Source organism: Ictidomys tridecemlineatus, chromosome 8 (assembly GCF_052094955.1).
Source record: "Ictidomys tridecemlineatus isolate mIctTri1 chromosome 8, mIctTri1.hap1, whole genome shotgun sequence".
NCBI classification, from domain to species: Eukaryota; Metazoa; Chordata; class Mammalia; order Rodentia; family Sciuridae; genus Ictidomys; species Ictidomys tridecemlineatus.
The window spans coordinates 63,841,195-63,985,373 of NC_135484.1; the positions used below are offsets into that span (position 1 = coordinate 63,841,195).

The 144,179-nt window shown below is 33.2% G+C and overlaps 1 long non-coding RNA gene across 1 annotated transcript; it reads right to left on the minus strand.

Annotated features, from left to right (window-relative positions):
- Window positions 1–10,080: 10,080 nt before the first annotated feature.
- On the minus strand, window positions 10,081–111,216 carry LOC144365868 (uncharacterized). The gene is made up of 3 exons (XR_013424599.1): window positions 111,151–111,216; window positions 107,831–108,086; window positions 10,081–10,167 (listed from the first exon to the last, which is right to left on the minus strand). It is a non-coding gene; the product is annotated as an uncharacterized LOC144365868 (long non-coding RNA).
- Window positions 111,217–144,179: the final 32,963 nt, after the last annotated feature.

The window sequence follows — 144,179 nt, forward strand, 5'->3', positions numbered from 1 at the left end:
TCCTGAAGATAATTAGCCCGTTAAAGACTGAGAAGTCCTGGTATAAAACACCTCTAATTTCCTTCAGATATTTGTCTAACCATCTTCTTTTTTTTCTTCTTTGTCTTCTTATTCTTATTACTTTTCTTCCCCTCAAACCATTAACATTCTCTTTATGAAACACACTTTGGAAAATGCTATATTAGAATTCACTGAATTACTGAATTGTATTTTCATAGTGTGGTAGAATTGTAATAGGAGATATAATCTCATCCCCAAGTTTATTCCTTGCAGATGGGAATTGTTCAATGAAAGATATGGGTTAATTCTAACTTAACTAAAATTTCAGTTATATGGTATTTGTAAATTAATATATACCAGACTTGAAGAAACATTCTGTTATTCCCAGAAATAAAAAAGCAAAGAATAGTAAGTCACCAGAGTAGGGTTTGAGGTGGAGATTTGACTAATTCATCATGTTTTTATAATTTGGAATGCAGAATGCTTTTGGATATTCTAAGACTGGAGATTCATGTTGTCTTGTACGGATAATTGGAGTTGGGACTTGAGTGAGGTAAATGAGGTTCTGTCTTGAGCACAAAATACAAGGTGCAACAACAACAAAAATCCCTCAGTAATCAAGGTACATAATATTTTAATCAATATTTTTTTAAAATTAAAATTTATGCAAATAAATCTTGATGAACAAAATATCACAATTTTAAGTGAAGACAGGATTAGTGTTGCTGATGTTTCCTTTTGCCTCAGGCTCCAATATGACAGACATGGGGATAAAAACTCAGTAGAAAAACTGCAGGAAAAAAGAAGTACTTGATTGGGAGTCCAAATTATATTTGTTACTTTCTCCTGGTAAACAGCTATGGAACTTTTAAATCTTTAAATTTTAGGTATTTTGTTTGGGAACAGACAGCTAGGCTAAGATTTCTCAGCTCTTCTTTTTGTGTGGCCCTAAGCAGATTTTTATGCATTTCTGAGTTAATATTTCCTATCTCAAATACACACAAGCTTAGTGTGTGTGTGTGTGTTTTCTTTTTGTACGTGTCATGCTGGGAATTGAACCCAGGGCCTTGTGGCAAGCACTCTATAGCCATATATCTTTAACAAACATAGAAATGAATTCAGCAAAGTAGCAGGATATAAAATTCACACCCATAAATCAATTGCATTCCTATGTATCAGTGATGAATCAACTGAAAGAGAAATAAGGAAAACTAGCCATTTACAATAGCCTAAAAAAAAAATGGGGAATCAATCTAACAAAAGAGGTAAAAGACCTCTACAAGGAAAACTATAGAACTCTAAAGAAAGAAATTGAAGAAAATATTAGAAGATGGAACTATGTCTGATGCTTTGGATAGGCAGAATTCATACTGACAAAATGCCCATACTGTCAAAAGCACTATACATATTTAATGCAATTCCTATCAAGTTTTCAATGACGTTCTTCATAGAAATAGAAAAGGCATTCATGCAATTCATTTGGAAAAATAAGAGGTCCAGAATAGCTAAAGAAATATTCAGTGAGAAAAGTGAAGTGGGAGGCATCACAATACCAGAATTTAAATTATATTACAGAGCTATAGTAACAAAAGTGGCATGGAATTGGCACCAAAACATACATATATACCAATGGTACTGAATAGAAGACACAGAGTCATACCCACATAAATACAGTTATCTCATAGTAGACAAAGGTGCCATAAATATACATCAGAGAAAAGATATCCTCTTCAACAAATTGTGCTAAACTGGAAAGACATATGTAACAAAATAAAATTTAACCCCTATCTCTCATCCTTCACAAAACTCAAAGTGGATCAAAGACCTAGGCATTAGCCTAGATACTCTGCGCCTACTAGAAGAAAAATTAGGCCCAAGTCTCCATCATGTTGGTTTTGGAATTGAATTTCTCAACAAGACTAGTAAAGTACAAGAAATATAACATATTCTTTTAACTCATTTATAGAGATGACAGTATTTTTCAACCTATTCTGAATAATATTTGTTCAATGAAATGTTCATAGATGTTAAAGAAAAAAGAAACAGGGGGTTAGTAAATTTGATATCAAGTATATTTAGAAAAAGTTTTATTGATTTTGGTCAGATTTCTCTACTACGGGACTTCCCAGAATTTTTAATTGCTAATAAATTTCATGACTGTCTTATAGGAAAATAAAATGTATCAAAGAAGTCTATTTATTAACATCTTATGCATAGTATGCAAAATTCTGAACAAAATGATTTTGTTTCTTTCTCCCTATAAAAATTTTAAAATTCTAAAGGGATTTTTAAAGGTATTATGTAGAGTAAATAAGAAGCTGGAACAAATTAACATGCTATAGAAAAATAATTTTAACTATGCCTACAGAAATATATATTTCAACAGATCATAGTAAAGTGATTTTATATTCAATTTCCTTAAATCAGAGGATCTACATGTTGGCTTCAACAGCCCCAAACAAACTTGGATTAAGGCTGAAGTTCTGGTACTGAAATCTTATAAAAGACATGCAAAGGATAGGAAACAAAGAATAGAAAATTAACCAAGAGAAATAAATTAGAATATATGGGGCTACTTTATCAGAGCACATTATTAAATATGTATCAACATAAAAAATAAGAAATTTGAGAATAAATATCATAAAGGCTTATCAATCATAAAACACATATTATCAACACATAGATATGAATATGAACAAATGGCCACTGAAGTTTGAAAGAGATCCATATAAGGATATTTTTAAGTTTATATAAAAGAAACTCATACTCAGAGATGATAAAATGATGTCACCCTCATGAAATTATAACAATGGCTTTCAAACTGTCTTAGAAAGAAATTATTAAAAACAAACCTATAGTAGATCAATAATACATGTAGCACATTTTTATTGATGCTTTATAAATAAGAAGAATAGTAGAATTTGTCATGCCTATTCTCCATCTCCTTGTAACCACTGATCTTTTTAATATTACCACAATTTTGCCTACTGAAATCATATGGTCGGAAACTTTTTCAGATTGGCTTCTACTATCATGAGTAATACACATTTAAGTTTCTTCCATGCATTCTTAGTGGCTTGATAGTTTTTTTTAAGTGGTGAATAATATCTTCTTGTCTGGATGTATTACAGTTTATTTATTCATTCATATACTGGAGGACTTGTTTGCTTTCAAGTTTTATAAATTCTTAATAAAGCTTCTATAAATGTGTGAATTTTTTGTGAATAAGCTTTCAACTCTTTCAGATAAATACTAGGAGCCTTAAAATTCTTTGAATTCATCCTACCAAATGACAAAACAACTGACCTGGTTAAATCCTACTATGTACATTCTGCCATGTATACTTGCACAGAATGAAGCTAGAGTAACACACACACATACATTCATACACACAATGCCTTCTGAACTTACTGGACATCTATGATCTCTAATCTCAATTGTGTTCTTAGTGCTTGATTGTCTTATATTCCATTCAGTCTATCACCTAAAATAATGTGTAACTTATAATTTCTCCTCTCACTATGTTCATTCTCAGCTATGACCTTGCTTTCCAGTTCACAGAGAAAATGGTAAAATAGACAGGCTTATCTCATTTTTTCCCTCTCATTTCAAACTGCTTTACATTTTTCCTTTTCTCTATTACTATGGAAGAATTGTCCTTACTCCTATGCAAGGGCCAACCTTCCATTTGTCTGCTGGATTGAATCACATACTGTCCTGTCAAGGGCACTGTCCAGGAAATTCTTTTCTATCTCTTGCACCACTCATTTTATTCAATCTACAGTTCTCCCCATCTCCTGTCTCCATTTTCCCTTTCAACTTCCACCCACTCTCTCTTCATTCTTTTACATCAAAAATCCACTGGAGACATCTAATCTCACTTTCTCCTCTTGTTTCCATTTGACCTTACTCCAGTGAGATTTTGCCTTTATCTATTAAAAACTGGATCACCAATGAACTCTATTTTTCCAAATATAATATACAACTCTTGTTACCCATTATATTTTTGCCATTGGTAATATTTGACAGTTTTCATATCCATTGTCACCTTAAACTAAACTGCCATTTTCTCCTGTCTAGATCATTACTAAAGCCTTAAACAGCTCTCACAATGCCTTCCCCACTGTCTATGCCTAAATCTAGCCAAAGGAATTCAGCAAAAATATGTAAAATAGACCAGGACACTTCTGTACTCAAATTTATCTATGCTACTTAGAAAAAAAAAAAACTTCATACCATATAAAGTGTTGCTGTCAGATCTGGTCCTGTCGCCTCTGCCCTCATCACTTACCCATTCCCTCCCCTAACCCAGCTCATTCTGCTATAACCACATTGGTTTCTCTGCAGCTTCTGAAGCAGACCAAATGTGTTCCTAGCTCAACTTTTGAATTTGCTTTTCTCTTTGCCTTTAATGTTGGTCTCACCTTTAATGTTCACATAACTTGTTTTTCCCCTTTTTTCAGGTCTTTAGTACCCTCAGCCAGCTCTTCCCTGGTACCCTCAGCCAGCTCTTCCCTAGGCACACTGTAAAATTGTGTATATACATACACACATACATATGTATTATAGCACCACTCTGCTTGCAGTCTGATGTGTTTAACACTGACATATATTTAGCTTACTTTCTTTGTTTAATATGTATGTTTTCATAATATATACTACTCATTCATTTTTCTTATATGGAGTATGAGTTCCACTAGGGCATTTTCTATTTGGTTCTTTTTACTGTTGTTTTCCCAGGACCTAAAATAGGGATAGAACATGAGAGGTGCCCAGAACACATTTGTTCAATAAGTGAAATGAATGGGTTCAAACATTGCAATGACTTTATTTCATTTGAAATTATTCACCTAATTATAATAAATAATTCACCCAAATGCAATATTTGTATTCTACAGTTTTATTGCCTCTCAAGTTTTTGGACAACTTGACTTTTTTTTTTTAAAGAGAGAGAGAGAGAGAGAGAGAGAGAGAGAGAGAGAATTTTTTTAATATTTATTTTTTAGTTATCGGAGGACACAACATCTTTGTTTGTATGTGGTACTGAGGATCGAACCCGGGCTGCACGCATGCCAGGCGAGCGCGCTACCGCTTGAGCCACATCCCCAGCCCAAACTTGACTTTTTGATACACAAAGTTTCCATTTCTATATTATGAAACATGCCTATCTGCTCTTTTCTGGTAACTGGATCTCAATATTGCTGAGGAGGGCCATTAATTGTATATATAATATCCAAGAGAGTTGTACTGACTCTGGAGTTAATTTTTGTACATATTGTATTATAGAAATCCAATTTATTAATTATTTTTATTCATGTTTCTTATTTAATCTTGCATGAATACTTTAAGATCATTTTTCCAGTCATTACAATAGTTCCTTTTGGATTCTAATTGGAATTTCACTATATTAATAATAGTTAAAGAATGATAGTTTGCCATATTAATTCAAGACTAATAAGTGAGATGGGTTCATAGTTATGTAATTTATACTTCAAGTTTTGAATAGATTTTTATTATTGTTTTATATTTTCTAATAATCTTAATCACAGTGGAATTACCTTTTTTGGATTTGAATGACATTCAGTTGTAGAACAATCTTTTGGGACTCCCCACACCTAATTCTTAATTTTTAAAAAAATATTTTATAACTAAAAATATAAATAACCATAAACTCATAACTAAGCTAGAGTAATCAACATTTCCACAACATTTGAAGCCCCTTGTATTAATACACATGTGCAAAACCTGTCTTCCAACTCAGAAGCAACCAGTTTTCTACATTTTGAATTTATTATTCTATGACTTTATAGTTTATCCATGTTTGTACATAAGTGTAATATATATTGTCCAATTTGGCATGGATTCAAACATTTTTATCAGGAATAATACCACATGCACTTCCCTATAACATGATATTTTCACTTAATATCATTTTTGTGAAGGTCATTCAAAATGTGCATATCTATAATTCATTACTTTCCACTGAATTATATTATTGCACCATAATATTATAGTAGATTTTTTGCCATTATTTAACCATTTTCTATCGATGGATATTTAATGCATTTCTAGTTTTCGTTGTTAACAATAATTTTAATATTGCTATTGCAATAAGTATTGATGAACTTGTTTTTCACTGCCCTTGTAAATATGTACAAGTTTTGTGATGATATATTGGTAGGATGATATATCGTTAGCATATTGTATGTGAATATGTACAAATTTCAAACTAGAAATAATTTTTTTCTAAAATAACTTACAATTTTTATCATATTATAATTTATAAGCTACCATAATGCACAAATGTCACTATAATTTTGTATCCTTCTTAAAATTTATCATTATCTGGCCTATGTGTGAATGATTCAAAAACTGGGTGTGTTTGAAAAAAAATCCAGGCTCTTGCTAGTCTTCTAGTCTCTCTCCTAATATCTATAATAATTAGTTATAAAATCTATATAAAGTAGAATTTAAGTAACAAAATATAATACACAAAAAAAACAATTTTAATCAAAACTTGAGATCTCCTAATAAATAACTTAGTGAAGTATTACTCTATTCCTTCTGTTCTTTGTATAAACAGAGTTTTCTTGTATGTAAAAGTAAAATTTTAAATGTTATCAGCGCCTTATTAAGTTAAGAATTTTTCCTAAATTTAAATAGTTAATACATTTCTAATCCAAATCTTAAAGATAAATTTCTTGGACTTGACACATTTCTTTAAAGCTATATGACAAAATAATTATAAAGTTCACCTGCTAAAGTCACTCATAAGGATAGCTGTTAGTCAGAACTTCTACCTCATATCACAATCCAAATTATTCCACAAATACTGAAGTGTTAGAAGATGAAATAAAAATTGGAAAATTATTCTATCAGATGACCTTTCAATTTTCTAGATTGGGAAATACTTCAAGCATAAGTGCAAATCAGGAAACCATGATGGGAAAATATGTAGATTTCAGTAGAATTAAAATTTAGTAAATCAAAGAAAGATAAAAAGAAAATATAAATAATACTAGGGGAATTTTGTTACAAGCACAAAAGGAAATTTATGGTGTTAATATAAGGGTTTACCAATCAATACACAATGTTTAGTACCTGTGCCCCAATAGAGACATTATGAGAAGGAAGACAAACAAATAAACATGAAAAATACTAAACCACACTTACAATCAAATAAATATAAATTAAGGCAAACTGTATTTTCTTCAATTTTATTTTGCCTTATTTTCATCCATTATATTACCATCACCACACTTTCTTAAGTAATTGACTTTTTAAAAAATATTATACCTAGTACAGTGGGAAGGACCAAGAATTAAGTATAATCCATGAACTACTGGTGGACATTTAAATAATAATAATTTTGCTCAATATTAATTTTATACTCATAATTACACTTTTAAATATTTATTTTGTAGAATTGTATGGTAAAGAAAACCAAATTTTATGAATAAAAAATTGGCTATAACATCCCCTGAAGAAACAAAACTATACATAACCTATAGCAGAAGGATTGGATAAATTTTAGCACACACACTTGTTGTAACAGCACAGTCATTGATAATCATATTTTAAATTTTTAATACAATGGAAAATAATTACAAAATAACATAACTTTTAGAAAATCAGAATATATAACTTAACATTCAGAGGATTTTTAATTTAACAAAAACAACATATGCACAAAAAATACAATCTACTAAATAATTCATCTTATATGATAATTATTTTTGCAATTTAAACTATTTTTTTTTTTTTTTGGTAATACGTGCTGGAGATCAAACTAAGGACCTTACATATGTTAGGCAGGCGCTTTCAACTGAGCTATAGCCCCAACCCTTAACATTTTTCTATATTAGAAGTTTTCTCTTTTAAACAGCCATTGTTTCATTATCTGAAAAATATTATTAGTACAATGTTAATATCAGAAGAAATGTGATAAAGCATTTGGTAGAAATTATAGAAATAGATCATCATGTGGAACATAACACCTATTCAAACACATTTATTGAATGAATTCCAAGTTTTTTGAGGAATCTCCATCCTGCTTTCCAGAGTAGTTCTACTAGTGTGCAGTCCCATCAAATTAGTGGAACCACTAATGAGCATACCTTTTTCTCCATATCCTTGCCAACATTTATTATTATTTGTATTCTTGACAACTGCCATTCTGATTGGAATAAGATGAAATCTCAGTGTAGTCTTGATTTACATTTCCCTAATTGCACAAGACGTTGAATATTTTTTTCAAATGTTCTTTACCATTTGTATTTTATCATTTGAGATGTGTATATTTAGTTTGTTTTGCCCATTTATTCACTTTTTTTTTTTTTGGTGTTGAGCTTTTTGAGTTCTTTGGTATATTCTGAATATCAGTGCCCTATCTGAGGAGCAGCGGGGAAAGATCTTTTCCCATTCTGTAGGCTCTCTTCATTTCATGCTTTCATTGTTTTCTTTGCTGTACAGAAGCTTTTTAATTTGCTGACATCCCACTTACTGATTTTTTATTTTAGTTCTTGCCCTTGTTAAGGAAGTTAGTTCCTGTGAAGTCATGCTATAGCATTGGGTCCACATTTTCCTCTAGCAGTTACAGGGTTTCTGTTCTCATCCTAGGTCCTTGACTCAGTTTGAGTTGACTTTTGTGCAAGGTGAGAGATAGGAGTCAAATTTCATTCTTCTACACATATGGATTTCTGACTTTCCCAGCACAATTTGTTAATAATCCTATCTTTTCTTCAACTTACATTTTTGGCACCTTTGTCTAGTCTCAACTGTATTTATGTGGGTTTGTCTCTGTGTCTTCTATTTTGTTACCCTGGCCTATTTTTTTTTTGCCAGACCATGCTGTTCTTGTGACTATAGCACTGAAGTATAATTGAGGTCTGATATTGTGATGCCTCCAGCTTTACTCTTTTATGAATTTCTTTGGCTATTCTGGATCTCTTATTATTCCAAATGAATTTCAGTACTGCTTTTTTCTAGTTCTGTAAAGAATGTCATTGGCATTTTGGTGGTGATTGCTTTGAATATGTAGAGTGCTTTTTGTAGTATGACCATTTTGACAATATTAATTTGGCCTATCCAAGAATGTGACAGGTCTTTCCACCTTTTAAGGTCTTCCTCAACTTTTTTCTTTAGTATTCTATAGTTTCCATTGTAGAGGTTCTTCGCCTCTTTTGTTAGATTGATTCCTAAGTATTTTATTTTATTTTATCTTTTTTTTTTTTACTGAAGTTATTGTAGGTGAGATAGTTAGGAAAACTATCTTGTTCAAAAGATTCATTATTGAAGTATAGGAGCACAATTTATTTTTGAATGTTGATCTTGTATTCTGTTACTTTGTTGAATTCATTTATCAGCTCTAGAAGTCTTCTGGTGGACTGTTTCAGGTGTTCTAAATATGAGATCATGTCATCTGAAAACAGAGATAATTTGATCTCTTCTTTTCCTATTTGTACCCCTTTAATTTCCTTCTCTTGCCTGATTACTCTAACTAGAGTTTCAAGAACTATGTAGAATTGGAGCAGGAAAAGTGTAATTTGTTTCTATGTTCTGATTTCCTGAGTTAATTTCTCCACATAAACCCTTATTGCTTTTCATATTATCTGTCAGCATTTCTATAAGTGATTAAAGGATGGCAACAATATGCTGGTCATATTACCAAAGAAATTAATATTACAGTTCACTTTTATATGCATATTATTTAGTCTTTACAGGGGAAACATTATAAACAGAAGATACTAAAGGGAAAATGAAGACACACCAAGCACCAAGTACACAGTCCAAAAATACCTAGGTGTTTGAGAAGTTCTTACTATCTTTAGGAAGATAGAATGAACACTTGAGTTAAACAATGAAGAGGTGAGTTTTCATTTTTAATATGATCAATTAAAAATATTTTGAATGCAATAGATTGAAAATTTTCATAAAAGTAAATCTTCTAGTTGTGGATAAATACAAAGCAGTTGGGGAAAAATAATCTTAAGTGGTGCTTACAATAAAATGGTAGGTAAAACATGAGCATTAGTGTTTATGGCACATAAAAGTACTTATCAAATATTATCTATCCTACTTACCAAGCACACATAATTGATTTCATTGCAGATGTGGTTCTTAGCATTGCCCTAACTGCAAATTCTTAATTCTGTAGCAAAGTTGAACCTAGAAAAATAAAATGATGAAATATTTAAAAATTAAATATAAAAGTGAAAATCCTACTTTTTGGAAACCAATTGGTGTAATTCATTTTACCAAAAAAGGAAGCAGGTTTACAATTTGATCCATATAACATTTCCTCATAAATATCAGAATAAAATTATTGGCTTTAATTTTACTTTAGATACTCAAGTCTGAATCTTCAACATGAGTTAGATGTGTCTGTTCTATAAACAAAAAAGACGTTTAATTGCTAAAATATATCAATGCATATTCAGGGCATTAACATTCTATCACAGTACATTGTGATGTTTCTTTTAGTTACCACTTGCATCTTTATACAATCTCATATTTTTTTTCTGTATTACTGGTACCATCCTATCATTGAAATATTCTGTAGTGGTTGTAAAGTCAATATTTGTAAATTAATACTCAGTTGTCTTCATAAATACCCCAGAATTGTAGAGTATGCAGAATATCTGAGCTACAAAAATATTAGGAGTGTATAGTGAAATATCCACTTTTTGTGATATTTTTAAAAATTATCTAATGTCACTTAATGTTTCCTGATGGCATCTTTATAAAGGACTGTTACTTTAAGAGAAACACAAGAATACAGTTAAAAGCACAAATTTTAATTTTGTGTTCTAGGCACAAAATAGAATGATGACTTGCAGCTATATTTCAAGGAATATATCAAACTGTGCCCAACTGTCATGCCTTAATATATACTCTTGAAATAAAAATATACTCTTGAAATATTATATTAAGCCTTCTCTCTTATTGGAAGAAGGAAACATAATTTTTTTGTGTGTATATATTTGTGTAAGTGAGTCAGAGCTTGAAAGACTGAGGAGTGGGGAAAGAGAAAAAGTGGAGAAACAGACATTATAAGAAAATGAAAAGAGTAAGGTAAACAGAAACCAAAAAGAAAAATAAGTATTGTGCCCACTTACTGCTCATGGGGATATTAAAGTCAAAGTATACTGAACCAAAAGATTATTTTCATTATTTCTAATTAATCTATAGAGTGCATTTTATTTTTATTTCATGACAGAAGTCAGACTTTATCATCAAATCAACAAACCCTGGCCTAAAATAGTTTTCATTCTATCTTGAATTTTACAGTTCTACAGGTATGTTTTTACTTGCATCTTGCTAAGGCCCAGAAACAATATGCATTTCTATGTTGTCAAAAAATGAAAAGATTCAGGGTGAATCAAAATCAAAATGAATGTAAAAAAGAGGGCAAAGAATGTCAAATGTACTGCTTGCCACTGTTGTTGGGTCTACTTTTCTTCTGCTGGGTCAGTGACCTCAGTGCTCAAGACTGTCAAGTAAAATAGTCTGAGAGACACCTGTTTTCCCAGAACCCTTGACCCTCACTCAGCCAGTAGTCCTGATAGGCCCTCATGGAGAGCTTAGCAATAGAATCAAGGAAATGGGCAGCTGCCAGGGGAATTTTGCTATAATTTTTGTCTACCCACTTATGTATTATCTCTTACCTCATCTATATAATTGAGTAGCACTATTGATTAGCCTAAAAAGCTTTGAATTGGGTTTCAGGATATTACAAGCTCTATTCACTGCCAAATGTTAACAACATGACCTTGTAACATATTTGAGTCTTACTAACTACAAAAGCATTCAAATTTTTACCTCTATTTTAATACATAGCCCAGAAAGAAGCTGTGAATAAGTTTTATTCTAATAAGCTTCAAAAATATGCATAAAATTTCTAAAGTTCAATAAAATAGAAAGTTATTGAACTATTCAAAAGGAGTAAAAGAATAAATGTTTCATTCTAAGTTATAATATATGTGAACTGTGAAATATGAGATGCTGTCACTTAATCATTTGAATTGTTCCAATCACTTTATTTACATTTTTCAGACTCATCCTTGCAAAAGCTAGTCAAGCTATGTATACAACGCATGCATTTAATTCTTAATGATAACTAAAACATACTATAAGATAACATACTACTTTGGTTATTTTGGTTATATAGGTATGGACCTCATCCCTGAACATGAGTTAAATAAGGTACATGACATAATTTTATTCTGAAAATGTAATTAAAAGGGGACTTTTATTCCAGGAAAGAATAATTTAAAAGTAAATCACAATAGGTTTATGTCAAGCTACTGGTCCAAAACTCTGAATTAAAGAGGGAATTGGAAACAGCAAAATTGGAAAATGCTTCAAATGAAGAAATTAAGGGATCAATGTGCTAACAGTAGTAGGGTAAGAAAATTTTTTAGCTCCTCAATGCTCCAAAATAAAGAGCTCCTCCCCACACATCAAGGGCCAAAATCAGAATCAGAAGGGGCTGGGGTGCAGAGTCCAGCAGCCGGCAGTTCTCTGACCAAGGAACCAGTTCTCACTTGCTCCAGATGATTGCCCCATAAGGTAATGAGAAAGTTTGACTTAGCAAAATAGATACAAAAAAGGAACTGATACAAAAAGCAATGACAGGGTGATGTTGGCCTCATAGAATGAATTTGGAAGAGCTCCCTCTTTTTCTACTTCCTGAAATAACTTGAAAAGTATTGGTATTAATTCTTCTTTAAAGGTTTTGTAAAACTCCGCTGTATACCCATCCGGTCCTGCGCTTTTCTTGGTTGGTAGTCTTTTGATGGCTTCTTCAATTTCATCCATTGATATTGGTCTGTTCAAATTGTGTGTATCCTCCTGACTCAGTCTGGGCAAATCATATGACTTAAGAAATTTATTGATGTCTTCACTATCTTCTATTTTATTGGAATATAGGTTTTCAAAATAATTTCTAATTGTCTTCTGTATTTCTGTAGCATCTGTTGTGATATTGCCTTTTTCATCCCGTATGTTAGTCATTTGAGTTCTCTCTCTTCTTCTCTTTGTTAGCATGGCTAAAGGTCTGTCGATCTTATTTATTTTTTCAAAGAACCAACTTTTAGTTTTGTTAATTTTTTCAATAGTTTCTTTTGTTTCAATTTCATTAATTTCCGCTCTGATTTTAATTATTTCTTGCCTTCTGCTACATATGCTGTTGTTTTGCTCTTCCTTTTCTAGGGCTTTGAGATGAAGTGTGAGCTCATTTATTTGTTGGTTTTTTTCTTTTTTTGAGGAATGACCACCAGGCGATGAATTTTCCTCTTAAAACTGCTTTCATTGTGTCCCATTGATTCCGATACGTTGTGTCTGTATTTTCATTTATCTCTAAGAATTTTTTGATTTCCTCCTTTATGTCTTCTGTAACCCATTGATCATTCAGTAACATATTGTTCATTTTCCATGTGATGTAGGATTTTTCCTTCCTTCTTTTATCATTGATTTCCAGTTTCATTCCATTATGATCAGATAAAATGCATGGTATTATCTCCACCCAACATCACCCTGATTCCGAAACCAGACAAAGACACCTCAAAGAAAGAAAACTATAGACCAATATCTCTAATGAACCTAGATGCAAAAATCCTCAATAAAATTCTGGCGAATCGAATACAAAAACACATCAAAAAAATTGTGCACCATGATCAAGTAGGATTCATCCCTGGTATGCAAGGCTGGTTCAATATACGGAAATCAATAAATGTTATTCACCACATCAATAGACTTAAAGATAAGAACCATATGATCATCTCAATAGACGCAGAGAAAGCATTCGACAAAGTACAGCATCCCTTTATGTTCAAAACACTTGAAAAACTAGGGATAACAGGAACGTACCTTGACATTGTAAAAGCTATCTATGCTAAGCCTCAGGCTAGCATCATTCTGAATGGACAAAAGTTGAAAGCATTCCCTCTAAAATCTGGAACAAGACAGGGATGCCCTCTATCACCACTTCTATTCAATATAGTTCTCGAAACACTGGCCAGAGCAATTAGACAGACGAAAGAAATTAAAGGCATAAAAATAGGAAAAGAAGAACTTAAATTATCACTATTTGCAGATGACATGATTCTATACTTAGAAGACCCAAAAGGGTCTACAAAGAAACTACTAGAGCTAATAAATGAATTCAGCAAAGTGGCAGGATATAAAATCAACACGCATAAATCAAAGGTATTTCTGTATATCAGTGACAAAACTTCTGAAACAGAAATGAGGAAAAACACTCCATTCACAATATCCTCCAAAAAAATAAAATACTTGGGAACCAACCTAACAAAAGAGGTGAAAGATTTATACAATGAAAACTACAGAACCCTAAAAAGAGAAGTAGAAGAAGATCTCAGAAGATGGAAAAATACACCCTGTTCATGGATAGGCAGAACTAACATTATCAAAATGGCGATATTACCAAAAGTTCTCTATAGGTTTAATGCAATGCCAATCAAAATCCCAATGGCATTTCTTGTAGAATTAGATAAAGCAATCATGAAATTCATATGGAAAAATAAAAGACCCAGAATAGCAAAAGCAATTTTAAGCAGGAAGTGTGAATCAGGTGGTATAGCGATACCAGATTTCAAACTATATTACAGAGCAATAGTGACAAAAACAGCATGGTACTGGTACCAAAACAGGCGAGTGGACCAATGGTATAGAATAGAGGACACAGAGACTAATCCACAAAGTTACAACTATCTTATATTTGATAAAGGGGCTAAAAGCATGCAATGGAGGAAGGATAGCATCTTCAACAAATGGTGTTGGGAAAACTGGAAATCCATATGCAAAAAAATGAAACTGAATCCCTTCCTCTCTCCATGCACAAAAGTTAACTCTAAATGGATCAAGGAGCTTGATATCAAATCAGAGACTCTGCGTCTGATAGAAGAAAAAGTTGGCTCCGATCTACATATTGTGGGGTCGGGCTCCAAATTCCTTAATAGGACACCCATAGCACAAGAGTTAATAACAAGAATCAACAAATGGGACTTACTTAAACTAAAAAGTTTTTTCTCAGCAAGAGAAACAATAAGAGAGGTAAATAGGGAGCCTACATCCTGGGAACAAATTTTTACCCCTCACACTTCAGATAGAGCCCTAATATCCAGAGTATACAAAGAACTCAAAAAATTAGACAATAAGATAACAAATAACCCAATCAACAAATGGGCCAAGGATCTGAACAGACACTTCTCAGAGGAGGACATACAATCAATCAACAAGTACATGAAAAAATGCTCACCATCTCTAGCAGTCAGAGAAATGCAAATCAAAACCACCCTAAGATACCATCTCACTCCAGTAAGATTGGCAGCCACTATGAAGTCAAACAACAACAAGTGCTGGCGAGGATGTGGAGAAAAGGGTACTCTTGTACATTGCTGGTGGGACTGCAAATTGGTGCGGCCAATTTGGAAAGCAGTTTGGAGATTCCTGGGAAAGCTGGGAATGGAACCACCATTTGACCCTGCTATTGCCCTTCTCGGACTATTCCCTGAAGACCTTAAAAGAGCATGCTACAGGGATGCTGCCATATCGATGTTCATAGCAGCACAATTCACAATAGCTAGACTGTGGAACCAACCCAGATGCCCTTCAATAGATGAATGGATAAAAAAATGTGGCATCTATACACAATGGAGTACTATGCAGCAATAAAAAATGACAAAATCATAGAATTTGCAAGGAAATGGATGGCACTAGAGCAGATTATGCTTAGTGAAGCTAGTCAATCCCTAAAAAACAAATACCAAATGTCTTCTTTGATATAATGAGAGCAACTATGAACAGAGCAAGGAGGAAGAGCAGGAAGAAAAGACTAACATTAAACAGAGTCATGAGATGGGAGGGAAAGGAAGAGTAAACGGAAATTGCATGGAAATGAAGGGAGACCCTCATTGCTATACAAAATTACATATAAGAGGTTGTGAGGGGAATGGGAAAACAAACAAGGAGAGTAATGAATTACAGTAGATGGGGTAGAGAGAGAAGATGGGAGGGGAGGGGAGGGGAGGGGGGATAGTAGGGGATAGGAAAGGTAGCAGAATACAACAATTACTAATTGGGCATTATGTAAAATTGTGGATGTGTAACAGACGTGATTCTGCAATCTGCATTTGGGGTAAAATTGGGAGTTCATAACCCACTTCAATCTAATGTATGAAATATGATATGTCAAGAGCTTTGTAATGTTGTGAACAACCAATAAAAAAATTAAAAATTAAAAAAAAAAGCAATGACAGGCTCATGATGGACACTGATTTGAGAAAATAAACCAGAGAAGATTCACATAGAGCAGAGATTATCAAGTAAAATTTGTAAACTCTACCACCACAACAACAGTTAAGTTATGTGTTTTCATGGTATATAACTCAGTAAGAGTCAAAGTAGCAGCAAATTTCTAAAAAAGACCAAAGTAGATGAAAGAAAGTAGCACCAAAACAACACTCAAAGCCAAAATCAAGAAACAGTCTTGAATTTAGAAGCTAACTTAAAAAAAAAAAAAAGATAAAAAAGAAAAAAAGAAAAAATGGAGGGGCAAAGTGCAATGTAAAACAAAGACACTCTTAGACATAGGACTACCATAAGATTGGTGGTGGTTGTTGTTGTTTTGGTACTGGAGATTGAACCCAGGGGTGCTTAATCACTGTGCCACATCCCCACTGATCCCCCCCCTTTATTTTTTTTAGTTTTTGAGACAGGGTCTTCCTGAGTTTAGCTTAGAGTCTTGCTAAGTTGCTGAGACTGGCCTCAAATTTGCAATCCTCCTGCCTCTGCATGCCAAGTCACTAGAATTACAGTCATGCATCATCACACCTGGCCATGAGGTTGTTTTATAAAAAAAAGAGAAAGAGAGTGAGTTTTGCCTTTAATTAATTACACTGGTACACTATTAAGAGAAATAGTTGAAATGAATGGTAACTATCTAAAACATATTTAATTATTTTAAAATATGCCTTTGTTAACATTAGAAAACCCATATATAATATCACTTTTGTCTTTTCTCCCAATATAAAAGTTTTTTACAGTTGATTCAAGTGCCTTTAACTCTTTTTATGCATTTGCCTCAAACATTCTAGTTCTGGGAATTTATCAAGTTTCTCACAAAATTCAAATTGGAGCACAGAGATGTTCTTCACAACATTGTTTATAATTCATTCATTCATTCATCCAACAACAATTTTTGAGAACTTTCAATGGGCTAGGCAATGTGCCTCCTGTTTTTAAAAATATGTAAATGCCATTAAAGGAGTGATAGTTAATTATGGTACAGGCATGATGAGCTATTATGCAGTTATTAAAATGATGTTTATGGAATGTTTAATGACTTGAGAAAATGCTAATGATTTAATATTGAGTGAAAATGTACTTACAAAATAGCACTTACCATATTATCTGAGACATGTAAAAATTGCATTAAAAATGGAAGAATACTCCAAAATACGAGCTGTAATTGCCTTTAGGTGGTGGAATGATGGATGCTCTTTCCCTTTCCATTGATTTTTATGAACCACATGTATTAATTTAATTATCATTAATATATATCCAGATTTTGGTAAACTAAAAATACCAGAATATGAGCCAACTGACCACCTCAGCTCTAAGGATTTTAGTCTGACAGAATGCATGACATTCAGACAGTTTTTACAGACATGCTTCTTTGGAAGGAACAGTGCTTGGTTTTGTGCTTTGCCTATATCCTTGTTTTATGTTCTGAAAATGCTTCATATTCCTAAGAATTGAAAGTAGGCATATGTCCTATTATGTCACTTTTTAAAAATATTTTTTATCTTTAGGTGGACACAATATCTTTATTTTATTTTTATGTGGTGCTTAGGATCGAACCCAGTGCCTCATGCATGCCAGGCGAGTGTGCTACTACTTGAGCCATATCCCCAGCCCCCATTATGTCACTTTTATTAATGTATAATTCACTACAATTAAATGAACATATTTTCATGATATAGTCTAATTAAATCTAATAAATATTCATGCATATGTATATATATATATATACAAATGCAATTAACTATTATAATAAAAATATAGAATATTTACACAATCCACAAAAATTTCCTTGATTTTGTTGCTTTTCAGGTACCCCTTGTCTCTGTGACAGCAAACAACTATAGATCAACTTTCTGACACTACAGATAAGACTTTTATTCTAGAATTGCATATAATTGGAATCATATAGTATATGATCTTTTGTGCCTGATTTATTTCACTTGGTTTAAGCTTTTTGAGATATGTCCAAATTGTTTCACGAATCAGAATGGGATACCATTATATACATCTAAGAGTGGCTAAAAATGGAAAGATATGTGATAACAGATATCCTTGAAGGAGGAGAGGAACTCACTGTCATGCATTGCCAGTGGGAACAAAAGATGGTGTAGTCCCTTTAGAAAGCAATTTGGAATTTCTTACAAAGTTAAACATACTCTTGCCATATGACGCAGAAATTCTACTCTTAGATAATTTTTGAAGAGAAATTGAAAAACATATCCACAAAAAGACATGTATAAAAATGATAATGAAAGCTGTACTGAAAATATTAAATTATCATAGCCACAGTTGGGAACAATTTAATATGTATCAATAGATGAAATAATAAGCATCTTATGGCACATATGTAAAATGGAATAATACTCAGCAATAACATTTTTCTTTTCAAAATATAATTTGTAAGCTAGTTTGATAATGTATATTATCCTGAGAAAGACTTTATTAAAAAAAAGAAGAGATACATGGAAAAGAAGAGATAAATGGGAAAATTATGTAGATTCACTATAATTAAATATATGCCATTTTACATATATTTTACTTGGTAAAATTTTAATTACTCATTTTTAAATGAGCTACAGTCAGGGTTTAATTAATACAGTTATCAATTCAAAATTTATTTCTCTATTTTAATATTTAAGATAAACAAAACTTTTATAACATTTCTTATATATGTCAAGGGAAGGTATTACATTGGTAAAATCAATCAGAAATCTGAAATGAATAATTATTACAAAAAAAGAAAGACTCATGTGTTTTAAATTAAGTCCTAAACTCCTATTGTGTCGTTTTCTACAAACATCTGGTGAAAACTTTATTTTTCTTCAAATGAGAAACTCCAATAGTCAGAAATGAAATTGTCTCATTCTTCTTTTACTTAAAAATCAAATACTGAACACAGAATTAGACATGGTCCCTGCTCAGTGGGTTGCACAATCTACAATGTCAGCCTGATTTTCTTTCTGCTCAAATACTGAACTATCACAAACTCTTGATAGAAACTTGTTTACTATTGCGAAGATATACTCTTACCCTGATATAACTACTGAAAGAGAGTTCACAGTCCTTTGAAAAACCAGGGCCTCCAGCATACTGGCAGGCCAGGCACAATAACTCACACTTGTATAAAATAAAGGAGGTTCAGTGTCAAGAATGGAACTCTAATAATGACTTGTTTATTTCTAGTTTACAACTTCATAAAGCTTGCTAGAAATAGAGAGCCAACTTTACTTCCAAATGTGTGCAAGTTTGTAGGTCTAGTACAGTATCTGTAATACAGTAAATGTTTGTTGGGTAAGAGAACAAACTGAAAATGTGCATTTGCAATGAAATAATATAGATGAACAATAACTACATGTGATTTCTACATTCATGGCTTTCTTTTTCTTAATATAGTTTTTAGTTGTACTTGGACACAATATCCCCATTTATTTATTTATTTATTTACTTATTTTAATGTGGTGCTGAGGATCTAACCCAGCGCCTCCCAGCTCCCTTATGCTAGGGAAGCTCTCCACTACTGCTCCACAGCCCTAGCCCCACATTCATGGCTTTCACATCCCTGCTCACATGGTCTCAGAAGTATTTTGCCATCATGCCTTCTTTCATTATTTTCCTGAATTTTTTTTCTAGTAGAGAGGTCATTTTTGGCTTCTACATAGGGATTAATATAATCCCACTCAGGCATTGTTTAAATGTCTGCTATGTATCAGATATGCCAGCAATGGTGATATAGCAGTGAACAATTCAGAAATGCCCCTCAGACTCATGAACTGAACGTTCTCATGGAAAGAACATGGAGTTGGAGAAGGGGGAAAAGAAGAGATACAGTAAGCAAAAAAAAAAAAAAATAGTATATAATGTTCTGATTGGTTTCAAACCTGGTTTCATTTATTTTTGACACAAGCCTGCAAACTAGCTATTTTCAAATGAGCATACTGCAAGTCAGAGATGTCATCTGACATGTCCTAAAAGTTATATCATAGTAGAATAGTAATTTAACTCAGTTTTTTTTTTCCACTGGGAACCCCTTGCTATTTCCACTTACTTATATTGTAAAAAAAACAACCAGAGGACAATTACTAAGTTTATAAATTATTTTTTAAAGGAAAAAATTGGGAGGGGAATTAGAAAGTACTTTAAAAATGAATGCTCATCCCTATGTGAAAGCCATGAGAATGAGCATTGTGTATCCCCCTCTACACAGAATGCAACTAAGAGTACAGCTGTTACACTATGAAATCTCTTGAGACATTTGCTCTGAGTCCACCCACAGCTGCTCTCAATCAGAGAAGGATCATGGCGAGGATATTAAGAGCTACCTACGCCTGAGAGACCAGGGACTCTTCTGATGACCAATCAGAAGACTCCTTGCTACACTTGCTGACATCATCTTTAGATAGCACCTCTGTCAAGAGCACCTCCCTCGGCCCCCCATCTCCTGCATCTTTCACTTACATTGTGGTCTAAAGATTCTCCCAGCTTTATCTGGATCCCTCACCATTTTATCCTACAAAGGCGTTTTCTCCAACAAGGTATTTGCATGTTTAATCTCGTCGCATCTCAGGGTCTGACTCTTGAAGGATCTAGAAAAATGGTACCAAGATTGATTTGAGCAAATCAGCAATAAGATGGGGATTTGAGACTGACTCCCCATTCACCAGAAGGCAAACAGGACATACTAAACTTCTTCTTCCTAGATTTCCTTCAGGAGTGAAGACCCATAGAAACCTGTGTGGAAAGTAGATTTGAGTGGTACAAAGGGAGCTGTGAGAATAAGCCTCAGAGACCAACCTTTATGGGTAGTATAAGGACCAGTAGTCCCAAGCTGTATGCTCTGAGATCCACAACTTCATTTACGGTGACTTCACATGTTCTATGGGCTGCTCCCAGTTAATGACTGAGAATGGCAGAAATACTAAGGCAGGCCCATTCCTGGGAGACATGGACACCCTTTGATGGGCAACTTTAGTTTGAGCACATTCTCTGACAGCATTGTCAAACCTCCTTCAGAGTTCATGGATGACCAAGACATTGACAGCCATCCTGTCTTCTCTTCACTCAGGGTCAGATTTGCATGTTACTTTATTATATAGCCAGCTATACCTAGCTCCCTCTATGTTTCTTTCACACAGATATTTATCCTTGTAAAATCCTTAGACATTTGATCCTGCTTTATTATTTGATTTTTGAGGGCCTCTGTGATGTGTAATATATTAAGTTTGGGTTGTATTGATAAGCCCAGCCCCTCACATAACATCATAAGGAAAATGTAGTAGACTTGTAAAATGACTATTTTAAAAGTATATGACAAATAAGTGAGTGTGGTAAAATGTAACCTTATTATAAGACAGCTTTTAGAAAACAAACTAGGCAGTGTATTTATGTCGTTTTATATGTTCATACTGTGGCTGAATAGCATCACTAAGCAGAGAATCTAAGTATTTGGGGCTATCTATGAAAAAAATGCAACTAAAATTGAGGCTGGAGAAGGTTTCAATAAACTTGGTTTTGCAACCAAACACAGTGAAAATTAGTATTTAACTCTTCCTTTTATGTTTTAAAAATTGAAAGGAGAATAAATATTGAATATCATTTCACATCAACACTTGGTAAGATGTTCCACTCTACTAATCCTCTGGAACACAACCTGTTCTAGTTTCTCTTCCCACAAACCTCTTTCTAATTTCTCAACTTCTACCTTGCTACAGCTTCCTCCCATCCACTTTCTGATTTTATACTTTCTTATTATCTTCATTCATTTTCACTATAATAAATACCTGATCAAACTTGAAAATATTTTCAAGATAGTTCATTTAACCTTTTGAAAGCTATTGCTAACATGATTAGAAAGAACTATGAATGGTCACAAATGAAAAGGGCTGTCAGGAAGCTAAAAGTTAATGCCTTTGGAAGTCTTCAAGTAATGGTAACTGTCTCAGTTTTCTTTAGCTTTCAGTTTCAAAGACAGCACAAAAACCCTAGGTTCCATTTTTAAAGAGTAAAACTGATTAACCAGAGGTGCTTCTAAAATAGTATGGAGAACTGACAGTTTTTAGAAAGTACTTTAATCAGGTTAGCATTTTATTTACATTTTCTTATGTTCTTTTTCTGCAAAAAGCTCGACTTTAGTCTGTCAGAATTGTCACAAACTCTGAATCATCAGTGTCAAAAAATGTGTGTTTTTTATGCTTATAAAGTTGTTCTCTTTGAGTTGTTCTTGTGTTTCCTGAAATGAGAGTTTTCTAGAATTTAGAATTGAAAACGTTTAGCATAATTTGTTTTGAATTAAATCACCACTATAAAAGGTTTCCAATGCTAATATTTTTCTGTCAATCAAGAAAGGTAAAGTTGTTGGGAATCACTTATTTTAGGTCTTCATCAATATAAACAGAAACACGAAAAAAGCATAAGGTTCTCTTTCCTTCTTGAAGCATAACTTTTTATTCATGATTCCCAAATGTTTGCACTTATCTTTTTAAAGTTCCACATAAGAATGGAAATGTCTCTATGCAATAATGTAGAAATTCAGCAACTCAGTCATAATTCATTTCTGTTATCAGATATCTAATCACAAGGTAAACTTTAAGTCAATAATAGATTTCTAAATACTTTAATGTTTGCAGAAGCTATTGCTGTGATGATAGAAATTGCATCTAATTACTTTGGATTACTTTCATCCACTATCAAAGTGTTATGTGACATTTTCTTTCTTAACTAAACTTAACCGTTGTTGTCAACCCCACCGAATTTAGTACTGAATGCTGTATTTTTGACACAAATTTCATTGGTGATACAAAGTTATTTTAATATTTATACAAATTTACTTGAATTTATGGAGATGTACTTGCTCAGATAGCTATTATGTAATATATATATATATAACAATATGTTAATAAATATATCATATCATGAGTACATATATATTCACATCTATATTTGGAAATACATAACAACATGTGAATATAGATTCTGAATTGTTCAGTTGATACAAAGTTGTCTCTTATGGTAAAATGCTATAATTATTCTTTATGTCCAAGTAAAATATTCCATTTTGTATATATACCACATTTTCTTTATCCCTTCATTTGTTGAATGGCACCTAATTTGGGTTCATAGTTTGGCTATTATGAATTGAGCTTCTATAGACATTGATGTGGTGGTATTTGCTGATAAATGGATAGAACTGGAAATATCATGCTAAGTGAAATAAGCCAATTCTAAAAAAGCAAAGGTCAAATGTTGTTTCGGATATGTGGGTAGAGAAGTATAGAAGTTTATTGGATCAGACAAAGGTGAATGCAGGGAAAGGAGAGGGATGGAGATAGGAAAGACAATAGAATGAATCAGACATAACTTTCCTAGGCACACATGTAAACATACCACCAGTGAAACTTCACATCATGTTCAACCACTGAAATGGGATCAGGATTGTAATGGGTTGCACTTCATGTATGTATAATATGTCAAAATACACCCTACTGTTATGTATATCTAAAAACATTAACAGCAAAGAAAAACATTTTTTAAAAAAAGATAGGTCACTTGTATTTTTTCTTTCAATTATTTCCCCCAAGGACCATGTAAACAATTCAGTAGAGAACTATCTAGCCTTTGCATTGCTTTGCATTGCTTTATTGATTTTTCCATAAAATGAAGCCTTGTGTTCCTTCTAGAACACTCCCAAAATTACTTTCATATAAAGGCATGGAAATATTATGGGCCCCATAATATTTCACTAAGAATGTGAAATATAACACTTTTCAAGAAGAACTGCAATATGTATGATTATAAAACTATAATTATTTTAATGTTTTGTTTACATTTCTACTATATGGCTTACATTTTCTGAAAGCAACATACTTTATTGAAAGAATGGTTAATTGAATTAAGACATTGACAAATTTCTAGAGACATATGACTAGCCAAATTTAACGAAGATGACTTAGAAAATTTAAACAGCTCAGTCTCAAGCAATGAAATTAAAGCTGCCACCAAAAGCCTACTAACAAAGCAATTGCAAGTATATCTTTTTGTCCACTTACTACCATATATATAGACTTTTAAAATGAAAACAATCTTCAGCATCTTATGCATATTGCTTTGAAAATTTTTATATCATTTTAATTTTTATTAATATACTTATATCATTTTAATTTTTATTAATATACTTATGCGATAGCATAACTACTGCATACTTTACTATTTGAATGTGCCAACATTTATTTAAATAATAACTTATTATTAGATATCATATCTGTATCCAATTTTTTTTCTTACTATTGTAAACAATTCAATGGGCATCCTTATATCTTGCCATATCTTGAAAATCTACTTATTATAAATATGAGAAATATAGTTGTTAAATCTGTAGTACATTAAATACTTTTAGTAAGTTCCTGTGTAGACAGTTTATATAAACAATTTATTTAACTATCAAGTATGCACAAGAATTACTCCACCTGTCTTTAATGGCAAAAGTAAATTTTTGCTATGTGGTTTTAATTCTGTAAAAGAAAATAAACACTAAAAAATTAAAATTGTGATGCTGAGAAACATATCACTAGAAGGCAAAGGAAGAAAACATTTTTATGATGAATGATAGAGTATTCATTAAAAGAATATAATCTCAGAAATTAAAGAGATAGTACATGAAAATAATTTCTCATGCAAAATTTGGATGAGAAAAGAACACTTGTATAAAGAAATCTGATTCTATAATTCAAATTTTGTTACATTTTTCTTTGAATCCTGGATGTTTTTAAATAAAAGACAAACCTATATTTATAGGCATTTAAGGCTCAGCTGCATTTCTCACATACATTAACTATTTCAGTTTGACTGTTACCTGAAGGGCACCCTTATGCTTATTGATTTATCTTTACTAGGTTAAAAAGCAAGCAAGTTTTCTTAAACACTGGATTTTTAATACTGGGACTTAAAAAAATACTAAAATCAAGATTATATATATATCACCCCTAAAGTTTTTCTCAGGGCCCTGTGATGTCTTTGTTTCATCCCTTTTGACAATAAACCCCCCCCCCCACTTTCCATTCCAGATAACAACTTATCTGCTCTCACTTCAGATTATTTTGTATTTACTAGAGTTGTATATACATGGAATTAGGTAGTCTTTTTGCTCTGGCTTCTTTTACTTGGCATAATTATTTCCAGATTCAACCACATTATTTCCCGTATCAACATCTCCAATAAATTTATCCACAAACATGAACTCCACTGGCATTGAAATTATTTCTAAAAATGCTCTTAAGCTTTGGTATCAGAGGCAGTTAAATATTAGAAATCATTCTGGATTTGCATTTGAGATTTGTTTCTTCAGAACCATAGTGTTTAGGATAAATTATTCCCAGCCAACAAGAAAGATCTTTCCAACAACTCTGCCCAGTCATGATTTTTTCCTGTCTGGCTGGTGGTAATAGACACTGTTGCAGGCTCTATGAGAGTGCCAGGCATCATTTCTTCTTGTCCTTCTAGGTGTCATTTCCCAGGGCTAGGTCATGTTCTTCCCACGAGTGCACTGATCTGACTTCTTGCAGAGGACCCTTGGTGGATATTCAGTTTTCTCAGTGCACTTGTCTCCTTTCCTGTACTCTGTTCGATGAACTCTAACAACCTTGGTCACACTAGACTCTCAATTCCATCTGCTCATTCCAGGGAGTTGGGCAGGCTCTGTAGCTATTCCCTTTTGCTTGTGCCGTCATCCAGAAACTCCCTCAGGGCACTAAGCTGGGGAAATTTACCAAGCTTGCTAAGAAATCCCTAAGGAATCAGTGAAGTTCATTGACGGTTTTCTAGTGGCTTAACCACTGTTTCGAATATATTTTTACAGTTTTTGAATATTTCAATTAGGAGGATAATTCTAATCTCTGTGACTTCATCTCTACCAGGTAAAATTTACACTAATTTTTAAAAAAATTTATTTATTTGGGGTTTTAAATTTCTTCCTAGGTTTTATTGTCAGCTTTTCATCACTGTGACCAAAATACCCGACAAGAACAATTTACAGGAGAAAAATTTATTTGGGGCTCACAATTTCAGAGGTTTAGTCTATAGTTGGCTGATTATATTTCTCTAGAGAGAAAATTATGGTGAAAGGGTATGGTAAAGGGAAGCTACTCAGTTCATGGCAGCTGGGAAGGGGAGAGAGAGAAAGAGAGGAAAAAGGGGGCTGAGGGGGCAGGAACTGAAAAATCTGGGCCATACCCCATGACCTACTTCCTCCAACTAGGTCCCACCTCCCAGTTGTCCATTCAACTCTCAGTGGATTGCTCTAGCAGGTAGTCATTGCCCTAATTCTTTCTTAAAAGCCCCACCTCTGTACCTTGCCATATTGGTGACCATACTTTCAACACATGAGATTTTGTTATATTGGAGATCCAAACATAAACGACACATGCATTTTCACAGTATATGGCTATCTTTGTGTCACTCCCTGCTCCACTTCTCAAACGTGTTACTGTTTCCTGTGTCACTCCTCAAATGACCCTTATTGCCGCAGTCTGGCTGGGCACAATTCAGGAGCCACTTGTCAAAAGAAACTAACTTTATTTTTAGAACTACAAACACCAAACAAAACAGCTCCTCAGGAAAAAACCCTCAGAGCCCAACTGCCACCACCGGCTTCCCACAAGCCTCTCACTCCCACACCAGCCTCTCCACCTCCCACAATCCTCCTGCTCTTGAGGCCGATAGGCTGGGTTGCGTGGGCGGAGCCAAAGAAGTCCCCCAATGAGCAGCTCCGTGGAGGAGCCAATCAGCTAGGTGTTGCTGGGGCCGCTGTGAGTCAATCATCAGCTGGCAGCTGGAAGTTTGCTGGCAGCTGGAAGTTTGCTGGGGCCCCTTTGGCTGTGGCTCTCAATACCTTATCACTCATAAAATTAAATATAAACATCAATGCACCCAGAAAAATTGTTTGAATAAAGTAAAAAGAAAGATTTTCATTGTTTACAGCTTTTCTTTTTCTATTTTAGTTTGATTCAAGGATATAATGAATGTAGAAGAATGGGAAGAGTACATGGTCTTGATTCATCCATGACAGTATTAACATTACTCTCAAGCAATATTTTAATAATAATTTTGCAGTTGTAGGTTATATTCCCTGAAAACATATTGAAATTCAGCTAATCTGTGTGGCAGATGAAAGAATATAATCATCAAAAGTGTAAAAGAACTCTAACCATGTCACAGGCCTAATATTTGGCCATCTCACTTATATTTAGAGTAAAAAAGAGTTTTAGTCTAGTATGTTTAATAAAAAAAAATAAACTTTCACTGAGCATTTATAAAATGAATTTAGATTTTTGCACAATATTTATATATATATTTATAGATCCATACCCTATCTCCAAACATAAGTATTACTGTACCTTCACAAACCTCTGGAAATATCACTTCCCTTAAAATTTTTCAAAAGAGAATAACTTAGAGTAACAAAGGTCTTGCTGTAGGTCTGCTAACTATTACATTAGAGAATATTAGAGTATTAAGCAATGAAGAAACAATTTATATGAATTAAGCTGTTCAGGGAACATTTCAGAGAAAAGAAGTAAATTCTGATACTCTATAATATTTTAATAGATAAGTGCCGCAGTCTAGCTGGACACAAATCATGAGCCACTGAAGCAGAAACAAACTTTATTTTTGAACTCCACCAAAACACTTCACACACGCTGGGGGTGGGGGGGGGAATTCTCCCAAATGCCACGCGGCTGGTCCAGGAACCAGCAGCCGGAAATATCCTCTGGAAATCCCTCCTCCTGCACCCCCCCAACCAATGGAAACTCTCCGGGAATCCCCACAAGAACTCCAAAGTAGCGAAAGAACTGCAAAGTAGTGGCCAAGTCGGATAGTAATGCCTCGCCTGTCAATCAATACTATTGGCAAAATGCCAGGGGCCATTCTGACTCAGCTGTGGCTCTCAGCAGATAAGGAATCTAAAAATATTGCTTCCACAAAAGGAAAATTACTAAAATTATAATTATTTAGTTATTACTCTATTATTCTTGGAGTTGGGTTTCAATACACCCTATTTACATCTTTACTTTTTGCGTTTATTAGTACATTATAGTTACATATAATATCGGAGTTAATTTTTACCTAATCATACAAACATGGAAAACAATTTGCTCCATTTCAGTTCCTGGGACTTCTCTTTTTTCTTCCCTCCTTCATCCCTCTGTTCCTCTTCCTTTACTCTATTAGTCTTCCTTCTATTTACTTACAGCATTTTTTTTAAAAAAAATAGTGCTTTATAGGCATGCATAAATGTGAAATACACTGTGGTGTATTCATATACACACAGAGCATAATTTGAGCAATTTCATTCTACCATTCCTCTCCTTTCTCATTCCTCCTCCCTTACCTTCAATCCCTTTCCTATACTCCACTTATCTTCTTCCTATTTTCATGGGATCTCTTCCTCTTTTTTCCCCCTGTGTTTTGGTAGAACTTTTGCATATGAAAGAAAACTTTCAGTCCTTGATTTTCTGAGTCTGGCTCATTTCACTTAGCCTGATGTTATCCAATTCCATCCGTTTACCAGCAAATGCCATAATTTAATTCTTTTTTTGTGTCTGAGTTAAACTCCATTGTGTATGTATACCATATTTTCTTAATCCATTCATCTGCTGATAGGCATCTGGGCTGGTTCCCTAAATTGCTACTGTGAATCACACTGCTATAAATATTGATATGCCTGTTATCACTATAGTATGCTGATTTTAGTCCTTTAGAATAAATACTGAAGAGTGGGATAAGGTGAGTTATATAGTGGTTCCATTCCTAGTCTTTTGAGGAATTTCCATATTGCTTTCCAGAGTGGTTGTACTTCAAAAGTCAACTCAAAGTAGATCAAAGATTTAGAAATTAGACCAGAAATTTTGCAACTGATACAAGAAAACATAGGTGTAACACTTTGACATATTGGCAGAGGCACTGTCTTCCTCAACAAGATTCCTAAAGCACAAGAAATAAAAGAAAAAAATATCAATAATTGGGGTAGCATCAAATTAAAACACTTCTGCATAGCAAAGGAAACAAGAGTATGAAGAGAGAACATAAAGAATGGAAGATCTTTGCCAGTTGCTCCATCGATGGGAAATTAATATCTAGAATGTATAAAGAATTCAAAATCTTAGCACCAAAAAACAATTAATAAATGGGCAAAAGAACTAAACAGACACTTCTCAAATGATCAACAAATATATGAAAATATGTTTACCATTTCTAGTGATCAGGAAAATCCAAATCAAAACAACATTGAGATTTCATCTCACTCCAGTCAGAAGGGCAATCATCAGGACTACAAATAATAAAAAATATTGGCAACGATACAGGGGAACATTATACTCATGCTTGTTCCTAAGTGTATCTTAATGGATACTTCTACTTTTTTGTTTTGTTTCATTTGTTTGTTGGTCCTAGGGATTGAACCCAGGGGTACTACGCCACTGAGATGATCTCCAGCCATTTTTATTTATTTTGAGACAGAATCTCACTAAGGTGCCCAGGCTGCCAACCAATTTATGATTTCTCTGCCTCAGCTTCCCAAGTTGCTGGGAATCCAGGTGTGTACCAATACACTCAGCATTATCCCTACTTCTTCTTATGGAATTACAAAGTTGTTCAGGACTTCTTATGACTTAGCATATGATGGTAGTTAAAACCCAAAAGCCGTATCTTTTAATATGTCTACATTGATAAACTCTATTTAATCAGTACCACTAAAAATTACCATTAGCATGTATGTCAGCCAGATACTTTCACAGTAGTTCTGCATAACAAATCAGCCCTAAACCCCTTAATATCTTAAAATAACAATCATAACCCACGTTCACCAATCTGAAAATTGGCTGGTGGCCAAATTATCTGGGCTGGGTTTGATTGAGCTTCATATTAAGCTTCAGGCTAAGTTTAGGACTGTTGTACTGGTTTCCATTTCTTCTTTTTAGCATTCTCTCACTAATTGGCAAAAAGAGTGCAGTCATGATGATATCAATTCAGTGGTGAACTATGTCATTTCTTTTTTAAAAAAAAAGGGATTTTTTTTCTAGTAGTAATGTGATGTGTAGTCTTCCAAGAGTATAGGGATGTTTACATAATTTTATCTGAGAATTTTCTATGCACTTTACTTCATCTGTGACCACATCCTTGCACGTCTCCTAAGCCTTTGCCAGAAGATCATAAATAAAGCAAATGTGACTTTTTTCTTTTTTTAATTTTTTTAAAGTCAAAATCATTGATTAATTTTAATATATTGTAAAATTTTGCCTTCTGAGAACAAGCTATCATTGTATCTCTCATGCCCATAGCCAGTTGCCTCCCAAGCTGAATTAAACACAAAGATTTTAAAACTAAAAAAAGAAATTAAACTGTATGATGTATAGGCACACTGACCTTAGAATATCTTATTTTCAGATATATTCCAGGAATGAAAACTACAGAAAAAATATTTTCCAATTGGATGGAAAAAGCACTAATAAATACTGGTTTGAGGTTTTGGTGGCTTTTAAACATCTGACAAAATTCACCAAGTAATCTGTCTTTAGTTTTATTTAGTGCTATAAATTTTCTAATGCTTATAAACAAGAACACAAATGTAATTGCATTTCTACTCCCTTATTCTTCTTTAGCCGTATCATTAATAAACATCTCTTGTTATAAGTATCAAAATCAGAATTGGACTGTTATTCAGATAAGCTTCTTGTGAATCCATTGTCTACTATTAAAGTTGAAACAAATTCTTTATGAAAACTGCATTCAATATTGTGGAGAATTTTAGGGTCTTATACATACATGTTTATTTTAGTGTATTTTACCCAAAATAAAGAATGAGAAATAAAAATTTCACTAACTTGAATAAAAGAAAGTTTTCTACCCTCCAGCTCCAGAAGGTACATTAGATTATTGTTAGGGGATTTTTTTCTGGTACCCATACATGAAAGCAGACCTATTTAATTTACTTCCATAATTATGGCTGTAACTTTAAGTTAATCAAAACTTTCTTAAAATTTATAATAACCCCAGAGTCTGTAATGACATAGGAATTATGAAGAGGTCTTGGGCAGAAAACAAGGAGTCCCAGTTTTACATGGCAAGGATCTCTTCTGCTCCAGTCATCTCTTTGTCTTATTTGAATCCCCAATTCCCTACCATTGTTAGGATTTGCCTGTAAAATTGTTAAAACTCCTACAAAGGGTGACTTTTGAAAACATTTAAAATTGTTAGGGTCTATCATTGCCTTTTGATTTCTTATTTCCCTCTGTGTTTTGCCTCTTTCTGAAGGAAAACCATCTAAATTACCACATTGAAATATTTTCACTATGCCTGGAATGACTGACTTGTTCTACATAATGTCAAATGCTTTCTATTCAATGAGTTAGCAACACAAAAATGTAGGTAAAATATTAGAGACTTGGGGTTCCTTCTTTTTGAAATTGCTACGTTTCCCAAAAGACCTCAACTTAAAATTAGGATTTTATGTGGCTACTGGGCACATTCCTATTGGATATAACAGCCACAAATGCCCACATTTGTCTGATTGTAGTAATGTCTAACCACTTAAGACTTACACACACACCCAAGCCTTCATGTCATACAACACACAAATATTTATTGAATATTTACTATGTTTCAGGCAGTGGGGCTACAGATGAAAAATTTGAATTAGAAAAAGAAATAATTCTCTAGTTTTAAAAGGACAAATGAGGAAAAAAAATAAAGGAACAGAATGAAATAGTCTAATGCATTCTGACTCACACACATATAAGTTACAAAGATTCTTCTTGCTTCAAAATAGCTGTAACCCTGTTGGCACCTGTCTCATGCCCAGTGCCCAGCACACTTGACTCTCCCATGTTAAGTGCCTCCTCTCTGGCCTGTCACAGCATAAAGCACTCAGCCTGGCAACCCCTGCAGCCATGTGTTAAACTGCAGCACAGACCAAGTTGCTGAGACATGGAGTAAAGAAAGTGGACAGTTCTCAAGCACACCAGCTGAGCTGCTGTAGTCTCATGTAGACTAGTACAGTGCTCATGAGTCCTTTTCTGTGCTGCTGGCCTGACAAGGATTGAGGCAATCAGCATGACACTGCTAAAATATCACTGCCTGAAACTACAATCATTTCACATTTTTGGGACACATATCTTACAAAGGCACACTATTTAAATGGGAACCGCAACAATTAATCCTTTTTAAAAAAGTAGAAGTAGGAAAACATGTAGATAATCTTACATGTGATTTTTAAAGTTTATAGAGCTTTTTTTTTTATCCCTGCTGATTAAAAAATATATAGAGATATCTGCAATGCAACCCCATAGAATAAGTGTCAATTAAGAAAGGAATGTTAACACAAATCTTGACATTATCTTTAGGTAGGAGGGAAAAATTAAGCACTTCATTCAAATATTCAAAGGTGAAATGATTTCAACTTGCTTAGAGACCTGAGAAAGGTATTTAATATAATATTTGGACATTGAAGCACTTTCTCAAGAATAAATCACTAATAAGAATCCTTCCCCTCATCACATGGGATTACTTCTCACAAATCAGTGCAATGCTTTCAATACTTTATGCTTTGATTTTTTAAAAGTATTAATAATAAGTATCATTCACTTCTGACTGATATCTTGCTTAGTCTTAAAAATGAATCAAACTTAAGGTATTATTGATATATTAAAGACAAGTTAATCATGATGGTATGATTTAAAGCTGTGGACTGGAAGTAACAACCTTTCCTTAATGATTTCTGGAAAAAAAAAAAAAGCATCTCCTGGCTTGGGGTTGTGCTTGAGACTTTTATACAAAGTCAAGTTAAAAACTGCAATATATTTCTCCAAAGCATCTGTAGTCCAAGCGTATGTCACAGATCCTCAGGAAGAATTTAAACCATTTTCAAAATGTTACAGAAAATTTAGAGAATGGCAATTATTAAGATGAAACATTCTGAAGATTGCTTTTCTCTCCATCATCTGAATTTCTGAGTGGTCTGGTGTCACACATAATTAGCCAAAAGAAAAAACAAATCAGAGAATGCAAGTTTACATCCATGCATACTGAACACATGTACTTTATCAAGAAAGTAAATAATAAAGCTTGTGGATTTCTTGAAGTCCTGAAATCAATCAAGGGAAAAGAAATGATGATTTGTGATTTGAATGTTTTATTAGCCTTTCTACTTTTTACAAAAATGGCATTCTAGCATTGAGTGCTAACACTGTCTTACATAATGCATAATGTCATCGTAATTAAAATGTACTTATTAGTTATCAATTTGCATATAATGCTACAGTGGGCACTGGATAAGAACTACTCAGGCAGAGATTCTACCCTCTTGGAGTTTAAAACTAGAACTGATGAATTGATGACACTAGCTTGAATAAATAAATCTCAGTTATGCCACAATAACTGAAAAGTAGATGCTAGAATATTATTAAAATTAATTTAAAGATAAATTACAGATGGGAGGGTTTTGAAATGTTCCAGTGAGGAAAGGTATCAGCTCTCCTCTAATCACTACACAAAGACATCCAGGAAAAAAAAAAAAAAAAAAAAAAAGAAGCTTCCAAATTGAGTGGATTGGAGCAAAATGGTAAAATGAAGGTCTCTGTGATGACAGTTACAAGATTTCCTAGCATGATGCTGGAAAGTGGGAGTAGAAAGAAGGACATCTGATAACTGTGCCTGGGTTACAAGAAGGTTGTGTACAGAACTGACCCAAATAGCTAGAATAACTTGAGAACTCAGAGTCAAAAATAGAGATCTTTCAGTATCCCTAGGCCAAGGAGAATGCAGTTTCACTATGGGTTTTGAAACAAGAAACTGAACTAAAATAATATGAATTTTGTGTCCACTATTCAGGGCTTCCATTTGAAAGTAAAAAACACAAATTAGATTTAGCTAGGCTAGAAAAGCAGAAAACATTTGTTTACCTGGTTGATTGGTAGATTATTTATTTCTCTATTATTTGCCTCTCCTAAACATTTATTTTAGATAGTGAATGGATAAATATTGCACCCAGAATTAACAGGGTACTTTTCACAGACACAAACTGAACTATCTCACTATGATTTGCCTCCTCTTTATCAATAAGTTCAGCTTGCAGTGCACTTTTTCTGTGAACTGACATTTGTAATTTGAAAAATGAATCCTTTTCTGTTTTATACAGTTTCTTAAGAGAAAAAATTAAAAAAAGGCAAAAGAAAGAAGAAAAGATCAAATGACCTATTAGATACCAAGGAAAACAAATAATTTTTCTTGGAATATTATAGAGCTATAACTCCCTTTCTGTCTCCAGTTTTCTGATAAGTACATTCATAAACATAGAACAAATGGAAAACCCAGTTGAGTTGGCTCTTGTGAGTTTCAAGGCCACTTGTTATAAAGGACTTTAACTGTCTACTAGTGTCTCAAGATAAGAGAGATATCAAACCCTAAAGTAGTAATCGGTTTGGATTTATAAAACAAAACAACAATGTAGCAACAAGAAAATAAATAATTCTGATAACATAAATTTATTTGAATTCAATTTATGTGCATTTAAAATTGTTCATTTAGGAGGCTTACTACATATTTACTTTGTTGAGTTCATAAATAAAAATGTTAATCACAGTTGAGAAACAGTCGTTACTTAAAGATACTTTTATATTTTATTAGGAAAAGTAACGGATTGAACATAGACCCAGGTGTACTTGTTGTTTGTTTAAATAAACGATGAAATTCAAAGCGGGGAATGGCTTATGTGCCCAAGGCATATAAGCAAGGTGTGTACTGATGTGCTGGGCAGCAGTAACAACAAGACTGCTGTGAACACTGAAGTCAGGAAATATTTGTGCTGCCTCTTCCAATTTCCCTTTTCTTTTAGTCTTTGATGGATATATAATAATTATATTTTATAAGAATGCCAGTGGTAACGGAAGTGCTCCTCCTAATGCGGAGGCTGTAAAGCTATCAGAAGAGCTTTAAGCAAATGTTATCTGTTTTACAGAAGAAATCAATTACCCACAGATTGCTTAAACCAGTGACAGGCATGGTAAGGAATAAAATGTGTTAAGTAGAAAAGTTACAGCCATCAACATGTAAGGAATTACATGATATATGAAAGCAATCACTTGTTCAATTTACCTTCAAAACTAAAACAAGTTCTCTATATTGGAAATAAACATGAACTTCCCCCTGAAAATGGAACAATTTCCAACTCAATGGAAAAAATACTGTATAAATTTTAACCAGCAATAGTGCTATTAGGAGAACACAACCAGTTTTTCAGAGATAAAGTATGTGAACTATTTAACATACTTATTTCAAAGTAGGCATTAGTTTGTCTTCCTCTTCCTGCAATTCAGCATTACATAATTTTCCAGATAGGCTTGGAAGAAAAGGAGTCTGCCAGAAAATGTTCCACACATTATAGCGTACCTTATATTTACATAAAACTTCAAAAGATTTTACTCAATTAAATAAATTTGTTGTATATTTAAGTTCTAAAATTTATTATGCTCTGCTGATGACACAGGTTTTATCTATAATATCAAGAAAAGATAAAAATGAACCTTCTTTTCTCTGGCTTGAAGAACAAAAATAAATGTTTTGAAGAAGCACTGATTGTTCTTATGAAGGACATTATGTTGCAAAATGCTGATCAAAGCTAGTAATTACTCAGGTGGAGTTGGCAACTTGCTTGTGAAACAAGGTCACCTATTTTAGTTTTTTCTCCTTTCAGACCTTTAGGAATTTTTGAATTGTATAATCGAAATTTTAAAACAAATTAATTCAAATCACATGTAACATAAAAAGTGATTTCTTAATATTGCAAAACAGGAATCATTTTACCAGATGTGCTGTTAGAGACATCACAACATAACCATCATGTTTCCATGAGCTTCACTGTGTGCACTGACAGCCACAAAAAGAGATACCTGCCTAATGAAGAACTTATGTTTTTCTTTTTATTTCATTCTCTTTTTTTTTAACTGAGAAGTGTTTAGAAGAACTTGCTCACATGATCTTTTAATAGAATCAGGAGTAATATACCAGCTGGTGCATATCATTCTTTTATGATGTTCTTAGGGAGAGTTCTATACTGATTTAATTTCTTGAGAATAAAATATGTATATTCAGATTTCATGCAAGTCAATTGTCCTTAATGGACAAGTGTTAATGATAAATTTAAAGTACTACATTTTAAGAACGTTTGTAAGTTAAAAAATTTAAGAAGAGTCATACTAGTCATTTTTTATCCACCCAAACACAGAAAACAATATTGTGAAAATTCCCAAATGAAAGGCATCACTGCTAATGCTTCTTCCTCTGCAAAATTATCAGGTTGATATAATGGTGATGTCCTACTGATTATTCACCACAGACCTTCCTGCAGGATAATGCATTCTTAAAATATGAACTTGAAGCTAAAATATTAAATATGCATTTCTTCCTCCAATAGGACATTGAAATGCCACATGCTGTTGGTGAGAATGACCCATAAGTGTTGGATGTTTCTCCCCCTCGCTCTTCTTTTCCAGAAACAGTTAGTGTGGCGTGCAGTGAACCAAATCAACAATGTGATTCAAACTGTCTCTATAGCTTCTTGGCAAAAAGAAAGGATAAACTATAAAAACTCCCCTCCTACAGCTTTCAGCTCTTGCTTCCCACACTTTAGCATCTTCTGTCACCTCTGGCGCTGTTACTGACCCATGCTAAGCTAAACTGAAGGATGATAAGTTTGCTGCCTTTGCCCTTGTCCTGAGGGGCTGCACATTATCCTATCAAGTCTCAGTAGCCATTTCTGTGGGATATTTGTCACCCCACGAAGGCCTTTGGAACAAATGAAATGGGCAGCGAATTACAAAAATGTCATTCTCTAAAGGAAATGGATGAAGGCTTTTGTTCTCTAGTAATAAATAGATGCCATAGGCTTATAACACTATTTTTATATTAAATTTGACAGGGTTACTATTTCCAGTTCATTAAGGGAACAGCTTGAAAACTATTTCCTCCTGTACTTTTAAAAATAACAGTTTCCCTCTTTTCTTCCTGGTAATAAATATAAACAATACCTGGCAATAGATGCTGGAAATCCTGGATCATGATTAATTTCAAGTTACCTTTGCTAATGTTTGTTTTTGAAAATGTAAAAAAGTCATTTCAGGGAGGGATTTTTGAGATATATGAATGGATTATGTAAGAGGTACTTAGAAATGGATTTTAAAAGTCTGATTTATACTATTCCTCCTTTCTTTATAAATCACAAATATATTACTTCCTTTCTTCACTTTTCTCACACATTATAGTTTTACAGGGCGCAATGATAAATATGCCATGGACAAAGGTCAAACAAAGGATAATAACTCAATTCCTTAAATGAAAGCTTCAAAGTAAATCCTCTGTGTTTAGCAGCAGTATACAGGGGTCAAGATGACAATGTCCCAGACTAGAGAATAAAATTTGTGTTAATACCTTTGTGCCTCAGTACATTTGTTAAATGGGTATACTTGGATTGACATACTTAGATTTTCTTTGAAGTGAAACATGAACAAGATACATAATACATGATAATAAATTAAACAGTACCACATATTTTTAATTTTGGATTGGGTTGGGTTGGGCATTTTCATGGTAGTTAACAACTTCAAATATAATAGACATATTTCTTCAGCAGGTTCACCTATTCAATGACTTTGAAATTGAGCTACTTTTTACTTACTAATCTTATTTTTGTTTTATAAAATTTGTGAGATAAGGTAGTAAAATTAATTCATGGGAGTTTGTGATAGTTAATTTGATCTATTAGCATATTGATAGACTATTAATAGTGGTGATTACTCTGTGAAAATTGTTTAGTAATGAAACAAATCATCTAACCTCAGAATTTCTGATTTGTTTAAAATTGTAGCTACTGGCTTGACGCACCAAGTTGCAAATCTTAAGTTTAGTCACACATTCTTATATTTTGACAAAGTTGATTAGTAAAATAGCAAAAACTGACCAAATCAATTATATTTTTCAGTGAGGTTAAAAATCCTCATTTCTAAGAGCCAAATTACTTTTTAGAAAATCAAACTCTGAATTTTCAGTGAATATATGATATAACTTATCTTTAATACATATGTATATATTATATGTGTGCATTATTCTTTGCTTCTCAACATGAGAACATATGCTTGTCTTTGTGAACTCTTTGATCATATAAGCATTGACAAGGGGCACTAATAAGGGCCAAGATTCTACAAAGAATCTGAGCATTATATCCCAAATTTATCAATTTAACACATGCACTAAGGCTTAAATTTACTAATGTATATTTTAATCCGTAGTCAGTTCACTGTCATTTTGACTATTGTATATTTCTGTGAGCCACCTAGTACTCATCCTTTAGTGTCTTTTTTTTTTCTGGTAAGTTAGGTTCTACTGTTTGCTAATAAAAACTCTATACCCTTAAACATTTAAATTCCGTGGAGAAGTAACAAACCATATTAGAAGAAAACTACACAAATAATATAGATTTTGAAGAACAAACTTTTCTCAAATAATAAAGCTTAAAGAAGAAAAAACAGCTTTTTTCTTCACAAATGGAATATGGTCTATAATATTCTCCATGATTGTATCAAAAATATAAGTTAAGTACAAATGTAGAGGATAAAAAGAAATACACTAACAGAAAAATTACTAGAACATAATAGTCGGTTACTAAAAGAGTATGAATAATTTTCTTTGTTGTTGATTTTTAAAAATTAAGCAGACTTTATCCTATTTTATTACATTTTGTTCTATACTATCCATAGGAAATAAAGTGCAAACTATTGGCAATAATTTTATCATCTAACTACTTATTGTTTATAACTAGGCTTGTGTCTTTATATGACCTTTCAATTAAAGGCATTCTTCAAAGGTTCCCAGTTTTTTATTAGTATTAAATATAATCATTTTTAAAAATTAATTTTTCTTTCCTTGATTTGCATGCTTTATCAACAGGTCTAAAACTCAGAGTATTTCTCCCAAATTCTTTCTCTAGGTTTTCTCATTGCTACTCTTTAGCAGGCAGTAAATAGATGCCCAGAGCACAGAGCACATCAGTGGTATTATGAGAAAGTTCACAGGAAAGAATGCTATAATTCCTATTAAGGGGGTGGGGGGGAAGAGGACAATAAGGAAAAAGAAATAAGTTCCCCCACCTACTGGTGAAACTGAAGATTGTTCAGCCACATTTGAGCCAAGGGCTTCAGAGTAAGAAAATCAAATATAAAGGCAAATAGACCATCAGCAACTTGGCAATGTATGGCTCTTTTAAAAGAAGGGGACTAGAGGCTGCTGCAAAGATATGGTGGCCTAAGAGAGACACTTTCCATATTCACAGTTCATTTTATTTAGATGACCAGCTAATGGACACTCAGAAAAAAACCAGGATTTAGTTGAAGTGGGGAAGGGATGGGGGACATTTCAGTATATTTTAAGAGTTCTTTGATAATTCATTAAACAAATGGTATTGTTGTGAACTAAATTGTTACTCTGAGGCAAGAGTGCCTTTCTTTATATGTCCATTTTTTGGAAGAGAGGGCAGAAAAAGTTACAGTATGGCAACCTAGAAACACAAAATAAACCATCATGGAAATTTACCCAAAACTGCCAGGCCATGTATTTCAGGGGCAATTTTGTTGTGCTTAAACATTTAATTTGACTAAATCTAGTCAGTGATTCTTCAATATGAGAGAGGGAGAAATATGTGAAAAGCATATTAAAAATACAGGAAAATGTCATTTAGAATGGGAATAATCTAAATTTTCTAGAATAATCAAGTGGGAATTAACAGATGAGAAGAATCATAGGTATAAGAAAACTTTCTTTAACAGAAAAGGTGTTGAAACATTTGACTCTTGTACATTGCTGGTGGGACTGCAAATTGGTGCGGCCAATTTGGAAAGCAATATGGAGATTCCTGGGAAAGCTAGGAATGGAACCACTATTTGACCCAGCTATTGCCCTTCCCAGACTATTCCCTGAAGACCTTAAAAGAGCGTATTACAGGGATACTGCCACATCAATGTTCATAGCAGCACAATTCACAATAGCTAGACTGTGGAACCAACCCAGATGCCCTTCAATAGATGAATGGATAAAAAAAAATATGGCATTTATACACCATGGAGTATTACACGGCACTAAAAAATGACAAAATCATGGTATTTGCAGGGAAATGGATGGCACTAGAGCAGATTATGCTTAGTGAAGCTAGCCAATCCCTAAAAAACAAATACCAAATTTCTTCTTTGATATAATGAGAGCAACTAAGAACAGAGCAGGGAGGAAGAGCAGGAAGAAAAGATTAACATTAAACAGAGACATGAGATGGGAGGGAAAGGGAGAAAAAGGGAAATTGCATGGAAATGAAGGGAGACCCTCATTGCTATACAAAATTACATATAAGAGTTTGTGAGGGGAATGGGAAAATAAACAATGAGAGTAATAAATTACAGTAGATGGGGTAGAGAGAGAAGATGGGAGGGGAGGGGAGGGGGGATAGTAGAGGATAGGAAAGGTAGTAGAATACAACAGTTACTAATAGGGCATCGTGTAAAATTGTGGATATGTAACAGACATGATTCTGCAATCTTCATTTGGGGTAAAAATTTGGAGTTCATAACCCACTTGAATCTAATGTATGAAATATGATATGTCAAGAGCTGTGTAATGTTGTGAATAACCAATAAAAAAATAAAAAAAAGAAAAAAGAAAAGGGTTTGAAAAATTTCCTTTTATGTTGATCTTTCAAAATAGAATAAAGTCTATCCTATTTGGTCAATTCTCTTCAACCTTATTATACACACTTCTGTCCCCAATTCCTAAGTAGTCAGTTGGCTATCCCTCTTTTTTTTTCCTCTTATACTTTTATTTTGTTTATTTATATTTATGTGGTTCTGAGGATCAAACCCAGTGCCTCACCCATGCGAGGCAAGTACTCTACCGCTGAGCCACAACCTCAAGTCCCTGACTAGCCCTCTTATTTTTGACTCTTTAGTATTTTTAGCAGTCATATATAATTTTAAATTTCTGTTGATTTTTTTCTTATCTTGAGCCTTCATATTCATTCTCTGCCTTCTATTTCTCTAAACCTCTTCTGTAAGTTGGTACCCAAAACCTAAACCAAAACAGCTCAGAATCAAGGTTATCTTCGACTCTCTTGACATGTTATACACTATTGTAAGTGAATCCTCATAAATCACTCCCATGCAATAAGCCCAGAAGCAGTAGAACATGGGAATCATACTGCCGCATCTCTTGTGATCTTTATGAACTTGGCCAGAGTGCTTACATTCTCTAAGACTTGAGTTCCTTATTCAGAAATACAGGGCTAATAATAGCACCTCCTTCAAACATCTGATATTTTGAAAGCACTTAAATTTTTTGCAAAGGTTTTTCCAAGCTATTTGTCATAGTTCCCTTCCAAGACAGAGACTCTTGGTGGGTGTATTTCTTAACAACATCTAAATAATATGAAGTGTAAAATATGCTATGCTTTGAATTTGCTGACATTTAGAACACACATTCAAAAATATTTAAAACACTATTATATTTCCAAAATATTTATATGTTTAATATGTATTCATAAAAACATCATATACACTAATTTTATCATTCATATGTATATGTTATGTGTATAAATTGCTACTAAATGTAAATGATTTAAAGTCATGCATATTTAAATGCTTCTAGGTGATTTTTCTCCCTATAATTTGTTTTCTAAAAAATGAGACTGGGCTAGGGCTGTAGCCTCATTGTGGAAGCCTTGCCTAGCATATGCACAACCTTCAGACAGACAGACAGACAGACAGACAGACAGACACACACACACACACACACACACACACACACACACACAAGAAAAAAGAAAATGTGACCAATAGGTGTGTATGGACACTGGGACTAGCTTTAAGGAATTCATTCAAGAGTTAGTGAAATACTCTGAACCTAGCTACTTTAAATGCCTTTTTAAAGTAGTAGTATTGATATAATTTCTGTTAAGAACATAATACCTACCACATTTACACTTTCCTGGGGACTAATCATGAAAGATGATTTTTTTTATCACCATTTTAATTTTCAGATGAAAACGTGAAAGTGGAATCACAAACTTGTGCTGTTAACATCTAGTAAAATGAAATGTAATTTAAATCCATAATGCATAATTTTTAAAGGGAAGTAAATTACTGCTTTTATATGGCTTGGCTTGTATTGATAAAAATTGACACAGAGGACTTTTTAAAGTTTACTTTCCAAATTAAACTTTGAACTGCCTCACAGCAATCATCGCTGGATAAAAATTGCTGTGCAAAATCAGCCATAAACTATGTATTATATATACATTTAATATAAAGAGAATTCTACAAATCATAATATATTAATTAGCTACATGATAGAGCAAGCTACAATTATACTTATTGTACCAATTTAATTTTCACAGTGGCAGCTAATTTAAAGGAAGGATTTTCTCTTCAAGCTTGTTTTTTAGAAATTGTTGTGTGAAAAATATTAGTCTGGGTTTTAAAGCAATCTTTTTCTCCTTCCCTTCCTCCCTTGCTTTCAGAGAGAAAGTTGTGATAGTTTGTCTTTTAGTAGCTAGAGATAGAAATGCATATTTTAAAAATATTAATTATAAACTAGAGGATTAAAAATAGTGGAACAAAAATATGAATCTGAGTTTTCAAGACTAGCATCAGATATTTACCTCGTTATGCTATTTTCAGGATCCTTTTGGAACCCATGGGAGTTCTATGCATTAGGGTGAGAAAGAATACAGCCTACAGGTGCTGGGATGTACTCAGAACACAGAAATAGAAATGGAACCCCACTTATTACAGGTTTATATTAGTTTCTGTACTCATCTACTCATCTACTCAAAAGAAGAAAACTTCCCTTTAGAACAGAGAGAGTGCAAAGACATAAAGATTATTGGTCCAAATAATAAAGTGGGCCTTAACAAAACTTTAGAAAGAAAACATGGAAAAATATTTGTATGGTTATTATTTTAGACTGATGTAAAAATGACCATGAAGAGACTCACTGGAAAGAACAAGTGACTCAGTTGTGTTAATGCTGATAGATTCTATAACCAATAACTCTGTCTGATGTTAAGCAATTCAGTGTTCACCTCATCATCAGACTGTGTCCAGAACATTCAAAGCCCTAGAACTCAATAGATTTGACAACAAAATAGAAATTTGAGGAATGCTCTCTTTCTCTTTGTTAGAACAATTTTCATTCAGAGGAAGAAATGGCTTTTTTAATGAACTGAGAAAAATAAAGACAGAGAACACATGACTTTTTACATGAAACATAGTAATATTTTGCCTGTCTTCTATTACTCATACAAGTTACTGATCTTTCAGATTTACACATTTCTCCATTTATGTAGGGAATTAAGAATGTATAAAAGTCTTTCCCCATCTCTGTTAGATTTAACAATGTTTGGGATTCCAAGAGACAGATATCCGATTCTTCCTCAAAAGCAATTTGTCAGAAGGAATTGTGTCCTCAAATATCATTGTAGCTTTTAGAATTCTCCTTCACTCTTCTACCAGTAGATCTTTGGTTAGTTTATTGCAGCTCTTTGATTAGTTTATTGGGAAGAAGCTTGCTATTCTTACTTAGTCTCTGTTTCCATGTTTTCCCAACCACAGTCATTTGGGAGACAGGAACAAGGAGTGGGAAGGGAGCTTTAATTTTATTGTTAAACTAATGTGAAAGTTCAAAGAAGAAACTTACAAGTCTCTCGTACTAAGAACACAGAGATTAAGTATACTCATCAAGTTTTTGCTTTGTTTAGTTTGTTTGTTTATTTGTCTGGTTTTTGTTTCATTTTGGATCCCAGCTAGTCAACATTATTTTTTTTTAAGTTGGAGGTAATTTTTTAAATCAACTCATTTAAGATATTAATTATTATGAGCATATTTTTTTAAGATTTGTTTACCCATAAGCCAGATTACAGAAAATGCAAGTAGAATAAGAATAAATGTGAATTTTTCTTATTAACAGTAAAACAACTTAATAAGAAACTCCCAAAGTGAAGGAGTTTGCCTTTCTACACTCTAAAGGATGAGCAGCTAGCTTTTCTACCCAGTAACGAGCTACTTTTGACCCTACTGAAATCATTCCAGGACCCTGCTAGTGTCTACTCATTCACAAAGACTTTCCCCACCCCCACGCCATTCCCATCCAATGGCTGGCTGCCTGATCTGCATGCAATATTGTCCTCCAGCATGAACAATTTACAATGGGCACTTTATTTCTGCAATTTAGAAAGAGAGAGAGAGAGAGAGAGAGAGAGAGAGAGAGAGAGAGAGAGAGAAACTACTGATGCAAAATATATTTTCCCCCCTTTCTAATGGATAAGTAATAACGAGGAGATTTCTGAAAAGCTGTCCAGGGTGCCTGTCAGTGCTGGCAAAATTTCTGACCCAGAGAAATATATTCACAAGCAGCTCCTGTGATTATGAGTTACAGGCCCCTTTGGAGAAAGCTGCTCATAGAAGCACCAGAGAAACTGTAAAACTAGTCTAAATATGTGGCACATAGAATTCACTATCCATTCATACATACAGTTTTGCACAGGAGAAAATATATAAAATTATGTTTTGAGTTAAATTTAAAACAACATATATGAAATATATGGTTACAAGAACTCTACAATGAAATGCTATTTCGGTAGATGCCAAAGGGCTGGAAATCAGTAAATGGATGTAAATTAGATCAGGCTTTGGCACCTTGCAAATCCATATTCCCATCAGCCCCAATCCTTGTGCTCCAATTTAACTTGATTCTGAAGATCCTCTTTGTGGTCTGATTTGGAACCTATTTCCTCTCTTTTGAGAGGAGAACAATAAGGGAGGAGGGAAGGAATATGTGAAGAAAGGTAACAATAATTCACTTGAATTAAGGGATCATTTTGCTTCATGTTTCCTTTCAGTCCTTCCTGCCCTTGCACAGGTCTTGGCAATGGTTGCTGTTTCATTGCCAATTTAGTGAAGGCAGTGGGCATAGTGCTAGAGTGGATAGCAGTAGTATAATATTTCCAAATGAGAACTGTTTGTCAAACACCAGAAATCAACAGAGAAAACTAGGAAAATAAGGCTCTCTGCAATTATATTATTTTTCTACAAGTAGTTAAAACAACTGTGATAACTCACACCTAGGCTTTGCTTCGCAAGAGATTTCTCTTAGCAAGGATGGTTCAGCAGCAAGAGCCTCTAGCTGATTCCCTGGGGAAAACTCTGGAACTTGGGCATAACTTTACCTGGGCAGTCTTTCAGAGTGCTGTTCACTTTGCAGAATATGTCTCTGATAAGCAAGGAGATGTGCATTTAGCAAGGTATATAGGATCTCTATAAGATTATACACACTTAAATGAAAATCATTAATGCCATGTTTATATAATTTCCACATACACAGTAAGTTTCTTGAATAAAAATCAATTAAAGTGGCAATTTGGCGTTCTATAGAAGAAACATCTGGTTGGGTGAATGTGATTTCATTTATGAATCAGAAGTTTGGGCACTGTACAGACACAATCAGAGATAATTTTATGACATTATCTGAGCTTATTTGTGCTTCGTTTTAAAACATAGGCAAATATCCAATTATTATTGTGGACTGATAGTGACATAGTAATAACTTTGTCCAGTGAGGAAATCATGTAAATAGCAATGGGATAAATCACATAAAAACTAATTTGTGTCATATTTACAGTCTGCTGAGTACTTCTATATGTATGATGTCATTTGATTCTCATAATAATCATGTGAAATAGACAAGGAGAAATTTTCATTTTTATAGTTGAGGAAACTGAGGCCAAGAGCAATGTATACAGCTCCAACTTTACCTAAGGTCATCTGATTGCAATTCTGAGGCTTATTTCCACTCATTGTGGATAGGAGTTATGCTAACCTGAAGGAATAGTACTTTGATGACTAGTTGGACTTATTACTCTTAGCACAGAGGTAAGAAAGTGAAAGAAAAAAAATCTATCCTCACAGTTTAAGCTCTGCTGTAGAAGAATTACAATATGTGTTTCTTGAGTATAGATGAATACAATATGCATAAATATAAATGTACACTTTGCCATTTTGGGTGTGGCCATGCTGCACGGACTGGATCAGTATTCAGATGTGGTTGAAAACTCCCTGATAACTCTAGTCTTTGGACACTTTATACATAGTCTACATCACAATAGTGAAGTTAGTTACCATCATCCTCTCATTATCCTTTGAGAAAATGCATAATAGAAAGGAGAAAGAAGCAGGAACAGTATTGAGTATCACTAGTCATTTCCAATATGTCCTGGAAAAGAGATGACCTTGAATGACTATCACATCTGAAACTAGAATTTCAATTCCCAGTTTATACTGGAAAATCAGGGTAAATTATTTCAATGTATTTATTAAGATAACCTTTTCATTAGTAAAAGTTCTATAAATACATGAAGGATGCAATGTGTAATAGTACCCTGAATGTACTGTGAAATTCAGACTGAGTGGAAATTTAGTTTATTACTGGCTAATAACTTTTTTTTTCTCTAGCAGTTCAATTCAGGAAATCAAGAAAATAGACTTAACATGTATGTGCCTAGCAGCATGTAAAAACAAGCAGTACTGCCCATAACAGAAGTATGGAGATGATAGCAAAGAATACAGATGCCACAAAACATGGTTAGTTTCATAGGCTTGGTTCTTAATTCCAGCCATTTTTTTATGCTTCAAGAATATAACAAAGACAAAGTGAACAGACAGAGATTAATGCAAGAAAAGTGGCTCTTTCCCAAACATTCCGCCTTTTTATCCTGCTGTCTAGAAAACGAATTGAGGTTTCAGAAACTAGCAGTGGTTTTGCATTTTTCTCCATTAGGAAGTGTATTTGTAAAACAAGCCCCAAATTTTTGCCATTCATGATTCCTGGCCACGGGGTAAGATTCTTCCATGGCGCAATCTTCAATGTATGTAAGCCAGAGGATCATTTCTTATCCTGAGCACAGGACGTGGCTAAGACGCAGCTGAAACCACCCCTCCCACACTCTCCACTTCAACAACAGCAGCTCATTATCAGAAGCACGTTGCAAAGGGCGGTGCAGGCACAAAAATCAATCTGATTGCCTGTATAGCTCTGCAAAATCATTCCAAGGGAGGAAAAAAAAAATGTCGGAGAGTAAGGAGAAAAGGGCTGGGAGGGTGGAAAAGAGCAGGAATGAGGACATAAAGCCTCGCAGGTCCATAAGGACTAAGGTTTAATGGCTGAGTGCTTGTTTTGAACTGTGACCTGAGGTTTGGCTGGGCACTAACAGTGGCATGCCTCATCAGCCACTGTCATAGCCACCCCAGGGTATACCTCCAGCAGGGAGTCAGCTCCGTATCCTGAATTCTCAACTACCAGCTACCCACTGCCTCCTCCGCACGCACTGCTGAGACCCTGCCGAGAAATCAGCATGCAACCCAAGGAAGCATCCTTTCCTCTGGAATAAAAATTAATATTACTTGTCATATTTCATGTCTGAGCTCTTTTCATGCTTTATCCTCTGGTAATGAGGGCTAAATTACCAATATTAGTAGATTTTCATGGCTAGCACAGAAAGAGCTGTTACCAGAATAAATGTTTGCCTTGCTTCTGTTGGACACAGGCTTTGCTAATGCAGCTTTGCTAATTATTTCTAAATAGGCAATAATCTGCATCCCCTAGTGCTGGATAGTGGATTGGCCACGTACCTGCTATTTCCCTTATTTACATGTTTTACAACTTTATCAACTACACTAATTACACTCTGAGCACTGTTTAAAATTTTCTGTTAATAGAGATACAATGATGCACCAGAGGATGTGTATTTATGCCATAATTGCGCCTCTGTTCCTACGATGCAGTCTCCAATTAGCTGTCTACGGTGGCACAAGCAGCTGCCTGATATTCTAAAGCAGTGAAACATCTGCACGGCGGATGATACGCTCACATGGATTTTTTTTTAAGCCTAGAAATTTACACCCAAGGGAGTGCAGACAAATAGGAGCCTGTCATGTGTAGGGATGATTAGAAATCCTCACCATGGCAACATTGGAGCAGCCATGTCACAGAGTGAGGGGACACATGTCTAGATGAAGGCGCTAAAAACATTTGCCATTTTTTTTAGCTTCAGTCTTCCAAACTTCCCTCCCTCCCCCTTTCTCTTTTTCATATTCTTCTCTTTGCATCTAAAGCCAACCAAAACAGCAGGTGAAAAGGCCAAAGTCTGCAGCCATGCAAGGCATATGACACACGGGATTCAGTGTTAGGAAAAACAGTGAGCAATCAGAAATGCTAGACCCAGGAAATGTGCAGGGCCAGGAATGAGTGAATGAGTGTGTGTGTGTGTGTGTGTGTGTGTGTGTGTGTGTGTGTGTGTGTTTGTTTGCTGGAAAAATATTCTAATAATTATTACTTTTAGTGGTGGGTTGTATTAAGAGCAAGAGGCAAGATAGAAAATAAATACTAGACAGCATAAAACAGTTGAGGTACCTTAGTCAAAAGATGACACCTAATTTAAAATTTCCTTTTAACCCTCATTAACAGTTACAATTTCTGCATGAACAGTTGGCTAGCACACATTAGTGAGAGTAGCAAAGGCACACAAATGTCTTCTAGTCTGATATTGAATATATTTCTTAATGGCTGCTTCTTTGATAAGCCTGCTTATATGAGGACACTGCATGGATATGTTTAGCCACATATAAAAAGGAGTGTAAAACCCTATAAAGAAATATTTGGGAAATACAAAAACACACTATTATGTTTCCTAGGACTGTATTGATTTGTATATTTTATTAATTATACTTTTTTAGAAATAACATTGCTCCTTGTCTAGATTTGACCACACAGGTTTCAAAGATGAATCTTATAGTTTTATATGTTTTGCTTTACATGTTGCCTTAATTTCTAGATGAAAATACTCAAGTTTAAGTTATTAATTTAAAATTATTCTTCCAAATAATTATTTTATCATATGATCGAGACAACACTTCACAATTAATAACAAAGACATATTTAAAAGTATTTAATTAGCAGAGAGCTAAGAGGTTAAGGGAGCCACTAGTAGTGAAATAATTAGAGAGAAAATGCTTTAATATAGAGTCATTATAGGTAGGAGCAAAAATGTAACATATGTGCTAAATTATTAGAGTACCGCAAGCAACGTGAATTGCATGAAGGGTCAAACCTAATCAGTTAAAATCAATTCGTGTTCTGTGTCTACAGCCCCACTGGTAATATGCTAGGCTGTTCTTACCTGTGTAACATAGCATCACTTTGGACTGCTACCTCAGAACTTCTTAGATGTCATGGTAAAGTCCAGATTGTTCTATCATCACTGAACTTCTCTTGGGAATAAATACCAAAAGTATACATTTTTTTAAAAATTTATTTCTTTCAATCCTTTGAGAAATGCTCTAATTAAAAGAAATATTTAAGAACGTGTTGAATATGTATATATTCATATATGTCTATACACATACATACATAAAGACTGGCAATTTTTTCAAAATAGTTCCATAAAACTTGATACTTATAATATACAATCTCAAAATTGGATTTGGGTGTTTTAGAAATAGGGATGTGTAATTCTCAATACATTTAAAATCACTTCATGCAATTCTAGTAACAATTTTAAGAAAGGATCATTTTGAGTTAAAGGACTATATTAGCCTTATTTAGATTAATGGTAGATAATCCTAAATTCACTTATTCTAATTTCCCAACACCCTAGACCATTTGGTACATGAAGATCAATATTTCCGTCAGCCCCCTCAGGCTCCTGGCTTTTATCAGACCATGCACTAAGGCACCTTATAGTGTTTACCAATGAAATCATATGATGTTATGCTAACAGTGAAAAATGCTTTCCCTCTATTTAACACTTCAGTAGCACGAGAATTAGTTATTTATTCAGTTCCAAAAGAGAAACTGAGACTTGCCTTTTGCCTCTGTATCCTGCAAATAAATTCTGAGTGCAGTTGGATAGTGGCTACATAAACAATTCTTGTCATGACTCTGGTCTGTGGGTCTCATCGTCCCTCAGCATACCATATTTTGTACAAGCCTTATATTAGAGAAGTATGATACTGAAGATCTACCATCCACCACATCTGTCAGCATAAGGACAGAGTTTATCTGATAAACAAGTCATTTTTGGAAACTGCAGATGCTCCCACTGTGAAGTATTAAATGTGGCCCCGCTTAGATACATAGAATGGGGTTCCGGTCGACTGAACGCAGGCTGATAAGCTCTGCACAGCTCAGAATGCTGTTTGCCCACATACTAATGTTAAACAAAAGAACCGCAGACTGCAGAGAAAGGATGCGGGTCAGACCAGTAAATTGCTTAAACCCTTAGGCAGCCTTCTGAAAAGAAAAGGCATGAAAGAAGCTGATATGAGCTTTTATGCAGAATTGTTCTGTTTATTATCCCTGTTAAGGAAATGAAGGCAAGTGTCTTGTTAAACTATATATTTCCACTAAGACAAGAGGACTGACTCTCTCTAAACAAGATGCAATATGTCACTGGTCATCACTTGATAAACCACACATCTCTTCTATATTATTTCTAGATTATGAATACAATAAAAAAGAAAATAATAAAGCTGTACACATCAAAACCATAAAGGCTGTTATACTGTGTCCTACTATTACACTACCTGATTTGTCACTGGGCATTCCAGGCTAATAACAATCTGTCATGGAAGAAATCCATTTTTTATAAAAATTTCACTATCTTCCATTATAACTTTGTTAGTTTTCAATTGTGATGACTCAATTTCAAATGAATTGCTGATACAGCTTAACAATAAAGTCAGAATAAAATATATCATTGTGGCAACATGTAAACTTACCCTGAATAGGGAAGGGATATAATTTATTAGTAAAATTCTCCAGCAGATAACATGACAGTCAGTATTGAATCTCCCCATGTAAGTTAGAGGTTGGAGCTGGGAGAAAGGAGGAGAAGATTCTTGAGTTTACTGGACTTTCAGTACTTTCCCTAAGGTCTGACCCCTCAAGGAAAAAAAAAAAAAACATCTTTTCTGAAAGCAGATTTTTCTTGCACTCAATCCAGTCTCCTCTCTTTTTTCTTCCCCTCCTGCAGAGACACTCCCATTTGATTCATGTACTGGGACAAAGGAAATGAGGGAAGATCCCAAGGCTTAAGGAAAATCTGATGAGAGAACCCTAACAGATAAGCAATCCATTTCTTCCAAATCACAAAGCAAGAAAAGATTTAACAATCAAAGCTCTACATACAGGAAGAAGACATAAAACTACAGGATGTAAAGATAGAATAAAGAAAAACACACACAGGCAATTGTGCCAACAATAAAAAATTAAAAATTACCCTTTGCTTAAATCCAGTATAACATGTCACTGAGTACTACTTTGACATTTCCCTGCGGCTTTTCTCAACAGGCAACAAATGAAAACAATCTTGAAACTGTTCTGCTAAAGGCTCAGTGTAGGAGGCATATCCATACTTTGTCATCGGATAATCTTACGATCACGGTCAGCCTTTAAAGCATTTACACCAACAAGAGCAACAGGTTTGTAATAGAAAATACTCAACTCGGATCCCAAATGTTTGCAAAACAAACAAACAATGAAATTTTTAAAAATGTAAGACACAGTCACACACACAAGTGAAAGTCTTCCATATTATAATCAAATTTTAGAGAAAATAATGTTTAATAGTTTTATCCTTAATGAGAAATAAGAAGCCGATACTAAAATAGTAAGAAAGAGAGCCCCAAGCAGCAAAGGGGAGTAGAAGACAGGCAAGCCTACCCAATCAAATGGCACTGCAGACTGTGCGGAACACTAGAGAGCTCAGCTAAGAACAGATACCAAAGAAAGGAGAGGTACACAGAGGCTTAAATAAATTGTTTCTAGATTTAAAAACAAACAACCCCCCCCAAAAAACAAAAAACAAAGATTCTGATTCTATGACATTGCAACTCTAATGAATGGTCCATGGAGGGAGCTGTTGACACAAGTTCTTGGGTGGAGAAAAAAAAAATGACACCATTACATCCATCAGAAAAGGAGGATAGGGAAGAAAACTTAACTAAATCACACATTTAAAATGATTTGGCAGAAAGAACATTCCTTTAAGCTACAAATCTGCTTTCTCAAGAAGTCACCTAACATAGATCCCTCCCAGGCATTTCTACAAACCCCCTCTGGGTATGGATGGGAGTCCAGATCACAGCTTCTGTCTGTCCAGGTCAGAGGTGGACATTCTTACACAAATAAACCCACCTAGCCAAAAAGGAAAGTGCTGAGAAAGGCTAAGAGCAAGCTAGTTAATGCAATGCTAGCAATATTGTGTGGTAAATATTTACTATGGTCAATGCATTAGACAAATAGATTGGAGGGATGCTCTCATCAGAAAGGCTACTTTCAGATCCCTCTGAAAGGACAAGACATGCAGATGTTTTTTGCATAATGTCTGATTCCAGAATACATAATGGACACATCACTTTAAATACTTTCTATTTCACACATTTTCCTGTGTAGAAGTTTTGCAGAGTAAGCCCTTCTTTTTCTTCTTTTTCCTTGGCAATAGGCATTGACAGCCTTCAGATGATGAAAGTGGAAGATTATATCTGCAGGCTCAAGATTCTATCTGCTCAAGATTTATTCCCAAAGATACTCACCCACCTAATCTTAAAGGTCCTTGCAGAGCACAGGGATCACTGCTGTAGCAAAGAGCAGGGCTGAGGCAGAGCTGGATACTGAGGTAGTGCCCTCAGCCAACCTTCTGTTTTCCACAGTTCTTGGGGAAAGACCTACAGGAATCACACAAGGTTCTTCTGAGCCTAGGGCAGCACTGATAGCATTTGTTCACACAAATGGGACAATTTTTTGTTTTGTTTTTAAGATTGCAGATTTCTTTTCCTCCCATTCTTTTCTAGGGTGAATAGTTAACTTAACGAGGAACCTTATGTAACTTGGTAAACTTATGTTATGTTAATCTTTTGGGAAATAAAACTATTTTCAACAACATATGTATATTTCATTTTAGAAAATCTCCCACAAGAATTTTATTTGAGATCAAGGAAATTTTTAAAGCACAAATATGGAAATGAGAGGAATATTCTTTTACTTTTCAAATTCTATGCAACTTAGATTCATTTTCAGCTATTATCACAAAGCCCTTCACCAATATGTCATAAAAATTATGTATATATTTTTGAGGAGTAAAAATTTCTCTTGACATTGAGTAAAAATAACAACCTAAATAACAACAACAACAACAACAACAACAATACTACTATGTTCTGACCCTAAACTTAATTGGATAGTACTAAGGAGGTACAATTAGATCAAAGAAATTATTTTCCATTGAATTTTGGTATAAATTCATGAAATGGTGTAGACTCAACTTGAATCCTTAGGGACTATCTTAATTAAAATACCTTTTTGCCTATTAATATCCCATACTCATTTCAAACATATTGTGGGAGGAAATTTATATTGTTATCAAATATTTTAAATGAACAAACCATGGTGCAGAGAAGTTGATGAACATCAATTAATGCTTTAATTAATTAATGAGAGAAATTCTTTCCATTTCGTTTTTGACTTTTCACTATCTTTTGCATTTTGAATGGTGATTTCAGTCCTTGAGGGAAAGTTTTATATATTATTTTTGATGTATTTCCCAATAATGATTTGCATAAACACTTTCCAAAAGTTGGTTCACAAAACCACACTACCTAAATATGAATCATGATGCAATGTGAAAGACTTACATGTTAATGTATTATTATTATTATTATTATTTCTAATGAAGAATTCTTCTCAGTCTGGCTCTTTCATATTAAATTGCTGAAGTGTTCATGAATTGTGTAAACATTAATTATTGCTTTGTTAATTATGTAAACCCAGTCATATTTTAAAAAGAATGAAAAAATCATATTAAAGTAGTCAACAAAATGTAAATAGAAAAATAAAATAACAAAAGTAACTGAGGCACAGTTCGGTAATTTTCTGTTGATACTAAGATATTTTACCAAAACATTTCCAGAATAGGAATAAAATGAGAGACTTCTTTTAGATTTTAAATTTTGTACATGGATTGCATTTACTTAATATATTCTTGAGGCACTTAGAGTCAGTAATACTTGCTTATTTAGCATACCTCCCATTTGTTATTTGTGTGTCCTCTTAACCTACTCCAGTTTTCCTCATCTGTTTCCCTATCTATCAAATCTTAATACTTCACTTATAAGGTTGATGGCTTATAATGTTGGTTAGTTAATATGATTAATACATTCATCCTTAATGTCAGCAATTAAAATAATGAGGATTTTGTATTGAATTAACTTGATACTTTTTAATTTAGAATTGTTGAACACAAAAATAAATAATCACTCCTGTGTACCTACCAACCCTGATCATTTTTTGAAGTGAAAAGTTAAAAAGTCTTTACGTAGAAAAGATACATAGAGTTTTCTGGATATTTGGGCACTAGCCTGAGTTTCTCTTCAGAAGGAAATCCTATTCCTCAATGTCTCCCTCTGCAGAATAAGAAGGGATTTACTGCCAAGCAATGACCCTCTCTGTCATACTTCGAATATTGGGCAACCTCACTGTTTTAAAAGTCCATTACTTTGGCTTATGGGTTTATCATTCAAATGTGAAACTTTGTGAATAAAAGGAGGCACAGTTGACAATCATTATGACAATGGGAACAAACCTCATTTATCTCTTGTAAATAGGAATTCCTTTTCCATCTATTAGATATTACCTGATTAGTGAGCAATTTGTTTTAATTATTACATGACATCAATAACTTGTGAAATATTTTCCTCTTAACCTCATGATTTTCACCTGAGTGATGTAGAAATTCTATTATTAAAAAGGAGTTAAAGTCACTATTAAGGAATTGCCTAAACTAAAGGATATATTTGTTATACAGAAATTATGTTATGTGATAGTTAAATCAGGTATCTATAAAGTTTTGCCTTAATTAACTTAGTAATAGTAATACAATTATTCAAAGGAGTTCACTGAATTAAACTCAATAGGAAAACACCCACTTACTTTTAGACAATTTCAAAACAATGTAAAAGTCAGACATTAGTACTTATTGATTTTTGCCTTAATTTTAAAATGCTAGTCATTATAGACTATTGATGAGGCTCTTGTTTTTTATCTCTTTGGTGATACCTACATTGTCTCCAACTTACCCAGAGATCCTGAGCAAAGTGATGTGAAATTCTGTTGCCTTAGGGATGATGCAACAACATACCATTCTGGTGTGAGGAGGTGAACAGAATCAACTCATGAGAACCAGAGAAGCTTTCTTGTTGAGTACAGGATCATCTTGCCATCAAATGTGACCTGGCATGATCAACAGCAGTTGATATATGTGCTATAGTTACTAAGGCTAAACTCTTGATCAATATGTCAGATTTCAAAAGCGATTGCAACAAAGTAGACTCTGGATTATGAGGGAGCTGAATGCACAAAGGCAATGGAAGGACAAATCAGGCAGGACTGCCTGCATTTTGTATGTCAAAGAACAGAGCACATGATGCCTGATCTATAAATGCTGCAGTGCCAAGGAAGGCAGTAGTCTGTGGATAATTTGGTGAACTAAAAATGTTAAACATTACAAGTTAATTATTAGTAAGAAGAAAGAAAAGAGGAGCATGAGCATACATAGTTCTGTAAACCCTAGTTATTCTATCCAGGCCTGTGACTAGCTCAGACCTCACCTAAGCATCCATTAACATGATAATGCCCATTAATCCCGCCAAACACAACTCATCTGTCATCTTCAGTGGCAACCCATCTGTGTGCATGGTGAGGGGGGAAATTCACAATTTTAGCTGTTGAGGGATTAGCTTCAGAGGAAAGGCTGATTTTCCCTCATTCTTTGCTAGGAAAGCACTCATTTGTTTGCATTTATTGAAGCACCTATTTACTTTTCAGCTTTCATCATCTCACCAACATCTTAAGCAAAAGCTAAGCAGAGAATGGATAAAATGGCAATAAAAACATCTCGGAACAATCCAAATGAAGGCTAATTTAGTTTTCCCTCAAAGTTTTTGATATTATTTATTTTTATTTCTTGGCTGATTTCAGAAATGTTTCCTATCATTGTATTATTTTTATATTGTTAAGTGTTTTTCATTAAGGGGCTATGCTCTACTATATTGTTTTTAACTAACTGACATAAAAGGGTAAAAGTAGGGTATGAGTTTATTAACACATATTACTGTCTGTTGTGTAAACAAGATGGAGAAGATACCACTTCAGAGAAAAATAAAAGTGGCTTAATTTATTTTCTCACTAATTATTAAAGACAAGCACAATGATATTTCACCTTGCTACAAAACCTTGCCCAGTGGCTAAATAGTGTGTTATTTATAGTACATGTATTCTGAAAAGACTTACATGTGTATACTAAGTACAAATTCCCTTCCAGTGCAAATCTACAAAAATATTTGAAGCACTAGCAAAAGAAATACCATCAAAATGTTTTGAGAGTAAACCAAATATTTCATTCAGTCATTTTAGTGGGAGATCATGACTAGCTAGTTGACTTAACATTTCACTTTTCAACTGGTTATATTGGAATAAGGAGGCAATAACTTGCTATATTTAAGGCAATATTCAAACAACCACTTGAAAAAAGAAAAAAAAGCCATCATCAAGCAACCAATCTGATTGATTTTTTCAGCAAAATGATCTGTCACTTAACTAAACCAATTAGAAAGTTTATTTAACAATTCATATTGTTCTGCTCGGGTGCCACTGAGCATTTTTAATAACTAAAATGTCAAGTATCATTTATTTTCACGTTGCTCATCCAGCACATCTTAAGGTATGTTCTGTGGGATGTTAAAAGGCTTTACATGAAAGTGTTCAGTCACAAAATAAGTTTGGTGACTTATTATTTGGTGACTTAAAATGGACTCTATAAAATTAATCAGGTTTATTCTCAATAGATCCTGATGGATTTTCTATATCTCTAAGTAGGAAACAGAGAAGGAAAACATTTTAAACTGCTTATTCACCTGTAAAAAAAGGGGGAAAAAAAAAAACAGGACCTCACATGGACAAAGCAGTTAGGAGTGACAGGCACAGAACAAGTACTTAATCAAAATTAGTTAATATTATTATCAGATACAGTTTTATTAACATATTCGGCAAAGTACTTGTGCCCAAATAATATTACTTGAAATTAAATTTGCAGAATTAATTCTGGGAAGCACTATCCTATACTAAAACTCAAATATTTCCATTGTTAGAAGTATGTATCAGACAGAAGATATCTACAACTAATACACCCTCAATATAGAGAGTTTAATAGCATGAATCAAAAAAACAGTACATTTTAAAGAAAGACTTAAAATCAAGTAAGTGCATTGAGAGAAAAGAGGATTTAACTATAAAACTTGTTACTTGAGAAACTTCCGTTTTGTATAACTGGTACTAAACATTCATTACTACTTATCCATCACACCTGGAAAATGACCATATGTTAGAAAGCTAGTAAGGCAAACACTACTATTTAGTTTTTGTTTTCTTTTGTTTTCCATTCAAGATGCTACTAATGGAAATGACATAAAAATCTGTTTATGGAAGCAATTCTGAAAAAGAACATCTATGTAAATAGAGCATGAAGAAGGCATGAAAGAATCTAGCAAGCTCCATTTAGGTCTTTAGACCTAATAGCCCAGATTTGGCCCTCAAATGTGCATGCATGCACGAGGTGATACTGAATTTGAAGGAAGCTGTGCAAACAGTCCAAAAGCAAAATGAGTCCAATGTTTGATGCCTAAAGAGTTGGAACTGCAATTTCCATGTGAGATAGTCATAGAAAATCTGCTCAGGCAAAGAGAAATGTCCTGTTTCATCCTCACTGAGAACAGAATGACATTTTAAGAGAAAGAGATGTTTAGTCTTTAAGTTCATTTTTTCCTTAGGGCACTAATAACCAGATTTCCTTTCAAATTTATTTAAATTGATTAAAAGTAAATTTTGTAAAATAAAACACATTTCATTTGATCACTTACAGATACATGCATATTCGTGATCTATCAAAGTCAGTGAAAGATTTAAAACTTGTATGTGTGCATGAAACTTCAGCTCCACCAAAGTGAACCAAGTGCATTTGCTTGAATATGCAATGATGCAATCACTAAAATAAATGTACTTGCTGCACTCAATTAAACATTGTATTGTACATGTGTGTTTATTCAATTGTGTGATGATACAGTGATTGAAACACACACGCTTGTCGCATTTGTCTCAATCTGTAGTGCATTTATTTAAATGTACAATCAATCACAAGCTTCTGCTTTTAGTTTCTTCTTTGTAATTTTAGAGCATACCAAGTATAGACCATTATGTGTATATTGTGACATGGTGAAGAACTTTAAATGCACATTAAATAAAGTAATATACAATTTAAATTTCAGAGAAAGAAACAATGCACATAATAGGTGTAAATGGACAACTTCTGTCAATTCTAATATATGTAAGTCAGAGTTTTATGTACTGAATTATTCCTATTGATAGAGGGCTGCATGTATGGTGCATCAATTAATATGTATTTCATAATAATTAACAAAACAATGTGAAAGGTATTTAAATGTATGTTAAAATATTTACTTATTGACTTCATATTTGTATATAGCTTTTTTGAGTAATAATTCTACTTTAGTTATTTTAAACATACTTATTGTTGTATTCATCAGATTTTTCTATCTTCTGAATTTGTTGTGACTTTTATCCTTTCACTTGTCATGTCAATGAATTCTCACTTAAGGGATTGCACATCATATTTTTATAATTTTAAAGACTGACCACATTTTTAAGAGGCAATTATATATGCCTATTCTATGTAGACTACATTGAAAAAATGTCCCTCCAGAGCAACTTTTTTCCTTCCCAATGTTCTAACCTGAGACCCATTTATCTTAATTAAAATTTCTAAATTTGGCTTACTGCAAGTCATGGGTTTCATACTGTACAGGAGCATTTTTCTCTCCATTTAGGGTTAAGGCAGAACAACAAAGCAAAATAAAAAGTGCCTTGCCCATCTCTAGACTTTGTCCATGCTCTTCTCTTTACCTTAAAGTACGTTAAGCATTTTCTTCCATGCTTGACATGACCAATTCTTCTCAATTTTTAGATCTTAACTCAATTCTCACCTCTTTAAAGGAACTACCCCTAAAGATATATTATTTTTTAATGTTTATTTTTTTAGTTTTAGGTGGACACAATATCTTTATTTTTATGTGGTGCTGAGGATCAAACCCAGGGCCTCACACATGCCAGGCCAGAACGCTATGACTTGAGCCACATCCCGAGCCCCATCATTATTTTTTTAAAAAGTTGTATATATTCATTCAGCTAACATCTATGGATTGCCCACTATATTCCAGGTACTGAGAATATGAAAAAGACTGGAACAGGTCCATCCACTCTACCTGTGTAGTTGACAACCTAACAATGGGACTCCTCCATATTTTGTCTCTATTATATTCCTTCAATAGAACAGGTGTGATTTGCAATTGCAATGTTTCTGATTACTTATAATTTATTCTTTGTTTTTCTCTCTTACTTCAAGTTTCTGAAGACACTTTTGCTCACCTATATTTTCTGCAAAACCCAGAACAGTGACTGGAACATAGTAGGCAGTCACAAAATAACAGGAGAATGAGTTAAGAGAAGAACAAAGGCATTTAGTTTTTACAATAACCCAAAGTAACCACTACTGTGCAGTTAAAAACACAGAGGTTGAATGTCAACAATGGCATATCCAAACTATGTAGCTGTTCAGTCAGAGGAGGAGAGATTAATACTAAGTCCGTTTAATAATTCCAGTACATGTCTTAATACTGGTATTCTGAATCATTTCATTATGCACTTGTGAGAAACAGAAATACTTATGAGAGTCAAATTCAAATTCAGAAAAGTTACTTAACTGCTTTCATTTCAGTAGGGGTTGTGGAAGATGATAGAAACACCTAACTCAGACTACAAATATTAAATAAGATGATAAAAATAAAGTTCTTAGAAAAATAAGAATATTATAACTGTTGTAGTGAATATTATTATTACCTAGGAGCAAAAACTATAATTGTCAGAAATATTTCTCTGGAAGTTCCATTACAGTCATTTTGATAAAATCTACTGTCTATTTCATATACTTCTTTTTACCTATAATAACAAATAAATCTGGGTCATACCTCCAAAGGCTGTCAATCCATATGTGGTGGGTGGTTAGATAAATGAAGATATAAAGGAAGAAGGAAGTAATTCATTCCTTTTCCAAAGAAATATTGAATTTCAACAAGTAAACTGAAACTAAAACAATATGTTTCAAGTTATTAAGCAAGCATAGTCTTTCAAAGTGCTTTTAAATACAAGAGTGGTATGCTTCTGAGGGCACAGAAACTGCAGGGATCAGAACAATCCAGAATTTATTCTATACTTTCCTCTTAACTCTCTTACTATAAAATAATATTGCTAGTTTACAAAAAAATACTACATTGATACATGAACATTATATCTGGCAAGGCCATTGTCATCACTGAAGATGGATTGTTATAATTGAGGTTTTTACACTTTAAAATATTATGCACTTGGAAATTATTATTACCTTTAGCAATAACAGACAACAAGCTCCTGAGAAGGTAAAACAGGAAAAGGCCTGTGTTAGTTATTACTCCATTCACATATATTGGAAAGTTCAAACTTTTTTTTTTTTCTATAAGACTCACAAAGAAGTTCTTTTCTTTATTCCCTTTTAGAAAACTCAGTTACTCAGAGTTTTTTTCTTTGTTTGTCTGCTTTTTTTTTTTTTTCTAATCCTAGCTAGAGAAGGGAATTTAACAAGGTGGTGGGAAGCTCAAGAGAAGGGAGACTGGACACTTGAAAGAACAGGCTCTTACCAAGAATGAGCTAGAGAGCTCTGGAGACTCATACCTCACCCAGCCTTCTAAAGGCCCGAGTTACCCCCTGCCATTCACCAAACCACAAACAGGGCAGAGTGTCCTCCCATTTTCCATGGTGGGTTTACTGTGCACTCTTTGAGGAATAAATATATCTGCTCCTCTACCAAGGACAACTACTTGCCCTTCAGGAGTTGGGCTGTCAAACTCAGGAGGACCCATAAAAAGTTGAGACCTGCCTTTCTTACACATGGGCAGCCCAGGATAGAAATGACCACACTTGGAATCTTACTTCTATCAGAACAATGAACTTTGCAGCTAACTTGAGCTGCTTTATTAATGAAAGCTGTTGGACATTTGGCCACCCTCAATCTTACCCTATCCAGATGTCTACTATCTGGGTATGATTTTTGCCGGGTTGTGCCTATATCATACTATCTATCTATCTATCTATCTGTCTGTCTATCTATCTATCTATCTATCTATCTATCTATCTATCTATCTATCTATCTATCTATCTATCTTTCTATCTATAGTACATATATACTAATACACATATAATACACATATTAATATCACTACTCTCTGCCTGGAATGCTTCTGCTCAGTCCCTGAGGACCTGCAAAATGATATCTCCCTAGTTTGTCTGAGAGAGTCCTAATTTCCACCTATTAACCCTATATGTTCCCCACAAATCCCCTTTCTCACTCAAAGGAGTCCTGGTTTTGACCATAAATTATATGATCTCAAATGAATTCTGGTTTTGATCATAAATTATATGCTCATAGTGTTGTACTATGACTATTAGGGATCTGCCTTCATATTCACTCAAAAGAGAAATGTATCAATCTTCAGGTAGATAAATCAATCACTGCTTCAGGCTATCCAGGAAAAGTACCAATGATTAAAAAAGCAGTAATTTGACTCCTAATGCCATAGCATTTATCAGTAGCTGATTCATTTTATGTCCCCTGCTTATTTATTATCTGTCTTCCTAATTAGAATGTAACTTCCAGTAGGGCAGGGAATTTTTCTGTTCTGTACATGGCTATATCTTTAGCACTCAATGGTTATCAATAAGTCCTTTTTGGCTAAATAAGTGAGTGAAAAAAAAATCTAAGAACTAATACAGCAGAGTTTGAGTCTTACCATGATCCCAAATTCTTCTGACATCTTTACATGTACTGTATTTCTCATTCCTAGCAATAACCCTATAATTTAAATATTACTTATAAGATACATAAAATGAGGGAAAGCAAAAATAAATACATCGGTTAAACTCCCACAGCCAGTATGCACTGGGCCCAAGATACAGGCTTTTAATGCTGCCATTGAACCTCACACACTTCGTATTTTTTTTTTTTTAATGCTTTGAAATACTATGTGGTGACAAAAATAGAGACACCATGTTTTGTTCTAGCAGATATAAGGAAAATCAGGCTTAGATAAAATTAAATATTTTCAATTTCTGACAAGGTATATTTTGATTTTTTTAAAAACTATAAACTGAAAACTTGTCATGCTTCCAAGCCAAGAGAGTAGTTAATGAAAAAGCATATGCCTCATTTCAGTATTTCTCTAAGATGGTTAAAATAGCTAACACTAAATCAAGCAGTGCTGACTGCAGTCTCACCATCTTGCCAGTAGACAGTAGAGGGAACTGTTAGTACATTTAGTAGCAAGGTGCAAACAGGCTATTGGTGAAGGGGGGAAGCGACCAACTACAGCATATATAGTGCTTGGATCTCTCACTTCTAAACATTATGCCACTTTATTATGAATTCTATCCTGCCAACACCTTCTAGTCAATGCAGAATGATATCTCTAAAAGATTGGTTTTGCATGATAAAGAATTTAGCATTTCTTTTTTTCTTGAGTTTCTTTACTGAAATGTCATTGTCATTCATATGAAGTTTAAGTTACCTGTCCAAGTCCCCAAGGATTTTCACCATTTCTCTCTTTTCTTTTTCTCTCCAGTCATTGCCTCCTTTGACCTCTTCACCTCCTTCTCACAATTTCAACCATCTGGAACAATTTTCTTATTTTCTTTTGACAAGTGTCATATCTTACTTAAGACTTTCCTTAAAATTCTTCTCTTCTAAAGATGTAATTTAAAGCTTCCTTGTGAGCCTTCTGGTTGTGACATCTTCCAGCTCAATGATAACCAAGGGTGGATGCCCCTGGTCTACTGTCTAGAAAATTGACTTCTGCTGCATCACTACACTAGGTGTTTCTCCCTATTAAAAGCGCCTGATACCTCAAAAAGAATTACTTTCTGGATAAAGGTTAGGTCCTACTATAGTCCACCATGAGAACCACCAAATTTCTCAATGGGTATAAGCAAAGGTAACAACTATTCTACCTTCAAAAATCAGCAGCATGCAGAGTGATCTGAATACATAGTTTACAAATATGTCTGTCCTATGTGGCTCTTTATGCATCAGGGAAAAATATCTCATTGAGATGATTTAAATCAGAGAGAACAAAAGCCTAAAAAAATATGGTCTAATGTAAATGAGAAGGGTTCCGTGGCCACACAATCTTGAAAAAACGATATCCACGCATTTCCCACCTTGGAAATACATAATAAACATTAACAGAATACATTTTTTTAAATACCTGACTAAAAAACCCCTCTACTATGATTTTACTTAGTATTTCCCAAATGTGTTCCAATCACAGACCTCTTCTTTTAATCAACATAGGACATAGTTACCTGGCAAAACTAGTACCTCTATACAACACCACTTAGGAAATATTGGCTCAAAGTAAAAGCTAGGAAAAGGGTTATAAAATAAATCAAATCAAACCTATTCATCTTATTGATAAGTAAACTTATAATGTGTTGAAAATCCAAGAAACGTCAAATACTTTAATTTCCTCATCAACTTCATTCTAAATTTCTCTATGCCAATTCATCTTCCTTTAATGCATACTTGAGTTACTTTTTATTATCCAGAGCCCATCATTTTAAGCCATGGTCAAATATCTTAAAAATACCTCATTGATAAAGGCTAAAATACACTTTCTTTAGAATGGCCTTCTAGGATGCTGTAAACAAAACACGTAATTTCATTGTCATCTATCACTATTCCTTGTAAATATGCCCAATGTGTGCCTAGCAAAGGGTAGTGCTGCTTCCCAATGGCATTCAGTGCTCTCCCACCTCTGAGGATTCTGCTTATCTCTGCTTACCCAATACTAGCCATTCTCTGAGGGTCATCAATCATACTTTCTCCATAATGACTTCTAAAACTCCTTTGTTTGAATTCTATATTTTGTCATATTTCCAAATTGCAACTTACCTATACTTTAATGTATTAGACTTTATAGTGCATCCAAGGACCTGAGACAGGGAAGTTCCTCAAGGGTAGGGTCTATATTTTATTCATTCCAGGATCCTGCTGCACGAAGCAGGTTCATAATAAATGTTTATAGAGCTGTGTGACTTGGTCTACAGTCATACACACACATAGTGAAGGAGAGAGGACCAAACCCTAAGACCTTCTAAGATTGGTGTTGTTGTTAATAAAACAGTAGAAGAAATGAGAATATGTGTTTTAGACCAACACTTGGCTTTCAGGTTTTCATAGGAACAATAAGCTACTTATCTATTGCACTGAAATGACATTTCAAGGATAAAAAATGATGATATGTGAAATTACTATGTAACCAAAAAGTATTATTTTTGGAATCATCTGATAAAGTAAAAGAACAGTGGAAATTATTGTTTCTATAAAGTAATATTTTTCTTTAAGTAATATTATAATGATACAGCATAAGGCTTTGAGATAGATTGCGTTTTCCTTGAAGGAGATATTGAAACCCAATCTAATTCTATAACCACTGTTAACTCTATAAGTCTCTGTTTATTCTTCTTTAAAATGTCAAATGACACTTATTGAACACTGAGCCATAACCATGTGCTAGTATTGTGCAGTTAACTGATGCTTAGCATATATAATCTAATAATTTCCACAATAAGCACATGAGGTAACATTATTCCCATCTTACATGTGAGGAAACTGAGACTCAGAAATCATTCAAATGCATTGACTAAAGAAGATGAGTGGAAGGGAAAGGGAGGGGGAGGGGATTAGCAAGGATGGTGGAATGTGATAGACATCATTATCTAAAGTACATGTATGAAGACATGAATTGGGTGTCAACATACTTTATATACAAACAGAGATAGGAAAAATTGTGATATATATGTGTAATAAGAATTTTAATGCAAAAACCCCAAAGTAATGTAAAGACATGAATTGGTATGAATATACTTTATATACAAAGATATGAAAAATTGTGCTCTGTATGTGTAATAAGAATTGTAATGCATTGCACTGTCATGTATTTTTAAAAAAATGAAATCAATTACAAAAAAAGGTACAGAGTTAGTTACTATGAGGTAGAGGCAGTGTTCAAATACACTTTGTCATAGGTAAAGTAAATTATGTTTCTGTCTTCCTTACCCCAGAAGTAATGGTGAGAATTAAATAAAATGATGAATGTGAAATCACCTGATACAGTGCATATTACACTAGATTTGCCCCACAAATTTCTCTTTTGTATTTCCTTCTCTGCTCATGGATTAAAGAGAATTACACCAAATAGAGAGTGAGAAGACCTAGATTTCAGGAAGGATTTTAGTACCAAGAGGGGTTCTTTCATATGGCTATGAAAGAGCTTTAAAAGTTCAAATGCCCTCATAAATATAAAATTCGTTTCTAATTAAATGGAAAACCACTATAGTATGTACTTGCTTGCTTGGCATTCTCAGACGAGGGTTCTAAAGCAATAAGTACCATTTTCTGTTGAGGACTCAACTCCACATGCATCTATTTAAATGTATCTCTAAGAAAACAAAAAAAATTAGAAAATATATTATCTTGACTTTTTTCCTTGCCAACACAGGTAAATAACCTAAGGACTGAATTAAGTCTAGTCATGTGATCTCTAATTGCCTCCCAGAGAGTTGTATCTGAGTATCTAATGATATTATTAAGTTGGATGTCACAAGAAGCTATCCTGTCTTTAATTCTCTGTCAATGACTTCTAGAAATTTTCTGTAATTTGAACTTGAGTTATCTGATCTTTGAATTCACATTTAGAAATTCAAAGAAATGTACACAAATTGAAAGATTATTTGCTCTATTTTCTGGATAGTTATATATCTTAGTAGCATCTTTTCTCTATTCTTCAAAACACACAAGCATATGCACACACACACACAGCATGTGTGATCAAAGAAATGCCAAAAATATGCAGATGTAATGTAAAAAGCTCAGCCAATCATCTCAATGTTTAAAAAATATCCAGATGTTTGATTTAATGTAGAGAAACCATCTGGCAATCAGCTTTGTTTTCTGCTTTCCATCCAGCTGTTGAGAACTGTGGAAGGACAGCCTAGTTCTATGCTTAAAGATAAGCAAAGAAAATGATGTCATATATGTATTGCTAGTCCTTCAGAAAATACTTCCAATTCAAGAGGATCTAGGCACCATTAATGTTTTTGAAAGAGAGAAACTGAAATTTGATAAGGCAATGCTTTTTCTATTTTGAAACTTCCTATATTAAAATACCTGTCATGGATGACTATTTATTGCAAGAAGTTTATTTTTAAAAAAATAATATTAAAATTTGAAGTAAGAAACTGACTTCTGTCAGCAAAATTTCCATATTAATACTTAGAATCAAATGTATAAGAAGAGCTGCCATAAAATTATTTTATTTCAACAGCTGATTATGAAAGTATTCTACCAGAAGACAAGTAAACATTTGCAGGATAAGAATACTGCATTATACCAAGAACAACTCAGAACAAAAGATGTTGAACAAATGCTATGTTCCTCTTCCAACATCAGCAAACTTAAATGTGATGACACACCCAGACCAAGGTCTAGAAGAATAGGTAGTACAACTATCTTCAGGATTTAAATTTGTTTGGATTCTACACTGTAAAAATTTAAATAGTTCTAGGCTTAATAACAGATTTTCCAAAAATTCACATCTAAAACAATGAATAATTTTTATTTCCACATAGTTTATTATTCACATATCACATTATTAATTTTTTAATATTATTTTCCTTAACGATAACTATATATTAAAAGGAAATACTAGGCAACATGATAAATGGTTCTTGTTCCTTAATTTCAATGCGGCAGATGTATTTTACATATTTAGAAGTCATAAGAGACATAAAAATGTCCTATAACAAAGCAGTGAACAGAGTAAAAATGAATAGATACAGCAAATACAGTGCTAATAATAAAGTAACCACAAAATCATTGTACACATACTCTTAAAAATTATTAAAGGATGCAATGAGATAAAGCAGGGGGAAATTGTGAACACAAAAAAATAAGATGCTCTGGAAAAAGCAAGGATAAAAAAATGGGCATGAAAATTTATAGACAGTTTGAGGGTAGGTTTTCAAAGTGGCATGTGACAGAGCCAAGCACAAATCCTCTTACTTATTAACGGGATTTGTCCCTGTACCTGTCACACATTGCTTTGAAAATATCTGCCTCTGTGAAAGGTATACTGCTTCTCCCCGTCAGTTTTACTCTTAAGAGACTAATGTATAATCTCTTTAGGTTTCATCTTTTGTATTTCTGTGCATATGACAAATTGTTTTGAACACTCTTCATCCATACACATAAGAAGGTAAGCACTAAGGGCTTATCACTACAGGTTTAAAAATCCCTAAGATACTATTTTGCTTATTGGAAATAATTGTTTTATTAAAATAATCACTAGGCCATTGAAAATTTCCCAACTTATACATTCGTACCTTGATGCCATGATGCAACTGCTCTCAACCTTCGCAGACCTGGTGCCTCCTTTTTATAACAAATATTTTGTAACTCATTTACTATACTGAAATGAAATTCATAGATATTATAACACTTTAAGAACATCATTTGAGAAACCAATACAATGTCCCAGCTATGAAATAAAAAGAAAGTGTTCCATAATAAAATGGCACATATTTTGAAATGTAAATATTCAAGCACTGCTACATAATAAAGACATGAAGAAGTCAAGTACTGATATGTGTACAGTGAATCACTTGTAATTTGTAAATGTGTCAGCTACCAATAAAAACTAAAGCAAGATTATTGTATTCATGTAGCACAAACTACCAAGAGTTACCATCAAAGGCCAACACTTGGTAAAGTTCAAAGTAACAATTTTTTTCTCAACTTATATGATAGTTTAATTTCTGGAAATTTAGCATATATTAAGAATGTAACCAAAACTTATAGTCACATATAAGATGGAAATTGTAGATAACAATAAAGGTTTTCAACTAAATAAATGTCTGATGGGATATTCAAAAGTCCTGCAAACATGGGAAAACTTATATTTCAACTTTCCTGCAGTCTGCAAATGGCTAGCTTCCCTTGGCTCCTACCAAAAGTTTGTGGTAGCTCTGGATCTATGCCAGTTCTTCCCAAACCTAATACATACAAATTTCCCAAACTCCCCCTACAGTGTGATATTGATTCTCCCATGGAAATCACTGCTCTAGGATTACAGGAGTGATACTGGCAGTAATGATGCCTGCATATTTTTTACTTTACTTTGCTTTGTTTTTGCTAATGTCAGGTGAGGCTTGAGTTTTTACAAGTCCACAATGCAATTAACATTGGCTTTAAACATTCTGTGGCAGGAGCACTCAACAATCTTCTCACCATAACTTTTACTTAAAAGTAAATGGGCTTGAGCTGGGGTTATGAGTCAGTGGCAGGGTGCTTTCCTAGCATGTGTGAAGCAGTGGGTTTGATTCTCAGCACCACATAAAAATAAATAAAATAAAGGTACTGTGTCTATCTACAATTAAAAAAAATAAATAAGTGGTCTTAACATATGATTGGGGACATCTGAGTGAAACTGAATGAAATATTGTGCACATTAAGATTGACTACTTAAATTAAAAATAGTAAGAATAGACTTTTACCTAGGAATTACATTTCACATGCATACGCAATTAATCCAGACACAAAATATGTAATTTGTGAAGCAGAGGGGGACATCAGATGCAGAAGGAATGAGGGATAGAAAAAGAAATAATGGTGCAAGCTGTTGTTCCAATGGTGGTGTGGAGGGGTGGGCTTTGCTACATGACATGATATAGTCCTAGATTTATTATTCCATTTATCCATTTATCCTTAAAACAAACCAACCATAGACATTTACCTTAGAAATATAAAGTTGCTTATTTCTGTGCAGCACAGTTTTACAGAACCATAGATTGATGGTTTCTCAAGGTATCAGTCACACTTCCATAGCATTGGCTGATATAAATATAAAAGCTTCATTTTAAAGGATAAATAAAGCCACACTATTATCTAAACAGGGTAAAATTTAACATCCTTGTGGTTTGTGGAAATTTTTGATGTGCCTGCTGGCTTTTCAATAAAAATCAATTATGCCTTAAATGCGAGCGGTAGTCAACATACTACAGACTATAAATTCAATTTCATACTCAGAAATATGGATTAGCTGAACTTGATGCCCTTCCATTGATTTCAGAAAGCAAAAGCTGATAAGGTAAATAATAGTAAGAGGCTCTCTGACACTCCACATCAAGTTCCGGATTTCCATATTATTTTTGTAAGAACTTTGCAGTCACCACAATATCCTCCTTGTGAAATATGTATGATGAATAGATATTATATGGATTGCTGATTCATCTCTCCATACAGAATGGATATTTGGCTTTCATAAGTCAAGGAAGGAACTGCAAGGGAAAAGGAATATGCTTATTTCCCTAGGCTCAATGCAAGGTATATGTCAAACGATTGTGAATAAATCTGGTGGGTAATTAGAACACACGATTAAACACTGAGATTCTACCTATAAATAAAAATTGGATAAACCAGGAGAACACAGAACTCATTTTTTCAATGTTCATATGTGTATATGTTTGTATTTATGTATATGTATTTTTAAACACACACACACAGATTGAATAAAAGAAAAGCTTTTTAAAAAACTGAAAAGAAAAAAAAACTACTCATTTTGTTCATACAAAAGAGTGCCTTTAAATTGGTAAGATCTCATGGAGAGGAATATCTTGGAAGGAGAGGAAATAAATTGGCATTATGAAATCTAAGGAATAATGATTATGAGGAAGAAATTTAGAATAGTTTTAAGCATAATGAAAAATCGCATCACATCTGCAACAATTTCTTTCTTCCCTCCTTTAATGTGAACATTTAGGTTTTATAGAACTGTTCAAGTCCACACTTGGAGCATTTTATTGCTTAGCCATTCTTTTTTTATTTTTTATTTTCAATAAGCCTGATGCAATCAGCTTAAATCCCAAAGAGTTCTATGGAAGATTTCATACAAAGTCCAGGTCTCACCTTTCATCAGAGGAGCTCCTGCCTTCCTAACACAAATGGGCGTTGCTTTGTTATATATCCATATCCTAATGCAGCAAAACTTTGGCTCTTACTTGGTCAAAGGTGTACATTCTTAAAGGGGGAAAAAAAAATATCTTGCAACCTTTCTAGAAGCCGGGATTTTGAGACCACAGACAAACATTTCGGTAAAAATCTATGGCCTATTTATCTCTGCTACAACAACAACAACAAAATAAGTTATACTTAAATTTCTCTAGAAAGTGTTAATTCATTTAAAGGTATTTATATGTCATTTATTTTACTGAAATATACGTATTAATCAGTATACAATACTATAAAATACTGAAATGGACAGGTTTTAAAGAAACAAATTTCCAATAGTAAAAAAATTTTTTCATATATTCAGCCATATAGTATCTGTTACTCGTATCAATTTCTAGAGAAATTGTACAGAAAAATATTAATGAAGTTCTTTTAAGTTCTTCTCATAAATAAATTGTTTATACAAGAAAATCATAAAACTACAAAAAGCATGGTACAGTCTTATTTCTGACTTTTAGGCATTCACTTGTCTGAGGAAAGTTAACAAGGATTTTCCCCTGCAACTCTTAGAAAAATCTATGTGCATGTATGTTCATTTGTGAATACATTTTCTTTTCATAACAGGGAATATAGGGGGAAGCACAGATTCTACCAATGACTTTTCAAACTTCTTTAATAAAAAATATCTCTAGGAATTTTATTTTTCTTATATCAATATATACTCATTCATCTGTAAAACATGAAGTTTCTGATAAATATTTACTATGTGAATGATAAAATTGTAAGTTTCAGTGTTTGAAATGAACATTATGTTGGAAACATATCTAATACAAAAATGCCACAACCAACAATTTTCATCATACGTTGTAACGTGACTATAGCATATGAGGAAAAAGGCATCATATTGTTTATAAAAAACAATTCTTGTAGATACACTTGGAAAACTGCAAACATTCATAAACAGTTACTCTTTGGGGATAGAGAAAAACTGCCATTAAACAGGTGTTAGAATTTAAATGACATCTCATTAGTGACTCCTTTTTGCAGCTCAGAGACAAATAAAACCTTCATTTAAAAGCATTAGTGCTATTCCTGAGGGTTTCTGGTATCATAATGTTTTGTTTTATGAAGATATTTAGTTTCTTCCAGCATTCTTGCTTATTTATACAAAATAAACCAATTGCGTTTCCAAGTTTAGCTGAGCATGAAGTCAGGGGGTGAATAAGGCCTTTCCAAACACTGTAAATACCCTCCCTCCACTTCAGCAAGTCTGGAAGGCTAGATCACAGTGTAATAGACAAAGGTGTATTTGAGTTTCCATTCATGCAGAGGTTTAGTCCTTGTATCTGTTGCCCTCAACTAAACAATAGTCATGTAAAAACAGATTTTTTTGTTACGTCAAAACCACTAACTACTTTTCCAATTGCTCTCAAGGTAAAATGTGAGACTGTCTTTATACTTCAAAAGTTATAGTAGAGTGCACATCTATTGAAGACTTACTTGCTAATCCAAAGTTTATTTCAGTGTCATTTTATACAACCCTCATATAGACAGTTTCAGGTCCAAAAATATGCACTCCATAGAATATGAACTCATATAGAATGCAAATCTCAATAAAAAATCCAGAATGATAAAAATCATTCATTTCATAGTTTTGAGAAGGTACACAGAGTAAAATGTAATTAAATTGGCTGGGATCCTTATGATTGTATTCATTATCATTCTGTGTTGTATTTGGGGGAGCATCTGTCAAAAACAGAGAGGAAACACCACAGAGCTCAAGTAGTTTTATATATATATAAATTGGTAAGATCTCATGCAGGGTAATATCTTGGAAGGGGCCACCTAGTAAGCTGTTTTTCCAGGATTCTTCCCCTCTGCTAAGACATTCAAGCACTCAAAGGCCACTGCAGCTATGATACAAGGAGGACCAGCTACTATTTTTCCTGGTAGCAAAATGAACTACTGGGAGATGGCGGAAACTATAGGCAGATAGGTCATGTTTGGAACAAGCAGATGACTGAGGATGTGCCTTTGGAAACTATATCTTGTTTCTTGCCCTTTCTCCACACCTCTGCTTCCTGTTTGCCAGCAGCTGAGCAGCCTCTTCTGCCACATGCTCCTACCATCCTGGTATTCTGCCTCATCTCAGATCCAAGTCAATGGAGCTAGTTGATCATGGACTCAAACCTCTGGAACCATAAGCCAAAATAAACCTTTCACCCTTCATGTGGTTTGTGTCAGTTATTTGGTTACAGTAATGAAAAGCTGACTAACCCAAGGAGTAAGGGTGACTCTGAAGATTGTTCAGTGGGTAGCTCCAAGTAGAAGGAGGTGCTGGTCTGGGGGAGATGGTGGAGGTATTCGAGACACACAGATTATGCAGTATTTGCAAAGACTTTTTATAGTTAGTGTAAATGACAATGCTGATAAATTTCCAACTAAAAATTAAGTTTTCTGTGGCTTTGTATTCCTGGTTAATCGATTATATAATAATTATAATCTCATGGCTTAATGGGAACAATTGAGAAAAAAAGTTAGTGACTTATGACTTAGGTAAAATTTGAATTTTATGTGACCATTACTAATCTAATACTCAGTGACAAAAGTGGAGCTAGAGACACAGAAATCTCTGCAATAGATTTACAGGTATTTATCTGCATAGAAATGACACTACAGGAGACACTGTTATTAAAAGGGAGATAGAACTGAGATGGAAAAAAGGTAGAATGTTGGGGACGTACATAAACTGAGGAAGAAAACTTTTATTCTATTAATAATGCACTATGATGTGTTTTGTTGTTTATATATTTAGTGAATAAAAATAAGAAATGATGAAATTACTTACATAACATTGCTTATTAAAATAATTGCTAAGTATATTCCATTTTATTTTGACAAGGTTATAACAAAGGGATCATTTCAAATTATGGTCCCATTCTCATTCAGTCACATGGCTTAAGCACAATGCAGAGTCTAGATAAAAGGGAAGAGCACCAAAAGGCAGTTTAAACACACTAAGTGACATTTATTCAAAAAGAACAAGTTGCAGGCTGCAAGAAAGAAAAAGGATGTTTCAGCTGAAATCAGCTTATATTACAAAATACATGACCCTGTGACCTAAACATTGGAACACTATTCTAGCTTAACTCTAGAACAGCAGAATATAAATATGTGTATGTGTGACATTTAAAAAATAGTCCCCTTCAAATATAATGAATAGGTATGCTTTCTTGTTCGTTGGCTTTATTCTAGTCCTCATCCAGGAAATGAATTAAAAATTTATGAGAAGGATGAAATCAAAGAAGAGAGAAAAAGGGTACATAATAAAATGCTTTGGACACCTATAAACACCAGGTAATTTGGTCTTTTTACTGTGGTTAAAGCTGAAAACAATAACTCATCTTAGCTCTCTTGGGCCTTCTCTTCTGTGTATCCCACCTCCTTCCCACTTCCATCTACCTCAGGTGTCCTTGACCTTTAGCATACCCATCTTCCCTCAACACCAATTCACAGGTAAACTAATCTCCATCATTTGCATTTTTATGCAAATTCAACTCAACACACAACTACTAAATCTCATTTGCTCTCCTGTACAGATTAAATGAGATGATAATAATTACTGTCATATATATGGACATCATCCAGTTTACCATGCCTTTCAGATGTATTATCTTACTAGATATCTAAAGTCTAAATTAGAAAGAAAATAATTCTCTCCACCCATTCTCTCTGTTCATTTCTAATTTTTTTAAAGGTTTGTTTATGTCTAACAATTAAAAATCTTTACACACATCCTGGTGTGGGATGCACATGCCTATAATCCCAAATACTGGGGAAGCTGAGGCCAGAGTCTTAGCAAGAGCCTTTCTCAAAATACAAACAAATAAACAAACAACAACAACAACAATATATGGTTGGGGATATAAAAAAGGGTCAGTGATAGAGCAGCCTCAGTTTCAATTCTGGTTCAAAAAACCACAAATTTACTCACTTCACAAAAGAATTTGATGGATTACAAACATATGGAGATGTTTGAATATTAAGTGGAATAACAAACTCCTAAAATCTCTCACATAGCCCAGAAAACTGCCTATTCTGGCCAAGATGTTTGTCATCAAACAGTTATTGGCATGAGAGGTCCTGGGCTCTATTGGCATGGAGAGGACCTACATATAAGGGTCTGTAGAGGTTGCCAAGGCAGACTATTTGGATAGAGAAAAGGTGGCTTCCCCCCAAATTAAGTATCTTATGACAAGTCCTAACTGGAATTATTCTAGCTATCCTAACCTACCTCTTCCTTAAATTTAACCTGATTTTGCCTGTTTAAAGGGGAAATTTTCATACTTTTTCTTACTTCATCCTCCATCTTGCTATCTTACCCCTATTGATATCTTTAATTAGCTGACCCAGTTACATTAAATTGGAAGTGATGGTAAATGTAATAATTTGCCTGGCTCTGTGCACAAACAAGGCTTCTCTACCATGAGCTGAGACCCTGTGATCCAGACTCAGGGCACTGGAACTCAGATGCAGAGCACAAGAACTAGTGTTAGCTGGACAGGTGTTAAGGCCCCTTCACTCTCCTTACATTTGACAGGCAGCAGTGAGTTGTCATTCTGTCAATTCTGCTCTGACCTTGTATTTTTCCATGCTCAAACCTCCGCGTTAGGCTCCTGTTCCAAGACCTAGGTCTGCTGGCACTAGCCCCTGCACTGATAATGTTTTTGACACTGGTGGGAAAGTGAGCTGCAATCTGTGGCCTCACAGCCATGAAAACTCATTCCCAAGCTGTGGGCAGGACACTTGCTGCCTTTATCCTTACTTCTGGTCCACTCATCCTCACTCACAGGGACAAATGAGAAAATCACAGGTCAAGAGCATATATAACCTGTTTAGGGTTGTTCAGCTAACAAGCATCAGAGACCAGATTTTAATGAAGATCTGATTAACTGTAAATCCATGTTCCTTTTACCATTCTCCCGAACTCACATAAAATCTGCTTTTCATAACAAACTGCAAGAGTCAGCATCATAACCCTCAAATAAAGACAAAATAAGCATAAAAGAGAAGTTAATAAATGTAATAATGTTGCTGAATAGATACAGATAAATTTAGGAACCCAAACTAGGCATTTATTTTTTCTTTCCCCTCCATACAGCTCTTTCTGAAACACTGAAGTGCTACTTTCGAAATATTTAGAAAGCTCTTTTTCCCACTACATTTGAAAGGAAAATGTGCACATTCATGAATAGAGCTCATTTCCACCATTATATAATTCTTGTATTTAAAAATTTTGTGATTTTTTTTACATATGATCAAATGTATTTTTAAAATACACAGTAATAGGTACATCAGTCTCATGAGGGGCTTTCATTTATCTAAATTTTGCCATAGGAAATCATACCTTTAATTTTTCTCTTGAGTTTTTCTTTTCCTCTAGGGGAAAAAAGACCCACAATAATTACCAGCACATTAAAAATTCTACACACTCTTAAGTGTAACTAGTTCACTCCTTAATTAAAGCATTGCCTTGTATATTTGCTAGATTAGATTCCCACCTGAAATAAAAATTGGCAGAGAGAGGGCATTCTCTGTTGAAGAATTTGGTTCAGAACAGTGCATTTTAGTCTAGGTCAAACTTTTTAATAATTATGTCAAAGGGAACAGAACTTTTTGTCTTTTATAAATGAAATTTAAATTCTCATTTCATTGATTTTAAATAGGTATGTCTAAAATATTGTGTAATTATGTGTTGGAACTGTAACTAAAACTATAGATAAAAAGTAGAAAAAAGAAGAAATCACTAAATTAAAAAAGTATATTTGATTTACCTCAAACTAATTAATAGTTTAATATATCTATGAAGACACATTTAATCACATAAGTATGGAATTATACATGTATTGTAATAAATAGTCATAATTCTCATTTTTAAATTTTATATAGTTACCTTTCTGATGATTCATATTACATAATCATTCACAATCATTTAGAAATATTAAGAGAAATTTACCCAGAACAGAATAATAACATCAGCTTTCTGAGATGCTAAAATGCTGCCTCAACTTTATTTAAATCATAAATGCATTCCTCAAGAATGTTTGTATTCTATGTCTTTGGCATGTACTCTAGGCCACCAAAGTTCTTAAATATGAGACTGGTATGAATATCACTTGGTATTATACCACAATTCAAGTAACGATCTATTCCAAGCAGGCTTTCTGCTTTTCTCCCCCTTTCTTTCTTCCTTTTTTTTCCAGAGTGGGGGGACTGTTTTATATCGACAACCATCTGTGAGCCTGTCTTTCAGGCCATCAAACTCTCCCATCCATTACGGAGCCTTCCTCACCTCCGCTGCATGACAGCACAATAAAGATGACATACTAATTCAATGACTTGTAATTTCAGCTAAACAAAGACAAGTGCTGCAGCTTCTTCTTTTGTGTTAACAGTGCCATATCGGTGAAGCCAGCTATGCAAACATAGCACTGGGAGGGTTTTATGACAGCAGTTGAATGGGGAGACTAGCTTGGTGTTGCTTTTTATGGTTTTTGGCTCCATAATTTTTGGCTCTGTGCTGCTGGCCATGGCTATTGTGTCTGGATTCTGTGTCAGCAGCAGCTAATTGTTCCAATAATGTTTATCATAGGGATCCACCAGGGAGCTGTATATGTGGAGATAAGCTACAGGGCAATGATACACACTATCTTACTGATCTCTATACACAGTGCTTTTGCCTCATGCCAAAAAGCTTTTTAGGTTCCCAGTCTTAAAAAAAAAAAAAAAATAACAGCTTAATCATCGTGCCAACAATAGTGTCTAAGGGGATGTAATCAGGTTCCTCTGATAATCTTAGCAACACATGAAAGTCATGCGCAAAAGCAGTAATTGAAGCAGTTGGTTCATTCTACCACCTGCTGTTGAAGTCACAGGTTAATCTAAATGAGGTCCCCTTCCAATGAAGCAGTATGCAAGGCACTTTTTATATCATAAATGTGCATTGCAGAAGCTTTACAAAATAATAAAGTAACAGTTCATTAAATGAACTGTATGAAGTATCCTAGGCTGGTCCAGCTTCTCCCGCTGCTGCTGGATGGCACATCCAAGTGTAAATTCTGTCCTCATGTCTATACCCCAATGCACACTTCAGTTTGCATATGGTTGCAGACAATGGGAGTTCCTGAGACAGATGCCCAAATGTAACTAAACGTCAGGCAATCACGGGAATCAGCTGCAGGAAAGTGAAACATTTTTCTTTGTCTGCTTTTGATGCTATTTCCCCCAAGATTACTAAATAGAATGTTGACAATGTAAAAATAGCCTTAGAATCAACAATTAAGCAGCTTGCCATAGTCTGCATTAGCCCATGTGCAAGGGAAGAATTTTCTAATTAAACTTTTAACCTGATTTCCATTTAAATTTTCCTTAAATGCTTTTCATAAGATCTTCATCTGACCAAGAAAAAAAATCTAAAATTATATAATATGTTGTTCTTAGGAAATTTCTTAACAAAATTGATTAAAAAATTATAAGAAGTGTCACAATAAAACCCTAATGGAAACATTAAATTATAGGACAAATGGCATCTTCAGAATAAAACTTGTGCTTTATTTTATTTTATGAATTAATAACAACTGCCATACATTGAGAATATATTTGGCATCAGATGCTAAACTAGGAAACATTATCTTATTTAAGTCTCATAGCCATCCTCAGAAACTAGTATGGTGTCTGAAAAAGCTGAGGAAACAAGTCTCAGAGAGGCTGCATAATAATCCAAGTTTCTGGGTCAAGAACTAGTAACACTAAGAGGGAAAATCAAATCACCCTGAGTTCAAACAAACACTTTTTGCACCATGATAAACTGATAAAATTCATTTAGTGTAAAAGAAGGCTAGGAAAACATTTGTAAAGTTGAGTAAACCCCAATTCTAAATTGTTTACACACAGTAAGGCATAATAAAAACCAAATTTATGGATATAAACTGACATACTCCTAAATTTAGTAGCATGTGGGTGGATAATAATGGAATAGATATGTTGTAGGACCAGAAACACTTTTTGGTATAGAATTATATTACTTTAACCTATATCAATGGCACAGGGTAATAAATAAGTAGGCAAAAGAGCAACTGCATTAAAGGTGCTAAAAATATTTGTCAAATATTTAAAGGTGCTGATAAATAAATGCTATCTATTTTTAATAAATTAATTAATTAAATAAGTAATATTATTAAATGCAACCATATAAACTATTGTATTTAGAGTACTGGCTATGTGCCAGACATCATATTAACACTTCATGTGGGTTTTGCCTTGCATCTTCACAGTGATCTGCTGATTTGGGGATTATTATCCCCACTTTACAGGTTAAAACCAAGGATTCAAAACATTAGATCCATTTTTGATGTAAGAAAGATGAGTCAGTATTCAAGCCTAAAACAATCTGACTTGCTTGAATGAATCAATAAACAAATTTAGAAAACTAAAATTCTCTTTGCTTCTCAATAATTCTTTACATTGCCATCAAGAATAGCAGCATTGGGTCTATAGACATTATCAAAAGAATTGCATTAAACATCATAGTAATGTTTTGGTTCAACAAGAATTCTTAAGAAACAGAATGTAGTATTAAGGAAGGCCGAAGAATACTCCTTGAATATTGTAGACATCTTTGAAAACAAACAGTATTTACATTTGTCTTGGAAATTTCACAAGGAATACAGAACAGAATAGGTGATCTTTAAAGATATATCTAGCATGATTGTTCTGTGGCAATTGAATGCAAATTGTAAACATTCTTTTTGTGACAGAGAATATATGTTAAAGTCTACTGCACTGAAATACATTGTCTCTAGCTTTCATTATGACACTAAAGTCTATCTTATGCAACTTCCTGACATAAAAAGTACATTTGTAAGTTTTGAGTACAAAGTTCCTAATTAATTCAGGTCTGATGAAAGTTCATGATAGCATTCTGTTTGGAGACAAACAAAAAAGCCCAAAAGTAAAAGGATATGTTCTCCTAAATATCTTCTTTCAGAGTTTTACTTTTGTTTTATTATCTATGATATAGTATCTATAACATTTAATTTATTTCAATTAACCAAATATTAAAGTAATTAGACAGTTATTTCAAATCTATTCACATATCATTAAATTTGCTGGAATTGTTTAAATTGCCAGAGAAGTTTAGATATTTATAATTAATTCCTATGTAAAAACATTCTCTGTAGTTTTCTGTCACACATTATTTGATCATTTCTACTATAATTTGTCAATGGAAAAATATGTTTGACAGAATTTATAAAATAATTGTCTTCCATTTTCAACTCTTGTCTATTTACAACAAAACACATTACCCTTTTAAAAATGCCACCAGACTCAAGGCTTCCAATTTCTAGTCCAACACATTAGGAGCTTATACTAAATAACAACTCTAGAGTAACAAGTAAAAACTTGATAAAACAAAAAAAAATCAAAAACTTTTCTTAGATCTGTTAAAAAGTAAGGACACAAGTCAAACCTATGTCCCCAAATTTGAAGAGAAAAACAGGCAAAAACGAGAATCACAACTTAGCCATAAAACACCCAACAAGCAGAAATCTGTGTGAGAGCTATTATTTGAGTAGAATAACAAAATTATAACCAGTGGACTTCTGGAATGCAATGCAGTCTTAAGGTGGGATGGGAAGCACCATTTTTTTTTGTTGTTGTTGTTAGTTTTACTTCCAGAAATTCTATCAGTGTTTAGAGTTCATACTGAAGAAAAATCCCCTTGGGCTTCTGCCAGGATAAGGAGAAATCATTTTGAAATATGCTAGAGTATTTGTAAACATGGTCTTAAATGAGGAAAATTATCAGAGAAAAAAGGGGCATAGCATAATTTTAAAGGGGCAAATAGTCATAACAGTAACATAACAAAATAATAACCTTTAATGTGTATGTGTTTAACAACTTAGCATCAAAATATAGGAGAAATTTAAGGAGAAACAGATGAACCCATTGTTACAATTGGAGGTTTTAACATCCTTTTATCAGAAATGAATAAATCTATCAGGGTAAAAATCTTTAAGGATATAAATTCAACACCTCACCAAAGAGGGCAAGTGAACATATAAAAAAGTCATCAGCAATTGTTATTAGGGAATTGAAAACTGAAACAATGATATTCCACTACATACCTATAGAATAGCCAAAATCTAAAAGACTGACAGCAAATGCTGGCAGGTATAGAGAAACTCTATACAGGAACTCTATACAGTGCTAGCAGAAATGAAAAATGGTACAGTACCTTGGGAAACATTTGACAGTTTCTAACAAAATTAAGCCTCTGCTCATCATATGATCTAACTATCACTCTTATTGATATTTACTTCCCCTCAAATTAAAACTTATCCACACAAAAACCTGCAGATGAATGTTCATTGCAGCTTTGAATATAATCACAACCTTAGAAGTAACTAAGATGTTCTTAGGTGAGTGGAGGGGTAAATAAACTTTGGTATATCCAGCCAATGAAATATTATTTCGCATTATAAAGAAAGAGCTATCAAGGCATAAAAATATAAGAAGGAAATTTAGATGCTTCTTACTAAGTGAAAACAAACCTTATAAGGTTATGTATCATATCATTCCAATCATATGACATTTTGGAAAAAGCGCAACTATTGAGACAGTAAAAAGATTAGCAGAGTTTCTAGGAGATAAGAGGGAGCAAGATATTAATAGGCAGAGAATAGAGGAATTTGGGGGCAGTGAAACTATTCTGTGTAATACTACAAGGGTGAACATATTTCATGTCATTTTACATTTGTCAAAACCCATGAAATGAACTACACCAAAAGTGAGCCTTAACGTAAACTATGGACTTACCTAAAACTGCCCCCCAAATAAAATATATTAATTATTAAAAATAAAGTTAAGAGGGTTTGAAAAAATAAATAGAAAATTTCTCTAACTGAGCTATCAAGCAGCCTAGGTAGAATGTGAATCTGACTGTATCATCCACTGTTGGAAACTTCTCAAGGATGCCCTTCTGCTCACCTGAACAAGTAGGGTACATTTACCTTCAGTAGGACCGGAGATGGTTTTAAGTGAAACATGGATAAATATCTCCTAAAATTTTAACTGTACAGGATTTATTGTGAATTGTATTAGAAAATAAAGCTAAAATAAGGAAAAAGGTTGATTTTGAATGACCATTTGTTGATTCCAATAATTGGGTTATCTTAATGCAATGGTATTCTGTTCATTGCTGGCAGCCTTTTAATAGGTTAATTCCATATATTCTTTTTCTTCTATTTATGTCCAATATAAAATTAGGAATTTTTTTACTAAAAAAAAAGGAGAGAGAGAGAGAGAGAGAGAGAGAGAGAGAGAGAGAGAGAGAGAGAGAGAGAGAGGATTTTAACCCCTTGAATGTTAAGGGAGCTAATAATTTTAATAATCTAATATGTAATCTTAATTTCAAAAAACAACAACATGTTTTAGAGTACTTAAAATAATTAAAATGATTTATATAATCACAAAAAGCATACCAGCAAAGTAAAATATATTAGAATAACAGAAAATAAAACTCTTACACGTAGTGAAATCAACTTAAAATTTTGACTTTTTCACCATCCTTTAAGAAGGATGCTCTGTCTTCAAAGAAACTATATCTAAGGAAATATTTAGTATTGTATTTTATCTTTTGTAGTTTTATTGTACTTTGAATTTATTGGCCTTTCTTTAGATTCCCTGTAATACCATACATTGCTATAAGGTTGTAGCAGGGTTCTGTTTTGTTTTGTTTTGTTTTGTTTCTCTTACATTTCCATGGCAAGTAGTAGATGGTAGCTATGAAGAAAAAGTTCTACATTTTCCATTCCCTATAATGCAGCCTATTCTCAGTGTTGGGAAAGATCAGGAAATGAGGGAAATATTTCTTTTCTTTCTCTATTAATGCTATTGTTAAATAGGGAGAGACTCCACCAATCCAGAAATATAAAATGATTGGTAACTGAGCCCAGCAGACTACCGACTGGTCTTTTATGGTTGGTGGTTATGGAATGATTTTCACTTAATAAATAATGACTATATTTTACTTTTTCTTCAATTCACCATCTTAGAGCCTAAGTCTCTATTCATTTATTTGTAAGAATAAAACCAGCAGAAAATAAATCTGTTTTTCCTACTTACATTAGGCTCATAACCACATATACTACTACATAATAGATAATTTAATAAAAATACAAAGAAGTGTTAAGGTCTGTAAACAAGTCAAGATGGCACCTGACATTTTGCCAGAGGGAGTGGTTTGTGAAGTTATGCCAGCGAGCCATTAAGCGTGGATTCCTTATTGGTTGACTGCTGTATCTAGTTTATGTTAATTAAGATAAGCTGTGTGTAATGTATATATACCCCTCCTGTCCTACAATAAACGGCTCCCACTCCTGCTGTATCAATGTACACAAGTTGCTCATCATCCCCCGGTTATTTTGCTGCAGCCGGACTGTGACAAAGAAGTATAAACTTTCAATTTTAAATATTTTAAAAATTAATTTTGAATCTCAATTTTTGAGGTATCTTATCTCTTCCTAAGATGTAGTTACTACTAAGCTTTCTTACTACCAATTACTATACTCTTACAGAGATTGGATATCCTCAATCTGAGAATCTGAAATACAAAATCTGAAACTTTTTGATTGCCAACATGACACCACAACTAAAAAATTCCATCTCACCTCTTGTGGCAGGTGACTGTCCAAACACAGGTACATCAAACATGGTATATAATATTAACTTGAGGCTATGTGTACAGGTGAAAGTGAAACATGAATGAATTTTGTGCTTGCAGGAGGGTCTTATCCAGAGATATCTCATTATATGTATATGTATATATGCCAGAATCTGAAAAAAAATCATGAAATCTCATTTTTGGTCCCAACATTTTAGATATAAAATACTTAGTCATAATTATATCATCATCTATTATGCATATATGTATTATTTATGTAGTACATAAATCTTCGAGGGAAATAATAGTTGTTATAAAAATATTTCACTGAGTTTTTAACATTATGTTTAAAAGTTAAGCTGAATATACCAGATCTTGATTTTTCCATTATATTAAGTTTATATAGTATACCTCTTTTGTCTCAGACCAAAAATTATTTAAAACTCTGTCTCCATTTTGATAGTACTCTAATTATACCTTAGTTCTTTATGAGCAGAAGCTCAAGGCAATATTGCTGATGTGACAAACTTAAGTATTTGTCCCAGTTCTTCTTCCTTCCCTTTACTCTTTGCTGTGTGACTTTGCAATACCTGTCACTAGAGGTGAAATGTACTCCCCTACCTTGACTTTGGATTTGGCTATGTGACTTTATATTAGTCAAAGAATTGTAACAGGAGCGAACATTTGCCAATTCTGATTCTAGGCTGAGAGAGACATCCTTATTCTGTCATCATCATGAAAAGTACTTCCCTTGAATAATTGCTGCTGCTCAGCCTGGACTACAATTAATGTATTTGGATACAGAATGAATGTGACCTATGTCAAAGAACTAAGTGCAGCCAGATCCACAGCCAGAAGCAGAGACAGAAAAGAGAACTAAGCCCAGTATAGATAAGCCAACATGATCTAAAATGAGGAGAGGAAAAAAAGTGGGTAAATGTAATTTTGAGCTGAATTTTGAGTAGTATAATATGCTGCAGTACTATATTATGGTGGATCTACCACCTGATAAATGCATTTATTGTATAAAAAAGCTTACTGGCATCTACCTAGTAAGTGTGTATTCATTGTAACTATCAGCTCTGATGCACTGAAAAAAAAATAATGTATGTGTTTATTTCTATCTCAAACCTTTTTCTGATTAGGAGAACTTTCCATCACAGTTTATGATCTCAGTTAGTATGTGGTCTATTATTGCTTTCTGTTTTTAGCCCAGGGAAAGGGTAAAAACTACTAAATACATTATAAAGCACAAGTCCTTCATCAGGATACAGTTAATTGTTAATGATATTCAATGTTGATTTTTTCCCTCAGTTTACCAAAATAAGACATTTAAAAGAGCATAAGCATTTTAATATGTAATTCTAATCATATGTTTTAAAGAATCTACAAATACTCATTTACCAAGGGGAAAATGCAGATACATAATTGATTTAGAAGAAATGAGAAAAAGTTGTGGATAACCAAGCACTATGTGAATGTTGTTTATAAAAGCAAAATATTTGAGATGATTTTTGGATTTTTAAAAATTAATTTCACTTTTTTGGATTAGTTGATGTCTTCAAAGAAAGAAATTAACAATTGAACAGAATGTGATATCTTGTGGATATACACAGGTTAACCATTTCAAAGACTTTAAAAAACAAACTGCATATATGTAATAAAAAGAATAGTGTTTTTAATCTCTTATGTTATTTACATAACTTTCTAGAGGAAAGTAAGCATATAAATGTCAGTAGTTTTCAACTTTGTTACAATTAAATTCATTTGACAAGCTGTATAGGAAGTAGCAACTAGAAACAAAAATATATTGCTTTATAACAGGAACTGTAGCCAAGTATGAGAATATTGTCCTCCCCTGCTAATTGCTAGCCAAATGTTTAATACCTAGTGATTACTGAGATGACCAAAATCTAGTAAGCTTTACTTCATGACCAGTACATAAATGACAGGGGAAAGTGAAATAAGTAGATGTTCATTCTGCAAAATAGTTTGTATCTAATGGGGAGAGAAAGACAGGATGCATGTAAACAAATAAATAATAGAAGTTCAGAGAGTGAAAAATGTTTTAAAGAAAATATAACCAGCAATAGCTACAGAGAGTAACTGGGTATCAGTTGGATTGTCAGGGAATTTCTTTTGAAAGGGTGATGTATGACATAAGACAACTAGGTATTAAACATGGCAGATAAATAGCACATTTAATCAATTTCTACTGTAGAAATACATTGTGGAGGGGAAACTTATTGATTAAGACCAATTTTACTCAACAGAAGTTTGTCCAAGTTTTGGACAGAGATATAGGATTGAATGGCAGAAATAAACAAGATAATTAAAAATTATGAACAAATTACCCAAATTCTGATATATGAATAAATATGCTTGAACTTTGAATTCCATGAGACTTGAATTTAAAATTCTTTTTGATATCATCACAGAATGGCCTTGGGCAAGTCACTTCAACTCTCTTATAGAACCTATTTCACAGACTTGGATTATATGAGACATTCTCAGCCTTCCTAAAAGTTGAAAATAATTTATTATAAAAAGTAACAAAGGGTTTATAAATATTGACATCACTGAAAAAATTTACAGAAGCACAAAATGGAGAGAAATTATAAGGTCTATTAAGTTTTCAATAAAATATAAATGATAAATGAAAGTTAGATTTTAAATTAGAATCAACTGGAAGCTTAAATCAGTAGAGGCAATAGATTCTTCTATCCCTGTAGGCATTCCTCTGTTTTAACTTTGCATACACCTATCATAATTTCACCACAAGTCTGACTCTTAGAAACTCTTGTTCTACTGAACTCACCTTTAAAATTACTAGCAGATTCTCACAAACACAGGTATATACCAGACAATTTTAATTATAACTAAAAACAAAAAACACAACACTTTATTTGAAAGATTTAATCTCAACACATCTTTCCTGTCAAACTAGGTGTGTTTAGATTAAGGGAAAAAAAGATAGCCTTATTTTTGCAATACCTTGTAACATGATAAGTTCTAGTTATTTTATATTCTGCCTCATGTATCTTTAACATAGCCTATGGCTAAGATTTAGTTTTAAAATCACTATGGTTAATGATAATATATGCCTAGAAAAAAATTTTAAAAACCACATTCATCTGTAGTTCTGGGATATGAGAAGGAGAGCATTGCTTTTAATTTTAAAATTCAGATATTTGATTTATAATTCAGGAAAAAATAGATGCTATTTTAAAGATTTTCTTTAAAAATAATTTCTAACATTTTTGGAAATACCTTCAAGATATCTTTGTAAAAATTCCCCCAAATAGTTGCATATTACCTTTCTACCAGATTGAAATGAAAGTTACTCAACAGTGAGTAATTATTTTAAGCTTGTTGCATAATTACTGTGTTGCAATTGTGAACAAAGCAGGGCTCCAGGGGATAGAAAGACCAGTAAGTGCTCTTAAGAGTTGACAATCTAGGTGACAAAGCAGAAAGATGATGAGATAAGCAATTCTGTTCTTGATCCCAGATACAGTTTAGGAAAACTACCATCTTGATCCTATATCTATTTCACTTTCTCTGAGTCAAGTGTAGTAATGAAATCAGCTGAGACACAGGCCTTTAAAGTGCCTCAGAACTCTCAGAGTAAACTTTAGCCAATAATCTAAATACAAACTGAAAACGTGGGTCCTGAGACTAACGTGCTTCACAACTTTGCTTCTCTGGGGAATTTGTAACAGGTGAGTATTTAAAATAGTCATTCCTTCTCTAGCACTTAAAACCAGTGAAGGATGGGATCCAAATTGGAATGAGTTGTACTCCATTTATATGTCAAAATACATCCTACTGTCATATATATCTAAAAATAACACACACACACACACACACACACAAAATCTTCTACACAAAATAAAAAATCCACATAAACTGAAAATCCCTGTATAATATAAGAAAGTGGTATTAGCATGGCAGGCCAAAAGTGCTGTTTGTATTTTAGGAAGGCTCTTGGAGCCTGATCATAGTGTTCCCGTTTTTCTCATTAGGTATTATATTTATCCTTGATCATTGAGACTTTTTGGTAAACATTTCCATTGACATCCCTAATAAACCAAGCAATAAAAACAACTTGTTTCCCTCATTTCCTATGTCTGGACAAAGATAAAAAGAAGTAGCTGTCAGCTACTTCCAGATTTCCAGATTCTGGATCTACAGAAACCCTTGGCTTAACCTGCAGAGGCCACAGCAAGCATCTGTAACTTTATTTCCTGCTCACCACTGCTACATCTTCATTTTGAATTAAATGATTACTTGATGGCTAATGCCATGTACATTAAAAGAAAAAAAATTTGTACAAGTTAATTTTTTTTTAGAAAACACTTAAACCAATTTTATTGAGGTATAATTAATTTAAAGAAGAAATAATGTATTTTAAGTGAATTATTTGATGAGTTTTGCCAAATTCATATACCTGATTAACTATCTTTATATATCAAGAAATGGAATATCTCCATTTTCAATAATTTATCTTATTTTTTTTTAGGAAAAATTACTAGGAGTTAGAGTGTAAGGTGACAGGTCTACCTTTTTTAAAGCTTCCAAGGTGTATTCCAAATTGCCTTCCAAAATGTTACAATTATCCCTGCTCATATTTGCGTATGAGAATGCTATTTTAGAAAAGAAGTCATTGTACTGTTGGAAGTTATGTCATCCAGTAAATTCTGAATTTTGATAAAAATGAATGAAAGTTTTAAAAATAATTTTTAGTGTTATCATATCTGTCACAATAGAGCAGAACCCTTAAGAGCAAATTGAAAACTGTTAAGCATATAAAGTATTGATATGTTCTTAAGACAATGGTAACTTAATACAAGAATTTTAAATAGAAAAGATATAATTGAGATAGCACTTATGTATACAAATCTTTCTCTCAAAGCAATGGTACTCCAGAAATAAGTAATATCAGCATCACCTGGGAAGTTGCTAGAAATGCCCGTTCTTGGTTCTCACCTCAGATCTCCTGTATCAGAAATGTTGGAATTTGGGTCCTTTAATCTGTGTTGAAATAATTCTCTCTTTAACTCTGACACATGTTTCAGTTTGAAAATGATACTCTTACAAGAATGTTTTATATAGACAAAAAATATTAAAACTCAGAACACTTGTGGGGTGATATCTAACATTCAACAGTCACCATACAGTTTTTCAGCCTTTCCTTTTAACCCCTTATATCTACGTTTCTTTCCATATTATGTGGTTGAGATAATTTCTTATAATTCTTTGTACAATTAAAAACTTGTGATAGCTATGTGAAAAAATTCAGAACCTTAAATTATGGCAGGTATAAAACATCAGGTCTCAGGCATTAGGATGCTTGACTTCAAATAATTTATAATTTGGTTAACCCATTATGTCACATCGTATAATGTATAGAGCATCCTAAAACTCAATTGAGCAATTTTTAGATATCCTATAAAATTCTGTAAGTTTTTATAAGTGTCCTAAATATAGGATGATGAGACACTAATAGGCATAATATAACTAAATATACATGCTCAATTGATAACAATGAAATGAGTGATACATATAATATTATATAATTATTAGAGGAGATAGAAACGCCTAGGAGTTTTGGTGAACACGTTGGACTGCTTACACAAGAAGCAATATGTGGTATACATTGAATGTTGCATTGGTTTTGCACAAATGGAAGAGGATAAAGAGAAGCATTCCAGGTGAGAAGAAAGACAAGTCAAATAAACTGTTATAGGAAGTTTTGGCTCTTTGACTAAATTGGGCATTGGATATAGAGGTACAATTTAGATAACCAATAAAGGAAGGCTGAGTTGAAAGCCTACTGGCGAGTCACATTAATTTCCTGAATATTATGTGAACACAGTTCTTAAAACTCTTCTTGGAGGATAGTTTGGCTATGCAAATAAGATCACAGAACTATATTATAATAATAGCAAGTCAATTAAGCAATATGCATTAAGTTACATTATACTATTGCATACTTCAAATATAACTGAGAAACATAACTTGAGCTATAGGAATATTCTTAAAAATCTTCAAAATTTATCTGTTTTCAAAACCATAAAACTTGAAAAATGCATGTTCCTTTTAAAGATAATTATAGCTAATATGTAGATATATCATTTTATAAAAACTGAATTTTGACTATGCTTTCTTGTGCAACTTACAATCCACACATTTAATAATGAACTAGTTTAATGAACTAGAATCCATACATTTAATAATGAACTAGTTTTTGACAATGCTTGTAGCACACTAGGATTAGCACATTAAAAATGTGATTGAATAATCTACACAAATTAAATGACATTTTTATCTTATACAATACTAAGACTCAGTTTCCCTTTAAAGAAATTGAAATAAAGGTAGAAGTGTGTATGGGAAGGTCAAGGAGAGTTTAACAAAATACCATAAAAGTTTGTCTGCCTCACTATCAAGGGATAATATTTTTATACACTAGAACCTGATAAATATTTTTAACACTGAGTCAAATCAATGTCATTGGTATATTGATTAAGATCTATAGTTTACAGTGGTTTGGAAAAATAACTTGCTAGTGTGGAAAGTGCTGTGTTCAGTGTTATCTTTTACAAACTCTTCACTTATCTAATGAGTATGAAATTTGTATCTGAAGGCAAGAGGTGATATAAAAGTAGATAACTTAAAACAGAAGTTTGCTCTTTTAGAATACTGAGTTTATTAAATTGATATATTAGATTTATGATTAAGTGAAGACAGTGCCATGAATCATAAGCATTGACAGAGTGTTTCACATTTTGTGAGGATTATTTGGCTTCTGATGGACTAATTTAATATTAAGTGCACTTAACTAAGGGGCTCAAAACATCTATGCAATTTTAATCTATAATAGTAATTTCTTTAAAAAATAAGTTAGATATGAACCATTACAACCACTATCTTGTAAATTGGATAACAAATAAAACACAGTGTGGGGCTTGGCCTATGCATAGTACAGGTTTGTCTGCAAAGTGTTCAATTGAATGCTTGACAGTGTTGACTGATGCTTTATTGAATCAATCATTGTAAAAACACAATTTTGTCTTTAGATGATCATTTGTGAGCCTCCCCAAATCAAACCCACTTTGCTTTTAGTAGAGCTTTGAACTAATAGAGTTTCTAAAGGTTTCTTTGAAAACCTCCCTATTACTTATCTCTATAAATAATAACAGTATTTATAACAGCTCTCTGTGAGCTGTTACCTCATTTTCCTGTCTAATAATATGACATATGACATATTTATTTGAAAAGAAAAGTGACCAAGAATTAAACCATTGTAAACTACCAGTACTTGTATTTTGCAATATATAGCCTTCTATAACAATTTTCTAATATCTTCTTTCTATGTAATACCTTTCGGAACATAGAGTAGACAAAACTCTAAAATATTTCTCAGATATCTTTTTGTAACTTCCAGTAGAAGCAATTTTCATTTCACTAAGTTATCTCAGAGTTATACATTAAAGCTTCAATAAAGAAGAAAACAGTAGTTAAGACTGTAGATTTACAGACATAACTTTAAAAATTAGAACTAAGTCACTATATTCAAAGAAAATACTTACAACAACATTTATAGCAATTATATTTAACAATGTTACCAACCCTGTTTGTTCTCAAGCACAAATAATTAAATAAAATAGGAACAAAATATGAAAACCTTCTCTCTATGATAGAAGTTCTTCCATTATGTGAATGTGAAGATTTAAGATTGACTTTAACAATAGTTTTAAAGTAAATTCTAAATTTTCAATTCTTTATTGATCACATCCATTATTACGAACTTTTACTTAAGTAGCAGTTATATTTGTTTTAGTAACTTGTACCTCTTACACATATTGCAACTGTGACTGCACAAGTGGTATTACAACTTTGCTGTTATTGACAAATGATTTTACCTGTGACTCTTAAGAAATCTTGAGCATGCATGTGTCAAGTCAATTAATGAAGCCATATTCATAAAACCATGTGGATCCACCAAATACTAATTGAAAAAAAGTTGAACATTTAATGATCTCTCTCAAATAACATTAAGAGGAATTGAATCCACAATTCATACTTATGAAGAGGATCTACAACAAGCAAACAAATCTGAAAGCTTATTCTTTTGTAGGCTTTTCCTCCTGCCCTATTCTGTACTGCGGTTTTTACCATCCCTCTGTCCTTGATTACTTAGCCTGTTTTAGTTTCTACCTAATTTCTGAACCTCTTTTTCAGATTCCTACTGATCTGACTCTTTTTTATCCACTCTCCTAATATTGTATCATGCAAGATCTGGAAACCGAGGTTGCAAAAACTCTCTTTCAGGGAATAGATAAAGAGAGAATGGATTGGAGAAAGATGATGAGTCTTCACCATTTATTTATTTTCCTTTGCTTATATTCAGTCACTCACTTCCCTCCTCAGGTTGCAGAGTGCAGCAGCAATTTAAAGGACACATAGTTAAATTAGTACAGCACTCACAGGAGGATATGATACAATTGCACTCTTGATTTTTACTTATCATCGTTATATTTTTACTAATTTAGCAAATCAGGCACATCATTATTTTAGAAAGTATATAATAAACAAATGTGTTCAATAAAATCTTGAAATCATATGCTCTCCTAACCTACATTTGCCTCCTTCCATTTTGCCTTTCAAATAAGAACTAATATTGAATTTCTATAGTCTTAATTTATATGAAAAATCTATATGCCAGTCATATAAATTCATATAGCAATTATAATTACTTGAATGAAAATAATAAATATGTATAAAGAATAAATAAGTGCACGAAGGAAAAATATAGCAGTAGAAACTACTTTAAAATCAAATTCTAGGTAATATTTTAAGAAAAAAAATAGAGTGGATTAAAATTATAGTTGATAGTGAAAATTGATGGCCCTGAAATAAAGTAGAGAAAATGAATATTTATAAAGTAATTACAAATAATTAATTTTATTTAAAAGACATCATTAGAAAGTTCTTATAGCATTATAATAGTCTCATAAGTAGCATAGGTGAATGGATTATTGCCTCCAAAGTAAACTTTCACTCCATAACATGTATCTCCAACACCACAAATTATGAAGTACCATGGCTTCTTTTGAAGGCTTACCAATTTCTGTGTTTATCCTTCTCCTTCTAAGGTAAATGTTCTCAAGGAAAATAATCAACATAATCCTGTTTTTTTTCCAGAGAGATAGCCACTTCATTAGTATATCCAATTTCACATCAAATCTGTACTATAGTAGGGGAAATACAATGCTACTTTTTACAGGCTATATACTGGACTATTACTCTGCAGTGGTCTTTATATTTAACTTAAGTAGTTAAATATGAAGAAATAGTTTAATAAAATTTGAACACACATGTTAAGAAAAAGCCAAAGAGGATATGTAAATTGTGGATCTATTCTACTTTATGATGTTATATACACATTAAACTATCAACACAATTTTGCTAAATGAATAAGTAAATGAAAAATTAAATATTAAAAATTCATTATCCAAATCCGTCATATGTTCTCAAGGCATTTATTCTTACTGAATTCTATATTCTTCAACTTCAGATAATAATTTTTTACTTTAATATCCTTGACTTTGATATTATTTGAGAATTTTATAGACAACCCCAATTCCTAATTTTTGTAGGAAAACATGATACATAGGACACATACTGTTTAAGGATTTCTATCTTTCTCATCTGGAAATAAGTAAATGGTACTATATCTCCATTAGAGATTTCTATTATCATCTTTATCTGTATTTTAAGGACAATTCATTAAGAGCAATGATTCCCAACCAATGGCTTGTAGGTCTGAGGGTTAAGACATATGAAGAATCCAAGAATGTATATGGAAACAAGGTTACAAATCTTGGATGAAGTGATTATTCCAGATCTACAAACACATGGATCATTTCAGCATCTTATGATTCATAGAATCACTTAATTAAATGTCTGTGTGTGTGTGTGTGTGTTAATGAGTTAGAATACTATCTGGCATAAAGAAAACATCAATAAACCTTATCTAGTATTATTTATCATTATTATTTAAAACACCTCACAATGTTGAAAAGTAAATGCAAAATATTAAATGTGTGGATAATATGTGATTTTTTGAGGAACTTTTATGAGAAACTTCCATTTTAAGAACAAAATAAAATTTAATTTTATCCTATCTACTAGTAAAAACGTGTATTCACAATAGAAAAACATGCAACATAAGCTATTTCTATAAACCAAGTATTAAAAGCATAATAAATTACAAGTTTAATATATTCATTTCTGTTCTGGTAATTTTCTATGTGGTTTATTGATATTCTACTTGCAATAGCTAGAAAAGGCTGAATTTTTAGTGGATTTCCAATTGAGAAATTTAGGAGAAAGTAATATAACTGTAATATAAGTGTCCAGAAGCTTCAACTGATTTGAAAAAAAAAATACTACAAATTTCTAATTTAGGTAAATCTTATTTAGTAACAGAAGGCTGATGTTTTAGAGGAGCCATGTTTGTGTCATAAACTCTAATATCACCTTCACTTCCAACACTTTTTCAACAAGAGTTCAATGTGTGATTCCAATATTTTCTGCTATAGAAAAAATGCCCAGATAAAAATGATATACATTGAAATGACACTTTGATTCATTTTAATATGTGAACAGTTTAAAATTAAGAGGAATACAAAAAATTACAGTAATTTGAAAAATCATCCTGCAAAGCTGAATCTCCCCATATTCTTCTCTCTACTTCTACTTCAATTCCTGTCTAAAAAGAATCACATTTATCAATTAGATTTTTCTCTATTCCACATTTTAGTAATATTACTCTCTGTATATCTAAAAATAATCTTTTGATAGCTATTACATAAGTTAAAGGTTTTTATCTATAGATACTTCATAAATATTAAATGCCATCCCATTGTTCTTTTCCTCTTAACTAGAAGGAAAGGTTTTGTTTGATCTATCATCTATTTTTTCTCAATTTACTCTGGGATTATATTTCTGTAGAAAAACTTGGACCTATGTGTAGTCAAATCTTTTGAATCTGTTGAGAATTGCTTTCTGCCCTGGTATACGGTTGCTATCTTTCACAAATATTTCATAAGGAGTTAAAAATAATGAATACCAATTATTTGTTAACAACAGGATGAATTCAAGTTATTATGTATTTTGTGAGTTATATATAGATGATTTGGTTGTTCTTGACACAGGTTTATTTTTGTTAATCCTGATACCTCCAATTGAATTATTTCATCACAGAGATTAGTAATCATGTCTACATAACATCTACTATAAAAGTATCTTGATATTTCAGTCCTGCCATTTTTGGTATTCCCAATATGCCTTGCATAGCAGTTTTAGCTGAAGCAAATATATCATGGAAAAATTCAGCTAACCATATCCTCCATTCTAGTCAGAGATCTCCATTCTTTGTGCCTTTTTAGTCATGTTTCTCCATACATTTGATCAGTGATATAAAAGATTATATCCAGATATATATTATTTTTATTTTTCTTATACATTTTAGTTTTGTTTTTCTTCTGATAATATGGAAGTTATAAATTATACTTTCATTCTCTACTGCCTCCTTAAATTTCTAGCAAAAATAACTATAGTTTTTTAACCATTATTGTGTTTTTATAACATTTTTGTGTTATCCTCTACACACCTAAACCACTTAATTTGAATCCCCATTTCTCAACTTCACCATTATTGACTTTTGTGGGTAGAGTGGGACTATGTTGTAGGTAGGGGCTGGATGATCAGCAGTATTCCTGGCCTTAACCCACCACAAGCCATAGCACCTCGCCAGTCGTGAACAAACTGTCTCCTGGAGTGCAAAATCATCCCAGACTGACTATCACTGAATTAGAGGGTAAATAAAATTCGAAAGCTCCTACCTGGTTAATTTTGAATGGCAGGAGAAAAAAAGGTAAAATTTGCAAGCCTATATATATCTAACCATCTTGTACATTAGCCTCTTAATTAACAGAGAAATCACAAGTCAACTATATGTCTAATTCTTTGGAGTTATAGCTCTTGCAAAATTGTTTGACCACCACTTATTTTCATATATTCATAAAAATTTGGTTAAATAAAGCACTAGTTAAAAGAAAAAAGAGGTTTTGGCCTTTAATTTCCTTCACTGAAAGTATTGCTGTGTCTACAAAGACTTAGACAGTCACTGGGGCCAAGCCAGATTCCTGTAGTGAAACAATTGACTTGGCATCACATTGACAACATATAAACAACAGTTTGTCAACAGGATTCACATTAGTGACAGAACACTTTTTGGCAAAACAGAGGCATCCTTTGGAGTACCATGGCAATAACAGCTACTAGCTTTCATTCAGGACCTCCCTCTGAGGACTACCAAACTAATTTAAAGATTATCAACATGACATGTATTTTAAAAATAATTTTAAGAAAAAAACCCAGCAGAACAGAATTTCTACTGAATAAAAATCCACCTCTAGCAGTTTATTTAGTTGCTATAACCTATACATTCTGTGTAACTGTTCAAAGTTTTGTGTTTTGTTTTGACATGATTATTTTCTTAAGTTAAAATATTATGGAATTTATTTGATAACTTAATTGGGGGGAATGTGTTTTTCCAAAGTTGATGATCATAATATTACAACTTACTCTGCTTTCAAAGTTAGTTCATAGAAATAAAATGAGAAAGAAGACAAAAGCAAAACTACATATTTATACAAGCACAATTTTATAAAAATAAGATTCATTATTACCCTATGTACATGTATGATTAAACTACTGATGTGACTCAGCACCAGGCAGAGCCAGAGGAATGAGAACTTATGCACCATTTGTGTACAATGTGTCAAAATGCATTCTACTGTCATGTATAACTAATGAGAACAAATAAAAATGTAAATAAAAATTTTACAAAGATTCAAACAATGTTTTATAACATTCAAAGAAGGAAATAAGCTAAAGTTCACTAGAAAACTTATAATTCTCAAAGGAAAAATAATTCTAAAGTTTATGTTCAAGATAATTTAGACTTTAATAAATAACTATAATTACAGCACCAAGACCATTTAATAAACAAAAAAAGTTGTTTACAGAGTTGGGAATATCAACACCTGCATTTATGTCTGTGACTAAAATCTATTCCATGTGGACAAAGAATGGACTCTGCTCATATTTTTATATGCTCAATTAATGTAACTATTGGTTAGAGAAGTTTGAAAATATGTATTACTGATCATACTTTTGCTCCTTTACCCAAAGGTCAAACATATTGGAAATTGACAGGGCTAGTTAGGGAGACTGTGAACAGAAATGTTCTTGAAGCAAAAACTGCTTGACCTAAAACTCCCTAAAAATATTCAAAAATATATTTTAATATATATGCTAGCTTTCTTCTGTTTATTTGTTGTTATTGATGGTGGTAGTCATTGTACAGGGGACTGAACTCAAGAGTGCCTGACCACTTCACCACATCCCCAGTCCTTTTTGTTTTTATTAATTAATTAATTAATTAATTAATTTGGAGTATGGACTCACTAAGTTGCTCAGGATGGTTTTGAACTTATGATACTCTTGCCTCAGTTTCCTAAATTGCTGGGATTACAGACATATACCATGCTTGATATATGCCCATGTTTTTAAAATATAATTTGATCATGATAATACTTAAAATATTTTTTAACTCAAAATAGATAAGCCATTTTCCTGAAGATATTTGTCATATGTATGGCATCTCTGCCCTGTGATCATATATTCTAAGTTTGTTAGGGTGATATTCAATATTCAATGCTTTTTAAAATTATTCTAGGCACCTAGTCTAGGCCAGCAATGTGTTAGGTATAATCTGCAAAAGCAAGGTATACTCTCTGCTATGCAAGAACTCAAAGACTGTCAGAGAACACACTTACTGATAGATTGAAAGAAAGTTCCTATGAACTCTTTAATTAACCCAAACTTAAGTCTGTGGATAGCTGAGTTCAAGGTCACATAATTGCATTAGAATGGTCAGAAATTGAAGATGTGCATTAATAAAATGATATTCTACACATATGGACTTGAAAAATTGATATTGTTAAATGTTCATACTACACAAAGGGATCTACAGATTTAATAAATCCCCAACAAAATTACAATGACAATTTTCACAGAAATGAAAAGAAAATAAATTCTTATAGGTTAAAAGACTCTTAAATACTCAAAGCTATATTAAGCAAAAATCAAATTAACAAGCACAACAACAACAACAACAAACAAAGGTGAAAGCTAGACATAATCATGTATGCCTGTAATCCCAGCAGCTCTGAAGTCTGAGGCCACCCTCAGCAACATAGTGAGGCCCTAATAAGTTTGTGAGACCCTGTGTCAAAATGTAAAAAAAAAAAAAATGGGCTGGGACTATTGCTCAGTAGTTAGGTGCCCTTGGTTCAATCCCTGGTACGAGAGAGAGAGAGAGAGAGAGAGAGAGAGAGAGAGAGAGGGGGGGGGAGGGAGGGAGGGAGGAGAGAGACAGAGAGAAGAAGAAGAAGAAGAAAAAGAAGAAGAGGAGGAGGAGGAGGAAGAGGAGGAGGAGGAGGAAGAGGAGGAGGAGGAGGAAGAGGAGGAGGAGGAGGAGGAAGAAGGGGAGGGGGAGGTGGGAAGAAAGAAACCAAAGCTGGAGAAAGCTGGAGGTGTCATAATAACTGACTTCAAAATATATTATAAAGCTGTAGTTATCAAAACAGCATGGTACTGGCATAAACAGAAATATAGACAAAGAAATAAAATATCAAGTCCAGAAATAAATCCATTCATTTACATTAAATTTATTTTTTGACAAAAATGCCAGGAACACACAACAGGGAAAGAACAATTTCATAAATAAATGGTTTGATACAACCACATGGCCACATGCTGAAAAACAAAATCATATTCTGTCTCATATTATATGCAAAATCAACTAAGACTAGATTAAAGACTTAAATGTAAGACTTGAAATTTTAAAACTACTGGAAGAAAAAATAAGAGAAATCCCTACATGGCATTGTTCTCAGAAATGATTTTATTTTGGATATGAACCCAAAAGCATAGGCAACAAAATCAAAAATAGACACACAGGATAGCACCAAATTAAAAAAAAAAACTCCTATATAGCCAAAAAAACAAAATAAAGAGATAGCTTAAGGAATGGAAGAAAATAAATGCAATCCATCCATCTAATAAAGGGTTAATACTCAAAATATACAAAGAACTGGAACAACAGTAGAAAATGAATAACCTGACTAAAAATGGGCAAACGATCTAAATAGACATTTCTCAAAAACATACAAATGAACAAAGTGAAGTTTAACACCTCTAATCAAAGAGAACTTTAAATTAAAACTATATTCAGTTACCACTTCAAACCTATAAGAAAGGTGATCATTAACAAGATGAAAGATAACTGTTAGAATGTGGAGAAAAGGGATTCTTTGCACACTGTTAACAAAATGTAAATTTGTAGAGCCTTATGGAAAAGAGTATGGAGGCTCATAAAAATAAAAATAGAATTACTATATGATTCATAAATCCAAATAGTGGGTATATATCCAAAGGGAATGAAGTCAATATGTCAAAAAGATACCTGGGCTAACATGTTCCTTTAGGCATTATTCTTAAAAGCCAAAATATAGGATCAACCTAAGTGTTCATTGACAGATGGTTGGATGAAGAAGATGTGGAGCATAAACACAATGAAATACTCTTCCTCTAGAAAAAAAAGTGAGGTCTGTCATTAGTGACAACTTGGATGTACCTGGAGGACATGATATTAAGTGAAATAAGTCAGGCATGGAAAGACAAATATTGCACAATCTCAAATGAGTAATCTAGATTTTTGAACTCATAGAAATTGAGAACAGAATGGAAGTTACCAGAGGCTGAGGAAACATACACAGAGCTGGAGAAATTGATCAAAGGATACAAAATTTCACTTAAGTAGAATGAATAAGTTCAAGAGATCTGTTGTACAACAAGATGACTATAGTTAATTGCAATGCATTCTATTCTTGAAAATCGCTGAGAAGATATTTTAAGTCTTCTCACTAGGAAAATGGTTATGTAAGTGAGGTAATGCATATATTTATTGTTCCAATTTATTCATTCCACAAAGTATTTGTAGTTTAGAACATGTTGCACTTAAAGGAATATGCACAATTTTTGTCAACTAAATTAAAGACCGTGGATGAGGACCAATTATTATTATCAAATTTAGTTTATAATTATGACTTTAATTTAGCTGGCTGTACTTAGGAAAGGTTCTTAAAGGTAAAGGGGAACAGAAATGTGCAGAGGCATGAAGGAGCATGCCAAGTTTAGAAAACTTCATGACTTTCTTGTGTAGATCAGCTGATATGTTAGATGTGGGCACCCTATGGAAAGCTGAAAGAAATGAGGAGTTAAAGGGTTTTTTGTTGTCATACAAAGTAATTTAGATTTTACCTAGTTGGCATGAGTGGCCACCAAAGATTAAGAAAGGAACAGGACAAATCAGATATACATCTTAATCTTTTTGAATCACAGATCTAGTTTAAAAAATTAAATCAGGACCTATAATAATTTTATTATATAATAGAACAAATAACAAATAGATTAAAGAAATGTTTGTGAAATTTTAATACATCCATGAAATACTTAAAAGAAAAATCAATCTAATAATTTCCCTAAACAAAATACCAAATCCAATTAAAGAGGATAAATTTTAAGTGTTACAAATAGGTTTAAAAATTGACCATAAAAATTTTAAAAAGTCATTCAATCTGCAACTTAAAAATGTAGACTTATCATACTAAAATACCTCATCTTTCCCATTGAAAAACTTTTCCAGACTAGTGTTCTAAAACTTGTGTTGACATCTTTGAGGCTTTCAGCTGCCATGAAAAGAGGGTTACGTAAAGATTAGGTAAGATATTTAATGCTCCCTTAAAAAAAAAAAAAACTATGTGTTATTTATTTTCCACTTCTATGTCTGCATTTAAACAAAATAACATTTAAGGAATGCTCATCATGCTGTTAAAAAGAATCCTATCCTTATTTGGGTCTGTTAATTTAGGTTTAGATTTTAATAAATCTCAAATTTCCTTTTGTATTCCCCTGATAGCCTAAACAGATGCTTAAATCATATTTTCCATAATTAACCCACTTACTTTCCTTTGTTTTTGATTCTTTTTTATTAATGATTCCTCTCTACAGCTTATGCTTCCTACTAAATCTATTCATAGGCAGGGTGCACAGGATAATCTTGGTCTTTGAAAAATGAAGCAACTGTATTACATTACCAAACAACAAAAATAATTTGATTGATTTTCTGTAGCCAGGTTTTCAAAATATTTCAAAGTCATATTATATGCTTTTAATCAATTCAGTGAAAGGTTAATATTTTGAAATATAAAGGCTCTATGAATTTCAACTGTTATTTTGAATAATAGATCCTTATTTCAAACAAAATACATTTCAAAGTTGTAGCATTTGGTAAATTATATGTGTTTAAATAAATATATTTAAGAAATATAGTATAGAAACATTTTAGAAACAAAATACCAAGTGATCTGAGAAATACATAAATATGCAAGTTGAAGAACCAATTATTTAAATATATTAAGAATTTAAAAGGGAAATATTTCATAATAGTCTCCATGCAAAAATTTAAGGTATCTAAACTGGTATGGTGATGACATTATTTTAGAGTAGTTATTTAGCAGGTGAATGAATTTTATAATTAAATACCTAAAAGCAATCATTATAAAATAATTCCCTGTCATCATCCCTGGAGAGAACATACTCATAGATTTGGCTCATTTACTACATTTGTTCATTCAAAGATACATTTATTATGTACCCATGATGTTTGAAAAGAGAATGGCCAAGAGACTATGTAGTTTAGGTGAATGTCAGCAGGTAGGAATAAAACAGGGAACAATGCAGGCCTTTGCCCTCAAAATAGAAACTGTGCAGGTACTAAGTGCTAATAAATGGGGTGAATGAAGAATCCCACCAGAATGAACTGCTGTTAATCGAAGTTCTTATCATATTATCAGACTTAAATTTTTATTAGCCAAGATTTTATAACTTTCTACTAAATTTTCACGATCTTTTTGCTATGTATTACCCAGAAAATTTAGATATTCGTAAGTTCTTATAGTAAATATATTTTATTTAAAATAATTCAAATACATACAATCATATAAAACATACCAGCTAATAAATCCTAAATTATTACTGTCTCCATTTACATGCTGTCCCATTTTAAAAATCAAATAATGATCCCTTTACTTAGATATGCATGCATGCACATAGACACACACACACACACACACATTCACACACACACTCACACACACACCTAAACAAATGAGAAGAACTAAGCAATACTTTCTTTAAAGGATATTAAAGAGAGTGGTTTCAATTAAATAACTCAATATTATATGTTCAAAACGTCAAGAAGAAAAGAATGAGTTTAATTCTTCTGATGGACAACCATTGACTAGTTGAGACTTGTTCATCAATAGTGAGATAGCAAAGTAAACATTTACCTAGTAACGAGTGCTTCCAACTTATTTGTTATATGTAACATCCATTATTTGTTTATACTTGTTTTATAATCTGTGTAATAATGAAAATTTGTTTTTAAAATACTATACAATGATGATTTCAGAAAACTGTATTTATTTTATATAGTATATAAGTTGCTTTCTAAGAATGTAATATTGTATTTGAACAATGATAGACCACTTTGAAAAGATATGTGTTTTATAGAGTAAGAACATTTCAAGTGAGATTTTCCAGTCAAAATACATTTTCCATACCATAAAGAGTAACTGAAAATAAACAGATTTTTTTTCTGAGAGGTATTTTTACATTTTACCACCTATTTGTCACAACATTCCACCTTAAAATAATATTTTTGACTTTTTACCTTAACTGACCCATTAACAGTCTTCCTCCCCAATTTCATGCTTCAGTGTGATCACTAACAAAACAGTCGGCATTTCATAGCTGGAAGGTAATAGCATTTCTGAATGACCTGAAATCCTTTGGAATTGTACCCTACCTGATTTTCAAGGGTGTTTAATCCATTTGTATGCTCCAAATTTTCCATTTGAATTTGCATCAGGTCATGTAATATCAGTTTCTTCTGTGTCACCTGATGTAGCAATAACTTTATATAATGTGACACCGTGTAATGTACAGCTTTAAAATGTCCTTTTTCTTTTTCTACTGGAGTGTTATCTATGAACTGCTGCCATCTCTCCTATGCCACTGATCTATTTAATGGGTGTAACTACTAAATAAAAAAATAACTAGCTAGTTCTGAGAATTTCCATATAATAATAATATACATACTCATCTTTCTAATTAGACATACCACTTTATACTGTGAGTGCAGTTTTTGAATGTAATATCATAAAGAAGCTAAATATATCAAAACAATAAGAAATAAATTAGTAAGATTTTCTTCTTTTTTTTTTTTCTTCTCTCATTTTGGGAATTGTCATGTTGAAAGTCGAGTAAGCAATATCACTATGTGTCATTAAATTTCATTTATACACTCATTGAGAAGTTAATCCTGAGAACAGCATTGTTCCTGACTGATATTTGGCTGGAAAATTATTATGAATTGCATTTCTAAAGCCAGACTTCTCTATCTATCTTGATCTATAAACAATGTCTCATGAACCAAATCTGGCTCAGACTATTTATTTATAAATAAAAGTTTATTGTAACACAGTTATACCTATTCTTTTTTAATGACAGAGTCCACTAGTTGTCATAAATATTATATGACCTACAATGCACAAAATATTTGCTATCTGGCCCTTTACAGAAAAGGTTTGTTGACCTCTATTCTAGATCATTTGTGAACTAGGAACTATCCATTGCACAATGCTAAATCATACACTATCATGTAAGAATTTTCTGTAAGGATATCATAATTTTTTAAAAACTGAATAAATATACTAAAATACTAAACAAAACAAGTTTTCTTGTCAGCTCCAGAAAGTAGAATTATCCCTCATAGTTGATGTGATTTTGTTTCTTATAAAGGTGTGACTTACCATTGTTTTTTAAGTTGAAAGCAAGGATTTGGAAAGAGTGCTGCACTTACTTCTAAGAAGAGTTGGCAAAATACTTTGATTAGAACCTACTCTGAGCAGTGAGGCTTACCTGCTTCTAGTTCAATCAAAGAAGTCTTAAAGTAAAACTGAATGAAGAACAAGTTTTACTTGGAAAAGAGTCAAAAGCTATGTCTAGCATACTTTGTGGTTCTCCAGAGATCCCAACTGCAGTTCAACAAACTGGTCACCTACAGCAAGTTGGATTTTGTAAGACAATCTGGAACCAACTGACTTTATAGTGCTATAGGAACTTATGTGCATCATATTCCCTGACCTCAATGCGGAGAAATTTACAGGCTTCTCTTTGTCAAAAGACAGCTTATAAAGAGTTTTATAGACTATGGCATGGTACTGGGTTCATGGATGCATGAGCCCATCAATAAAGAACAGTAAATAGTTTTGTTAAGAGCAGCCTACCAGGAAGATTAGAGATACAATCCCACCAAGGGACAATGGTGAATAAACCTCCTGGAAAGAACTTTTACCAGTGGGTAAAAAAGAAGTAGATGCTAATTTCCAGAAACTATGCATGATTTGATATGGAAATGGATTTTTTTCTTTGTTAATTTTTGATATCTCAAAAATGCTATTTTTTAAAGTCTCCCTTTGAGGAAGGATACATACTATTTACTACTAAAACCAATAATCACCCAGAAGGTACTGATACCTGTTGTAACCAGACTATCTTGCTGAGCAGCTTCTCTAATAGGTATTTTGTTTTTACATATTAAGGTGGGAGATGTCTACCACTGAGTTGCACCCTGATTCTAGATTCATGGTAGCCAGGAAGCAGAGAGAAAGAGAGAGGCAGGGTAAGGGGAGAAAGAGAGAGAGAGAGAGAGAGAGAGAGAGAGAGAGAGAGAGAGAGAGAGAGAGAGATATCATTTATATAACAAGGCCTCAATCCCCAAAACCCTTTGTTATGAATAAATCAATGGATTAATACATTTATGAGGTCAGAGTCCTCATGATCCAATTACTTCTCAAATGTCTTATGTCTGAACACTGCTACTTTACAGACCAGTCAGAACCAAACTATAGCAAGAAGTAAATACCTGAATATCAAGTAAATATCTGAATATCAAATACCAGTATATACTTGAATATCACCCCTGACTGTTAGTGACTTGAAACACCCTTGGAGTTCTGCCTCCATGCCTCCTCATCTTTTCTCCCGAGACACTTCAGTTTGGGTCTAATTATAGGAAATATAATTTAATGTCAATAATGTACCTTGATTAGCTGATACCTAGGTTGTTTTAAGTGAAATAATAACTGAACTGCCCATATACCTGCAGAAATTGTTACTGTATACTTAGAGTTTTCTAATGCATCTGGCAATTTTTCATTGTGGAATTAACAGGGCGGGGGGGGGAAATTCAGTCACTAAACTTGAATTTGCATCTGAGACCTTTGCATCTGGACACTACATTTTCAAACTAGTCCTGAGATAACAAGGGACAGAGAGAGTTCGGGCATTAAATTCCCCTTTTCTTCTGCCATCACTTTACTATTACAATAATGTGGGCACAGGATGATACACATAGAAAAAGTACTAAGGACTCCAAAACTGTCCAGAGACCAGTCTCACTGTAGTTTTATCAAATTTAAATGACAAACTTAAAAAGTGTCTTTTGAGCATCCTACCAGATGTACACAAGGCACTATATTCAAAGGAGAATCACCATGAAGAATCCTGTTAGGTGTATTCTTTGAGTGCACTTTAGATATATATAACATGAAGCTGAGAAGCTCTTATAAAACTGAGTTTTTTCTACAAGAAACATCTGGAACTTTAAATCCTCTAAATGTAGTTTTCGGGAATAGTAGTTCTCAGGTGCAATTTACTGCTCCTTTTACCTTAAATGCATAAGATAATTTGACCTCTAGAATCTGAGAGCATTGAAGACAGCACCAGTTTGTTTGCATGGATTTCCCAAAACAAAATTTCTCCTTTGTCAAAAATGTTCTATCTTTAAAGTGTATTTCTCCACTTTTTTTCATTCCTGCATATATCATTTTCATATTTTTTAATAGAGTAGCAAAAGTGCAGAAGAAAATATTATCGTACCATCATCTACAACATGTGCCAAACTACCCTGGATACTCTAGCAATTATTTGGGATTCAGATACAGGAATATAACAACTCTGAAGGATCAAGAGTAGCATTAGTGCTTTCCTTCTAGGGAATGCACTAAAGAGCTTCAGAAGCACCCCTCATGGCAGAGGACCAAAATACAGTGTCTATAGAACAGAGCTGGAAGCACTTTTGCACTACATGGGAATATACACATTGTCTGCAACACTCAAGAGAATGCCATTTATCCAAGTTTTACATTTAGCGTGGGCAAAAAAGCATAAGTTGAGCTCATCCAAAGGTGCTCAAGTTGCAATGGCCACCTTAAGAGTTAACCTGCACTCTCTCCTGAGGCATTACCAGAGATTTGGGTAGGCACAAGTGGCCATAATTGTCATTTTTACTTGCAATTCAGTTGGGTAATATTATATTCCAAAGTAGCATCAAAGAAGACAATTAATTTTTAAAATAAGAATAATTTCCATATAAATTATTTTGGAAAATTTTAACAAAATGAGTCTTTAAAAACTGTATATCATCAGTATTTCTACAGTTTTTACAATAGGCATTTATTAATCAGATAATTAAACTTTTTTCTTTATTTATTTCTGTGGTTCTAGGAATTGAACCCAAGGCCTTGTGTATGCTACACCACTACTCTACCACTGAGTTGCACCCTGAGCTAAATTTAAACCATCTTTTAAACTGAAAAATACTTTAAAGCTGCAAGATGCTTTCAATCGCCTTGCAATAATTCTAGATTTCCCATGATGATATGACTTGGCCTACTGTTAACTTGCTGGTAACATTTAATGCATTTGATGATCCCAATCTATGGTCTAAATGATGCAGTTATTATGGTATCATATTAGAGTACTAAAATAAGTTTCAGGAGAAAAAAGGATTTATATTGTATCTGGAATAGTTCTGACAGAGACCCAATTGTACTGCTCAATGTGGTAATTGAGAAAAGTTTAGGGAAGTGTTTTTTGTTGTTGTTGTTTCTAACCAAGGAGTGAACAACCTTATATGAAACTAGCAAAAGAAGGTAATGTATTCTCAGGATACTAGTAGAGTGCTGTTGCCAACTCAGGCCTAAAGGGCAAAGGGAGGAAGCAGATACTACTCCTCAGGAGAGAATCACACAGAACTTTGAGAAAGGAATGCATTTACTGCCAATTTAAGGTTTGATGAGACAGTGTTGTGGGAGTAAAACCCTAACTTTCTTTAACTTTCCTCTTCCAATCTTTTCCCTGTACCTACTATCAGTTGAAACCAATCTGAGGCCAGAGGGTAAGAGATCCCATTAATGAAGTTCATAAATGTCAGTTGCTGCAGGCATAGAGCAAGTTGGTTCTGGCAGGGTAAATAAAGAATTAAAAAAAGAGAGAGAGAACCAAATTTAGAATTAGGTGAATTTCTGAAATGACTTTTCTATGGTGAATATCAAAGCACTTGCTTAAAAAGATGAAATTCATTGATATGGATGAGGCTGATTCATTCATTTATTCAGCAGAGCTTTAGTGAATACTTACTGTATGTTCTGTTCTCAGCACTTAGTAAATAATTTGATATTTGATAAAAGTATACTCCTCAAGGATTTTATCTAAAATATACATGTGAAGCATCAACTATTACAAACTCATGCTATAAGAACATACACATGAGGGAGAAGGAGGAACTAAACAGAGGCTTCCAAGTGGAAATACAGTATGAGTCAAGTTTTAAGGAAGAATAGTTTTAGACAAGACAATGGGAGAGTGGGAGAAATGATCTCACAGGTACAGTGAGTCAAATGTGCAAAAATATTGGAGCTCAAGGAAATCTCTTTCAGGAAACTTGAACTTTAAAGGTTTTTCTGGAAGGGAGCAAAAAACCTGGGACTAACACATCAGGTCTGGATCATGGAGGTACTTTATCTGATATACCAGGAGTTATGATTTAATCCTGAAATGGATGAGGAGCCAAGTAAAAATTATAAGCAAGGGAAAGGCCTGGAGATATTTACATTCATGAGACATGTAGCAGTTGTGTGCAAGATACATGGGAAGGGTAAGAAGGTAAAACTCAGTAATAGAGTACTATGACATCCACAAGGTAAGTGTTAGAACTTTGCATTAAATATATTCTTCCATATAAAGAGATTTATTATAAGAAATTGACTCACATAATTATGTAGGCTGTCAAGTCCCGAGATCTGTAGTCTACAAACAAGAGGCCCAGGACATCTGATTATTTGCTTCCAGTCCATGTTTGAAGTTTTGAGATCCAGAAGAATTGATGGTGTAAATTCCAGTCTGGAGGCAAGTAGTGTCAAGATCCAGTGCAAAGCTGGCATGATAGCACATGCCTGTAATCCCAGCTATTCAGGAGTTTGAGGCAACAGGATCACAAGTTCAAGGCCAACCTGGACAATTCAGACCCTATTTTGAAACAAAATTACAAAGGACTGGGAGTGTAGCTCCCTGAAACAGCATTTGCGTAGCATATGCAAAAGCAGGACTCTAGGAAAATTCAACAACAACAAAGGCAAAACAATAACAACAACAACACAAAACAATGCAAGACAAGTGGTTGTTTCAATTCAAATCTGAAAACAGGAAAAAAAATATAATCCTAGTTTAAGGAAAACTTCTTTTATTAAAGGGAGTGCCAGCCATTTTGTTCTTTTCAGGCTTCTAGGTGGTTGGATGGGAGCACCCACATTAGGGAAGCAATCCACTTTCATCAATCTTCCAATTCAAATATTAATCTAGAAGTGCTTTCACAGAAACAGGCAGAATAAGGTTTGACCAAATGTTTTGGCATCTCATAATCCAATCAGATTGACACATAAAATTATGTGGTTTTTTTTTGGGGGGGGTGCTAACTGGGGATTGAATTTAGGGGCACTCAAACACTGAGTCACATCCCCAGTCCTGTTTTACATTTTGTTTAGAGACAGCGTCTTGCTGAGTTGCTTATGGCCTCACCATTGCTGAGGCTGGCTCTGAACTCGAAATCCTCCTGTCTCAGCCTCTGAAGCCACTGGGATTACAGGTGTGCACCACTGTGCCTGGCTAACCACTACAGTTTTGAATTCAGAAGTGTGCAATGTAAAATGGAGATCAAATGGCTCTCAGAGATGTTGATTCAGCCAGATGCCAAAACACCTATTTTTCAGACCTAGGTAAAGTGTTATGTCACTAAACTCTGTGGGACACATTGTAGGAGAATCAAATATAGGAAAGTTCAGACTTTGGAAAGTTTGAGGCAGTGCCTGTGAGGCACCGGCACCCTAGAGAGAGTTTACAGTAAAATAAAGATAGACTATACATGGATATCATAAACCTCCTGATAAATAAATTTCATATACACATTGTTATTATATCCAAATTACAACACTCAATAAAGACTAATTTCATATGGTCAAATATAAGAGAATTTCAGCACTAAGATAAACTAGCCTTCCCTTAAAAAAATAGGTAAAAATAAGTCTAGTAATAATGTATGTGTGGGTTTATTATACAAGGTACTAAAGAAGCTTAGTTCAGTACCTAGGTGTTACAATTTTTCAGTTTTCTGTTATCTTTTTACACATGTATTTGAAAACAATAGTAATAACATTATTTTGAAAGATAATTAATTTAGGTAAGTAGTAGTTCAATAAAATATTATTAAAAGAACTCTTCCATTACCTTTGATTACAAACTGCTTGTGCTTGGGTAGATATAATTTCCACAGCTGGACCTCACTACATATATAATTCATATATTTTAACATATCATAATTGCGTTTTATTAAGCACAATCATTACTTAGTTTTCTTGTGTAAAGCTATCTCTGTTTGAATAGATGCTGTGTTAACATAACAACAAATGAGTAAGTTCAATATCATTTGCAAAATTCTAGGAAAGCAAATCAATATCAGTTGCTTATCCAATACTTAATTGTGAAAGGAATCATAGCTCTAAGGCTCTACAGCTTCCTCAAGACACTCCTCTTGCTCCTTCAGCCTTCACCATGTTCACCTCCTCTCTAGAGCCTGGCTTGGTTCCTATAGAATACTCTGTTTCCAAACAAACAACTCTTGTTTCCAGATACCTCTAGGACATGCTCTATTCCAAAAATGTGTCATCTCTACTAACTGTTTCATGTGTTTGTTTTAATGGGAATGCAGAAAACAGTTGGCAATTTTCTTGGGGTCAGGGACCTGACCCCCAAAGTTGAGCTCATAGACCCTGGCATCCATACCAGTTATGTATTTTGCTCTACAAATGGGTAGATTATTTATCCTGAATCTTACAAAAGAAGCCTGAAAGTAAATGATGATAATGTTTTATATAAATTGTTGTCAGGTAACTTAAAAATGGACCTGCAAATTAAATTACAATTTTATAAAAGAGAGAAATAATCTTACTATCTTGAAACTAATCAAGCATCATGTATGGCAAGATTCTAAAGAGAATTCATGACTTCGCTGCTAATTAGATTAAAATTCACATCATATGTGTATGTGAAAATCATTTAAAAGGTTTAAAATCATTTAAAATTTCAACTTCTTTATAGAAAATTTTAAAGGTTTTCCCTAGAAAAATAATAAACTCTACCCACACTATTTTTTTCTCTTTATAAAAATATTTGAGTAAGTTATGTACAACTAATAAACATGTTTTATGTACTTCCTTTATACTTTTTATGTTTATATATTAATTTTTTTATTTTATTAGTTCTTTTTAGTTATACATAACTTTAGGATTCATTTTGATATAATTATAAAAAGCATGGAATATAATTTGCTTTAATTCAGTCCCTAATACTTCTTCTTTCTCTTCCTTCCTCCCTCCTTGTTCCCCTCTGTCTACTCTACTGAGTTGATGTATTTTCATAGATATTTATCAGTCTAAAGCATCTACATCCTTCTCAATTTGTTGCAAAGTGAAAGTGTGTATATAGTTTTACTTCAATTCTCTTCAATAGTTAAAAAAAAAAAAAACTGAAAGAAGTGAAGGTTAGGAATTAAGGTAAACCCCAGGTCCCATATATGCAGATAACTGCTTCTGGTTTTTAAACTTCTTCAGCTTACCAGGACTGATACTTGAATTTCACAGATGGGTATTACACCAATAACCAAAAGAATACATTAAAAATACATAATTTGACATAATTGAATTAAAATTTAACAAACAAATATATTCTCATTTTGTTGATATTTTGAAAATTCAAATTCTTAAACAGCAAGGTACTTATGGTTCATTCTTCCTACAATGTTGTAGGATCTTTTTCCAAATTGAAAATTCAGGATAAGGAAGAACATTTTTCACACCTGAACTGTTTTGTTGTTATTTACGGAAACATTATTTTCAAATAGAATACATGATGTAAAGTTTTAAGTATGAATATTTAGGTAGTAGTATAGAACCAACACCAGTTTCACTAATCTTCATTCATTAATTAATCCAATCCTTGCTGTCTTGTCAAAGTTCAATAAAAAATAAATAAAGCTCACCTTCTCTGGAAAGATCTCATTTGTCTTTCTATTTTTGTTTTTTCTGATTTTTCCCCTTCCTTACCTACAAGAATGATAGGGGGAAAAAGAAAGAAAGAAAGAAAGAAAGAAAGAAAGAGAAAGAGAGAGAGAGAGAGAGAGAGAGAGAGAGAGAGAGAGAGAGGGGGAGGGGGAGGGAGGGAGGGAGGGAGGGAGGAAGAAAGGAAGGAAGGAAAGGAGAAAAGAAAGAAAGAGAGAGAGAGAAAGAAAGAAAGAAAGAGAGGAAGGAAGGAAGGAAGGAAGGAAAGGAAAAAAGAAAGAAAGAAAGAAAGAAAGAAAGAAAGAAAGAAAGAAAGAAAGAAAGAGAAAGAAAGAAAGAAAGAAAGAAAGAAAGAAAGAAAGAAAGAAAGAAAGAAAGAAAGAAAGAAAGAAAGAAAGAAAGAAAGGAAAGAAAAGAAAAGATCAAATCACAGTGTGATGCAACTGGTATGTATAAAAAAGCTCATGACTGGCATTTTTCCATCAGCAGTTTCCCTGCTGGCGGGCTTCTGTGTCTCTCCCACTCCCATTCCCCTCAGGTAGCTGCTACTAGATGTTTACTGATCAATTTGCATCCAATGTTCTCCTAGCAACCACCACTAGGATGGGATTACATACTTTTGTGAAAGACTGTTTTCTGTAAAAGAAACTTAGATTTTCCAAAATATCACAGAAACTAACAGTCTTTAAGCAAAACTACAGTATGATTCTTTTACACATTTAAAAGAAAGTTTAGTCAATAGCTTTTAATTGTTGTTTTCACGTGGGGAAAATCAGTCCTTTTTCTATGTCAAAATTTTGGATACACTCCCACAAAAATGCATTTAATCTTGGGATTGGGGTTGTGGCTCAGTGGTAGAATGCTTGCCTTAAATGTGTGAGGCACTGGGTTTGATCCTCAGCACCACATATAAATAAACAAATAAAATAAAGGTATCCTGTCCATCTACAACTAAAAACAATATTTTTAAAAATGCAGTTAATCTTAAAAATACAGTAATTTACCTTATGTACTTGAAATAAATCCACAAAGAATTCATGTCATTTTTGTCAGTGGAAGACATAGAAAACAAATAGATCTGCTTTTTAATGGCCAGTTCAATTGTACACAGACTGTGGTAAATATTCTTATAAAACATATGATTAATTTTCATTTTTTTGCACAAACAATATAAAACCCAAATTTCAATGATGATTTATTTTAATGGAAAAGTAAACGTGCATATTATTTCTCAGCCTCTCAAAAAGCATTATTATGGCACCAATTATGTATAAACCTCCATAATAATTTATAATATCAAAGTAAAATTTGATGATAAGAGCAGACATAAGAGAAAATATCACATGCATAACAAGTCATCTCTAATAACATTAAATAAACTGACCAACAGAACATGATGATTATCTTAGCAGCTCTCTGAAATGAGAGGAGGAAATATATTTTATTATGCCCCATTAAGATTTTAATCTTGCAGAGAGCAATACCAGAGCAGAAAGTAAGATATTTTAGTAAGATCAATAACAGTTATTAGGTTTTAAAGTTATTAAGTTTAAAAGTGATAATCTTGAGGCAGGGAAACATTTTACAATTTAAAAAAAAGATTCAAAAATAAAAACCTATAGTTTAATCACTTGGTAGAGATAATAGAATATTTTTCCCAGAGGAAAGAATAAAGCAGAAAATCCTTTATACAAAAATGCATTACCAATTCAGCTGTGATGGCTATCACACCTAGAATATTAGAAGAGTGACATTTCCACACCTTTCCTTTCCCACTAACAGTTGATTGTTTTCTATGTGGACATTTCTTGAGTCTCACAAGTGCTTTTAAGGATTCTAAAATGTAAACACTACCTACTCATTTCAAGATTCAAAACTTTTTAGATTGGCAGTATATTGGTAATCTTATTCAAATTTTAGATATTACATCTATAGATACTATGACATTTTAGCATATTTATAGAAGATTGCATAACAAATGATCTTCTAGGTGTTATTTATTGAAGTCCTGCTCTATATCATATACATATACTTCTAGTCATTTCATTTTTTATTTTACTACTACTGCTCTTATATTATGTTAGTACTGGGGATTGAACCCAGGCATCTTTACCACTGTGCTACATCTCCAGCCCTTTTTTTATTTTTATTTTTTTAATTTTGAGACAGCATCTAACAAAGTTGTGGAGGCTGGCCTTGAACTTGTGATCCTCCTGCATCAGTCTCAGGATTCACTGGAATTATAGAGATGTGACACTATAGCTGACTGCTGCCAGTCTTTTAAGTAGAATATCTCAAATAATTCTTTTCAAAACAGCGATGACAGATATTATTATCTCCAAATTATAGATATAATATCTGAGATTCAAAAATGTTAAATAGCTTTCCAAAAGTAATAAAACAAGGCAAATCTGAAGTTGAAATTCATGACTGTGGGAACACAAACTTTATATGCATTCACTATATCAAACTCCATTCCATAATTATGAAAGCAAAATCATTTTCAACCCTCCTAGCACTCTATACTTCAGAGCTGCACAAATTTCACAAAGTCCTGGCCCAGACTTGGCCTAGACCTTACAATTACTACTCTCTTCTCCCTGGTAGCTTATCAAAGCTCCCATCATTTCAGAGAGCAGTGAAAAAAGATTAAATTAATCCATATAGAAACACGAGATTAGATAACTAGCTTTAAATGTTTAATTCAGGGAGAGAATAAGAGAATTTGAGCGGAGATATTGAGTTTGTGTGTGTGTATGCACTTTAAAGAGAAAGTGTATTTCTTGCAAATTTTCTCCCTCTCTCTCATGCCTTCTATATTTGCATAACCCTTTGTAAGAAATGCTCTTTGCTAATGAGATTTGAAGGATAGATGTCCCTGATCCATCCAGTGACCTACCAAAGGGTGCCAGATCAATCCTTTGTGTTAAGCCATTGACCCTTGTTAAGACCAAGGATGTATTTATTTACAACCAACGAGAAAACATAGAAAGGGAATAACCTGTTGTTTTACTGCTGGATTTTTATCTCTCTGAAATAGTATCAAGCAAGATTTTAGACAGCAAGATTTTAGAAATATTATTACATGTGTTCAATGATGTCACCCACATTTTGAAGAGTACATAATTAAGAAATATGAGCTAAGAGTGTACTTTCAAAACATTGGCAGAAAAATAATAGCAGAAACTGTTATAAGAAGATGTGATACTGAAGGATAAAATGATTTTTATATATACTCTTTGTATCAAAAAGAAAAGGCAAAATTGAGAGCTAATGCTTTACGGAGCTCAATCTGATGCTTTTTCTAAAGATGGAAGAGGGAAATGACACCTAGAGGGAATAGTAAAAGGAGTGAGACATAATAAATACTAAAATAAATTCTGAAAACTGTGCTGCAATATCAATAACTTGAAAACACGTAAGAATCTGAGAGACAAAAATAAGCAGCAACTATTGCCTTACGTGTTTATGAACATGCAAAAGAGCAGAAGAAAAAAATTTATGTGCTGTGTCCTCTGAGTGGTAGGGAATCAGTGGATAGAAAAAGTAAATATCTTTAAAACAAGACATCCTGCTACTGTCCCAAACTCAGCACAAATGTGTCTCAATTTTACCAAAAAGTCTATAGAAGGTTAATCTAATTTTATTTTGTAAGACATTAAACAAGTTTTTGCATTAAAATATATTTTCCTTGCACACTCCAATTATACTCAGAGCAGCTATTACCTAAGGGTAAGTGGCTGATAAAGGAGCCCCCACCTGGGTAGGGCTAAAGAAAGCCTTCTCACTGAAATATCCTTATGAACACCAGGAACTCCAGAGCTCTCTATTCCAACTCAAGGCAGCTTTCTACTCTAACTCCTCCCTCATCCTCAGATCTCTACCACAGCTCCTGCTATCATCCTTTTTATACTTAGCACCTAAATTAGTGACTCTTGACTTCCTCTAATTCCATATATCAACATTTATTCTGCACTTATTTACATAATTTGTGTAAACTCCTGAGTGCCAATACACTGAAGGGCCAAGAAATAGCTCTATTTTTAAATACTAAATTCTAAAACCCTATTATCTGCTTACAGTTCTGCATCCTTTGTATCTTCCTCTGGATTGTCTCAGGTATACCCAGACTTCCATCTCATTGAGGTTTCTGCTTCCAAACCACCCTTTTCTTGTAGTACGTTGGTTTACTCTTGGATTCACTACTCTTTACAACCTGTTCAACCACTCTCAACCCTTTAGCCTAGATTCTAAAACCAAAGAAGTCAACTCAACACTTTTTGCTATTTCTACTTCTGCTTGTTTATGGGATATATTATTTTGACAAACATATTCACTAGGGCTTAGGACTGTATCTCAGTGGAAAAGTTAATGCTTAGCAAAGACCCTGGGTTCAACATCCAGCAGTATTCCCCCAGAGAAAAGCACACTAGATAACTTCTGCCCAGACTATGTGGCCTTGACCTTCCTTTATCAGTCATTGCTTAGCTTAGCTGTCAATGTTTTTCTTTTCCCCAAAGTGACCATCCTCAAATGTTTTATGTAGAGGTAAACCAGCAAATGCCAAATTAACATTTGAACCTTTGAAAAACAAACAAAAAGCCTGATTTATAGCATTTTCTGATTGTCTGGCTGTACATGTCTGTTATGGCTAATTCCAAGCCACCAAGCTAATATGACCTAATATCACAACACAGAATGGGAAAGCAGTGCACAGAAGGTAACACAGCTTTATGTGTCATTTCCACCAGATACGATCTTGTATTTATTCTCAGACACAAAACACATGATCTCAAGGGTATAATTAATTAAAATATATATATATATATATATATATATATATATATATATATATATATATATAATCATTGGGACGTCATGACTCATGAGTATTTAGTACCTTCTCCTAATTTAACTGTGAATTCATGCAATTTACATTTCAGTCAAGGCCAAACTTAATAAGTGGCCTGACCAAATCCTGAAAATTTAGCAATTAGCTCTTAGAAGACTATGTGCACACCTTCTGGACATCATAGTCTTTGCCCCACCATAAACTTTTATACCTCTCAGCCAATGATCCTATTGAAACACTCTCAAGAACCGTCATTAATGAAATTTAAAACATTCTTTGACTCTGACTATGTGTTTATTTAGCCACATGATCTTTTAAAACTTATATATAATTTTTATCAGAATTTCCATAAAAAGAAGAGTCCTTCTAAGTAGTTTATAAACCCTTTTCCTCATTCCCGTTTTTCCTGAAATTTGATGATTTTGCTTTGGGCAAAAGACATAAGGACTACATAGCACAGGCTTATATGAATGCAAAATGTCAGAAAGATCACATAAAATGCCAGCAAAAATTGGAGAGTAGGAAGGCAACGCCAATGTAAAGATCAATTAAGCAGTTTGTAAAAAATTAAATGTCTGAATACACAGTTATTAAACAATATTTCTGAATAGATCAGGACCACAGTATACTTCTGTCTAGTTTATATGTTGAGCAACTTGGGGAGGGAGGGGAAAATCTTTCACATAGAGCAATACGAGGATATACTACATACGAAAGTATTTGAGTTTTACACATGTAAAAAGTACAAAAATGTTGTTATATTTATAACTAATAAGAAGATAAAATGAATATATGGAAAACATTTTGTTATCACTACATATAATTAACTGAAATACATGTTATAAATAATTTTAACTGAAAGGTGAAATAAGAGAGATTTTTTTATTTAAATCAATGTTTTCAATGTCAGTCATCTATTATGTTTGCAAATCCTTAAAAAAAATGTGTGGAGGCAAAAACAACCAGATATGTCATACATAAAATCATTGCTATCTTATATTGTTTCTTAAATAATTTTGTTTTGACCTGTCAGTGAGAATTTTTCCCTGACCACTCATAATTCAATATCCTGAATCCAGAAAAATGGCTGTTTCCATCTGTTCCACTTAGAGTGATCAATACTTTGTTAAGTTCATGCATAATAATGTATATGTATCCCTCAGAACGTGCCTTGACAGTTGTTTGGTATATAATTTTGTCCAAGATCAAGGCCTTGACAGAAGGGTATGTACATTTCCATTTTATTTTACAGGGGATCTGGGAATGCTGACTATCCATTTTCTACTTTTCCCCCATATTATTGCTTTATAAAGGGAAGCATTCTGCCACAGTGAAATAGACATGTGTTTCAGAAAATTCTCCCTTTAGGCCCAAACATGGGCTAACTTCAATAAATGCAAGTGGCATAGTTTACAGAATTGGTTTCTCACTAAGTACTTAGTTGAATCAGCTTTTTAGATGCCTTCAGATTTTTAAGAGAAGCAAAAGAAAAAACATTCTTCCAGCATTGAGAAAACACTTTACCACAGATAATTGTCTCATTTAATTTGCATTCCAATGCATACCAAACTGAAAAATAACAGTACTCAGGAGGCCAACCCTATAGAAGACTTGCAACCAAGTAATAAAGTAATAGAAGAGATGCAGAGAGGAAGCAGAGTGGGGAAGAATGACTCAGTGAAGTCGATGCTGGGTTGCAAATTCCCTAGCTCAATTTTTCAACTTTTCTTCCTGTTTTACTACAGCTCCTCTTCTTTCAGAAAAAAAAAAAAAAGGAAAGAAGAAAAATTTCAGACAGGCTAAGATATCAGCCGACAAACCTCATTATTGATGGCGTCAGGTGGTAGATCAATGCTGGAGGAAAATCAATGGTAAAAATATTTTTCAGTGGTGCATACAGATGAAGAGCCTCAGCAGCATTTCTTGATGGAAACTACAAAAATCTGCAGTCACCCCTGAGAGTCACTGTTTCACAGAAGGCAAGAACTTATCTGGTGCTTTAGGGATACTAATTTGGCCCTGTATGTTTTCCCATTTTGTAGAATCTGTAACTATTTGCTACAAAAAGCCAAGGCAAAACAAGGTGGTGGACTCTGGGCAAAGAAGGGAGGAAAAGAATGAAGAAAAGAAGACAGACTTGGAGAAAATAAGATGCAATTTGAAAATAAGATGCAATTTCTTATATAGTGGTTTGTGGTTATTTACTACATATATGTATCCATTTAATAAATTTAAATACTGAAAAGGTTTAAGAGTTGGAAGGTATTCCTAAACTGAGAAAATATATAAATTTCTCATTGGAAGACAGCATATGAAAATAATTTGTATTCCATAGACTGATAGAATACCATACCAAAGGATGCTTATTTTAAAAAGGAAATATAATGTAGGGGCAATTTTGAAGACTCACCTTGTTTTATAGTCTCTGGTCCTCAAACTATCTTCTATTGCCTGATAATTTTCTTGCTGTTACTGAATGATTAAATCAGACTACTCTCCTGCCCCAAAGATTGTGCATATTTTAAAGTGCCCAGAACAAATTATTCCTGGGTGAAGTAAGGAGTTGTTGAAATCTAACCAGAGTTAGGTTTGCTTTGAAGAGAGAAGGACAATTTTAGTTATGATGGTCAAAGAAAGCAGTGGTTAAAATATAACATGTGAACCAAGCCAGAAGTAAGAAGTAACATCTTGAGAATATATTGCCTATAAATGTAAAAGCCCTGAGCTAGGAGCGTATGCAAGAGACAAGGAAGCAACATCAAAGGGCCTAAAAATCCAAGGGCTGATATCCATACTTTCTCTAATACCTCCTACTCAAGGGTACCCATTGGGAAATCCCAGTGGCTCTTTAATGTATTTCTAGAACACTATCCTATTGCCTCTTCTTCCACTACTGCCCTGCTCCAGGCCATTATCCTTTCTTGCCAGGTTATCTCAGCCATGTCCAAACTCTCCTCCCTAATTCTAGGCCTTCATCAGCCTCATCCCATGGTTTATTCTCCACATGTACACAGGATTCCTTTCTTAAAAGCAGGAATAGATCATTTTGTTTTCTGTTCTAAAATAAAGTTCTAAAAATGTCCCACAAGGCCCTTTGTGATCTTTATTGCCATCCAATTCCTATTTCTGCCTTATTTTTTACTTCTTTCTCCCTTGTTTACTCTGCTTCTGCAATTCTGACCTTCTGGCTGCTCCTTGACTATGCCAGGCACCTTTTGCCCTTGCTGTTTTCATTGGATATCTACACAATATTCATTTGGTTCACATATCATCTTCTAACCAATGCCCTCTTAGCTCATCATAACTTAAATTCCAGCTTTCCCTTCAACATTCCCAATCTCTATTCCCTGATTTATTTTCTCATATTAGCATTTCCTATCATCTATAACTGTGTGTTTTGGGTTGTACCTTGATTTCTTCCTTATTGTCTGCTTTCTCAAGGCATTTTGTCTTGTACTTACTGCTCCATTCCCAGAACCTAGAATAGAACTGGTACTTGGTAATAAAAATAAATATTTCTTAAATGGATGAATAAGTCAATCAATGACTGATCAGTAGAAGGATCCATAGGAGACTCTCAATTAACTTTCTATTTTCTTCAGTAAAAGCATAATCTCTTTTTGCAAAGCATTAAAAATCCTTCATAATGTGTCCTTAGGATTTTTACAGACTCACTGCTTACCATTTTCCCTCTGTACTCTGGTGTCCAGTAAGGAATTTCTATCAATCCATTATTTAATTAAGATACCAACTACTTTCATCCCTCAACCTCTTGCTTAGCCTGTCACTCTTAGGAATGACTCTTTTTATCTTCTATGCATTCTTTCCCTAATAGTCCTGAATATTTCTAGAGTTCAAATGACAATATTTTTTTCCTCTGTGAAGTCATCTGAACATTATTAATTAATCCCCCTCAATGCTCTCAGAGTAGATTTTTCATCTTTTCTTTTAATTCTTTCTTCTGTTTATTATTTATTTACTTATTTATTTTTGTACTGGGTATTGAATCCAGGGGCACTTTACCTCTGAGCTACATCCCATTTCTATTTTATTTTGAGATAGAAACTTGCTAAGTTGCTAAGGACTTCACTAGGTTGCTGAAACTGGTCTCAAATTCTTAACCCTCTTGCCTCAGCATCCTGAGTTGCGGTGTGCACCACCATACCGGACCTACATATATCTCTTTAAACAATGCAATAACATCAAAGTTCTTTACACCACCTGCATAGAATACAGTGTTTCATAAGTAATAAATATTTATTAAGTAAACAGATATCTAAGAGTTTCAACTTTCTAGGCCTAAGTCTTCAGACCTCTCTATGCTTCACAACTGATCTCTTAACCAACCCAAGTATAATTATATTAATTGCCATTGTAAATGCTAATTATCATACATTAAGTGGTTATTACATAGTATACGCATTTTCAAACTCTTGACAAATATGATTTCGTGTCATTAACACAGAGTTTTTATAAGTACTCATTATCTCATCTGATGTTGGAGTGGAGGAAAGTGAGTCATGTAAAATTACTAAAGGTATGCTCCCTGAAAATATGCTATTGACCACATTTCCATCATCTCTCTGATGATGATTTATCCAGGAAGTATGTGCCAGTTAATATACTATCCAAATATAAAGCATCTTTTATTTTCTATTTATCACTAATAATCATTAATGGAACATACCTTCATCTGGTATGTACATTTCATTGAATTAAAGAATATTAGACTAAAAAATGGTTCATTAAAGTATATGAATGATTCAAAGTCAATATATGTTTGATAATATGTTCAGAATTAAACAATGAAATATCACTCAATAAATTATGAAAGAATTAAGAAATTTCCATCCTACAAATGGAAAATTTTAAACAAAAGAAATTTCCCTCTTTTGCACAAAGAGAAAGAGCTCTAAAGAATGGGTAAGAATTTTAGCAATCTACCGATCCATTACTAAAACTTGCCTTCATCACTTTCACTCAAATAATCTTATAAAGAAGGTTTTGTAAAAATCTGAGAGGAAAACAGTATATGAAACAGGATGGCAGCTTTGAAGATGGACTTTTTCTCTTAAGGGAACTGTGAAATAAAAGGGAAACATAACTTACACTTAATTGTTCAAAAACCCTTCTAGATTTTAGTCCCACTTTGAAGGAACACAAAGCTAGATTTTAAGGAGCTTAGAAGTCATCACTCCAAACCAGCAAGGAAAAAGAATAATCTAAAAAATCCACAACTCTTCTTTTCACCATCGGAGAAGTGAAGGTATAAGTAATTTGCCTCCAAAATTTGAGAGACAGGTGAATACAGGGAATCACAACATACCAGAATAGAAACCTACAGGCAGAATCCTTCCCAGGAACCAGTGCCAGGATAGGAAAGCCTGACCTAGAATTCAATTACTTCAGGCTTAATGTGGATAAGATAGTTAAGTCTCCCAGGGGGATCTAATCAGAGGGAAGTCCATCCCACTTCTGTAAGATTTATCCCCAAGAACTAGACCAGGTTTTCACAGTTCACATGATATTAAAGAAAAAAATCCCCTAACATTTCTAGCAGGGAAAAGAGAAAGGTAACAACCATTTTGATATATACCAGAGAACTCTGTTCTTCTTAAGAAGTCCTTCTCTCAAGAGAAGCTATTTTACCAGATCATAAACAATTGGTTGTATTCTTTCCATCTATCTGTCTATCATCTATCTATCTATCTATCTATCTATCTATCTATCTATCTATCTATTCTCTATTTTGGAGCTTAAACAACTGTGGGAAGGGAAACAGCTAAATCAACTCACTCTAGTCATCTTTTCCTAATGAACAAAAAGAGGCTGAGAACTTTCCAGTTCATAAACCAGAGAGTCAGGCTCATTAAATGTTTGAGACCTAATCAAAGAACTATAAAACACTTTCCTTCTCCATATACCTTAATACCATATTTCTAAAGGCTTATCCAGTGAAGTTTCTTTTACTCAGTATATCATCTCTGATTCTCCATTAAAAAATCCTGGGAATTTTGAAAGACAATAAGAATAATTTGAATAGTGATAACTAGCATCAGAACTAGACTCAGCTATAACAAAGATGTTGAGAATATCAGACTAGAAATTTAAAACAATTATAATTTACATGTAAATGGGGTCATGGATAAAAAAGACAGCTTACAAGAACAAATGGGTAATGTAATCAGGAATAAAAATTCTACAAAAGCATCAAAGAGTAATGCTAGAGAATCTTTAAAAATCACTGTAATAGAAATGAATGCCTTCAATGAGCCTACTAGCAGACTGGACATGGCTGAAGAAAGAATCTCTGGTATTGAGAACGTGTTAAGAGAAGCTTCAAAAACTGCAAAACCAAAAGAAAAAGAAAAAGACTGTATTAAACTAATATCTAATAACCATGGGACAATTTTAGTAAGTGTAAATATACATAATGTGAATGTGAGAAAAAAGAGAAAAGAATAGGAGCAATATTAGAGGTAATAATGACTGAGAATTTTCTCAAAATGAAAGTTGGACACCAAACCATAAATTCAAGAAACTCCAAGAACACAAAGCAGGACAAATATAAACAAAATAATTTGTACCTATGCATATCATAGGCAAACTGGCAGAAAATTAAACATGAAGAAAATATCAGGAAGGAAGTGACGTGATATGTGTTGGAAACAACTTATTTATAGAAAAGTAAAGATAAGAATTATAATAAACATCTTCTCAGAAACCACAATTAAGAAGAGATAGAATCAAGTATTTGAAATGTTAAAAGAAAAAAATCAATATAGAATTCTGTATATTTGAAATTACCCTTAAAAAGTCAAGAAGAAAAAAAGACATGCCAAGACAAATATTGAATAAATGTGTTGCACCATAGACTCACCTTGTAATAAATGCCAAAAGAAATTACTCAGAGATAAGGTACATTAATCAGCTTCCTGTCATTGTATCAACTCATAAAAATAAAATATTTAGCAGATAAAAATGTGTTGAGAGGTAGTTGCACTCAATAGCACCATCTGGATATAATTGACATCTGTAGATTACTTTACCCAAAAGGAGCAGTTTGCACATTCTTCTCAAGATTATACAGAATACTCACCAAGATAGTCACATTCTGGTTGGGATAAAAGTATCCTAACAAATGGAAAAAAAAAAACATTGAAATTGCACAGTTTCTGCTCTTAGACCACAATGAAATTAAACTAAGAATCAACAACAGAAAAATAGCTGATGATTATGTAAACACTTAAATTAACAGACAACTTGGAGATTATATGAAACATCTCTAAATTACATGTGTATCAAATATTTAAACAAAATTTTTTTAAATATTTGAACTACATAAAAACAAAGGCACAAGTTATCAAAATTTGTGGAATGAAGCAAAATAAGTGCATAGAGAAAATTTGTAACGATGGATATGTATATTAGAAAAAAAGAAAGATCTAAAATCATTAGTCTGAACATACAGTTTAGGACCAACAGAAAAAGAAAAAAGAAGAATGAATTAATGCCAAATGAAGCAGAAATTTAAGAAGAAATAATAAAAATAACATCAGGAATCAATGAAATTAAAAGCAAGAAAGCAATAGAGAAGAAAAGTAAAAGCTGATTCTTTGAAAAGATCAATAAAATTGATAAACCTATATCCAGGGAAAGAAAAAAGAGGGAGATACACATTATTAATATCATAAGTGCAGAAGGACCATCACTAAATATCACATGGATATTAAAAAAACAATAAAAAATGAAAAACTTGATGACTACAAATATGATAACCTAGATGAAATGGACCAATTCCTTGCAAGACACAATTTGCCAAAACTTACACAAGAAAAAATTGATCTCTCTGAATATGCCTATGTCTATTGAAAGAATTGGGGTTGTGGCTCAGTGGTAGAGCCTAGTATGTACAGGGCCCTGGGTTCGATCCTCAGCACCACATTAAAATAAAGTTATTGTATCCAACTACAACTAAAAAATATATATATTTTAAAAAAAGAATTCAATCAAAGTTGTTGTTCAAAAAATGCACTTGGCCTACATAAGCTCACTGGCAAATTTTTCCAAACCTTTAAAGAAGAAATTATTCAATTCTCTATAATCTATTCCAGAAGATATAAGCAGAAGGAACCTTTCCTAACTAATTCTATGAAGTCAACATCACCTTGAAACCAGAACCAAACAATGATATCACAAGAAAAAAGTCCTCTAGAACAACTGGGATTTATGCTAAGTATAAAAGGCTGTTTCAACATTCAAAAACTAGTTAATGTAATCCATATCATCAATAGGCTAATGAAGAAATACAATGTAGATAAAGAAAAAGCATTTGATAAAATATAATACTAATTTATGATTTTAATACCTCTTAGAAAATGAATAATAGGGAACTTTTTCAACTTGATAACATCTATAAAATCCTACAACTAACACCATGTTTTGGGTGAGAAACCAGAAGCTTTTTCATTAAAATCAGGAATAAAGTAAGCCTATTCCCTCTAAGTACTCCTTTTCCACATCATATTATAAATTTTCATTAATATAATAAGAAAAAAATAAAACCGTCTTTGTTCACAGATGAAAAAATTATCTATAGAGATCCTAAATAATCAACATAAAAAGCCCCTGGAATGACTAAATGGCTATAAAAGGTTGTCATATACAAGATTAATATATAAAAGTCAATTCTGGACTGATGGATTGGAATTTAAAATTTAAAAGATGATACCTTTGTACATTAGCACTCTGAAAGTGAAACACTGAAATATAAATTTAACAAAATATACTCAAAGTCTACTCAAAGAAAACTACAAATTCTGATGAAGCCCAAAGAATTGGCTACATAGAAAGATATTCCATGTTTATACATAGGAAAACCCAATGTTATCAAGATACAAGACCTTTCCAACTTGAAATGTTGAATCAATGCAATTTTAATCAAAATCACTGCATGGTATTTCATCAATATTGACAAACTAATTTTAAAATTTAGATGGAGAAACAAAAACCAAGAAGAGCCGGAAGAATATTGAGGAAGTACAAATATGAAGGGCTAACAATGCTGTATTTCAAAATGTACTATAAAGCTATAGTAACCAAGACAGTGCAGCATCAATGAAAGATTAAGTAGAAACATCAGTATAGCAGGACAGAGAGTCCCCAAATAGACCAATGAATAAAGTCACCTGATATTTGCCGAAGGAATCCAAGACAATATAATGAAGCAAAGATAGTCTTTAACAAATGGTGGTAGAATGAGTAGGTATTCCTGTTTTTTTTTTAAATGAATCTAGATAGAAAACTTATAGTATTTGAAGAAGTGTATTAAAATTGATCAAGACCTAGGCATAAAATGCAAAACTCTAAACCTTACAGATGGTAACTAGATCCCCTAGCATCATGGAGATGACTTTCTAGTGGTACACCAAAGGTATGATCCATAAAACAAATAAATGATAAACTACACTTCATTAAAAATTTTAAAAGTCTGCAGAATACACTGTTATGGGAATGAAAAGACAGATCACAGATGTAGAGAAAGTGTTTGCAAAAGACATATCTGATAAAGAAGTATGAAAAAAAATACAAACAACTCTCAAAACTCAGCAGTAAAGAATAAAACCCCAGTTAAAAATAGGGATGAGATCTAAATGGACATCTTACCAAAAAGATATACAGATGGAAAATAAACATATAAATATATGCTGAACATCACAGTGCTTCCAAATTGCAAATTAAAATAACAATGACATACCACTATACACCAATTAAAAAGGCCAAATGTAAATCACTAACCAACTGAAATGCTGGCACTGATGGGAAGCAATGGGAACTCTCATTACTGGAAAGAATGAAAAATGGCACACACATCAAAGATTTAGTAGTTTTTTTTTTTAACTAAACATATTATCATATGATTCAGAAATCATATTCTTTGACATACTCAAATAATCTGAAAAATTACATCCTGTCATGTCCACAGCCTAGGTGTGCCAGGACAGTGGGATTGTAACAGGCCAAACAAAGTGCCCAGAGACTCAGGGAAAACATATGATTTATTGGGGAAAGTTTATAGGAGATCAGTAACTGCTCTGAGAAGTGGCCAGAGGCTGACAGATAGCACCTTCGTCCCTCATGATACTTTGCTTACCAGTGCCTCCTCTCCCTCAAAGCATTTTGTCCAGAGGTGGCTTGCTGGAAAAGTGACATGTAGGCTTACCATAGTGAACCTCAGTTCTGTGACTGTCTTCACCCATAGAGGGGTTCTGCATGTAGGCTTCAGAAGCAGTACATTATCAGTATTAGCTGATTAATTTGCTTATATGATCAGTGTCCCAAAGAGCAACTGTCCTGGATCATGTGCAAAAAAAAGTAGTTTTCTACAGAGAGCACTAACTTGCCCTAGACCCTGGTGTTTGTAAAAGAAAGCCAGTTTCCTCCAAGAAAAGATGGATCTAGACTTTCCATCCCAGGCTTGTTCTCATTGTTCTCTTGACTAGGTTTCTAAGAACAGAAAGGGGGTATTCAGGGACATATAGTGCTTTATTGCCACTCTTTTATGTATGATGCATATGCACACAAAAGTCTGTGCACAGATGTTTACAGCAGCTTTATTCTAATAGCTCAAACTTGGAAGCAACCAAGGTGTACTTTGGTAGATGAATAGATAAACTGTGGTACATATAGACAGTGGAATATTATTCAACACTAAGAAGAAATGAGCTATTAAGCCATGAAAAGACATGAAGGAAACCTAAATGTATAAAACTAAGTGAAAGAAACCAATCTTAAAAAACTACATTCTATATAATTTGTGATATTCTAGAAAAGGAAAAACTGTGGAAACAGTAAAAGGATCAGTGGTTGCCATGGGTTGTGGGTGAGTGATGAATATGCAGAGCATAGAGAATTTTTAAGGCATTGAAACTACTTTGTATGATATTATAATCATACAAAGTATGACATAAATCTTTTGGAACACATAGAATGCACTATATCCAGAGTGAACCCTATGTAAACCACAGGCCTTCAGTAATAACAATGCGTCAATATAGGTTCATCAATTCTAGCAAGTGTGCAGAAAATTGATAGTGGAGGAGGTTGCATGTATGTGAAGATACAGATTTTATGGGAAATCTCTGCACCTTCTACTGAATATTGTTGTGGACCTAAAACTGCTCTAAAAAAGAAAGCATATTTTTAAAAAGTTAGCTGTTCAGCACCAATTTTTATCCACAAAATTCACAGTTTTTACTTTATAACTAACCATCTGTTTTGAAAAAAAAAAGATCAAAAGAAATGCTTAGGCATTTTAACAGGAGTCTTTCCATATCCATTATCTAAACTTTAAATGTTTTGTTTAGGATAAACTTCTTTGACAAGGACCTTAGTGAGCTATTGCCCTCTTGGAATCAGACTCTTTCTCTGTTTGCTATTTGTTTTAATTTTCCAGAAAAAATTAAAATAAATCTGATTTTACAGAATACATTTTTAAAAGAGAAGTTTCACTTTTCTTCAATCTCTGCTATATTGGCTTCAAAAATATATAGTTAGAGGAGGAGGGGAAAATGTGTCTATCTTTTAAATTCTTAACTGCTGAAAGATAAAATTTCAAATCCAACAGAATAGCACAAGATGTCTGGGCCCGACCTCTCTAGAGAGTATGGATTTTGGATTATGCCATAGCAGATGCCTTTTCCTTGATTGAGGTGAAAGGTGGAACTACCTAGGAGATGAACTCATGGAAAATTCTATAAACACACAGCAGAACTGTAAATGTGGTGATTCTTTGAAGAAAACCTAGGATTTTTTTAAAAAAGTCTTCCAATCAAAAGTCATCAGAAAACTTCTGGAAAATGAATCTGAAAGACTGAGAAGAAGACTGCAGGATATTTAAAAAGAACATGGATATTGGAAAAGATTTAGACTTATTCTCTGGCAGATTTACACCCCTGACCAATCTGGCTTAGAAGTACCCCAGAGAAATATTTCCCGTCTGTAATAATGTGTAGGAACCTGCAGTTTAGCACACCTTAGGTCCAACTCCAGAGCCAATCCCAGAAGGCTATCTGGATCCCTGGGTAGTAGAACTTAGATGAAAAACTATGCTTTAGAAAAAGTCATAGCTACTACAATTTAAAGTACATATTGTAAAACAAACATTTTTAGTGCTGATATTCAGTATATGAATGTTGCAGTCACCACCTCCCCTGTCCCCACCAACCAGACTAAATACTATTTCGATTTTGTATTTTAAGTTAGCTAAGGTAACAATTAAGCCTGTGAAGGGAGTCAAGGAGGCACAAACTTAGACATTATCTTTCTCTCATTGTTTCTGGACTCTGAAGACCCAATGTGACATCTCCAGTTAGCCTGAAGACAGTTGATCAGATGACAAAATATTTAGTTAAAGATGCTACTTTATGTTCCATAAAGTCTCTCTTCTCAATGATATTTTGTATAATGTTTGCCCTTTTTATCTATGCAGATTATTTTCAGTCAAGGAATTTCCAGTTTATTTTTGCTTACATTTACTTTAAAAAGGTACTATTAGAGTGGACTTTCCTTTGGAAAGTGTTACCATCACTTATTAAAGTGAATTTATTAACATTTCCAATTTAATTATAAACTAAAGGATCTTTTAACAATTTTATTGGTACATTATACTTAATATATAATAGTGGGGTTCATTATGGTACATTTGTACATGCACATAACATAATTTGGTCAATTTCTTTCCCTAGTACCTTCCCTTTTCTCCCCCCCACTCCAAGCCCCTGCATATCTTTATGGCTTATGTCCTGTGGCTGCTATTTCTCATTGTTGCCAATGATTTCCACAACTACTCAATGTTCCAACTAAAGTGATTAAGGGATATATAAGGGATAATGTAAACTAAACTATCCAAATGTAAAATATTGTACCTATAATAAGTGATTATTTTAGGAAAAAGTAAAATATATATTTTAATAGGAATTTCAGCAAGAATATACTTTTAAAAAGAATACACTTTTCAATATTATTTTTGTTTAAGTTTTCAGTCACTATAGTTCACTATTGATTACAAAATCATTTACCAGGCCAACTACCTCTTAAGATTATCACCGGGGAAAAGAAAATTACCATCTGCAAACTCCTATGATAGTGGGACCTCATTTGCAAAGCAACACAAGAAATGTTTATTTGGTGGGACTGATTAAAAGCATTATAAAATATTCATCAACTCCATTTCCTTCCTTCCCCTTCTTTTATTCTGCTAACAACATTGACAGATCAGGTCCTATAGTCTAACACTTACATAATGAAATGCAAGCTGAAATATACCTAACATCATAACCATGAAAAAAAGCCATTTAGAAAACTAAAACAGAAAAGACTAACTTGAAAGTTTTTGTTCTTTATGGATAAATAAAATATAAAACTGAATATCATATATCATGATAAAGCACTTTACCTTTGATAAACAGGGAATATTTATCAGCTCAGCTATTGAGTTTTGGATTATTTTATTTCTGTGAAGTTTTTCTATCATCTTCACAGGGGATGCTGAGATCATAGAGGTGTGACTAAGGAATTACATCTTCAGTTCCCTTCCAACAAGGTGACCATTCTGCAAGACCTCCTATTCTCAGAAACAGTGACTCATACCCTGATCAAACTCATTAAAGGTCATCTAAGTAATGCCAGGAAAGGATGTGGCTCTGTGCCAAGGCTTCTCTTCCCAGCTCATAAGTGAAAACGATGTTCATGTTTCCAAACAACTATATATAGTTTTATTTATAAATTTTAGTGTTTTAGCCAGCCATAGGGTTGAAATCCCAGATGAAGTATTCTCAGCTAGTTCAGCAGCACTGGAACATCAAAAGACTGAGATTTGTGACAGTCACAGCCCTGAAGTCAAACGTGTGCCTGGCTTGACATGGGGCTTGGAGCAAAAATTATTATATTACACAGTAATCATATTATAATGCTTATTGTAACATTTCCTGAAGTGAATGACAAGAGTAGAATATCATTAACAGGGTTCTACAATTGAACACGACAATACTCTTGAAAAGAAAAGAACATTGGCTTTTGTCATAATTCCATTAAGTATATACCCAATTTAAATGACTGATGAATGGTACTTAACTGTTTTCCTCTCTCTAAATTTTAGCAACATGGTGGGATTGAACTTTTGAACTTGTGTCCACACACATATCTTATTGCAGAGTCCTGTTTCACACTCTAAATAGATGCCTGTAATAGTGTTATAAAAGGAGACAGAAATACTGTTGATAATTTTAAGTAAAAGTTTAACCTTATTGACAGTTGAAGTCACAACTTGAAATGTGGTATTTGAGTTACAGAAAGGCTCTAAAGTAGAAGAAAAAGTAGGAACCACAACAAAAAATGGTTATCACTTGGAATTTCACAAAATTGTCAAAACCATTTATATTCAGCTAATTTATAGCTCCAGTGCTGGTAGCCTTTTCTTTTTATCACCTCCCTTTTTCATTTATCTTGTTTCTACTTCCCTATTTTTCCTAGTAAATTTACTCTGTATGTTGAAAGTCACAATGGATCTGCAAAAGATCTAAAGCCATTGACCCTCTGGAGTGTGCTTTAAGTGAATCATTGGCCCAAATGCCTCCTTTCTTTTCATTTTCCATATACCACTGACTCTGTAGTTCTTTCCTTATTTCTTTTTTTTTTAGCACAACTGTAATCATTATTAGAGTGCATTCTTCTACCTATTCAAAACCTTCAGCAATGCTTAATGCATGTAGCTAAAGAAAAGCACTGTCCACAAAGACTGTGTTAATTCAGTTCAACTTCATGATTATGAACTTTAAGGAAGCCCACACTGGTGCTCAGTAGTCTTATTCTACTTCACTTGTCCATTCACTAGTCAACTTTCCTAGAAGACTAATCTTCTAGGAAACTTCTCAAAACTCTAACCTCTCCTCCTTGATCTCTGCTTTTGAAAACTTAGGCCTATCTTTCACTGAAAAAATTAAAACAAACAGAAGATCAGTTCCTTGAACTCTCATTACTTCATCTACATAACACCATGACCTGTACTCCCTTGCCTGCATTACAATAGATGGGTTCTTTGACTTCATAGGGCCATCACCTCCAAGCCTGTGGCAGATCTCAGAAGTCCCTTTCTGCTTGGCACATTGCTTTAGGAATATTCACCTCTTTTACCTGATTCATCAATTTTTTTTTCCTTCAGACATCTAAACATGCTGCTTTTTCTTTCATTATTAAAAAAATTTAAAAAATTTGCAGTAAAATTCTACATTCCTTTCCAATTTCTTTCTCTAATTTGTAGCAAAAATTCTCAGGAGATTTCTCAGAAGAATGATCTTGCACTGCAATTTCTTCTCCCATTTCTTTTCTTTCTAATTTTAGTCAGACTTTTCCCCTGCCAAAGTGGCTTTTAGGGGTTATAGATGATTTTCACAAAGCCAAATCTGAGGTTGGTTCTCAACCATTTAAGTCATCAGCAATCTTTGACCTAGTGACTCACTTGCTCATACTTAGTGCTCAGTTTTCATGAGTTTTCTCTGCCTCATTGATGACTTCCTCTCAATCTACTTTGCTCATTGCCCCCCGCCCCCACCCACCCTGGCTTTCTTCCTCATAATTTGAGATTAGAGCATCCCAGGTCATAGTCCTTTGTTCTTGTTTCTAGCCACAGTCTTTTTCTGAGAGGTCTTGTTCAGTCTCTCAAAATCGCATGCAGGCTTTAAATGCCATGTAAATGCAGATGACTGTCATATTTCCAGACTCTTATTTTGAACTGTTTGTATAGCATCTCCATCTGGATGTCTATTAGACATCTCTAATTTAATATGTCCTAAGCTGACTCCTGATATTTCTACTCAAATCTACTTTACTCACAGCCCTCCCATCTTAGGCCAGATACGGGAAGCCTTAACTCTCTTGTTTCTTTCACTCACTAAATCCAAGCATCAGAAAATCCTGATTTTTCCTCTCAAACCAGCCTAAAACACACTCTCTGACTCTTTCTTTGTCTGAAAAAACGTTTCAGACTTTTTTAACACAGCTTCCAAAGTATTTCTTTTAAAACAGTGTTAAGCCATTGACTTCTGGCCTCAAATTACTTGTTTTTACATTTATTCCCTAATGAGTGCCTGTGGCCTACAAGGTCCCACAAGACCTAGTTCCTGTACCTCTGTGACTGCATTTATCCTATTTTCCTTACTTGCTGTGTACCAGCCACATGGTCTCCTTGCTCTCCTTGCACTGTAGCCCTGTTCCAAACTAAGAGCTTTGGCTCTCTCTGCTTGTCCCCTGGCCTGCAGTGTTCAGTCTCTCACCTCCCCGTTGGGGACACTACTCCTTCATCTTCTTCCAGTGTTTCTTGTAGGTGGTTCCTGCCTGTGAGCCTTACCTTGACTGCCTTATATAAAGTGTCACCTGCCTCTCTCCTCTTCACTCTTCTTATTCTACCATCCCATGACCTTTTTGCTTTTAGTTCATAGAATGTTTTTTTACCTAAAATATTATCTTTCATTGATTTTTACACTATCACCATTATTAGTAAGGTAGGATATAATATTAAAGAAAGCAATTATTTTTGCCTATTTTTCTATGTTACTATGGCTTGGCAGAAGATTCTTGATACATAGTTGTTGAATGAACACATAATGCATACTTGTAATTTAAGAAAGAAATTATTTCAAAGGAAAGACCTTGAAATTGAAAGAAGACTAAAAATCTTTAGAATATTTTTAAGAGTTCAGAAAGAAATGAAAAATGAGAAAAGAAAGGAAAAAGATAAAGTTAGGGAGAAATAACCTTAAAAGAATAAGGCAGTTTGCAACTTGATATTAAAGCTTTAAAGTTTAAATAAATAACTTTAGGGCTTTCAATGATGTTTCAATACCTTTTTATAGTAATGTAAATAATATGCACTAAAATATATTGAATGAAGACATGTTAATTCATATGTAAGGACCAACATAAAATATTAATATTTTACTAATGTGTCAATATATAAATAAAATATATATGATGTTGCATATATATCAATATAGTATATATGTTATATACTCACTGGCCCTATATATTTCTCCATTAACACTGTTGCCAGAATGCAAATAAAGCTGGCCAAGAAATGAGCATTCAATAATACCCACTCTATTATCCTAAGTCATACATCAAAGTTCCTATTTCCTCACTTCCTTGGAGAGGATTGTTCTTACAGCTGAAATTCTGTGAATTTTCACTCACAATGTATATAATTGCTTCTTTTGACAAGTTTGGTTTCATCCAAGTTGTGATGAATATATGGGAAAAGTTCTTTCCAATCCTGGTTGTAGAGGAGTTGGTTGATAGTTAGAGCCTTCAAATACTTGGAAACCATACTTAATAATTTATGATTGGGATTACCTCTGGCTCTAATGTATACAGGGCTCCTCTGCTCTCATCTTTCAGTTCCCTTTCTGTAATCTCTATATTCTATTTAATTTGCCAATACTAATTTTTCCTAGCCCTGTCCCCTTGTCCCTGCCAATCTGGTGAGTTGATAGCATTCTAGGCTGGTATATAACTAAGTTAATTAATGGAACTATGACCTTATATTCACTTGGACTCAATAATTTTAGAATTTTTCATGGTCTTTTGACACTTTCACACTACTAAATCTATTTCAAATCATACTACTAAATCTATTTCAAATCAAGCTGCTTTTCTTTTTTACTCTATTTTCCCCTCAACCCTCTCTTTCTGTTTGTTCTGTTTGTCCTGTGGCTCCTGTAATCTTGCTTTGTATCTGGGCTTTGAATATAATTTTCTAAAAAATTCTATCTTTGATTTTAGGTTCTTCCTTCTCCAAAATATTTTATACACCACAACCAGAATATTTTCCACATATGTCTACAGTCATCAAGCAAAGGATGATATCAAGCTTTTGCATGACATGATATATTAACGTTAGATTCTCCACACTAACAAGTAGGTTTTCCACAGTCAAGGCTTTCTCTCAAATACATAAATATAAGTGTGTGTATTATCATTTTATATGTGTATTTTATGCCACACAAAAATGTACATTATTGCATACACTTAGTATCATATGTACACATACTGCTTTGGCTTGGAAATAGCCCCCAAAAATCATGTTTCAGAAATTTAATTCCCAATTCAACAGCAATAAGAAGTGAGACTTAATGGTAGGCAAGGCCTAATGGATTAATGCTTATTATAAAAGGTACTGAAGCTATGAGTTCAATTCCCTGTTCTCTTGACGGTTCTGCCATGGAATGATGAAACATGCCAAATGTAGCCTCTGGATCCTGAAATTCCAGACTCGAAAATTGTAAGTCAATCAAGTTTTGTTCATTATAAATTTTGCAATCAATTTACCAACTTCCAGTGGGTATTCTATTATAGCAGCACAACATGGACTAAGACAACCACAGACACATAATATATCTCTATGTATGTATCACCATGGGTTTGAGTATATGAGTATGTGCACATGTGTGTGCACATGTAGACATTATTTTTCAAATATATTATATCCCAAATGCATTATTTATCAAACATATTATTACCAAATACCATACCAAATATAACTATTGGAGTTTATCCCAGGCATGCAAGGTCATTTTAACATTCAAAATTCAATATTCAAGTAAATGTTATTTAGCATCAACTATTGTCAATAGATTGAAAAATAAGGAAGCACAGATTATTTCAATAGCTTCAAGAAGTAATTTGTGGATAGATCAATCATCCAAGGAGAAGCAAGTTCCTCTATACAGAGGCCTGTCTGGTAAGGAACTGATATTTCTGACTAGCATCTAATAAAGACCTAAAACCTACCAATAGGCATATGAGAGAGCTTGGAAGCAGATCCTCTCTTCTTTGAGTCTTGACTAAATTCCTAGTAAAACTTTGATCACAGTCTTAATAAGAGATATGGGGCAAACTATTCAGAAAAGTTAATCTATAACCCTCAGGTAATACAATACATTAAATGTTTAATGTTTGCAGCTAGTAAATTTTGTGGGTTTCTGTTGCACAACAGGAGATAATTAATATATTATAGATGCTCAACTGATACTTGGCAAAAGTGTCAAAGATAATTTAGTGGAGAAGTAGTGTCTTTTTAATAAACCAGGTAAAACAGTTCTACACCTGACAAACAATATGATTCTGTATACTCACCTGACACCATGTAAAACAAAACTAAAAATGGACACTACACCTAGAATAAAGATTACAATTTTAAAACATCTACTTGAAAAGACAAGGTAACTATGAATTATGCAATAATTTATTAAATAGGTTGCAAAATGCAAACATATAAAGAAAACTAGGCAAAACAGAGTTAATTAAAATAAAAAATTTGGGTCTTTGAAATATATTGTTAACAAATAAAACACAAGATACTGACTGGGAAAAATATTGACAAAACAAATTTGTAATAGAGGTTTGGTGTCCATAAAAACTATCAACCCATAAGTAAGGAAACTGGTAATCAAACATTTTAAAAGGATGAAAGGTTGTATTAGATATTTCTATTCAGGGTTACAGATGGTGAATAAGTACACGATGATCCCCATCATCATTAGTGATTCTAGAAATACAAAATAAACCACAATGAAATATCACCACATACATAAAATGGCTAAACAGCAACAACAACAACAACAACAAAAAACTGGCGATATTAGGTGCTAGCAAACATAAGAAGCAACTGTACATCTCATATAGCGCTGATGGGAATGAAAAGTATAGCCTCGTAGGAAAATAGGGGCTAACTAAAAGACCCAGTAATGTCAATTCTATATAATTAACCAATAAAACAAGAGAAAATGTTCCACACAAAGACCTATAACTCACTGTATGTAGTAATTTATCTATGTTTGCTAAAACCTAGAGGTAATCCAAATGCTCACCAATTGATTAATTGATTTTAAAAAAATTGTGGTTCACTTTACAACAGAATAATATTCAACAATAAAAAGGAATGAACTGCTGACACATGTACAACTGCATGAATTTCAAAATAATTATGCTAAATGAAAAGCTAGACACCAAACTCTGCATACTGAATGATCCTATTTATACTACAATGTGGAAAAGGTAAATGAAGAGGAATAAAATCAGATAACTGATTGCCAGGGAGTCGGTAATTACCTACAAGGGGAATGAAGTTTGCTTTTTAGTAGTGACATATTCTATATCTTTATTGTAGTGGTGATTATAAAACTATTTATATTTATTCAAACTCATCCAACTATGTGCCCCCAAATAGTGATTCTTACTAAAAATTAAGTAAGTAACATAACAAATGTGACACAAATAAGGAACTAGAGAAATTAAAATAAGTAGATACAAATAATAAGAGAACAAAATAGAGATAAAATAACTGGAAAATGTGAAATATCAATATGTATAAAATACAAATATATCAAGTAAAATAAGTTTACATGACCTTAAAAATAACAGAAAATATATTTGTAACATATTAAACAAAATGGGTCAATATCTGAAATCAACAAAGAAGTTCTGTTTACCATTGAGAACATGAAAATCCAAAAGAAAAATGATCAAATGGTAAGAATAGTTATCACAAAGCAAAAGTTCAAATGGCCAAAATAATTACAAAAAGATATAATATCTCAATATATCTGTGAAATGGAAAAATAACAATAAGGTACAATTTTTACTAAATATAATTTCCTCAGCAAAAATCAATTGTTTTTATAAAACATGTGAGTCAACAGAAAGAAAAAAACCTTTTAATTATTTTCTTTCCTTTTTAGGAAAAAATGGCCATTCTAATTATGGCAGCACAAATTGGTATAGATTTCTTAGCAGATAACTTGGCTATGCATATCACAAATTTAAGCCTCTTTTTGAATCAGCAATTAAATTAAAGTCAAAATATCTACCACAGAGAAATATTTGAACATGGACAAAAGCACCTACCAAACATTTTTATTTCAACATTGTGTAATAGCAAAATATTGAAAACTTAAATTGCCTATGAATATGTGAATGATTAAAATATCATTACTTTATAAAATGAAAGACTGTGCATTATTAAAAAGGAGTATCATAGCTCTATAATAAAGACATGGAAAATTGCCCAAGACAAGTTGGTGAGGGGAATAAAAGCAAGCTATAGAATTACTATGTGTAATATCATCCAACTTATATATTCTATGTTCACACACATATACTGATAGCTATGTAGATTTGCCTAGATAATATGTCAAGCATTTTACACCAAATAAATACTAATGGTTACCTAAACACAAAAAGTGGTATTTGGAAAGAGAATTTTTAATAGGGGTTTTCTTTTTTCTATATTTTTTCTGTAGTACTGTATTTATTTTAAAAACTAATTAAGTATTCCTCTTTTTTTTTCTAATTAAAAAAGCTGAACAAATAAATAAGACTTTGTCCCTACTCCAAGGACCTCACATTCCAAGGTGTGAAGAGAGAGATACCCCAGTGAATAACTGGAAAACAATGTGCTATATTTTTTTAAAAGGAGTGATACCAAACTTCTCTGGAATCATGGAGGAATGAAAATCTTATTCTGCCAGGAAAAAAGAAAAAACTGGGAATGACTTCCCAGAGGAAATATATTTTATGAATGAGTAGGCATTGAGAGTGAGAAAAGAAGGCTATTATAGAAAGCAGTAATCACAGTAAATGAGCATAAATGTTCCAAATGTTATAAATGTGTAGTCCTGGTTTCCTTACTAACAGAGTCATTTTTAATACACTGCCTAAACTTCAAAGACATATCTATAAAATGGGAATTATATAACCGTATTTGGGAACTTAAGGAATGATGGTATCACTTACTGTAATAGAATATAAAGCAGGAAGATTGGGTTTGAGGATAATAGTAATGGCCTTAGTTTTCAATATTTCAGCTTAAAGGTTTTGAAGACTGGAAGAGGTGAGACTGAGGATAAGGAATAACAAATTGTGAACATCGGATATATTTAAAATTGTGGCAGTGGATTTAAAATCTGCCAATGAAGATTGTGATGACTGAAAACAGGCCCAAGTGTAGTTCATGGATTAACAAAAAACTCATGCCTGGGAGCTAGTTTGAGCTACAGAATCACTGGCTCCACCTCAGGGCTGTTGAATTAGAAACTGCATGTTAACATCAACCCACTGATTTTTATGCAGTAAAACAGTAAGCACTGCTCTAGAGAACACCAATTCTTAAGGGCCAATTAAAGAAGGGGTCAGCATACAAGACAGAGATGTAGCTAAGCAATGGGCTGCATAGTACATGGTATTTTTAGACATCCTGGCAAGAAGAGCCAAGAAAATCCTTCCCGGAGTTACTTTCCCTTTTTAAGAGAAAAATAGTAATGTTCTTAAATACTGGTCTTTTCTCCTCGTCCACTCGAACCATGTTTATTGTGCTTCTGACACCTTCTATTATCATTACCACAGCTCATTATTTTATTAGAAATTTTGCTGCTCTCTTCACACTGGAAATGATAATGTTTCTGTGGCACCAGAAGCAACTTTGTGTTCATTCACATACACACATTAAGGAGTAGATTATCATTAATTATGCACTAAAATGTTCTTGGCAACAGACTAAGTGACAAAACATTTGCTTTTGTCAGAGTTCTATTAGGTGAACCCAATTTGAACCACAGAGAAATATGACACTTTTCTTTATTTTAATTTGTATCACAAGGTCAGGAACATGACAGTGACTCTATTTTGCACATTATTTTCTCTATCATTGTAATGATGTTAATGGAATTCTTTTAACTAAACTGTTTTTATCAGGTCTACAACCTATTTATTGAATATTAAGAAGAAATTTCATGTTAACATTATTTAATCTACTAAAGATTCATCTCAATATTAAATATGATTTTCTGAAGAAAATTATTATTTAGAGGAGTTGAAATGATTATATATATATATATATATATATATATATATATATATATATATATATATTGTTTAGACCTAATCCAAGGAGAAATTGCAAGAAATAAAGTTAACAATAGGTCTATATGAGTTCCAATTATATATCCTAGAAATACTTTTTATTAAGACCATAAGTTGCATCTGGCAGTAGAAGTGACTGGAGACCTACAGTTTACATTTAAAGTATGTATATAAAAAAGAATCTTATGAGGAATTTTTTCTTAAAGTTTAATCCAATGCTCTCATTCATGTTAGTGTGAATTACATCATAATATTCCCATTGATGACTAGCTCCATCACAAGTAATTTCAAACAACCAGCATAATTTCTCTGTGTGCACTGAAGACTCATGTAAGTGATACAGTTTACCTACCAAGTAGTTGCCCATACAAGAATTCTTTGAAATAAGAAATGAATAAATTAAAAAGTAAATAAGATATTTCTTTCCATACCAATATTGCTATAATTAAATTAAACTAAAATTTATCTTCAGAAAGGTAGCATGAATGGGAAAGTTTTTGATTCTTTGGTTCATTTTACAGAGATAAATAGATAGATTTTACTAACCCTGGGGAACCAAGGTCTTATTTATATGCATTCAGTCACTACAATGTGCCATTCTACATCAAAAATAAAAATAGTTCTATGGGATATTTGTATTTATTTAGATGTTTTCTTGATTATTATTTTATTCTGTTATTAAAGGATAATAAGTTTTTAAAAATAGTAAAAATTAAGCAGATTCTTTTTTTCTTGGTAGCAGGGAATGAACTCAGGGGCGCTCGACCACTGAGCCACATCCCCAGCCCTATTTTGTAATTTATTTAGAGACAGGGTCTCACTGAGTTATTTAGGGACTTATGCTGACTTTGAACCTGTGATCCTCCTATTTCAGCCTCGCTAGCTGCTGGGAATTACAGGCATGTGCCACTGTGCCCAGTTTAAGCAGACTTTTTGAAGTCTATAATAGGGATAGAAATGAGACTAAATCTATATTTCTTCATGCTAAAGATTTTCTTCCAAACTTTCAAAGTACTATTTACTAGATTCTTGGTTTTGATTAAGTTGATATTATATAGATTTATTCTTAGGTACCTTATATAGGAATAATAAAACCGGTACTTTTTCACTTGCATATTGTCCACCACAATGAATATCTTGAGTTACATTATAGATCCAGATTAGGATAAAACACTGGGTAAAATACCTGTTTGAGAAAATCTGGCAATAGTGCTGAGAATCCTTTGTCACTTCCTCCTAAAAGACTAATGAAAGAACTATAAAAAATGTCAAATATTATACACACACAGACACCCGTATACTCATCTAAAAACACACCACATACACACACATACCTTGCATTAGGCAGATACATGGTAGGGTGCAATGGATTTTTGCACATGGTTTAATATGATTTATTTTGATAATAGAATATTTCTTACATATAGTAATATGAATGAAGCTGCCAGACTTTCTATTAGAGAAGCAAGTCCAACATGTTAATATGGAAACAAATACTGGTAAAGAAGCAATATTTGAGGGATGAATTCTATTAGAGTAATAAATGACTTAATCTTTCATAATCTATCACTAGTAAAGAAGGCTTCTATAATTAATATGGGTTCTGGTTGTGGATTTATAAATGACTAACTAAAGTTATAGAAAGCTCAGTTAGTTTGTGCCAACCTCTAAGCAGCCCAAATCAAAAGAGTGAAGCTATAAATTTGTTATATTGGTATACACTATTTTATCTTGTACATGTACCTCTAATCTCAGAGCTTTAAGACTTCTTAATATTTCCTATATCTTATGGTTTCCTCTGGTGTTCCAGTGGGGATTTCCTTCCTCGACAGCACAAGGACTGGAAACTTCTTTCTGGTTGCTCAAGCTTATCAGTCACATCCAATCAACAAATATCTGGACCTAAATGTCACACTCCCCCAAAATCAAACTTTATCATAATGTGAATGTCATTCTTAAAGAATTTACATTTACATTTCTTATGTTATTTCCTTTGGATATTAAAATGGTATTTCCTCAGACATAAATGCCCTCACCAAAATTCTGAGACTTTCAACATTCCTTAAACTATACTGGAAGACTTAGCATCTATAATAGTTATATAGGAATATACTCATCTAGTGTGAATGATGTATCTAGAAAATTATAAATTATTTGCACAATAACCTCCACCTCTATTTTTTAAAAGAGAGAGTGAGAGAGGGAGAGAGAGGGAGAGAGGGAGAGAGAGAGAGAGAGAGAGAGAGAGAGAGAGAATTTTTTAATATTTATTTTTTAGTTATCGGCAGACACAACATCTTTGTTTTTTTGTATGTGGTGTTGAGGATCGAACCCGGGCCGTATGCATGCCAGGCGAGCGCACTACCGCTTGAGCCACATCCCCAGCCCCCACCTCTATTTTATACCTATTTATTATCAAGGGTAGAATTTCATCAATTCTTCCTGTTATTTAGGCAAGTAAAAGCCCAAGTAAGCATTGGAGTTTGATTGAAGCATTTCCCTGAGTTGAAATTAGAGGTTTTAATCCATAATAGCTATGTTGCCATATTTGGGGTCATTTTTCAATGCAGACTCACCACAACAAGCAATATATTCCAATGAAAACTTTTGAGATCACATATGAATATCATATGAATAAATCACAGATCAAATCTGAATGTCTAAATGGTGACTATTTTCAGTATTTCTTTTCCATTAAAGACATGCACAAATAAAAGTGTTCTCATTCTATATTACAGATCAAGGCTCAGAAAACTTTTTGTTTCACATTGAGGTCATTATGACAAAGTCATTCTAAAAATAAAAGTATAGTCATTGCTGTTTTCTTCTATGTTTTCCACTGTTCCCTCTAGGCAATATTTAAGTTCTAGTTATAATAATTGTGTGTAGAGAATGCATTTCCAGACAAAAATCTTAACTCCAATTATCTATTTATCTATCAAATGCATACATATACTCACATATATGGAGAAGTGAGGGATTACAGTGCATAATAATCCAAAAGACAACCTAAAAGTGAAATTTTTATGTATTTAAAAGTATCCTTGTGGGGATAAACATTATCCTTCTGTGTTTTTTATGTGACATCAGGAATATAGCTATTTACTCCTTAGTCTATATTTCCCAAGGAAGCTATTCTGCCTATCAAAAGACAGTTAGGTCAAAGGAACATTTCAGATCATCTGTTCTTAACAAAGTCTCTCTTCAAAGGACTAACAGTATATATTTTACTGCCATTATAGTCCATATGCTCTTTAATAACTGAGAGTTCTATGGAATAGAAGCTTTTTAACCTCCAAATACCTGTTTTACAATAATTTCTGCATAATTCTGAGATTTCATTATATATATCCTTTTGGCATTTTTACTTTGGCTAGACAATTTAAGGTTTAATCCTTGAGGCAAGAAATAGAAAGTATGTCTTTTTTTTTTTTTTTTCTTTTTCACTAAGGTGTAAAGCTTTTGTAAAATGGCCTGACTCTCCTTGATAGTCTTTGGCACAAATCTCCTCTGCCCCCACCAGGCTAAGAAATTTTCCTAGAATTCTGTTTACAGATATGTAATACATTTTTTCTTTATTCCCAGCAATAGTAATTTTACTTTGATCTCATAGCCACCAAACCATTAACCATAGGAAGCTCATAAGCTAGGTACAAGGCAGGCAACGTCTGTGATTTCCAGGAGAAGGTCATAACCCAGAATTTTTTTCTTTTAAATAACTATTACAATGAGGAACGGGGTACAGCCACAAAAGAAATAGTTATAATTTATGCCTGACTTACTTCAGCAGAATATAGTTTATTTATAAACTGCTTATGGCAAACTCTGTGTGCCCCTGTTCTATGCATGTGCTGCACTGTCTCCTGGTAAATTATTTAAATTACACCTAGCAGTAATTCCTGAGGACTTTCATACTTCATTTTCTCTATTAATGTAACAGGGAAAAGCTGCTTTGCAAGGATTGCTCTAAATTCCCAGAGTGTGAGTTCCAGACTCTGTATGTGTTGCATTATGCCTGTCAAAAAACTTGTCTTCTCCTGAAATTTATTACTGAAGTTTCTCCACCCGAGCTACTCATTGAAGCCTTACAGAAAGCTCATACATGATTTAAGCAGCTAACAGCACTGAAAGAAATAGGTCAGGTTAAAAAAAAAAAAACCTGAATTTAAGCTACCTTCACTTATTACTTATGCAAGATTATGCATAATTTAGCACACTGCTGAATATGCAAGGACAGAATAATTGTTTACCAAAATATTTACTCTGAGTTGGTACCTGTGTTTTAGTGAGATAAGATGACTTTTCAGCATTTGCTAATCACTTTTGAATTAAAAAACAATGAATGAGTTTTTGATTGGGTTGATAACTGCATGGCAGTATATGTAAACAGAGATCTTGTTTAACAACTTAATTCACATAAAATACATGATATTGTTGTACAGACTGAGCAGTTTCATTAAAGTCATCCCACTTTAGAAAACATTTCTTCTTTTTTTCCTTGACTATAATACCATCACATACTCACACACAAGTGTTGGAGGAAACATCTCTGTAAACTGAGCTATTTTTTTTTCTAATTTAAGATAAACATTGAATAAAATTTTTAAAGTTGAGAATCAGGCCAAAAAGGTAAGGAGCTACTAAAAAATAAAAGAACAACTTGGGTTCAAAATAAGGTCTTTAGGTCAGCTATTTTCCAAAAATAAGTATTGGGTTGAATATAAGACTTTCTTGATATCATAGCATTTTATTTGGAATTTCTCATAAGAATTATTTAAAGGGAAAGAATTTTTGAAATGGAAAATGGAGTATCAAAATCCTAGAAGTTATGGGTAGGTGTAATTTAATGATTTAGGAATCCAGTGTAGCACATACATGAAACAAGACACATAGAGTTTGTCATAAGCAGTTTACAAATAAACTATATTCTGCTGAAGTAAGTCAGGCATAAATTATATTAACATTATGTAAAAATGGATTCTACTGTTATGTATAACAAAAAACAATTAAAAACTAGAATTTCATAAAGCCAATTTACTTTTTAATTGAAAAAATAAAATATTTTATGGGTGGTATAAACACATTAATCTCCATAGTTTGAATAAGTCCAAATATGATATACAGTACATTTTTATAATTCTGAAAGAACTTTCATATTTTAAACCTTACATTGAACAATTTAGAGTA